The sequence below is a fragment of the Rosa chinensis genome, chromosome 4 (genome assembly GCF_002994745.2).
Source record: "Rosa chinensis cultivar Old Blush chromosome 4, RchiOBHm-V2, whole genome shotgun sequence".
Taxonomy (NCBI): domain Eukaryota; kingdom Viridiplantae; phylum Streptophyta; class Magnoliopsida; order Rosales; family Rosaceae; genus Rosa; species Rosa chinensis.
Window position 1 is genome coordinate 11,319,864 of NC_037091.1, and position 144,179 is coordinate 11,464,042.

General features: G+C 41.4%; 6 protein-coding genes and 1 non-coding gene across 9 annotated transcripts; 6 read left to right on the forward strand and 1 right to left on the reverse strand.

Annotated features, from left to right (window-relative positions):
- Positions 1-11,116: 11,116 nt before the first annotated feature.
- LOC112199748 lies at positions 11,117-14,215 on the forward strand. Its single transcript, XM_024340720.2, has 4 exons — positions 11,117-13,147; positions 13,249-13,335; positions 13,659-13,742; positions 13,905-14,215. Exons 1-4 carry the CDS (start codon positions 12,659-12,661, stop codon positions 13,995-13,997), a joined length of 753 nt encoding a protein of 250 aa, XP_024196488.1. The 5' UTR covers positions 11,117-12,658; the 3' UTR covers positions 13,998-14,215.
- An 11,243-nt stretch (positions 14,216-25,458) lies between these two features.
- On the reverse strand, positions 25,459-26,478 carry LOC112198800. Its single transcript, XM_024339905.1, has one exon. It carries the CDS (start codon positions 26,476-26,478, stop codon positions 25,459-25,461), a length of 1,020 nt encoding a protein of 339 aa, XP_024195673.1.
- A 916-nt stretch (positions 26,479-27,394) lies between these two features.
- On the forward strand, positions 27,395-28,847 carry LOC112199956 (peptide methionine sulfoxide reductase B3, chloroplastic). The gene is made up of 3 exons (XM_024340951.2): positions 27,395-27,626; positions 28,265-28,421; positions 28,518-28,847. The coding sequence occupies exons 1-3, from the start codon at positions 27,532-27,534 to the stop codon at positions 28,674-28,676; spliced, it is 411 nt and encodes a 136-aa protein (XP_024196719.1). The 5' UTR covers positions 27,395-27,531; the 3' UTR covers positions 28,677-28,847.
- A 20,299-nt stretch (positions 28,848-49,146) lies between these two features.
- LOC112198801 lies at positions 49,147-51,555 on the forward strand. The gene is made up of 3 exons (XM_040518645.1): positions 49,147-49,660; positions 49,829-50,889; positions 50,995-51,555. The coding sequence occupies exons 1-3, from the start codon at positions 49,147-49,149 to the stop codon at positions 51,553-51,555; spliced, it is 2,136 nt and encodes a 711-aa protein (XP_040374579.1).
- An 8,860-nt stretch (positions 51,556-60,415) lies between these two features.
- On the forward strand, positions 60,416-62,506 carry LOC112198802 (UPF0496 protein At4g34320). Of its 2 annotated transcripts, none has more exons than XM_040519048.1 (2): positions 60,416-60,491; positions 61,058-62,506. In XM_040519048.1, the coding sequence occupies exon 2, from the start codon at positions 61,075-61,077 to the stop codon at positions 62,212-62,214; it is 1,140 nt and encodes a 379-aa protein (XP_040374982.1). In that variant the 5' UTR covers positions 60,416-60,491; positions 61,058-61,074; the 3' UTR covers positions 62,215-62,506. The 2 variants fall into 2 exon arrangements, with proteins under 2 accessions (XP_040374982.1, XP_024195675.2); XM_024339907.2 differs by having other exon boundaries at positions 60,461-60,528.
- Positions 62,507-71,532: 9,026 nt separating this feature from the next.
- Positions 71,533-78,275, forward strand: LOC112198803. Of its 2 annotated transcripts, XR_005809276.1 has the most exons (5): positions 71,533-72,919; positions 73,617-73,782; positions 73,910-75,720; positions 77,107-77,907; positions 78,030-78,275. It is a non-coding gene; the product is annotated as an uncharacterized LOC112198803 (transcript). The 2 variants fall into 2 exon arrangements; XR_005809275.1 differs by having other exon boundaries at positions 73,617-75,720.
- Positions 78,276-83,126: 4,851 nt separating this feature from the next.
- Positions 83,127-99,368, forward strand: LOC112198804 (F-box protein At3g07870). The gene is made up of 3 exons (XM_024339909.1): positions 83,127-84,211; positions 99,023-99,188; positions 99,300-99,368. The coding sequence occupies exons 1-3, from the start codon at positions 83,127-83,129 to the stop codon at positions 99,366-99,368; spliced, it is 1,320 nt and encodes a 439-aa protein (XP_024195677.1).
- The last annotated feature ends 44,811 nt before the right edge of the window (positions 99,369-144,179 follow it).

Consider the following 144,179-nt stretch of genomic DNA (forward strand, 5'->3'; position numbering starts at 1 on the left):
ACGGCACATAGGGTTGTAAATAGACTTGATCCAGCTCTAGTTTGATTCGTATTTAGCTTGTTCGGCTCGTGTTGGTAAGATAAATGAGCCGAGTTTGAACTCACTATTGAGCTTGATAGAAAAACGAGCTGAGCTTGAACTATGATATATTTGGCTCGTCAAGTTTGTGAGTAGCTCGTATTTTTCATGAGTAACTCGAACTTGTTAAGCTCGGGTCATGAGAATTTATAGTATTAAAATATTATTTTTCTAATAAAATAAATTTTTTTTGTTGTCTTCCTTTTCAATTGGAAAAGAATTTAAATATAGCATATATCAAAAAGGGACAATACTTGTGCATCAATTAAATTAGACGTGTGCAACAATTAAATCAAACTCTAAACTATCAATTTAGATTATTATTGTATTTAAAAATTTATTGTTCTTGTTTAATTGTATTACCATAGAGCCAACTGAGCCTAATTAAAGCTCGAACTCTTCCACTATTCAAGCCGAGTAGAGCTTGAGTTAAAAAAAATAAAATAATAATAATAATATTCAAGTCGAGCTGAGCTTGAGCTTGAAAAAAAAAAATTCAAACTTAAGTCCCGCTCAAGTTCGATAAAAACAATTGAGCTGAGTTTAATCACCTTAATATTCACTTCAACTCGGCTCATTTACACCCCTAACAACACATACATTAGATTTTCAGGTTCAATCCATAGACTTGAGGACCAAGAAATCAATTGAACCTGACAAATACTGATCACTGAAATCACTTAAGCTCACTCTTATTCAAGAAAGCTTTCTAACATTAAAACAAATCCGACACCCTAATTCGTTACTAGATGTTTACCAAAAGCCTAGGCATGCAATTGTGGTGCAATTGGAAAACATAGAATCAAAAAATCAATTAGTCTTCCTCAATATGCCAGAAAGTTGAAATAAATAAACTAATTAAATGAAATTTTGCTTTTGCCCTCATAATTAGGTTAGATAGAACCATCACCAACAGTCGGGTAAGTTAGTCCTAGCGGTGCAGCCATCTTCTTTCTTGAGGCATGAGGGGTCTTGTTCTTGCTCCCTAAAGGGCGACTGTAGTCCTCGAAACAAAAGGCATTTTCGAAGGAGATGAGACATAGATCACCTGGCTTCTTTCGGTTATGAAATGTTTGTCAATCACCCAAATTCATTGAAAGCGAAGATCAACCGCTACAAACTTCGTGTAGGTTAGAAGCTTGCCCAACAAATAGAATAGAAATTTTTGAGCTGAGCCGCCTCCAAACCTAGTAATCAGCGCCACCACCCTTGGCAAAAAGCCAAGGAAGCAACGAAACTAGAAGTGATGAAATTGATGGTTTTCACAGAAATGAACTCAAAAAGATGAAATTAAAGTTAGGGTTTTAGTTTAGTTTTTTTTTTTTTTTTGATGACAGGGGTTTTAGTTTAGCTTGGAGACTGTAGATGATGAGAGAGTTTTTTGATCTCCTACTTATATATGTTTTTGTTATCGTGTACGTACGGGATACATGAATTAATTAAAAGCTTTATGTTCAAGTAAATCCTAATTTGTGTTTGGCCCAAACTCTAGGTTACTTGACCTAGTGGTAATAGGGTTAAATTAGAAGGATCTAGATTCCTATGCAATGTACGATTACTTACCTTGTATGATTGAGATTCTATGCATTGTAATCCTCTATATAAAGAGGCCCCTATTATCAATAAGAATACACAGTGAATTTCTCTCAATTTTTGATTCTCTAAAATACGTTATCAGCACGAAGCCCTAACCCTGAATCCCTAAATTCATAGCCTTCAAATTCCAGATACCACCGCCGCCTACCTTGAAGATCCAAGTTCCAAAAATCCAGAACCGGCGGCGCCTCATCCAGAACAGACCGGAAAATACCCGAACCGGCCCCCAGAAATACCTAAAACCTCTTTGCCCGGTTCGAAGCCTTCCTCCCTGCCTACTGCTGCCATACTCCACCAAAAGCTGCAGCCTGATCCCAGATCACCGAAGCCGAAAAATCATCACCGGAACCGACCTCGAGATACCCGAACCGGTCACTTGAAGATCAATTGCTTTGAACCACCGCCTGACCACCACCCTAGAAGAAAAGTCAACCCAGCAGCCCTAGGCCCAGAAATTGAGGTGCAGCCCACAGCCCAGAATCAATCCTCGGCCCAGAAGCACTGAAGGCCTGAAGCCCAACCTCTTAGCCCATTGACACGCAAGCGCCCAGTCAGCCTGCCACGTTAGTAACAGGTCGCCACGTTAGCACCTCGGTCACCATCAGTCAACCCTCCGGTCAACGACCGGTCAATCACTTTCCGGTGAATTTTCCCTTCAAGATTTCCTGCAATTTTTCAAGGTACACTTTTCTAAAAGTTCATGTTTTTATTACTTTCTTCTTCTTTTTCTCGAGGACTTCCAACATCCCTTCTTCTACCCCCCTTTCTTCTTTATAGGGGAGGCCAAAAAGCTGAACTGTGGGGGTTCGTGCTCACTCCAAGCTTGGAGCTTGTAGAGTCCTCCAAACTTAGAGTTTGTTGAGAAGAAAAACGATCGACCACATACATCATTGTTTCGAGCTAAATCCAAAACCCCTCTTGGAATCGGATTTTCTTGGAAGTGACTACGCTAAGAAAATCCTTAATTTCTTGGAAGCGACTACGCTCAGAAATTTTATAGTTTTTCTTGGTAGCCATTTTCGCTCCGAAACTAACCCTATTTTCTTGTTGTTTTTCAGGATGAGTAACCTGAACAAGTTGAGCTTCGCTCCACTAAAGACAACAGGTGCATGATACCACAAGTGGGTCTGTGACGTGCGCTAGCATCTTAAGGTTGATGGGATCCTGAGTACTATCTAAGAGCCAAGTCAGGACGTGCTTACTCCTCAACAAGCTGCTACTTTTGAAGCAAATAGAGCCAAGAGAGAGGCGAATGAAGCTAAAGCCATCATTCTCATGACAAGCCACATGAATGACGCGCTCCAAAATGAGTACGTCAATGAGGAAGACCCAAGAAAACTATGGGTAGAACTCGAGCAACGTTTTGACAACGTCCGTGATTCCCTGCTTCCAGACTTAGAAGTGAGATGGCATAGCCTTTGCTTCTGTGATTTCAAGTCTGTACTTGACTACAATTCAGAAGCACTTCGTATCAAGTCTATGATGGAATTCTGTGGAAAGAAAATCACTGATACGATGTTGATCGAGAAGACTCTCTCTACCTTCCCCGTCTCTGCATTGATGATAGCCAAAAACTATCGGATTGATGTCAATGCTAGACGCATCACAAGATTTCATGAGCTAATTGGTGCCATGAACGTAGCTGAAAAGCACGACAACATATTTGTGAAGAAATATAACTCTAGACCCGTGGGAACCAAGTCAAATCCGGAGTCTAATTATAGTCGCGCCTCCAAGGGAGGACGCAAGGAGCGAAACCCTAAGAATAGGGATAATTCTGGACGTTCTGGTCCATATTCTCACCCAAAAGAGGAAGGAAACCGCCAAGATAGGCATGCACGGAACCGTGAAGGTAAACGTGTGAAGAGAGAGAGAGAGGCCAAGCCTCCGGTTATGGTGGTGACGCCACCAAAGGCAATAACCGTCCTCATAGCGCTCCCAAAGCGCCTCGATCAAGGGAACCTGACCATAATGATGCTTGTCTCAGATGTGGACTACCTGGACATTGGGTAAGGGCGTGTAAAGCATCCTAGAACGTTGCAAACACATACAAGATGTATCATGAAGCAAGGGTGGCAAATTACATGGAACAAGAAGATCAAGATGGTGATCTCGATCTAAGGGTGGAAGACTACAAGGATCAAGACCCAAAAACTGGCGAATTTGATTAAGTCTTTTTATTTTCCAAGAGATGTAGGCAATTGCCATATTATTATAGTAGATGCCAATGGTATTAGTCTTTATTCAAAGAGGCGTACTCAATGTAAATGTGATGTCTAGGAAGGTTTTGAGATAAGTGGTACTTAAGTGAGCTTTGCTCCACCGACATCTCTCTACTCACCTGATCACATTTGCATTGAAATTACCTAAAGGAGTTAGACGACTACCATTGTTTTGCATTAGCTAGTTTATTGGATTAGATTCTTTTTGGTTAAAGAAACGATGATGTAATTCCGTTTGGCTTATTAATAAAAGTTGAGTGCTTTTCTTTATGACTCCTTTTTAATTATGAACTTTTCTTTTAGGAATGGATGAACTACAATGTCTTGCGGATAGTACGACTACGCACACCATTCTACGACATAGGCAATTATTCTTAGAGATGTTGCCTACATATTCCTCTGTGACTACAATGGCTGGGCCATCAGGTTTAGTTCAAGGAAATGGAATGGTCCAATTCCTATTGCCAAATGGCACCTTGATTAAAGTCACTGAAGCTCTCTACGCTCCTAAGGAAAATCGAACCTTATTGAGCTTTAAAGATATAAGAGCCAACGGATTCCATGCGGAAACGCATAATGAGAACGGAAAAGAGTTCCTTTGCATTACCTCTAATGATTGCGGACGAAAGCGCATCTTAGAGAAGCTTATGTGTCAATCTAGTGGACTTTATGTCACTACAATTCGACCAATTGAATCCAATAATGTCATAAGAGAAGATCTCTTGGATTCAGACACATATTGGCTTTGGCATGACCGACTAGGGCATCTTGGTCGTGATATAATGCTCTGTATATTAAAGAATTCACAAGGACATCCATTCTCTAGAGTGAGAAGAAGCAAGAATCGAAAATTGATTCCTGGACTTAGCAAGACCGCAACAATTGAAGCATCTGGCGCTGCAGCCGTCTTGGGGCTGCCCAAGTCCCATGTGAGGACGCCATCAATGGCACCAACCATGAGCATGACGCCATGGTTGCCTCTCCTAGTGGCCATGACGCCACACAAACCAATTTCCATGGCTCTAATACCATGATGGGAGATGTAGTCACACATTTTTCTTCTAATAGCGCTACAGACGCTCAGGCCCAACCAAAATCCTCATTGATTGCTTCTAGGGCCCCTCGCTCATTTTGCAAATCCTGTTCATTCGGGAAATTAGGACCGAGACTGTCCTACGCAAAGGATCCTAAAATACTCATTCCATTCTTACAGAGAATCCAAGGGGATATCTGTGGACCAATTCAACCATCATGCGGACCTTTTAAATACTTTATGGTATTGGTTGATGCGTCGACACGCTGGTCATATGTCGCGCTGTTGTCCACTCGAAATGCTGCTTATGCTAAACTCCTCACCCAGATTATCCATCTACGGGCTCACTACCCTGATCATCTTATTGAATCGATTCGACTTGATAATGCTGGGGAGTTTACATTGAAAACGTTCGATGACTATTGCATGTCACTGGGGATTGATGTAGAGCATCCAGTTCCCCATGTTCATACCCAAAATGGTCTTGCATAAGATGCTATCAAACGACTACAGATGATAGCGCGGACATTGGTTATGCGCACCAATCTCCCTATTTCTGCTTGGGGATATGCAATATTTCATGCAGCGACCCTAATTCATCTACGACCCACTGCAACCCAATCTTACTCTGCGTTACAGCCAGTAACTGGGTACGAGCCTGATATCTCGCACTTACGCATTTTTGGGTGTGCCATTTATGTGCCTATTACACCGCCACAACGTACTAACATGGGTCCACAACGACGCATGGGCATTTACGTTGGATATGAATCTCCAACTATCGTCCGCTATCTTGAACCCTTGACAGGCGATCTCTTTACCGCTAGATTTGCAGATTGTCACTTTGATGAGACAGTCTTCCCATCGTTAGGGGGAGATAAGAACACATATGTTCAACAGGAATGACAGGAATTGTCGTGATCTGTCCCCACTATGTATCATCTCGATCCCCGTACCGCACAGTTCGAACTTGAAGTGCGAAGAATAATCAAGTTCTAGAACATAGCAGACACTTTGCCTGATGAGTTTTCTGATGTGGCCAAAATGACAGATCACACATACCTGCTACAAAAGTACCTGTCAGGATTGATGTCACAAATAATGGACATAACGCCACTCCTGTGACACCAGGAGATGGCGCCATTGCCCAAAATAGCAATGATGTGGCGTCTATGGCCTCAGTTCCCACAAGGAAGCGCGGTAGACCGATTGGTTCGAAGGATACTCGCCCTAGAAAGAAAGTGAATGAGGCACAAACAAATCCTTTGATCATCGATACTCAAAATCTATCCCATGAGAATGTTCCAGATTATGGTTATGTCCAAGAGACATCATTGGGGGATGCCTCAATGTCAGAACCTATCCCTGAGAACGTAGAGATCTCTATTAATTACACTAGTGTACATGGGAAGTGGGAAAGAAACTCCATCATCATTGATGATGTATTCACGTATTCAGTGGCGCATGAGATTATTGAGACCGATGACATCGAACCACGCTCTGTTGATAAATGCCAACGTAGAGCTGACTGGCCAAATTGGAAAGATACGATCCAGTCAGAACTTGATTCTATAGCGAAAAGAAAGGTATTTGGCAATGTTGTACCAATACCACTTAACACCAAACCAGTTGGTCACAAATGGGTATTCGTTAGAAAGCGTAATGAGAGAAACGAGATTGTAAGATACAAATTGACTACGGGGAGGCTTCTCACAATGCCCTGTAATCGACTACGAGGAGACCTATTCTCCCGTAATAGATGTCATTATGTTCCGCTACCTTGTCAGTTTGGTAGTTTCTGAAAAACTGAACATGAAACTTATGGATGTGGTTACAACGTATCTATATGGGGATCTAGATACATAAATATACATGAAGGTCCCAGATGGACTTCAGTTACCCAAACCAAGTGGCTCCAAACCACGGAGCGTGTTTGCGATTAGATTGAAACGCTAACTATATGGATTGAAACAATCCGGACGGATGTGGTATAACCGTCTAAGTGACTACTTGATTGGTAAGGGATATGTCAACCATGAACTATGCCCATGTGTGTTCATAAAAAGGACAAGTTCCAGATTTGCAATAGTAGCGGTTTATGTCGATGACATGAACATAATTGGCACCCTTAAAGAGTTAAGGGAAACCGCTGAACACTTGAAATCCAAGTTTGAGATGAAAGATCTTGGGAAAACACGGTTTTGCCTCGGTTTAGAACTTGAGCACCGTAGAGATGGTATCCTGATTCATCAATCAGCTTATACCCAAAAGATGCTTAGGCGTTTCAACACTGATAAGATTAAGCCTTCAAGCACCCCAATGGTCGTCCATAGTCTTGATCCAAAGAAGGATCCATTCCGTCCAAAAGATGACGACGAAGAAGTGCTAGAGACAGAAGTGCCCTACCTAAGTGCAATAGGCGCATTATTGTACTTAGCACAATGCACATGACCGGATATCTCATTCGCTGTGAACTTGCTAGCTAGATATAGCTCTGCGCCAACACGACACCATTGGCCTGGTGTTAAAGATGTCTTTCGATACCTAAGTGGTACGATTGATATGGGGTTGTTCTATCCCTACAGAGAAAAGATGGATTCAGACCCATCTAGTGTTAGGGATGCCACATATGGTGGACTGCGTTCCCTCTCCCCATCCCAAAACAATATAAATGTTTTGGAAGGTTTTGCTGATGCTGGGTACCTCTCTGACCCACACAAAGGTCGCTCTCAAACTGGTTATGTTTTCACCATGGGAAAGACCGTGATATCTTGGAGGTTTACAAAGCAGGCCTTAGTCGCTACCTCTTCGAATCATGCAGAGATTATTGCTTTTCACGAAGCAGTTCGTGAATGTATATGGCTTAGGTCCATAGTTACGCATGTTCGAAGCAATTATGGTCTGAAGTCTACCACAGATGAGCCAACAAGCATTTATGAGGATAATGTTGCTTGCATTGAACAAATGAAGCAAGGCTACATCAAAAGCGACAACACCAAGCACATATTGCCTAAATTCTTCTATAATCAGCAACAACAGAAGCTCCTCAAGATCAAAGTGAACCAGGTTCGATCTGAGGACAATGTGGCAGACTTGTTCACTAAGTCATTGCCCAAATCCACATTCGAGAAACATGTGACAAGAATTGGCTTGAGGAAATTATCTGAACTCCCATGATCGTAGTCATCAGGGGAAGGCGCAAATATCAAGGGGAGATGTCTACATGTTCGTCTTGAATCATGAAGAGTGTGTTGTGCCCTTTTTCCCCTTCGACCAAGGTTATTTTTGTCCCACTGTGTTTTTATTACTCGGCAAGGTTTTTAACCAGGCAACGAGAGAAGCACCGCGTTTGAGTAACACAAGGGGGAGTGTTCAAGTAAACTCTAATTTGTGTTTGGCCCAAACTCTAGGTTACTTGACCTAGTGGTAATAGGGTTAAATTAAAAGGATCTAGATTCCTATTCAATGTACGATTACTTATCTTGTATGATTGAGATTCTATGCATTGTAATCCTCTATATAAAGAGGCCCTTATTATCAATAAGAATACACAATTTCTGATTCCCTAAAACACTTTAAGCTTTTTCAGACAAAAAAAAAAAGCTTTTCGCTTTAGGCAGGACTAATAATTGAGCTTTTTCAGACAAAAAAAAAAAAAAAAAACCCTTTTTAGCTTTAGGCAAGACTAATAATTGAGCCTTTTCAGACAAAAAAAGAAAAAGAAAAAAGAAGCTTTTAGCTTTAGGTAGAACCGTAGGACTAATAACCAATCGTGTCATTGTGGTGACGCACATTAGGTTACGTAATGCCTAATATACCTTATATTCAAATGGTGCGTGTTGGCATGCATGGGAGAAAGTTTGTTAAAACCATGTAGTCATGAACCCTATACCAGCTTGCAATTATTTACGAAGACTTATAATTAAGAAAACAACTTCCAAATCTTAAATAAAGTCGATCAAAGTTTAAGCTAACACTGCTGACGAACAGCATTTTAGTAAATTTATAAAGACTTACAATATAGAAAATAAAAAAGTCGACCATCCAGATAACGACTTGTTTGGGTCAATGGAGGCTACTTGTCTGTGTTTGGTGATGTTGAAAAAGATTATTACTTTGTTAGGCTGCTCTTGTTGAGCTGTCTGCTTTCATTCTTTTCAATGGCACTATCCATTATTAAGTCCTGAAACGTGGAAATGGAATCAACCTGCTGGATCGGAATAGTCACACGCATACTTAATGATTTAATTATTTATTTTTTATTAGAATAAGTTTGAAAGTAAAAACTTTTTTGGACCTAAAAACCCACATCTTTTTAAAAATAAAATGATATTTAGTTTGATTAGCTTTTAGTATTCCTGCATCTTATGCCTTATGTTGGTCATTCTGTGTAATTTTGCTTATTAATACACTGTCAATTTCCCCTTAAAAAGATAAGATTCATCTTGCTTTTTTTTTTTTTTTTTTTTTTTTGTGGTTACAAGCAGGGCTAAAAGACCCAAACAAAAGAAACTAAGAACTGGAACAAATTAAAGATAAGATTCATCTTGCTTTAACGTATCAATTCTTTTATATGTATCTTGTTTGAATCATTCAAGACTTTTTTTCTTGAATATTTTAAATTCATCAAGGTGATGGTATCCAATTAGTAACTTATTTGATTAATTTTAGACTGAATTACATTGATAGAGAAAATCTAACAATGAACATGTTAGCTAGATTGTAAATATATGGGAGGTTCACCAAGTGATCAATTTCTATCGAAGACAAACTTTTAGATGGAAAGCCTACATTATTTTAATGTATCGTAAATGTACTCTCTGATAATTTATAAAAGCAGTTGTAGGCTAGCTTTCCACAAACAGATTGTCTACTATACATGTGTGCATGCCATGCATGCATTGATCTGTCGGTGTGTGAGTATTGTAGGGATTTTCTACTATTCATTACAGGGGCTGAGACACCGTTGGATCAATACGTGGACGGCATACACGCATCTATAGTAAAAGTTTCGTTCCACAAATGCATAGAATGCCAAACTTACTGATGGACATGGAGTTGTATTAGTCTAGAAGCTAATACATAATGAAAAAGTTAGTCTACGACATCGAAGATAATACCTTGATATATTAATATATAATCAAGACCTATATCATGTTGCTCTAGAATTTGGGGAGAGAGAGAGAGAGAGAGAGAGAATATTTTTGGCAGACAAACGTGTTTTTTGCTTTAGTCAACAATACATGTTTTTGTTAGTGGCTAATATTATTAGTCTTGGTCTTTGGACAAAACTAGGATTAGTGGTTTTTAATCTCAAATTTTAGCCTTTTATTTATCTTTCTTTTTTAAAGGGTGCTGTGATCTCTCTCTCTCTCAGTGGATCTCAAGACTCTGAGTATGAAGTCTTTTATTAATTAGTCTTTACATCCGTCTCTTTCCAGTAAGAGTATAATATCAGAGCTAGAGCTTTTACTCAGTCAGTTCAAATCGATTATAAGTATCAGTTCGAATCGATTATAAGTACTATTACTAACTTCAAAACCAAAGTTTTCGGTTTTAAAATTGAGTTATCAATTACCAACCAAAATTTTCAGCCTTTATTCATATCTACCAAATTCGGTATTTCGCTTTTCGGTATTACAAATTTTAGACCAACTAATTCTTTGTAATATAAATTAGAAGGAACAATACTAGGCTTTCTGCTTTTATAGTCGTAAACTTTGTATTCATCTACTAATTATAGCTTTCTTTTGTACATATGACATCAAGTTTTAGCCATTTTCAATAAAACTAAGTTATTTAACTATCTTTGACCAAGTTACTTAAATATATGTACTATTAATGTAGTATATGTAGTAATGTTTCATGAAAATTTTTATATTTATTTCTTAATATACATATATGTGTATTGAAAACTATAACATATAAAGCTAATATTTAGATAATCAGTAGATTCGGTATTTATCAAAATCAAACCAACTTTTTCAGTAATTTCTTATTTCTATTTTATCAGTCTCGGTTACCAAAAAAGGGATTGTCAGCCATTTTTATACACTACGGTGTGCGTTTGATAGTTAGAAAGTCTTTAGACCGCATTTGATAGTTAACATCATTGTAATTAGACCGCATTTATACTCGTCCTTTCACTGTTCATTTTCTCCAAACCTCTCTCCTATCTCTCTACAATTCCAAATTTTTCATCTTCTTCTTCATACCTCAGTGAAAATGAGCATAAATTTGTTTGCTTTAATAGGTTTTGTTCCAAAATTCATTTAGATTCTTGGGTATGTTTCTATTTCATTATTTGTATTAGTTCTTCCCCAATTTTCAAACTATTTGCAACACCAAAAACTCATAGCAGAAGAAAAATCCAACACCTCAATGTACTCACAGTTTGCATCAGACACTTATGCAATATCCTCATGGGCATCAAAAAACCCAAATTCCTCTTGGCTAAAGCGCCCCATTATCCTTTCGACTTTTCAAGCAACTCAACCCATGAAACCTATACATCAACACAGCAACAGTATAAACCCCCAGACAGCCTCCCCAAAATCAATAGCCTCCTCTAGACAAGCAACCCCAATTCATTTTTGTAATTTTTTCTTTCTGGGATAGAAGAATTTCCTCCCCTCTAGCTCATCGGCGATCGAGTGCCTTCCTTTCCTTCAAGCTCTGAGATTCATCCTAAAATGGATCAAACACATATGCAATCATAGAATCCCAATCATGAATTTGCATAATTAACAAAACTCAATCATGAAATCAGAGAGGATCGACTAGCTCCTCCAAGCGAAGATGCCCCAGCTCCCAAAGTCTGCAGGTCGGATAAGATGCCGAAGATTGAGGTCTTCATGCAAATTGGAGTCGATCAAGCTCGAGATCAAGTTCGCATTGCCGGAAGCTATGGCGGGTTTGAGCAATGCCATCAACTCCAATCCAGAGAACCCGGAAACTGCTTTGTTGAAGAAGAAATCGAACCCAGAGATCCGAGTCCGTTGAGAAATGAGAAACTCCACCACGTGTGGGCCCACAAATGAGATGGGTATGGTGGCGTCCCGAAAAATGCGCAGCCCTGGTCTCGCGAACAGACAACGGAGATCCTCTAGACCGGCCTTCCCTGTCGGCAGCATCGATGTCTTGATGCTGATGACGTCATTAGGGATGGTGGTGGGGAAAGGGGGATGATCGAAGGGCTGAGAGAGGAGAGATTATAGAGAAGGATTGTGTGAAGGAGAAAAGAGATGGTTTTGTGGTGGTTAGACATGAAAGGACGACTATACTTTGAAAAGTTAACCTCGTTAACGGTTTACTGTTCCTAAGTATGAATCTTGGGTCGGGGTGAAAAGTTTAAGTACCAAAATGATATTTTTTGAAGTTGAGGTACGAAAGTTATTAGTGGCCCGTAGTTCAGGTACTGTTTGTGAGTTTTCTCTAAAAACTAACATCAAAACTCACTTCTGTCTCAATTCTATCATTACCACGCTATTCTAGCGGAATAGATAGACAAGAGTTTAAAAGGACATCATTCACAGAATTCTTAATCACATTCCCACTCCCACTCCCACTCCCACCCCCAATCTCATTTCCACTACCTAGCCTAGGGTTGAACACTAACCCTACAGGTTACAGAAACCGAAACTCTAAGAGAAGCCTTCTACAGTAGGCAAAAGTTTCTAGTGTTGTACTTTAGAGCGCGAAAGGAGCAGAGAGAAATAAGGAGTGAGAAATGGACATGCAAGAAATACACAACGCTGCTTTAGCTTATTACCATAACTTATCAGATGAGCTAAAGCAGAAGGCATCTGAAAAATTCAAAGAAATGGATTCGAATGATAATGGCACAATAAGCATCAAGGAGTTCCGGCGGAGTTTGGGCAGCTCCGAGATCAAGCGCTGCTTCAAGTTGCTGGACAAAACCGGAGACGGCAAGTTGGATTTCAACGAATTCATCACTCTTTACTACCTCGTGGAGAGTGGGAGAGGGGTTTTCTGTGACGGCCATGGATGTAAGGCCTCCCCTTTTCTCAACGGACTGTATTTTACTTGCGTTGAGTGCTTCCATAACAACGAAGCTGCAACGTTCGATCTCTGCACCTCCTGCTACCGCGATGGAAAGTATGTTCACAACCATGCCAGCTTTTTGGATAATTACGTCTTTTTGCGTTCCAAGGCTGCTTGTGAATCCACAACACCAACGGAAGATGATCATCATGAGGTAACATATGATCAGTTTATATTAGAAACAGAAAATGATATTTAATTTATTAGTAATGTTAATAATCAATCGTCACGGTGAATCAATTAACTTTTTTACAGGTAAGCGCTGCTGAATCTGCTCAACCAATTAGTCGTGGACTTCAAACTGTTTCCGATCTATTTGGTCGATCTGGGCCGTCTGAAATGGTAAGTTTGCTTTTTCTTATTACTCGAGCAATTTATACTTCTAATTATTCGTAAGTCATATACTATCACCCAAGGTGTCACAACTTTAGCTTTAGCTCTGGACATGTGACAACCGCGAAGAAATTTGAAATTGATCAACAAGCAATGTTTAGTATTGGATAAAAGTTAATATTTTGGTGTGATATATATCCTATATATTGTTGTTGATCGAATGCATCAATGTTCTGTACTTGTTAGTATAAAATAGCAAGTCTTCCCTTTCATTTGTAATACAACAATTTTGCTTTCAGTAATCATAACAGCGAATCTATTTGTTTATGTAGCCAAGCTCTCCTAAGAGCGATTCTGAGTCTGATTCTGAGTTCAATGCTGAGTCCAATCAAGTTAGCCAATCTGGGTCTAAAAGAGTAAGTTTTCTAACCTTAATTTGCAGCCTGTTTTGTTCAATTGTTTTTCTATGGTCTTGTTACTGTAACAGAGTAACAAGTCCGCACTTGCGTTATTGATTAGTTGTGAGATAGAGAAATGGTTATTTTACTAATTCGGTATGGTGATAATTATTCTGTCAGAGGGCAGTATTTGAAGCAATAAAATCACTCAATTCCCAAGTGAGCATTGGAGATGCTGCTGCTGATGAGTCCGGTTCCTGCAGCATTATGTGATTGATCGCTAGCAAATGCATCTATAATTTGTATTAATATATGCTTCAGGCGTGGAGGGAAGAATAAAGACCAATCTTCATGGTAGTGGTTATGGTAGAGAAATATTGTGAAGGAAAAATTTCACAAATGATCACTCAACTATGACTCATTCGACACTTTAGTCACTGAAGTTCCAAATATATCACTTTGGTCACTCAACTATTACACTGTCAATCACTTAAGTCACCCAAAGAATATTTTTTTATAATTTTTTTAATGAAAAAAATTAACAAAGTAACTTAAGTGATTGACAGTGTAATAGTTGAGTGACTAAAGTGATATATTTGAAACTTCAGTGACCAAAGTGTCGAATGAGTTATAGTTGAGTTACCATTTGTGAAATTCTCCCTATTGTGAATGACTACTTAAATTACTTGGTGGTGTATGTTGTGCTTTGCTATTCTTGTGTAACTTAATATAAACATATAAACGAAAGAAAATTAGATTTTGAATAAAAAAATGTGAGCGAGAGCAAGTGCTCTCTCTTTTCTTCCCTTCTGGCAACGGCAAACTCGTAGAGGGTGGTCTTGGATACTTTCTGAATATGTTAGGACAAGTTTTTTCTATACCCCTAACATTGTCATGGTTAGTTTGGTTACTAGCACTTATTCCTAAGGTAATTGCATTTAGGTTGTTGTATAGTAGCCTAATATGGCTTAATATTGACGTGGCCTTTGCTGGCAAGTCATGAACTGTAATTACCTAGTTTCAGTTATTAATGACTTGAAAAAAAAAATAGATTTTGAATGCAGCACATAGGTCAGAAAATGATGATAGTCCTTGAAATAATATTTAATTAATAGTAAAAACATACATATTTACCACTATGACAACAAATTACCGCTTTTACGTACATCAATCTTTGTCATATCTGTAAATTGGTTCAAAAGCTTGTAAATGTGGTCGTACATGGAGTAATTACGATAAATAGAACATTAATTACAACTTCTTACACCATTTGTCATCATTTGTATATAGTAACATGTATGGTCATAGATGTAATTCTCTTATTAATGAATACATTACACGAGAAACTTTCTCAATTACACCATCGAGAACCATATTACATCAATGAGGACACATGCTTTACTTGCTCTACAAATGAATTACTACCACTATAACAACATATTTATTGTAACATTTGTAAATTAGTTTATAAACTTTTTTTTTTTTTGATAGGAGGACGATAGACTTTTATTATTCAATGAGAAGAAGTATTACAATAGGAAGCAAAAAGACTTCTAATGGTGGAATGTATAGAACCCTTCCAATTAGTAGACACATTAGAATACAATGCAAGCTTTGCAAGCTTGTGTGCTTCCAAATTGGATTCTCTGTAAACATGTTGAAAGAAAGAACTAGGAATAGAAGCTAAGTGGACCAAAATGTCATCAACCACCCTCGCAATCATAGAATGATCTTCCTCCTCAGACTTCAAAGAATTGACCAACTGAAGACAATCACTTTCAAAGATAATAGGTGCCTGGTTGAACTCCACATCCCAAGCACATGCAGCCCTCCCAGCAAGAGCCTCAATTACAAGAGGAGCACTAACTGATGACACTCTGCAACAAGAGCCACCAACAATCAGCCCTTCAGAATCACTTACTACAACACCGATCCCTCCCATGTTAGTACTGCTATCAAATGCTCCATCCAGATTTGCCTTAAGCCACCCTGTAGGAGGAGGCACCCAAGGAGCTAAAGCACGTTTTGTTTTGGGACTCCTACTCGAACGAAGGGAGGTAAACAATGAGAAACTAGAGGCGGCCTGGAAGAAAAGTTGTTCCAAATCAAGGTTCCATTCCACACTCTTTGATTCCTCTCTTTCCATACCGCCCATAACAGATACAGAAGAAAGTCAAAAAGCTCAGAAGAAATAGTCTGCATACAGTGAGATAACCAATCCAACATCGAAGCTTGAAAGTCACTGCTGGATGAGATCACTCAACTTAAGCCTGGAACCTTTCTTAACATAGCATTCACAAAGGAACAATCTCTACTAACATGATGAATAGATTCATCTCCATCATTGCAGAAAACACAACCATCAGCAATTCAAATCCTCTTGGTTCGAAGTTGAGCTAGCCACTGTAGGAAGAATACAAGCACATACCTTCCACATGTGAACCTTCACCGTACCAGAGATTCCAGCATGCCAAATCTGTTTCCATATCTTCACAAAAGGTGAAGGTTTGGAGGCAGAAGGGATATCTGCATGAACTAAATTAATAGCAAGCTTGTAGGCACTTTTAGTTGAGAATAGACCTTTTGTGTCAAAATGCCAAATCAATCTATCAGAGACACTTCGTTGGCTAAGAGGAATAGACAAAATTAACGCTACATCTTCTGGCTCAAACCATTGAGCTATATCCCTTAACCAAAGTCAGAGCACCATCCCTCCTAATAAAAGGTCGGAACGAGTTAGGTCTAGGCAACCAAGGATCATCCCAAATATGAATGGATTGGCCATCTCCTACCTACCATCTCACCCCACTTCTAAGCACTGATCTAGCATAAAAAATTCCACGCCAACAAAAGGATGGTGATGACATTGAAGAGGCACTCCAAAAATCACCATCAGGATAATACATAGCCTTATAAAGTTAGCTAAGTAAAGAATGCGGATAGCGTATTAAACGCCGCCCCTGCTTAGCCAAGAGAGCAAGATTGTGAGCATATAAATCACGAAAACCCATACCTCCCTCCTCTTTAGGTTTGCACAAACCTTCATAGGATAGCCAATGAATTTTCTTATTCTCCGTTTTGCTTCCCCACCAAAACCTAGCACACATCTAATGAAGAGAATGACAAAAAACTTTGGGAAGAAGAAAGCAACTCATAGCATAAGAAGGAAAAGCTTGAGCTACAACACGAATAAGTAAGTCTTTACCTTTACCACTTAGCAGTTTCCCCTGCCAACCTTCAAGTTTTTTGCTCAACCGTTCTTTGATATACGAAAAGATTCCAGACTTCTTCCTACCAACATATGTGGGAAGACCAAGGTACTTCTCATGTTTAGGGACAATGACAACCCCTAATGAATCCACAAGCTGCTGCTGCAATTGTAAATTCACTTTTTTACTGAATACAATGCTACTCTTAGAGAAATTAATTATCTGGCCAGATGCCATCTCATAGTCCTTCAAAACAGATAGAATGTGACCACACTCTTCCTGTGTTGCCTTCCCAAAAATAAGACTATCATCAGCAAACAAAAAATGATGAATAGTAGGAGCATTTGCACAAACTTGGATGCCTTGAAGCAGGCCTGCAGAGGCTTTGCGCTCAGGTAAAGATGAAAAGTCTTTAGTGCACAACAGAAATATATATGGTGAAAGGGGATCCCCTTGCCTCAAATCGCGAGTAGGACTCAAATACCCTTCAGGTTGACCGTTAACTAAGCTACTAACTCTAAGAAGCCAGCTGATGTCTCTTCCTATTACTTGTTGTTGGTTTGTGCACTGGTTGTTTGGCCTTCCAGAATTCATCCAATCATGAAAGTGAACTGCAAAAAATGGCAATGGGAGTAACCATTCCAATAACTTATTGTTTTCATTCTTCCAAATTGCCCATGGTATCATTAATAGCTTTTCAAAGACATCTTGCTAGCTTGAGGTTAACAACATGATAAGCATCCATTCTTTAAAATTGTTGTTTGGCAGTAAGCTGTTATGCAACTCAAAAGAAGGTGATGAAAGTATAGTATGAGCAGTGTGACACTTACAGAAGATGTTAGCACCATTTTAGTATTGTTGGGGCAAATCAAGCAATTGGTGTCCCCTATGTAACCTTTTTTGAGCAGTTTAGCTGTTTTGGTTGTAAATCATTGTATCGTATGTTTTAACAATTTGTTAGGAGCCTAAAGCTCAAATATTCATTCTCATAAAATCAAATCAACTACGACATAAAAAAAAAGCAACTACTACTTAAAAAAAAAAATCATTGTAATTAGGGGGATTTAAATTCCTCCAAAATCAAAGTGGTAATAAGAATGCGCTACTATGGAAATCCAACAAGAGGGAGCAATAACAAAAGAAAAATAAAGAGAAAAAAAAGTAAAAATGGGTCGGGCCTGACAAGTATAAAAAACGATTGTTTTAGGAAACTTTAGCCCACCCTTTGTTTGCATTCGTCTTCTTCCTCTGTCTCTAACAATTTTCCTTCCATTTCTCTCTTTGCAACTTACAAACCGAAAATGGCAACTCTCCCAGAATTCACCAATTCTAAAAAAATTGATGATCTTTCCTATAAGCTAAGCCAAATTCTTGCAAAAGCTGACTCCAAAGTCAGTGACCTCCTTCAAGAAAATGGTGAGGCTTCCCCTGAAGTTCTCCAAAAGCTTCGTCAAGCCTAGAGATCGATCAAAGAACTCATCTTGGAGTGCAAAAACCCCATTCCCAATGCTGAGAGCGTTCTACAAACCCTTTTGCATTTCTGGAAACTTTATCAGTCAGTTTCTGGAATCTTGAAGGTGACAACAATAATGATGACTCTTCTGGTGACCCTTCCCTGCGGTGGCATCGTCGGCACCAACGTCATCAGCTTCTAACCAGCCCAACTCGCTAAGGAAGCCAAGGAGCTTCTTGGTGATCTCACCCAGATTCTGACAGCTATGGCCACAAAGAGAAAACAACAGGTTCAAGCTTGCACAGTGACTGATCATATCATCTCAACAGTGACTATGGAACTCGGTTAATATTGCCTAATTGATCGAGCATCGTCCACCTCTTTAATGGGAAGGAGCTCTACTTGTTTGGCTGTAGCTACATGTTGAATAGGCAGAGCAAATGTTGCCTAAATAGTCCATTGCCGTCACGGAGTACCCCGCCTAGGTCGCCATAAGTCTTGTTTGGCAAAAAGCTGTCATCTACTTCTATCTCCACTGATTCTCAGAAGCCAGTTGCCATCTCTTCCTCTTGCTATCATTTTGTGCACTAACTGTTTGGCCTTCTGGAATTCATCCAGTCATGAAAAGTGAACTAAAAACAATGGCGATGGGAGTTTGGAATGTACCATTCCATAACTTATTGTTTTCGTTCTTCCAAATTGCCCATAGTATCATTAATAGCTTTTCAAAGACATCTTGCTGGAGGTTAACAACATGATCAAGCATCCATTCTTTGAAATTGATGTTTGGCAGTAAGCTGTTATGCATATCAAAAGGAGGTGATGAAAGTATAGTATGAGCAATGGGACACTTAGAAAAGGTGTCAACACCATTTTCAATAATGTCAGGGCAAATCAAGCAATTAGTGTTTCCTATGTAATCTTTTTTTTTATCAATTTGGCTTTTTAGACAGTAAATCATTGTATCGTATGTTCTAACAATCCGTTAGGAGCCTAAAGCTCAAATATTCATTCTTATAAAATCAAATCAACTACGACATAGAAAAATAAAATCAATTCAACTATACATAAAAAAAATTCATTGTAATTGGGGGAATTCGAGTTTCTCTAAAATCAAAGTGGTAATGGGAATGCGCTACTGCAGAAATCTAACGAGAGAGACCAATAACAAAAGAAAAATAAAGAGAAAAAGAAGTAAAAATGGGCTGGTGCTTTTTCGGCCTGACAAGTATAAAAAATGATTGTTTTAGGAAACTTTAGCCCAACCTTTGTTTTTCTTCGTCTTCTTCCTCCGTCTCTATCAATTTTTCCTCCATTTCTCTACCATTCAAAAACCAAAAATGGCAACTCGCCCAGAATTCACCAATTCTAAAAAAATTGATGATATTTCCTATAGGCGAAGCCACATTGTTGTAGAAGCTGATTCCAAAGTCAGTGACCTCCTTCAAAGAAAATGGTGCCACCTCTTCAACTTTCATCACACTCACGCCTGGAGGTGACAGCATGCCTGCAAGGCTAAGATAATTTTCATGTTCAAACTCCTTATTCCTTCGTAGATACTTGAGTAGTGATTGCCCATCTTCTAAAATGTCACCTCGTTCAAGTTCTCAGCTTCCAGTAAACCTAATTTTTTTGAATTGTAGGCTTTAATCTTCTCAAGTTGTGTGCTTGCCAAGTCCACCAGCACAGAAATATCAATATCCTCCTCCTCAAATAATTCAACTATAGGCTGGATTAAAGATGTTAAGAACTGTTGACACTTTTTTTCTGCTACCTCCCAGTTTTATCTCCTCCTTGTTGTCAGCCACCCTTTTTGTATAATCATCATTGTTAGGAATTACAGCCACACAATAAAAAAAAAAGAATGAAACGTCTTTAGGGATGAACGCATTAAGAAGATTGAATAGTCAAGCCTTTAGGGTCTCCACGACCTTCAATATCTCTTGATCAAGTTCATCATTGAACATGTGTAGATTGTTTCATGGAACTGGTCGGTAGGGTAGAAAATAAACTGTTGGATCATAAGTGGAGTCTAAATTTCAGACCATAGAAAAGAAAGAACGAAAAAGTGGAGTCTAGGGATGGGCGTCTCATTACTCATTACTTTATATCTGGGAGTTTGATTGTATCAGTGTTTGCTTTATTGCCATGATTGTTCTACGGGATTGTAGAGTTTTGAATGTTCTACCATTTTGTAGAGTAGACTACGATCAACTTCTTAAACTAGCTAATACAGTGATTTTAGAAATAACGAAATAGATTATGGAATTGGAACTGGTGGAACTTGCGGGTACCGCAAGCGAGATGGCAGAGGCATGTTGCGCATCTCTGTAAGAAACTGTAAGGTGCTACATCCAACATAAACAGGATCTTGATGAGTCCCCGATCGTCGAACGAAACCAGGAGCAACAAACTGGTCTTCTAAAGTATTATGAGGACCACGATCTGCTACCTGGTTGACGTGGGTGTAGGCTTCGTTGGCTCTTTGTTCATCCTTGAAGAGGACGAGGTGAATGTGGATATCCAACCTCACTACAACAAACTGATGCGCTTGAAGATCGTCTCGTGTCGCCTCACCATTAGGCCTGACAGAAAAAAATAAAAATTAGTTTTTTAGCAAATGACACGGCCCTTTTTATATAAAGGCCTACATGATTATATAAAGGTTTAGGAAACACGAAAGTTTTCCATCAACTTCACAAATTTGATTTCTTCTAATTCAACTTGACCTTCCATTCAACTGCTTTCAAATACTCGACTGGCACTTCCAAAGGCTCAGAATATTAGTCATGATAACTCCCATGATTTTCATGATGACAACATCACCAAAACGAGTTGTATTCTTGTCTTTCTTCTCCATTATTGATTGATGCTACGTGAATACAATCAACTGTCTATGAAGACCATCACAAAATAAAAATCATTGTCTATGTAAACCTAGGAGTTTTAGTTCAATCACAACTAGGAGTACTTTTATCACCTTTTTTTTTTCTTTTTTCTTTTTCTTTAAAGGACATAAAACTAGGAGTTCAATCCATAAGAATTTGTAAACGAGACTATTAGATTACATTGGTGTTAACTTTTTTTTTTTTTGAGAAATTTTATATTTCAAAACGCTCTGTGATAAGAACTGTCGTGGCTCTTTGCAACTTTTCTGAGTGGAAATATTGCTTGTTTCGCCATGATGGGCTTCCAATACTCAGATTATTGAGAATGCTTATGGTTGAGCTGACCCGTTCTCTCAAAACTTTGAAGTGACAGAGACAAGAAAATCTTCAAGGACCTACATAGGTCAATTTCCTCATCTCTAAAATCACCTTGAAACTGGGTCGTGAGTATTGCCTCATTGAATGAGCACCATTCACCTCCACATCTGACGGCAGAGGAGGCGCATCAAATTCTGAACAGACAAACTTTTAGTTTCCTCTAATATTTCAACTGAACAAATAAGAATTCACAATTCAAAACGGAATTGTTTGTATGGTAAGAAAAGTATAACACACGATCATGGTTTTAAGAGAGTGAGAGATTGATGTAGGGATTTGATATTGAGAATAGCCATGAAAATGTGTTTAGAACGATGAGTATTGTGAGCCTTTAAACTGATGAAACTATTAATATCTAGCAAACTAAATTGTCACAACACAATTGAGCAAACTAAATTGATCAAATCATTAAATTGTTTATTTAATCAAGAAAAAAAAAACAGAACAAGGAATTCCAAATATAGAATATGGTTAAGATGTTTATTTTGGCGGGACGAGTACAAGGAGAACCAAAGTAACTTCACTTTATCTTGTCCCATGAAAACTAGGAATCTTATATATACAATCTAGTTAGGATGAAGATGTAATATTTAAGGGGGGGAGGGCGAAATTTTTTTTTTGATCAAAGGGAACTTCATTAATAATGAAAAGATTACAACGGGTTGTGGAGCAATAATCTGTAACAGTACACCGACATGGCAACCATGACAGGATAATTGACCAAACTAGACTTCGCACTCGAAATCCATCCTGACAGACTGATGAAGCCAATAAGGCCCAGGCTCCAAACAAAGCAAAGGCTGACTAATGTTTAACGCCTCTTTTGCTAACTGGTGGGCAACTTTATTGCCTTCCCGTTTCACAAAATGACAACTACAAAAAGGAAAAGACTTGACTAAAGACTTAACTTCATCGATGATGTGACCTTCCAAACTTAAATCATCCGAATTATCATGCAAAGTATTGATGACAGAGAGAGCATCACCTTCAACCTGAAGGTTGGAGAAGCCCACATGCGCTGCAAACCGGAGTCCATGTAAAAGAGCGAAAGCTTCTACTGACCTGGGAGGAAGATTACCCAGTTGTAGAACTGCAAGAGCACCCTTCAACCTCCCAAGGTGGTCCCCGAACACCACTCCCAGCCCACACACTCCTTTCTTCACATCACAAGCCCCATCAAAATTCATTTTCAGATTTCCCAATCTTGGCACGGCCCACGCAACATGATCTGGACACCCATTTGTTTTGACATTGTTAATTGATCTTCCAACACTCACAAATTGAGTCTGCCACTCACCAGCCAGTCTAGTGATGTCAATAGGCTCTAGCGTGTTTTCTCCATGTCTAGACAAATTTCGATTTTTCCACAGCCACCATGCAACATAGCAGAAATATGCAAATTCGTTTTCGGCTGTAGTGGCTGCAACATGGTGTACAAGGTCAGTAAAAGAAGGTTCCTGCCAGACTTTGTACACTCCACATAGGAATGTCTTCTTCCAAACCTTTTTTGCTCTCGGACACTCCCATAGTACGTGCAACACTGACTCCACCGGATCCCCACATTGCCAACAACAAGAATCTTCTAGAATCTTCCTACACTTCAAATTGGCCGCACATGGTAAGAAATCATGCATTGCTCTCCACATAAACACCCTAATTTTATGCTGTGTATTAAGGCTCCATAGTCTCCCCCAAACATTCTTGCTTCCATTTGAACTAGAGCATGCATCCCGGCCATCTTTATCAGCTTCCATATTCTTTGCTACCCAGTATCCTGTCTTCACACTATATACCCCATTTTTGGTGTAATGCCAAACCAATTTGTCTGGGGTGCTTCTGAGACCCAGTGGCATGCTAAGAATCATCTCGGCTTCATGCTGTAGGAACCTATTACTGATCAAAGGGACATTCCAAGCGCCTGTATCTGTAAACAACGATTCGACCTTTTGCTCCCCAAAGAAACGCACAGGACTCACCACCTTGAAATGGATTGGCGAAGGCAGCCATCTATCCGAGACAATACTCACCCATTTCGCATCACCAATTCTCCACCTTGTTCCCCTGTCAAGCACATGTCTTCCCCAAAGGAGACCCCGCCAAATAGCTGAAGGAGTGCATCCTAAACTGGCATTTAAAAAACATGTATTCGGAAAATACTTAGCTTGGAGATGTGAACTAACCAAAGAGTGCTTTCCCCAGAAAAGCCGCCAAACCGTTTTTGCCAACATAGCTTGATTGAAAGCTTTTAGATCCCGAAAATCAAGTCCACCCTCTTCCTTCCTCCTACACAATTTATCCCAACTACACCAATGGATTCCTCTTGTGTCACTGCCTTTCCCCTACCAGAACCTACTTACTTTAGATTGGAATTTTTTGCAAACCCCCACAGGCAATTGGAAAACACTCATAGAATAAGTGGGAATAGCTTGAGCCACTGCTTTGATTAGCACAAGTTTACCTGCTTTTGAGAGGAACTTCCCTTGCCAACCCTGTAAATGAACATCCAATCTCTCATTCAGTTTCTTAAAAACATCTGTTTTATTTCTCCCAATTGTAGTCGGTAACCCCAAATACTTCTCATGAAAATCAACAACCGGGACATCAAGGATAGCTATTACAACATTCTTCACATCTTCAGCAACGTTGGGTCCAAAAGAGAGAGCGGACTTTTGAAAATTAATACGTTAACCTGCAGCACTTTCGTAAAGTAGAAGGCATTGTTTTAGTGCAACACATTCTTGTACTGATGCATTGACGAATAGAAGACTATCGTCTGCAAATAGTAGGTGAGAAATCAACGGTGCTGTAGGCGCCACTCCAACTCCATTAATAAAAGCCATATCATCAGCATGTTGAAGTAGGCCAGACAAACCTTCTGATACAAAGAGGAAAAGATAAGGAGATAATGGGTCTCCTTGCCGTATTCATCTAGATGGTCTGAAGAAACCAACAGGTTGTCCTTTCCAAAGTATCGAGAAGGAGACAGAAACAACACACCTCATGATTAGATTTACCCACTCTTTCCTGAACCCTAGCTTCAGCATGACAGCTCTAAAAAAATTCCACTCTACTCGGTCATAAGCTTTACTTATGTCCAATTTGAGAACCATCTTGGGTGACCTCATAATCTGCTGTGTTCGGATGGTATGAACTGTTTCAAAAGCTGCAATCACATTATCTTGAATATTTCGACCCGGAACAAAAGCACTCTGAGTGCAGGAAATAATATCCTGTAGATGCTTCTTGAGCCTGTTAGCAATGGTCTTCGATATAAGCTTGTATACAATGGAGCACAAGCTAATAGGTCTAAACTCGGTCACCAGCTTGGGATTGGAGCATTTCGGAATAAGAGAAATTAAAGTGTGGTTAAACTCGCCAAAATCGTTACCATCATTCAACACCCCTAGACAAAAATCACACACCGAATCGCCCACAACATGCCAAGAAGTTTTAAAAAATAAGGCCGACATCCCATCGAAACCCTGTGATTTTTGAGCTGCCATATGCTTCAGAGAAAGTTCAACTTCCCATCTTTCAAATTTCCTCATCAAACTAGCATTGACCTCCGCAGAAACGCGCTGAGGGATTTTGTCAAGCACCAAATCCATATTGTTACAGCCCTCCGTGGTATATAACTTCGTGAAGAAAGAGAGAAAAGCATTTTGTACTTCATGCAACTCCTCACACCACACACCATTCTCATCAGTTACGCCTACCACCTTGTTTTGCCTACCACGTCCTTTTGCGTAAGCATGGAAGAATTTGGTGTTTTTGTCACCCTCCTACAGCCAATCAATTCTGGACTTTTACTTCCACATACTTTCCTCCTCGGCATACTTTTCCAATTCTGTTTTAATCACAGCACGTTGTTTTCTATCATGGTCACTTTGCACATCAATTGGAAACTGCTGTAGAGAGGCTTTAAGTTCGGCAATTTTTCTAGGGACATGCCCGATGACTGTTTTATTCCAAAAAGATAACTCCTTGGCACATTTAGTGATTTTACCCAAGAGGTTGTTGTCCACCATAGATTGATTCTCCCACACCTCCTTCACAATATCCCCACACCTCTGCTCCTTAACCCAAAAATTCTCAAACATAAAACGTCTCTTTCCCCCAACTTTCCTCTGTAGACCAGTCCCTTCCAAATCAAAAACTAAAGGCAAGTGATCACTCGCTCCCACCTCCACATGGAACTCATGAGCTCGAGGGAATTCATCAGCGGCCATAGTATCCATAAATCCCCGATCTAGTCTTTCATGTACTCTTCCGTTACTCCACGTGAACATCGTACCGGAGAATTCCATCTCCTGCAAGGAACAATCGTTGATCACCCGAATGAAGTTATCCATTTGAACAGCTGGTCGCAATCTGCCTCCACATTTCTCCTCACATTTAAGGATCTCATTGAAATCTCCAAACACGAACCATGCAACATGAGGATATAAATGTGAGAGACGTCGGAGCGCTTCCCATGAATGACGCCTCTCTCCAGTTTCCGGACTACCATAAAACCCAGTCAATCTCACCTGCTTGCCTTCAATCAGAGCTAACACATCAATGAAGCCTGTTGTAGCATCAATTACAGAAACATTCATATTATCCTTCCAAAAGAAAACCAGACCACCACCCTGCTTCCCAGTTCGTTCCACAGCTCTACAGTTAGCATAACCCAGTTTACTACATACCCTTTCCATCACCTGCTTCTTCTTCTTTGTCTCCATAAGGAATACAAAGTCGGGATCTTGGACCCTTAATAATTTCTTAAGGGCATTGAATGTGGACGGGTTCCCAAGCCCGCCCACATTCCAGCTGATCAGACTCATTGGTCGTGGTGGGTCCGAACCTCGGTCCCACCACTGTAGTCCCCAACGCAGGACTCGAAGCAGCAAATCTGTAAAGCAGAAAATGCAGAAATGCAGAAAATCTGTAATGTAAAGCAGAGAATGCAGAAATGCAGAAAAACTGTAATGCAGAAACGCAGAAATGCAGAACTGCAGCAAAACTGTAACATAAATGCAGTAATGCATTAATGCAGTAAAACAGAAATGCAGTAATGCAGTAAAACTGTAACAGAAATGTAGTAATGCAGTAAAGCAGAGAATGCAGAATGTAGGAACTTGTTAAAGTCCCACATAGAAGAAAGTTTTAAGGTTTATAGCGATGACAAGTTAAGATGTGAGCTTTGGGGGCTTTGATGGGCTTTTCCTATTGGATTTCCCATAAAAATATACATATATATAAAAGTCAAAGATGGCCTTAGGCCTTAGGGCTCGGTTTGATTAAATTTATTTTTATTTTTTAATCTAACACAGAAATGCAGCAAAAACTCAGTGCAAACTACAAATGCAGAAAATCATATACATGTACAATTATCGGTCCGGATCGGTTCTAATCGGTTCTGCAAATACTGAAACCGAGACCGAACCAAAAGACATTTTAATCGGTTCGGTTTAGCCTGAACTGAGGATTTCTGTTTTCAAAACCGACCCGAATGATCGGTTTCGGTCCAAATCGACCCGGTTTCTCGGTCTCTCGGGTCAAACCGCCCATCCCTAATTTAACCTGTGACTGCTGAGCTTTAAGAAATTCACTATGCCATCCATCATGGAATGAATGTGGTGAAAAGTACAATTTTTAATTTTACGAATAAAAGATTTTTACTTTTTAGATACCTGATTTCGATGACGCTGCCCATCATCACTCGCTTAATGTACAGTAATCAATGCGAAAAGCCCATCTAGTCGATTTCGCGTCCCTGTTCATTTCCCCGGTATCTATCTAAATCTTTCCCAATTGAGGAAACACCCATCTCCGTCTCCATCGGTGATCCTTTGTGTGTTGAGTGTGAAGGACTTACTGTAGCTAGGACAGTTGTGATGGCTGCACCGGGTTCAGTTCAGAAGGCCGAGGAAGAGTGGCAGGCTATTCTCTCCCCTGAACAGTTCAGGATTCTACGCCAGAAAGGGACAGAGTAATTCGTATTTCCTTCCCTTTCTTCACTACAACATACTATATCATGGTTGATTTAGTCCATATCTTTAATGGGTTCTCTCCCTTTTGGTGTTTCATGATCACTCTGAATCATTGCAGTGAAGTTGTAAATTTTTTCTCTTTAATTTTGTGGTCTGTGTATTTGTGCCTTTAGACTTTGCTTTTCTTCTTTTTGTCTGAAAAGGGTAAAACCTTCAATTCAATGCATAGAATTTGTAACTGAATATTGCTTCTTAGTATTTGTCACCCATAAAACTATACCATAAGGGATCAATTGGCAGAAGCCTATGATGGGTTTGTTATGTTTGGCGTTTAACTGGATAATTAACAGGTTTAGTTAACAACGTTATTAAGTTGTAGAAGTTAAAGTTTTGGCTTTTACATCTTTTAGAAGAAATTATAGAGTCCAATCTGTTGTTACCTTCAAAGCCTAGCATTCTAATGATCAATTGGGTCAACCCTGTGATGGGTTTTCTCACTATTATCTGTAATTAGATCTTAGATTAAAGAGCTAATAATGCAATTAGCATATTAAAATGTCATCTAATTCTTTGATCATAATGTGAGGATTTTTAGTTTTGGGATATATGCATGAAAGGTGTTTGATAAAATGCACAGGCCAAAATTCACTGGGGAATATGACAAGGTTTTCGAAGAAGGGGTTTATACTTGTGCTGGTTGTGGAACACCACTTTACAAGTCTTCAACCAAGTTTAACTCTGGATGTGGTTGGCCTGCATTCTATGAGGGTTTGCCTGGAGCCATTAATCGTTCTGTAAGTTTCTGATGCTGCTAAAGATGGTGCTGTTTCTGTGATTGCATTTAATGCATTTTATTGAGGTTTAATTGAAACAAAACTACTGTGTTTCAGCCGGATCCGGATGGCAGGAGAACTGAGATTACCTGTGCAGCTTGTGGTGGTCACTTGGGACATGTTTTCAAATGGGAGGGGACTAAGGTGCCAACAGATGAACGCCACTGTGTCAACAGCGTTTCGATTAAGCTCGTTCCAGAAAATTCTGCGTCATGAATTGAAGTCTTCTGGGCTATCATCATTTCAGCTGCATTTGTACTCTTGAATCTTAGTGTAGTGTTTTGTGTTCTATGATGACCAAGGTTGGCAGCGATTGTTAGAGTGACGAATGATGTATGGTTATAAGTTTCGAGTACGTGCCAATAAAAGCGCGTAGTTTTAGTTTCCTGTTTCATGGCTTGGTTTGATTCATGGCCGGCCATTCCTACCATGCAAGGTGTGTTTGTTTATCCATCAGAGTACCTCTCTATTAAGTAAAGAAACAAAAGTAGGCCGCTTGCTCGATCATCCAACTGCAAGACCAAACAACTTAAGAAGTGTACCAACAATAGTAGTACGAGTTCCCATCCCTTGTTTCACCTTCAACTCACGGTTGATCCATGTTGTACTTTTGAAAGACAAGGCCAATATTTGGTTATTATTCATCGGCGGTATTGATGGCTTGCTTGATTACCACTCCTCTTGTCAGTATTGCTGAGGAGAAGCACATTTAATCTGCAGAGTGTGCCATTTACGTTATCTTCCCCATCTTTCCGAGCACACAAGAAGAAGATATTTTCTTTTGGCTTCCATCAAAAAGCTTCATTTTTATTCAGGACTTCACAACCTTAGCATTTAATCTCCACTACTGCAAAAACACTAGAAATCAGTGCAAGGATAAGCATACTTTTGATAGGTCAACTTTTTCATTTGACAATGTGTCAAAAACTCTAGCAGTAGCAGATGAGATCAATCACATAGATATGTTGCTTTCACAAAAGAAGAACCAATAATCACATCCAAAAGTGGTATAATGAAACATTTAGCTGCAGATAGAAGAAACTAATTATTTTCTTGTTAGAGCAGTAAAAGACTGGCTGTATTTTAATGCTAAGAATTTACTAATCACCCAAACAAGACAACTATAAGCAGATTATGAAGGCGTTTGATCGGGCTATCATTACATCTTAATATTGTTCAGATGTAAATGCTTGAACAAAAAAACAAATGATTGCCAAAATCAAATGCAAGCAATTATTCACTCAGCTATGAATGTAAATTCAAATGCAAATTAGATAACAGGAAATTAATAAATCTATCAAGGGATTCAACAACACTTACACAGATTTAGAGCGCAGTAGCACCAACTAGTTTTCCGAGTGTGGTACTGGTACAAGTAGAAAATTTCCTCTTATGATCCCGCTTGCCAGTGTATTCAAGGTGGCGAATAGTGAGCACACAGTACTCTTATGTCCAAAGATTCGAAGTTAATTTCATATTCAAATGTTATGAGAATAACATTCCCCTTGTTTCTGCCATGAAATGCAATCTCCTCAAACTGAGGCAGAGACATATGTTGAGAGCCAGGAGTAGTTTCCGTTGTCAATAGGTAGAAGAATTTATGCAAAACAAGGCCAATTTTTTGACCCCCTAGATGGACAAATTGATAATAAAGTGGAGTGGAAGTGTTGGGATCATCACTCAAAAAGCTACAAAGCAAATCTGGGACCTGTGGCAATTGCAGAGGTTGGTTCAGGGCTTGCAACGAGAAATGAGGAAGACCTTTATGGGGTGATTATGTGCTACGGGATTAAAGGTGAACATTAGACAATTGTTATTATTACCATGCCTATGCTCGAGAGCGAAAGGGTAACATCACTAACATGCAAGTAAGAAAGGGAATACGCAGCTTCCCAAAGATGGTGGGGTTGATGACCGTGCTTTCTCCAGTTGGGTGACATCAATGGTTGAGATTACTTAGTAAGTGATGAGTCACTTGTACCGCCGGTGTATAAAAGAATTTTCGCAATACAAGTGATGTTTTCTCCCAGTGAGTCGGCTCCAACAATAGTCAATACTGGTGAGGTTCCCGAACTGGCTATTCCTAACGACACTGTTATTACTCTAGGTACACAGAAGCACCAGCCTGTTTTGCTATCCAAAAAACGGGAGCGTGGTGGTCCTTGCCATCCTAGTCCCAAGAAGTTTAAAACAATCTTGGGTGGCAAGATTCCAACACTGCACGCTGAGGCTCTTGGTCTCATTGAGGAGGATGGCGACCTCACTTTGGTCTCGTTGAAAAAGAAATCTGGTAGGCCTCTTGGAAGCAAGAATAAGGCTCATCGTGCAAACAAGAAGCTGGATGGTATTCCCCTGAAGATTACCTATCCTACTAGTACTGAAACTGGTCCTAGCCCTAGGGACAAGGGCAAAGGAAAGAGTTAATCTTTCCAGCTTCCTTTGCCTTTCACTAGAAGTTGAATTTCTACTACTTGCATCTTAGTATCTCTAGTTGTACACCAATTGCGGTCTCTAGGCGACTAGGCTACTACTTCACGGGAGGTTAGTAGGGTGGTTTTATTTCTTGTGTTTAGGCTCAATAATTGAGCGAATGTGTTAACAGTGAAGGTAGCCTGTCCTTTATCTGGTAGCTTATACCATTTATGAGTTTGGTGTAAGACAGTCTTGGATGTATGAGCCTTCTGGCCCTTGATATCTGAATGAAGTTATCTCTTTTTCTCAAAAAAAATTGGCTTAAAAACATCTTCAAAAGGTGATTCGTAGAATGACCCGTTTGGATTGTGGATCTATAAGAGTTAACTATTAATGTTGATTAATCACAAATAATCTAAACGAACAAGTCAAGGAGATGGTGCAGTGGACATTGATTAGTGGTCGATTACTTAATTGAACTATAGACTTTTCTTGTGTTGAAATTATCAAAGAAAAGACTTATTGTGGAGCGTAGAAGAGAAAAAGAAAGAATCATGACCTGGTCATTGAAAAGTTGTATGACATTTTAATCAATTATATCAGAAATGTATTTTTTTATACTAATTAATTTGGGTCTTTTCCCGTATATCCGAAAAGCGCCTGTATTTTTCCCAACTGCCCAAAACTTTTGTATTACACTATTGCTGATAGACAAAGACTAAAAAGGGATAGTGTTTCTGAAAAATGTCTTTTGTATCCTATATTGGTCCTTGGTTTTAACAATATTGTTCGACCAAAAAAACTTTGTCCTAGACGACAAAAATTTCAAACAAGACTAGCCTTCAACATGCCCAAGTTTTTCACCTAACGGCCTCCTGCCTAACGGTTACTTTAACAGGCGAAATCACTGCTGCTTGGTTTAATTTTTGGTTCTAAGACTGATTTTTCCAGAAAAAAAAAAGTACTATTAGGACTTTTGGATTTCTATAGGATGCATGCACTTAGAAACATGAATGCCAACGATGATGATAATAACAACTATAATTATGAAAATGTAATGCCAACTATATTAGTTAAAGAAGTGGGTGAGCAACCATCTGAATTTATTTATTCAAATATGTATACATGCTTAAACATTCAGAGCCTCATTCTCAGGTAAACAGCAAAAGGCTGTTTAGCTATCCATAAGAATGAGATTAGGTACTTACTTGATAAGAACACACTACTTCACACTCTAGAAGGGAAGCACACTGCTATACTAGTTGAGAGAAGACTCTTCTACTCAAATCTGTTTTTCGATTCTAGAACTGATATAGAAATTTTCGAATGCCTTCTAAGAGAAGCTAAAGCTCCTTATATAGGGAGCGGAATTCAAATTACAATTGAAAACATCTAAATGTACAAGACAACTCCGTGACCTTTCAGCTTTTCTGAGTGCTCCTGATGATGGAGGTCGGTTGGGAAAAGCAGAAAAGTAGTTGGTGAAACATCTCTTTCTTGAAATTTTGCAAAAGCAAAAGTAGCTTTTAGAAAAGTCTAGAGGTCTACAGTTGCAAGTTTGGTGCTGATTCTTCACCTGTAGCTTCACATGTTCTCGTCTGTTTCAGAATTGTGGCCAAAGACAAAGGAGTTGTTGTCTGCCTGGGCTATGCGAGTTGTTATTGCATTGTCCTCGACGTCTGTATCAACATACATTTTGTGGTGGTTGTCATTTTCAAGCTTTTCTACCCAACGCATGCATGCCATTGTCGAGTCTATCTCTTTTCTGGTTAGAGATAAGAATAGGTCACTGCTGACTACGTCAGGATGATCGTAAGCAGTGATAATTATTTTTTCTCCTGCTGCCAGGAAAGTATTGTTGATATCTTCAGAGATTATCTTCTTCATGTATTCCAGGGCCATGGCCTTCATCCAGGGAATGCTTGAATTTGGTTTACCATTGTACCCAACACAGGCTGGTTGAAGATATTTCCTTGGGATGATTCTCACATAATGATATGGAGGAATATATTCAACTTCACCGTTTGCCTTCTGGATCCATTCTGGAGGAGTGGACCTGAACTTCAGACGAAGCATACAGTCATTCTTTCTGATGTTTTTGACTGTGTTGACAATAATTGGTGGCAAACCTTTCAGATCATCATTAGTTTTGGTCCACAAATTATGGACAAAACCATTTTCAACAAGCCAAAGCTTGTGTTCCTGAGGATGTTCACTCTGAACATTAACTAAGTATCTTCCAACGTAAGGTCTTGACACGATAAAGAGAGTTAGAGGAACTAGTTCTTCTGGATTATGCCTTCCTATCAGGCTATGGAATTCATGCCAGTCTGATTCATTGAGTGCTATGATCGGGATCCTAGCACTTTCTGGACTTTCAAGGAAGTGAATTTTCTCTTTTCTTACAGCACTCTGCTGCATATGGACTTCTTCAGTTTGCGGTCTGGCATTCTCATAAAGTTCTTCAGCTAAAGCAAAGAGTGCCGGGAACATTAGACCACTGTTTCTTTCCTGGAAGGCAAACAAGAGGTTATCTAGGATTGCTTTCTGGTGATAAGCCAGTCTCCTGCCAGTTCTGAACACAGGAGTATCAAAAGTTCTTAATTCATAATTAAAAACATTTATAACTCCTCTTGGAGTTGGTCTGCTTTTTGGCAAAGCAGCAGCCATCAACGGTCTTGAGGTGCCTTTACCGTCTACCGTTTGAGACGGGCTAGCCAATCCTTTACCCTGGGATTGATCAGTTGAGGCTAAGCCTTTTGAGCTTAGCAGAAACCTTTTAAGGGTTTTTTCTTTGGTTTCTCTTGGATCCTCTTCAGGTTCCTGTTCTTTCCCAGTTCTTCTGCTTCTGGGATTACGACCTTCGTCGTCTTCTCTTTGGCTGAACATTGCCATTTCTCTGGTCAATGCGTCTGGAAGATGGTTCTTGTTTCCACTACAAAATTTGCAAATTTTTTCAATGTTAGTTCCAGGCGCTCTCGCTAGGACCACACCGGACCAGTAATTATCACTCGCATCTGTCTGGAGGATAATCTCATCATTCTCTTCTGGTTGTTGAAGAGGAGGGAGGTTTTTGCAGAGATTTTTTATCTACTTCACGATCTTTTCATCATCTTTAGTGAAGTTCCATTTTCTTTTGGAACTTGTCTTAGGAGATAACATTGCTGTTAACCCTGAGATTTTGGGGATGAAATCTCTCCCATAATTTATGACACCAAGGAATCTCTCTAGACTCTTAGCATCAGGAATTCTGTCTGGAAACTTCCAGATTTTTTCAAGAATATTGGGTTGGAGTTTTATGACTCCATTCTTGATGTTTATCCCTAGGAAATCAACTTCATCGAGGATAAAGAAGATTTTCTTCTCGCCTAGGATAATTTCGTGCTGAACTATCAACTTTATTACCTCGTGGAGGTGTTTCATGTGTTCTTCTCTGTTTTTGGAGAAGACCAGGATGTCATCTATGTAGACGACGCAGAACTCTGCAACGTGCTTGAAGATGTTGTCCATCTTTCTTTGGAAGATTGAGGGAGCTTGCTTCAGACCAAAAGGCATTACCAGCCATTCGTAATGACCTTGAGGTGTTCCGAATGCAGTGAGAGGAATGCTCTCAGGATGCATTTTGACCTGCCAGAAACCCGACTTTGCATCGAATTTCGAAAAGACTTTGGCTCCTCTGAGCTGGTTAATCAATACTCTTACTTGAGCAATTTGATAACCGTCTTTGACAGTCTTTTTGTTGACATCTCTGTAGTCAATCACCATTCTAGCTTTTCCTCGTAGATTCTCTGCCTGATTTCTCTCGTAGAATGCTGGAGCATGATGAGGGCTAGTGGAAGGTTGAATTAATCTCTTCTTCAGGAGATCTTCAATATCATTTCTGAATTCTTTTTGATCTTCCTCTTTATACTGAAGAATGGCTTTGACATGACAGATGACATTCATGTCATGTAATCTCAATTCACAAACAACTGGGTCTTTTTCCCAAAACTTCTGAGGATTTGTATCAACATTCTGCTCGAGTAGTTTCTTGATTTTTTCAAGAGTGGGAATTTGCTGAGACTCAAGCTTGTTCTCAAAATGCTTGAGGTTGTGCTCATGGATGAAACTAGCTTCTTCATCTTCACTAGTTTCCTCTGCTTCTTCTTCAGAAGATTCTTCAACAAGTAATTCTTCTTGTTGCTTGATTTGGAGTATAGGCTCAAATTTGGGTTTGTAGGGGGTAAGATCACCACTATTCTGTTGCAATCTCTGATATTGAATAGTAAAACCGGGACCTAACACACTTTTTGCTTGTGTGAGTTGGTCTACCCAGAACACCCGTTCGCCTTTTCTGAAGCCTATCGCTTCTTCATCCTGAATGAATCTTTGTTGGAGAATAAAGTCATTTCCCAACAAGAAATCGGATCCTTGGCTTTCAGATTGCCAAACATTCTGGATGATAAATGTTCCTCCACCAATGGTGATATGAACATTTTTTGCTACTTTTTTCATGGTGAGATGGCTTCCATCAAATGTAACACCAGTAGCTGATTTTTTCTTATCTTCTTTCCAGAGTTCGTCTGGAATTGCAAATCTCTTTGCAACAGTAAATCCCGATCCATTATCTACAAAGGCATGTAGATGATATTTCCTGTGATCTGGGAATTTTAGTCCAATCTCTATGTAGTTGCTGTATCTACTAGTAGAGACGAATTTCGATTGTTGAAGCTCATTTTTTTGAGCTTGTTCCTGTGGAATGAATGGTTTGCATTCTTCTGGAACATTTTCTGGTGTTTCAACCAGTTCAACGTCTGCATCGATTTTTTCTTCCTTTATTTCTGAGGAAGATGGTTCCATGATTTCTTGGAACAGAGTTTCAACTTCTTTCGCTTTTTGCTCAGCGAGATACTCTTCATATTCTTGTTCAACCAATTGACTGACTTTGCCATTCTTGGTTTTTCTTCTTGCTTCAGCTATGAAGCATTCTTTGTGGTAAGTCTTCTTAGACTCTTCACAAAACATTGGGAGACCATTCTTTTCGTGACATAAGCAGTAGTCACAAACGAACGTACCAGGGTTTACCTGATAAGAAGACATCAAAGATTCTGTCTTGCTTTCTTCCCAGTTTTTGATTCTCAAAACATTTATTTGTCTGGATTCGAAGTACTCTACTTCAGAATCTATCTCAGACTCAGATGATGAATCTTCTTCTTCAGACCAGGCAGAATAGACTGACCTGTCGTCTTCTTCATCATCAAAATAGGCTATTTCGTAGCCTTTCATATTTGCTATTTCTACTATCTGCTCATATTGTTCGAAGAGAGCTTTAGTAGATCTTTTACCCTTTTCCGGGCATTCATTGGCATAATGCCCTTCAGCTTTACATAACCAACATCTGCATGCTTTCTTGCTAGGTTGTTTATGCTGATGAGTATTCTTCTTTTTCTTGAAGAATTTTTTTTTAGGATCTTCATCCTGCTGTTTCTTGTAATTGGAACTTCTCTTGAATTTCCAATCTTTCTTCTGATTACTCTTTTTGAATCTTTTAGAGTAATATTTTTCTTTCTTCTTTTTTCTGTGGAATTTGGATTCATGACATCCCCAATTTGTGGGCATATCCAGTATTCCATAACATAAATTTTCAACTCTTTTGAGTTGCTTCTTGGCCATCTTAGCTCTAAGATTGGCTTTGCATTGCTCCTTCAGTAATTGCCGGATTCTGTCGGCAATCCCTCCAACTGAAAATCTTTCAATTGGTTTCTCAGCTATGCTTTCTCTCACAGCTGTTCTCCATGGTTCAGGGAGCTTTCTGTGCAACAGATTAACTAGATCAGTATTCTCTAGTTCACCAATTGTACAGTAATATTCCTGAAACTCATTCAGGTACTCTTCGAAATATCTCATGTCACAAATTTTGAGAGCATAGATATTCGACTTTGCCGTTTCCTTGGCTTTCTCGCTCAGATTTGAGAGATCTCCACAGAACTGATCATACAGAGGTACAGCAAAATCATACGGAGATTTTGAATTCTTGATCTCTTCAAGCCAGTCTCTTCCTTTGGCGGTTTCTTTGAAGGATAGGTAGTACTTTTTGCCACTCCAGTAAGAGTAGTTTCATAGTACACCTGCAAATCTGGTGCTTCGAATTTGCCAAGGGTAAGTGCAGAAGCCATCATCAGGCTATCTACCCATTGGTCAATGGTTTTTCTTTTGTCTAGACTCTTGTCTAGATTTAACCAGATGCCATAGTTCGTTATAGGAACTCTAGGCAGATTGTCTTCTGGGACAAATCTTTGGGAATTTCTTTCCCCTTTTTTACCGGTGGAGGCTTTCTGAAATGGGAGTTTTGTTTCCCTTTTTTCTCTGTTTATGAAAGTTCTGGAGCTTTCTCCATCTTCCATTTCAATATCTTGATAAGGAAAGACTTTTCTTGTCTTTCTGATTTTGAATTCTTTCATTTCTTCGATTAGTTTTTCTAATTGCTCAGGACTTTCACAATTCTTAGCTTCTTCATAAAGATCATAGAGCCTCTTAGCTCTAAGCATGTGAATTGGTCTGTTCAGATCAGCTTCTAGATCTTCTTCTGATATAGGCTCTTCAAAAGTGGGTTTTGTACCACTGACACTTGCTTCTCTAGTGTTGTAGCTTCTTCTCAGAAGGTTGTTGTTTATCCTGAAATTTTCAGGACGGACATCACTTTTTCCGTGATTGTCGAAGTTGAGGCTGATTTCTCTAGTTCTTCTACTCTCGTAGATTTTTGCTTTTGCACTTTCTGCTGGTAGCTTCGGACCTGATAATTTCAATTCAGTAGGAAAAGTTACTTCATTCCAAGCAACTTTGTGAATCTGCTGTGAATGGTTCTTCTAGCTGGTGAGAAATCCAGTAGTGAGACCAGGGATATTGGAGATTCGTGTCTTCGGCTCTACTGTGGTGCTCATCAGTTTATAGTATATTCTGTATACTATCGCCAATTCTTGCATATCATTTTTCATTGATATGCCATCTGTCTTGACTCTTAGTCGAAGACAGTGGGCTGCATCCTTCAAGCTGGTTGAGAAGTTGGGGAAGCAGTTGAAATACGCCACTTGATTACACAGTGATGCTTCTAAAGTTCCCAGTAAGCTCGCTTGAAAGTCTGTCAGTCTGTTATCTTGCAGGACACATAAGACTGAGCAGTTGATGCCTTCTCTTGCCAAAAGCTTTATGCCGACTTGGACTGCTCCAATATGCATAAATTGATACTTCTTTGCTTCTGCTCTGGCAACTTCAGCTGGAGTGATCATCAAGAGATCTGTCTCTCCAGATGTTGAGGGGGTTGTGAATTCAAGTAATTTGAAATAATTGCTGTCCATCAGGTCAAATGTTCCCCTTTTGTAGATCTGTTTGAAATCTAGCTTTGGAATTGAGGCGTTTTTTACCTCATGTTCGATTTCATTGTATTCAAATTCTTCAGAATTCAGGAGTTGCACTCCCTTCTTTTTCCCGAAGATGCTCATCATTTTGATATCTCGAGTATCGTTTGGCTTTTCATACCGAATACTAGTCTGACTAGTAGATGGTTCCAGAAAAATCATGTTTGGAACAAGATTTGAATCTGGTTTCTCTAATGGTTTGAACTCATTAGCTTTCTTTTTTACTGTAGGCACTTTCTTGTCCTTCAGTATAGAATCCAGCGTTTTTTGCTGTTCTTTGATTTTTCTACTAACACTCGTTAGTTTTTCTTCTTCCGTTTTTGGAAGTTCCTTGATATAATCCAGTTTGTTTTCCAATCTTTCCAATTGGTGGATTATAGCAGGTAATTTTTCTAGATGAGTTTGACATCTAGATAATTCTAGTAACAGCTTCTGATATTTCTCATCAGAAGATTTTAGTAGAGAATTTATTTTCTCTAATAACAATTCTGACATTGTCCCCATTAAGGAGGGGTTCTCCTTGAGCTATTTTACAAGCTCTGATACCAGTGATGTGCGGATCTAACCAATGCTCAAATAATCAAGAGGTTTTGTTCCTCTTCCAGAATATATAAGAGATTATCAATCTCTTCTTCTATTTTATAGATTCTAGTTTGAAGTCTATAAATGATATCCCAATAGTTGAGAGATTCTCTGTTAAGACTATCTCTATAGGCTTTCAATTTTCTCAATTTTTCTTTTTCTTTTTGCAATTCTTTGCTTGTATTTTTGCAGATAACAATCAACTCAAGTCTGTCAACGATCGAAATTATGAATAGTAATGCGTACTGTTTACCTTTGAGTCTGAGGATGACTGTTTAACTCTACATATATATTCAAACAAAACTTCTGATGGGCCCACCACGTTTCTAAAACTTTTATAAAAATGGAATAGACAGCAACTTTAAATGAAAGAGACAACAATATTATTCATAGGTAAACTCTGACTCTGACATACAACGACTTCAAAGAAAAATGGATGGAAAATGCAAGGAGGGGTACTAATGGTAGTGTTTTTGACAAGACGGGTGGATAGGAAGAAAAGAGAGAAAAGGTTGTGTGGAGAGGAAGAAAATAAATACACTGGGGTGTATGAGAAGTATTCTTCTGGATTTGGGGTGTATGAGCATTAACCCTTCCATTTAATCTCCCTAACCTTTATACAATTATACCTTAGGGTTTTTGATCCAAAACACTAAAATTAGTCAAAATTATCCCACTTTGCCCCAACAATAGATTTTTATTCCCATATTTAAACTAAAATGACTATTCTGCCCTCAGCCTGATTAAACAACTACTATCATGCCACTGAACATCGATCTCTCTCTCCTCCCTCTCTCTCTTTCTGCAAAATCACGACTTCTTCTTCTCTCTCTCTCGTCGTCCCTGTTAGCTCATGCGACACTCATGGACTGCAGTTTCCGAGCTCGAACTGTCTTCTTCTCAAACTTGGGTCTCAAACCTGAACGAAATCATATTCGGACCATCATAGACTCCTCACTATACTTGTCCAGTTTCCGCTTCGAAGACAAACGCGCGCCACCATGGTCACCGGAGGCTTATCTTCAATTTCGTTTCTCCATTTGATTCCGCTATCGACACCGAGAGAGGCTTCTCCTCACTCGATTCAATGTTGCAGTGAGCGTTGGGTCACTCTGATCTCGATCAATTGAGATGATTCTGCTATCGACATCGACGGAGGCTTCTCCTTGCTCGTTTCGATGTTGCATTGAGCTTTGGGTCACTCCGATCCAGATCAATTGGAAAAAGCGGCGAAAGAGGTGCAGGGATTGAACCCTTCCGACATGAACAAGCAACGACTCGAGATAAAGCAGCTCATGGAGGAGCTCAAAACATCGTCCGCCGAAGATGAGGAGATTGCTGCACATTTACAGGTGGACCCGACCAACTAAATCGGTTCCAGCTCTCTCTCTCTCTATATATCTATATATATGTATATGTATTTTTTCTATATATATTTGTTATAAATTTGATTGAAGTAACAAAACTCTAGTAGCTATTTCAATTTAAGCTGCATTGCTTTCTATTTTTTTGGTTTTACTGCCCCTACCTTTATTGCCTCCCAATAAACTTTTATGCTACGTTTACTTACTTGGAATAGAGACTAATCAGTAATCGGAGACAACTGGAATAGGAGAAGAAAGCAATCAGTATTGATCCCGGAGGAGTTGATTCATAAACCCATCTCTCCCCTTCGTAATCAAATTCCTGAGTATTCAGGAATCGATTCCTTATAAAGAGGTGGGACCTACATCCATTCCGATTCATTCATGTGTTAGTAAACGCATGAATATTTTTATCTGGAATCATTCCGATTCCTTTATGTGTTAGTAAACGCAGGAATACTTTTACCCCGTAATCATTCCCTCCCATTCCAAGTAAGTAAACATGCCCTTATTGTCCTCTAATAAAACAATTTGAATTGATGCAATCTCCTCATTTTCGACTTAATCAAATTTTTATTTGTCCAATTTTAGAGAAATTAGTCTCCAATCTCCCTTATAAATCTTTATTGTCCCCCAATAAAATAAACTTTTATTGAGGGGCAATATAAGTTTATTGGGGGTAATAAATATTTATAGAGGGGCAATAACAATCTCCGATGACTTATAAGATCTTCATCGACCTCTTTGGGACCTCCGGTAAGGTTTTCAGAAAAATTTGGCAGCCTATGACTGGACTCTGGCGAAGTCTCCTATGGGTTCTCTCTCTTCCACACACACACACACTCTCTCTCTCTCTCTCTCTCTCTCTCTCTCTATAACAAAGGAGTGAGAGCATAATAGTCTAAAAACAAAAATAAAAAACATAATTGGGTATTAGGGAAGGCCTTATTAGAGTTTTTATGGGTAAGTGGGAAAAAAGAAAGTGAGTGGTGTAAAAGAGAAAAAAGTCCCAAAAAATAAAAAAATAATAATAATTCAACCCCTCCAGAAAACAGCAAATAAACCAATAAACAAATATTCTAGGTACTGTTGGAAGAGTTATAGAATAAACCAATGAGTGTTTCTATTAAGACCTCCAAATCTGCTCACTTGACCTCACTCTATTATCAATTATTAAATGACATATATAACTTAATATAAAATGACTATTAATGACAATAATTATAACAAAAAAATATTATATTTATTTTATGTAGACTTTCCAATTCAATAATATTATATTGTATTCTTTATTATTTTCCTTATTTTCATTTTTCAATTTCACTACATACTCATTAAAGTTTTCATATATATTTAATAAGAAATAAAAATATGAGTAAGCTCATGTGATAGAAAAATCTATGTTATATATGTTAAACGCATATTGGTGAGGGAAAACAAAATAAATCCTATTATGATTTTTGACCTAAATCTAAGTTTATCCATTATATTTGCTATAAATAAAAAAAGAAGAAAAAAAAGAGCTAGCAATTAAAAAAAAACTAAAAAATATTTAAATAATTAATCATGAGGTACAAAAAAAAGAGAAAAAAAATAAACATAAAAAAAATGATTTCTTCAATTTTTTTTTGCACTGCTAAAATAGAAAAAAAAAAAAAAAAAAAACACAGAATAGTTCATGTTATTTTCTTATGAATTAGAAATTAATTCTTGAAACTCAATACCTTTCTGTTTGATTTTTGTTTTTTATTGGAAAAGAGATTTATGCATGTTGTTTGATTAAGAAATGTATATGCAGTCATGAGTTCGAGTCACCATGAGGGCAGGAGTGAAACTCTTTGATCCTCTTTTTAAAAAAGAAAAGAAAAAAAATAAATGTATATGCAGTTAAGATTTATAGAGTAATTAAATCATTGAAATGACTAAGTTTTTTTGTTTTAAAGATAATAATTTGTTTGCAAATTATATGAGTGAAGTTATTTGAGGAACTTTAGTGGGGTGAGTAAATTTAGTATTTGGAAATGTGTAAAAAACATAGAGGTCAATTGAGTAAATTTGAAGGTTCCAATAGCAAAACTCTAAACCAATTGTTTGGACCCAAAATGAGCATTTTGGCCTGACAAGGCACGTCTTGGAGAAATTGAGCCAATGTCAGTGGCTCAAGCTATATATTGTCGACAAGTTCGAAATATATATTTAGAGGCTAAATAAAGCCTACTGTGGAAGCATGGAAATGGAAAGTCAACTTTAGCACATTTTCCTACTTTGGCTCGGAGAAACCGAGCTAAACAGAAGGAGCGGCCGCCTGACCAAATGAACTCGAAATGGGCTGAAACTCTGCAGAACCATTCTAGACATCCTAAGAAACATTTCTTATAAAGAGTGAAAGATCCAGATAGAAGTGTAAGGCCTTCAAAAGATCAGTCCATTGTTCTGCAGAAGCAAAATTAGAAAACTGGACCTGTAAGGGGTCCAACAGAATTTCCGGCCCAACCACTATACTAAAAGCTCTGAAATTTTACCAGCATGATCTACACTCATAGTGGAACATTTGTTATGAAGACGTCACGAGAAAAATATGAATTCCTGATGGAGATATACATGAAGGAATAAAGGAGCCGAAAGTGCTTCCTTATCTCCAAAATTCATCATTTCTATCTCCATTAATGCTCCATCTCCACCTCCCTTATCTCCAATTAGTGCTCCACTTTCATTTGTTTAATGCCAAAGTAGTTGGCATGGTAGCCTATAAATAGAGGTTACAAATTCATCACAAAACACACATTCACAACAACAACATCTCTAAGATGATATAAGTTCTCTCTAAAGCAACCTCTCTAAGAGCAACTCCTCTCCTTCTCTTTCTCTTACCGGTGATCACACTCCTAGTCCTAGTCTTCCCAGAAGCCGACTTTCAGTGCCACCAAATCCTCTGTCAACGTACTTCGGTCCTAGTCTCCTCGGGAGCCGACGGTAGTGCCGCGACCACAATGGTTACAGAACCAGCCAAGCAAGGGTAACGCCCTAGCAACCCAGCCAAGCTAAACTCACGCTTTAGCAAGTTCTCCTCACTTCCCAGTGGTTCTCGCTCTGCTCGATCTACAACATCGAGTATCGATTGTGATTTTCAAGAAGCTTAGCAAAAGTCCTCGCCATGAGGCACAAAGAATCCCACGACGAGGTTGGTGCTCTCCTCATCCACAATTGCTTGAAAGAAGTCAGGTCAAGGGACACCCCCGACGACCGCACCCGAACAGTGCTGGCACGCCCGCGCAGAAAAGAGACTATTGACCAGCTGCAACAAAACTGGAGCCAAACATTTTGGCACGCCCAGTGGGACATACTGTGAGCTGTAAATCACACCACTATTAAGAAATTGAGGTTAGTAAGGGGTTGTGAATCATAACGGAATAGGTGAAGTCTCTTTTGTTAATATTGACCTAAACTCCTTATTGGTGCCTAGTTCAGGTCCCTTAAGGTTAAGGGCGGTTTTTATTAACACTTGTTGAACTGTCTTCACACTTATGATCTTTCTCATCTTAGTAATTATAGCCTATGTGAAATGGTGTCTAGAAACGGGACAACGTTCATAACAGGTTATTGAATCCAGAAGTGCGTGCAAATGGGCCTAAACCACTATGTGGGAGTAGTTCATGCCAAAATGGATTCTACCTCTTTTGTTCGCCCGCCCCCATCTGGCCATTTCAGTAAGGTTGCCCAAAGGATTTGAAAGAAAGTTTGTGTCTAGGCGACTATACTTGGACCGCAAGTCTAAACCTTGATTCACAAAGTCTTATTGAATTTAGCTACTTATACAATACAGCATACTGCCGGATATTCACCATTGGGAAGTCAGACGATAACCCTTACCAAAAGGTTTACGTCAACTGCCTGAAACATAAGACCCCCAGTTACAGATCGCACACGCGTGCAGACTGTCGTGGTCTTTCAGAAGAATTAGTAATTCAAAGATTTTCTCTCCACACGCCATCAACAGAGATGACGACCGAACGAGGAGAAGATCAACATCCTGCTACTGAGGGCGAGGCAGTTCTCACCGTCCAGCCTAATGAGGCCGGAAAAGCGTTTGATACCACCAGGGTGGCTGAGGACGAGGTGAGAGCGGATATTTTTGTACCCATCCCTATCCCAGAAAACGCCATCCTGGAAGCGCAACTTAACATCATGCGAAAAAAACAATAGTACATTCTGGGCAAAGACGGCTAAAAGATTCGAGGAGCAGCGACGGATGTCCAACAATCTGATAACGAAAGTCAGGCTGGAGATGGAGTGCAATACGGAGCTATTGCAAGGGCATATAGACCACACGTCACGACAATCCCAGGAGCAACATGAACAGCTCGTGACCTTGATAAATGCCCAAGCTGCGCAGACTAAGGTCGTTCTCACAGAAGTCGCGGCTATTCGCAGTGAGGGATCCAATACCACGATCCAAGTTGCCATGCAAAAAATTGAGCTAGATCAGGCAAGAGATGTCCTGAATAAGGTGTTAGGGGACCCCAATGCTATTCTAGGGTCCCTCGGCCAGCCTATAGGGTCAGGTAAGTACATACCACCAAATGCTCGAGAAAAAGCAAGCGGCGGCAGTACAGCCACATCCGCTACTGCTATATCAGTCAGAGGTAAAGAGACTACTCTGGCAACGGGTGGGAAGAACAACGCAGCGTCATCAGTGACGCAAGGGACCAGGACTTTGAAAATCAATGAAGGGGCCTCTGTTGGTCATAGCCTGTTTCCCCAATATGACAGCGACGGAGTTGAATACGTGCACCACGATCCACCTCCAGCAAATCATTATGGTATCGACCGGGTTGAAAGTCCAGCGAAGGTCACCGCAGCCACAAAGGGTCAGCCAGCAGTGGGTTTTACGTCGCAGACGTCAACCCGACACAAAACGACCCATGGAGGAGACATATCTTTGGTTAATCAGGCTTCACAGGCGCCACCGCCGATCTTTCCAGTTGATGATACAGTGGTTCACCCACCTCCTCCTGATCCAAGATATATAAGGAGAGAGGAGGTAAAAGCAATGATCAGGGCCGCGAACCAGAGGCCTAACCTGGAGGAGGCTTACCAAGGTCCCTTCCCACCGCATATTACACAGACACCTTATCCTAGGGGATATAAGAACATTACGTTCTCTACTTTCTCAGGAGAGGAAGTCCAAAATGCCGCGGCCCATTTGGTTAGGTTTCGAGTACAGTGTGGCCAGTACCAGAACGACGACAATCTGAAGTGTAACATCTTTGCTACTTCTTTATTGGGGTCTGCCTTCACCTGGTTCACGAAGCTGCAACCGGGATCAGTTGCGAGTTGGCCCGCGATGGAGAAGCTGTTCAAGGAAACCTTCAGGACTATCGAGCCGGAAGTAGATTTGGCTTCACTCACCCAGATGGCTCAGCAGCCAACTGAATCCGCTGTCATGTACCTTCAGCGCTTTCAGATCTAGAAAGGAAAGTTGAACGTAATTCTGCCAGAGAAAGAACTGGTGAAATTGGCAATCAAAGGCTTAGAGCCACGCCAACGCAAAAAACAGCATGGAAGCATGTTCAATTCCATGGGGGAACTGATCACAGAAGTAGGAAGTTTCGAGCACTTGCTCAGGGAGATGGACGCTATGAAAAACGCCTCGAAGGGGACATACATCCCAGGGAAATGCCGAATAGTGGTTGCACTCAGCCATCAATCCAGTTCCTTTGATCCTTACTACAAGAGTGAGGAATCTAGTACAGCAGAGGCTGATGAGTCTGAAGAAGATGAGATAGCTGCCCTGGAACTCACCGGGAAAAAGGCTGTAACGCTAAAGCAACTGAAACTGTGCAAAGAGCCGGTGAAGCTCAAGTCGGTGGTTTTCACCAAACCAGAGTTCACAAGTTATACTTACGACGCGAACAAAGCGCATGAAATCTTGGATGAAATGATCGCCGCGAAGATGGTGAAAACTGACTTCGGCCCATTTCCCAAACCAGAGCAGCTAAGGGGGAAGAAATACTGCAAACTCCATAATATGTGGAATCATAATACAGCCGATTGTGTTAAGCTGAAGGATCAGATCCAAATCTGGTTAAATAACAGTAGTTTGCAAGTAGAGGCACCAAAAACAGCAGCAGCGTTGGTGGACCTAGATCCCTTCCCAGACACCGGCATCAATATGGTGGACGTGGCATGGGGTGAAAAAGATCAGCAGAATCAAATTCCAGACCACGCGGCTAAGGATTTGAAAAGGGTTGGAGACAAAGTCATGAAGCGGGAATCCAAGACTCGTTTACCCATCGTCCTATGTTCGCGGTGCAAGGAAGAATGTGACACTCAAGCCCTAGATGAGGAAACATACCAAACTGTCCGCTTTGGATCTCTACCGCCAATACGGTTAGTATCATCCTCTAGAAACTTCCAACCATGCAGCCTAAGAGTATACAGTGGTTCAGAAACTCTTTCTCCAAGGGACTCAAACTTATTCAAAAAGTTGAAAACCGCGAGGGAAGAAGAGCAAGTAGATAAGCGGCAAGGGGTTTTAACTAGACCTTACATTCCGCCAGTGTCAACGTCCTCCATCAAAGAAGGGAGATGGTATACATAGAAGAAGGGCAAGGCGGTGGAGATGATCTCTTCAAGGAAGAGAAAACTCCAACGGAGGTTTGGAGAAGCAAAGCGAACCTTGGAAGCACTAGATCAAGGATTGATCAAACCATCGCAATTACTGAAACCTCCAGAAGAGTATCAGAGACAATTGGAGGCACTGGCCTCCAAGAGATTTGTTTCCCCACAACTTCAGAAATAGCAGCCCAAAGTATGGCACAAAGAGCAAAAGCCACGTGCCCCCAAGAGCAGCGCTCAGGAGAAGTCCTTAGTTCCCGCGAGGCAAGAACCGCCACCAACTCGTAAAGTCAATGTTTGGCGGAGAGTAACTCGCGAAGGAAGAAATAGCAAGCCTTCCATCTTTGACAGGCTGGGGGGCAAAGACAATCGGTCCGCAATTGTGCAGAAAGTTCAAAGCTTGGTGGTCGCTCTCCCAGAGGAAGTGCCAGCGGCAAAACAAATTTTTGAATCACTGAACCAGGTTTCCATGGTACAGGAGCATGAACAAGCCAAGGTGGTGATCCCCACAGAGGAATCATTGGTTGCTTTCATGGTTAAACGGCTCAACGCCGATATCCCAGCAGACGAACCCAAGCTCAATCTTGATGATGACATGGACGAAACAGAAATGGTGGATACCTTTTGCAATATGGTTTATGTGCTCCCTGCTAAGTATGCCTTACCAGTCACTGCGTAGGAATGTGTAGAAACTGACGCGATTGGAGAACAGCAGTTGCAGATCACTTCAGCCGCAACAACGCAGGTGAAAGAAGCAGTGTTCCTTGAGACTAAAGATGCTAACAATAAGGGTTTCTTCATGAGCTTTACAAGACCCACACCCGCCATGGTGCAACACATGCGACCTTTGTATATCACAGCAGAAATGAATGGGACTAAGGTCAGCAAGATAATGGTTGATACCGGCGCGGCTGTGAATGTCATTACTACCAGAACCATGCATCTACTAGGGATCAAGAAAGAGAAGATCCAATCCACTTCCCTTACGCTAAAGAACTTCGCGGGGACTGTGACCAAAACATTGGGTTTGATTTTCCTACGAGTCAAGGTGGGTCCAGCAGAAGGGGTTTACGCTTTCTTTGTTATAGATTGCTATGCGGCATATAGCGCAATTATGGGCCGCGACTGGATCCACAGGAGTTATTGTGTCCCATCCACCCTTCATCAGGAGCTGATCATATGGGACAGAGTCGCGGACAAGGCTGAAATTGTTAAAGCAGACCCGCGACCTTTTTCAGTGTCCGCCAACTACTTGGACGCAAGGTATTACCTAGAACCAATCTCTCCTTTACAAGTAGTTGGTATTGATGATAAGGGCCGCCCCATAGGGGTAACGACCTCTGAATTGGCATAATGGGGGCTCGCGGTTGCAAAAAACGACCTCGAAAGGCCCGAATATGCGGTGCCATCTCCAAGTGCTAATTAATGGATCACGAACTCATGGAGGAAGAGGTAGAGGCCTTCCATTCTTTGTATGAGAGGCTATCCTCATACTTGGTGGAAACAGAGGCCTATGATCGAGTCGCGACCTTAGAAATTGTTAATGAAGAGTTCACGGATCAAGAAGAGGAGGAAGAAGAGATTCAGCTTGCTCCAGCGGCATTGGATGACACACCTCCGAAGGTTAGGGACCCTACTGAAAAGGTCAATCTGGGAACAACTGATGAGCCTATAGAAGTGGCTATCAGCACTTACTTAGAGCCTAGCGAGAAACAGAGGCTCGTTGAATTATTGCTCGAATTCAAGGATTGCTTTGCGGAAAAATACGAGGACATGCCAGGCCTATCACCAGACTTGGTATGCCACCAACTACCAACGCTGCCTGATAAGAGGCCTGTGAAGCAAGAGCCGCGAAGAATGAACTCGGAGACCCAAGTTTTGGTCAAAGAGGAAGTCGAAAAGATGTACAAGTCGGGCATTATCAGGGTAGCCAAGTACAATAAGTGGCTGTCCAATATAGTGCCTGTTCGCAAGAAGAATGGCAAGATGAGGATCTGCGTAGATTACAGAGACCTTAATTTGGCTACACCTAAAGACGTCTACCCCATGCCTGGTGCGGACATGTTGGTAGACGCAGTTGCAGGGCACGAACTGTTGTCTTTCATGGATGGTACAGCGGGATATCACTAGATTCCAGTCACGAAAGAAGATAGACACAAGACTGCATTCCGCTGCCCTGGGTTTGCAGGAGTTTTTGAATATGTGGTCAGGCCTTTTGGACTGAAGAATGCAGGAGCAACATATCAGAGAGCCATGAACCTGATCTTCCACGACATACTTGGGAAGATCTTAGAGGTTTACATTGATGACGTCGTCATGAAGTCTAAGAAGAGTGGAGATCACTTCACGGATCTCAGAAAAGTTTTCGAGCGCATGCAGCTACACAAGCTCAAGATGAATCCCGCCAAGTGCCTTTTTGGAGTTCAGGCAGGAGATTTCCTGGGATTCATTGTCCATCAAAGAGGCATTGAGGTCCCTGAGGATAAAGCAAACGCGGTCATCAATGCATCTCCCCCGCGAACGAAGAAAGAGTTACAGCAACTACTAGGTAGGATCAACTTTTTGCGACGATTCATTTCTAACTCTTCAGGCAAAATCCATTCGTTTTCCCCACTGTTGAAGTTGCAAGGACAGAATGAGTTTGTGTGGGAACCTAAACATCAAGAGGCTTTCGACAAAATCAAGGCCTATCTGGCTAGCCCGCCAGTGCTTGTTCCTCCTAGAGCGGGGTTTCCATTAAAGTTGTATGTTTCAGCAGCTGAAGCTTCCATTGGCAGCCTCCTCGCTCAGGATGATGCGAATGGTGTTGAACATGCCATCTTTTACCTCAGTAGGACACTCACAGATTTCGAAACAAGGTACACTCCAATGGAAAAGCTGTGTCTTACATTATACTTCTCAGCATGCAAGTTGCAGCATTACATGTTGTCCTTTACTACTTGCATCATTGCTCAAACCGATCTAGTCAAATATATGTTGTCGCGACCTATCTTGAGAGGCCGTATTGGCAAGTGGGTGCTCGCCTTATCAGAATTCTCGCTACAGTATGTGCCACAGAAAGCAGTAAAGGGGCAAGCTATAGCAGACTTTCTAGCACATCACCCTATGCTAGATGTCCCTGCGGTTAGAGATTTAGAGGTTGCTGCCACAACTTTAGATCTCCCGGATTTAGCGTGCTTGCCAGAGTACGCCGCGCTTTATCAAGCCACAGTCTCACTCCAGCCTTGGGTGTTATATTTTGACGGATCAAGAATAGATACGCTAGCAGGAGCAGGGGTTGTCTTAGAAAACCCAACCGGCGATCGATTTTCCTACTCTTTCCAGTTGGAGTTCCAGTGTACCAATAACCAAGCAGAGTATGAGGCCCTCATTATAGGCCTAGAAGTACTACTGGAAATGGGAATCGGAGATGTACAAATACTTGGCGATTCTCTCTTGGTTATCAATCAGTTGTGCAACGAGTTCAGATGCAATGGCTTAACGCTAGTTCCTTATTGGAACAGGGCATTAGACCTGTTGGACCAGTTTGATAACATACATCTTGAGCACATTCCTCGCGAGCGAAATTTTGCAGCGAACGAGTTGGCCCAGCTGGCAACAGGGGTAACATTGAGATATGGCGTGCGGGAGAGAATCCTTAAAGTCGAGCGTCGCACGCTTCCTTCATGGATGGCGAGAAGAGATCCTCCAGATGATACCTCAGTCACGACCCTGGAACCCATTGACGTAGATTGGCGCATCCCTTTGATCGCTTATCTCAAGCAGCCAGATCCCACTGCCGACAGGAAGATTCGTTTTCTTGCACTAAATTACTTTCTTAGAGGTGACGAGCTGCGACGACGTGGCGAAGATGGCATAGACTTCAGATGTATTTATGGCTGCGAAGCAAAACAACTCATGCGCGAAGTTCATTCCGGCATTTGCGGTGCTCACCAAGCAGGTCCAAAGATGCGATGGTTGCTCAGACGACATAGATATTTTTGGCCCAGTATCTTGAAGGATTGCATAGCATTCGCTAAAGGTTGTTTGGACTGCCAAGCTCATGGGGCGGTCCAGCATGTCCCTAATGTTCCAATGCAACCCATTATTAAGCCTTGGCCCGCAAGAGGATGGGCGCTAGATTTAATTGGGATGATTCACCCATATTCATCACTTCATTAAAAGTTCATAATTGTCGCGACCGATTTCTTTACAAAATGGGTCGAAGCAGAACCTTTGAAAGAAGCATCTGGTGGTACGTTGCGACAATTCCTATTTAGGAACATCATATGCAGATTTGGTATCCCAGAAGTTTTTGTTTCGGACCGGGGGGCAGCTTTCATGGGTGGTGAAGTTGATAAACTGGCAAAGGAATGGGGAATACAGTTCGTCCATTCCAGTCCTTATTATGCTCAGTCTAACGGTCAAGCGGAGGCCAGCAACAAAATCATCATCACTTTGCTGAAGAAAATGTTGGAAGCTAATCTGCGACAATGGCATGAGACCCTTTATGAGACTCTTTGGGCCTACCGCACATCGAAGCGAAATCCCACCGCGACTACACCTTATGCTTTGATGTTTGGCCATGACGCAGTCCTGCCTTTGGAAGTCAACGTCCAATCATTAGGAGTCCAAGAGCAACATCATCTCATTGGAGAAGACTACGTTCAGGCTATGTGGCAGGAACATGAAGACCTTAGCGAAAAGCGCTTGGAGGCTTTAGATAGTTTGGTCATGGAAAAGTAACGAGTCGCTCAAGCCTATGACAAGCGAATAAGGGGAAGGAATTACAGCGAAGGAGAGTTGGTTTGGAAAGCAGTTCTCTCGCTTGGTGAAAAATTAGATGGTCGCGGCAAATGGACTCCAAGATGGGAAGGCCCATACATCATTTATAAAATCTTAGGGAAAGGAGCTTTTCATCTCAAGGACCTGGATGGAGATGTCCATCATAACCCTATCAATGGGAGATACTTGAAGAAATACTTTCTCAATGTCTGGGACTCGGAGGAGTCGTAGACAGTTTATTCGCATAAGACATGGGAGACAATTCTAGTGTTCCTACACTTGCAATGCCCATTCATGAAGGCCTGTTTTTGAGGCCCATAATCATTTCTTTGCTATGCCTAGCAACACTAGGGGGGCAACACTATACAATACTAAGCCCATTTAGCCTACCAAAAAAAAAAAAAGTAGGAACACTTTTATATTCATATTTCTGTTTTTGGTTTATCTTTGTTCTTTATTTCGTTGGTTGTTTGTTTATTATTAGAATGCAAATTTCTTCATGTCAAAAAAAAAAAAAAAAAAAAGAAGTCATAAATACAACTCTTCGGGGGCAATTCTAAGTGTCCCTACACTTGCGAAGCTACTAAGCCGAGTCAGCGGCTCCGGAAACTTTTTCCAGCTTTGCCCTCACAGGAAAGGCTGAGCTCAAGGGAAATGTGAGAGCCACGACCGTGACCACCACCTCCATCGGAAGTAGTCTTAATGTTGCCAAAGATGTCCTCACCGTGCATGGGAAACAGTGGAAGGGTTTTAATCTCCTGGTGATCTTCTCCTCGTTGTTCCATGATGGATCCACCAACACCAGCAGAACTAGTTGACCCAAAATTGAGATTAATGGATCCACCAACAAGCCCTGATCTTTGCTCGGGCACTTGAACATCTGAAGTGAGCTTCTTCTTCTTCAGCTTCTCCCGAGCCCTTTGGTTTTGGAACCAATAAAAGACGTTCCTGTTCTCGATCTGTCCATACCATTTTAGCTGGAGAGTGATCCTCTGAACCTGCTCTACAGTGGGGGACTTAACTCCCTTGTCATCATAAAGCTCCTTGAGGATTCTTATCTGATCTATAGTAGGAAGCCACCTGGTATTACTCTGCTTGCAATGCATGTTAGGACTACTCTCGGCTGCTTTGTTGCTTCCTCCATCCTCGGTTGGATGCTGGTTTTGTGGTTCCATTGATGATGGATTGAGAGAATGTGAGAGTGGAAGAATGATGATGATAAGTAATTAAGAAAGATTGCTGTTGATGAAACGATTTTGGGATTGGAAATTTGGGTTTATAATGTGGAGGAAGATATAGGCATGCAAATGTCCACCCGTGGATAGACGGTCAAAGAGAAGAGTCAAGTGTCAGTAAAGCGTGATTAAAGTTGCCCTAAATTTCGGAAAAGAAGGAATTATTGGCGTGTGAGGGAACCGAACGGTTTTCGAGGAGGTAACTGTTCCATTTTCAATATTATCTTCTCACGGTGGAGTTTTCCAAGAATTTTGAGTTGGGGCCTATATTTGGGGCCTTGCGAGACACAATTATTGGCTCCTCACGGATATTTGAATATCAGGATAAGAAAACAGCATTATATTCATAAAGTGGCTTTGCGGCCAAAAGCAGTACATTCATTACAAAGCCAAAAGTGGCTAGAATACAAAACAGGAATCTGTGGATATCTTTTGAATCTTTGCTCTAGTGGAAGCAGCTATGGAATCCAACGTCGGGTTGAGCAGCGCCATTATCCCAAGGAAAGGCAGACTTCAGGAAGAAAAAGAGGAGTAACGAAGCCCCCGCGCCCCCTTTCCATGGAAGCGGCAGAGGAATACAACATAGGCTTGGCCAACGCCAGTATCCATGAGAAGGGTAGACTCCAGTAAAAGAAAATGGAGCCTCCAAGCCCCCTCAATTGGAAGCATCTATGGAATCCAACGCTGGGTTGAGCTGCGCCATTATCTCGAGGAGGGGCAGAGAGTGAAGGAACCGAATATCAGCTTGAGTCTCTGCACTCCCTCTAGCCTTGGTAACCACCATTAGCTGGACGTGAAGTACAGGAACAACCATTCTGTAGCTTGAACCCATTCCTTCAAAGAGTCCATCCCTTCTCATCCCTCCAAGATTCTATCAAGAAGAGAAAGGGGGAGAAGGAGGTGAGAACCAAAGCCCCTTCCATCTGGAGGGCACAACACGGGCCGGGTCCAGAAGGAAGAAAACAGAGGAGGGAAGATGAACCTCAATTTGGCTTCCCTCCCTTCCCCGATTTTCTCCAAGTGGGGGATCCTAATAAAGATGATCTCGCATGATCATGGATCTCACACTCGGAGCCCCCTCGTGTTTCTAAACCAATCTGAAGCCTGGCATTGTTGTTGCAAGATTCCAGAAAGGCGAAACAAGGGGTTGCCTAAGATTACGCCATAAGGCCTAACCCAGGCTTAAGATTACGCCATAAAGCCTAAAATTTAGAGGCTAAAGGTCATTTCATTAGGGGAAGATTTGTGAAGAAGGAGAAAGAGAAGCAAGGACTGAAAGGCCATTTCTTGAATGTTTCAGAAAATTTGTTGTGAGTATTCCTTGCCCAAAATACAACTATTTAAAGGGACTTCAGGAAAATCCCCACCCTTGGATGGATGGTTAAAAAGTCAAACCGATGTCAGTAAATCGAGATTAGTGATTCCAAATCTCGAGAAAAAAGGGACTAATAGCATGTGAGGAGACCGAACTGTTCTTTTCACAAGATTATTTTTCACGACCGTTGTTTTTCAACGAGTGATTAATGCCTTAAATCTCGGAAAAGAAGGGGTTAACAGCATGTGAGGAGACTGAACGGTTTTCGAGGGGGCCTACAGAGATTGGCCCGCAAAGCTCAATTTCAAACAAAGTTCCTCCACGTGGCGTTTCGCCGCAATGGCACCAGCTTCGGCCTGAGTGGCCCAATCTCTGATACGGGCCAGGTTGCGGCCCATTTCTTCAGAAGCAGCCAAAGGTTCATCGAGTTGAGCTTCTTCTGCAACAATCGCCTTCTCAACAAAGGCTAAACAGGCTTAGAGATCCTGGATCCGAAGTTTGAAGTCGGACCTTTGGATTTGTAGTTCCCGCAGACGGATGGCTCGCTCATTTAAAATACCGCGGGGGATGTCCATTTCTCGGGAAAGGTTATTGAAAGCCTCTTGAGCGTCGTGAGCCTGGGTGTTCGCGGCTGATTGATGGCGGCGAGCCCTATCAAGTTCATTTAGCAGATCGTCAATAGCACTAAATTGTTGCAGGGTCAATACCTTCTCCTGGCGAAGATACCTTAGAGCTTCCAAGACTCGCGGGAGGATGTCAGTCTCCAATACCGGAGGACTCAGATGTTCGTGAAGCACCATCTTAGCCTCATCCACAGCACAAGGAGGAGTTACCTCCAACACCCTCATCAATCTCTCGAATCTGGTAGGAGGAGGAGGCGGCAGAGGCGCCACAGGATCATGAACCACCAATGCAAAAGGGTGGATAGCTTCCTCAGTTTCTTCATCTTCAACAGGTTGGTCTGTCCCTTCAGCCTCAGGGGAATCTGGAAACTCAACTCGCGGCTCACCATGGGCAAGGGGAGCAGATTCAAGCACAGAGCCCTCAGCTTCGACGGTTGTCTCATTTGTTCTCGAGACTTGGGGGGCACCACCACCATTAGTATCATTTTCCATCTCTGGGGCGACTGTCCCGCCGATAAGACCAGCAGCGTTTGCAGCCACCTCCTCGGTACAAACAGAATCCTGGTCAAGTTCAGAAATGTCAGAGAGCAGGGTTAGATCTAAAGGGAAATGGAAAGTATTGGCCAAACAGTGGCTTACCTCTCGAGCTGTCGGGTCAATATCTGGTACGTGGTCAAGAGGAAGAGGCCCCGCCTCATTCACCTCTTGAACCTCTAGTGCCGCGAGAATCTCTGTCGTCATCAGTTCCTCATAAGTGGCAGAAGTCTCAGAGTGGCTTTCCACACTTTCATCCTCCGAGGAGTCGTCATCAGAGATCGTTATTAGAATGGTAGGACCTTGCAGATGCTCTGTAGTGGGAGATGGGAGAGTTGCCACAGGTTTAGTTGATGCTTGAACTAGCGAGAGAATTGGCTTTTCTGCAGTGGCTAAGGGTCCAGCCTCATTCAGGCGAGAGGGATCAGTGGTCCTTTGACGGACCTGTCAAAAGATACATAGTGAAAATCCTGCCCAGATTTTAAAATTTAAATAGGATAAGACGGGGTCGGAGTTTACCAGTCGCATTCTCAGAGGTTCATCATCTTCAAAACTCTCTTCAACGAATTGAGCTCGATTGCGTTTGCAAGCAAAGACAGCAGTGGCCTGTACGAGAAAAGAATCATAACTCAAAAAGGGGGGAAGCACCAAATATACAAGTTTGGGATCGTTCTTAACCAAATTACCTCAGCAGGATCTTTATCATGCCAAGACTTTCCCTCAGAAGTCTCCTTTGCTATTGCCTTTTGTTTCCCTGCCTGAACAGAGGCTGTCCTGCTCCGGGTAGTTTGCTGCAAAACACACTTAGGAATAAGAGCGGGAAAATCAACACAAGGAAATGGAATGGTGAAGAAAGACAAAAACTTACTATTGCCCTAAGCTCATGGATTTGTATCCCTGGACGCAATGAGCGAGAAGGTAGAATAGGCCGCGGGGGTTGTTCCGCAGGTTTGGATAAGCATTCAAGAATCTCGCGGGCTACTCATGCCACGAAAGATCAGGACGAAGAGTTCGTCATGTGGCAGGTCCCAACAGTTCACTTACACTTCTTTCCACCAATCAACATAGTCATCATCGACATCGTTGAGGGGGTATAGCGCTCTAACCCAAGGGGGAATCACTATCAAAGTAAACTGAGTTTGAAAGGGGGCAGACCCAGGCGGGGCTAATCTCCGCCAAGAGGTGTAGTAATTGGCAGAATCAACCAGAGGCCAGGGTACCAACTGGGCCAACCCAAATTGGCGGGCAAAGTGGTTAGGGGCGTAGAGCTCGTAACTTACGCAATCAGTGGCAAGACGAATATCCAAGCAGGAGATGGCGCGACGAAAGGCCAGGAGGGCTCTTTCACTATGATCCCGTCCACTGGGTAGAAATCCATCATCAAGGGGAGGAGGGAATCGCCTAGAAAGGACTATTTTTGGGTCCGGCATCTCTCCCAGCAAGTACAAGTAAATAAAACACTTGGAGTAGGGTGGAGCTCGATACCTTACGTTGCGGCAAAGCCAGTTCCCCAAAAGGGAATCAACTGGAGGTTCCTTTGGAATATCGCCGCGACGAAAGAGAGGGAAATAAATCTGCAGCCAAAAGGCAAGGATCCAGAAGGGGCCACTAATGTCGGTATCAAATGGGAGCATTACGGCTCTATAAAGGGAGCGATATAACGCACCCAATACAGGTTGCCCAAGGCCAACGCAAATACCATTGTAGAGAGCAGTGGCCAGAGAATTCCAGGGCCCAGTAGGTTTGTTGGAAGAAGTGCAAAAGATAAATTTGCAAAGCCAGAATTCCAGGAATGCGATACCTCCTATATGGTCTCGCTGGGTGCAGTAATAGTCGCGCCAGAATGGGTAGGATTTGCTGTGATGCCCTCGACCAGCCATAGCCATTCTCAAAGAAAATTGAATGCCATCAAATTGACAATGCACATAGGGGTCAAATTCAATGGGCAACCCCGTGATGGTAAGAACATCCAGCAGAGTTATGCTCATCTGCCCAAACCAGAAATCGAATGTATTGCTGGAGGTGTTCCAGAAGCAAAGAGCGGCGGCTAGCGGTGCAGGGCTAGTATTATGGGGAAGACAGAAGCATAGATCGATGGTTTGGGTGATACCCACCGCGTCCCATCGGGCCAAATCTCTCGCTCGGACCTCTTGATACCAAACCTTTTCCTCGGGAGTGACAGTAGGCCAGAAGCCCACTTTCCTTCTTGGTCCCCAACTGCTAAAATCACCAGGCACCTGCCGAAGAGCCGCTATGGGACGGCGGATGGGAAACCCATAATAGGCCATAACATCATCTGGAAAATGATCGCGAGGTGTGGGACCCAGACTCGCTTGACTATCACCGCCACCAAAGCCCATCAGTCGGCTTCTCTCCTCTCCGGTCTGACGTCTACATCGAATACTCATGTTAGTCCGCCAGTTGAATGCAGCTTTCTCAGTGATTTCATCTGCCTGATCGATAACGAATGGTTTCTTGGATGCCATTTCTAGGTCGCAAGGATTACTTCTCCATTACACCTCGATTTATAGCTCAGATATTTTGGAGATTAATTATTAGTTGGGCCAGTGAGTGGCCCTAGTTGATAATTAATGAATCATTATTCCATCTTTAGAATCGCATCTAAGGCGACAGTGAAGATACTTCTCCATTACACCTTGATTTATAACTCAGATATTTTGGAGATTAATTTATTAGTTGGGCCAGTGAGTGGCCCTAGTTGATAATTAATAAATCATTATTCCATCTTGAGGATCGCATCTAAGGCGACAGTGAAGATATTCCACCTTTTCTTACCACCGCAGGGCCAGCATAGTGGCTTGATGTTTTTTAATTAAAACATGATTAAAACCGATGCGGTTTTAGATGCTAAAGTTGCAGCAAGTATGGTGATTTCGCTTGGTCATATGTCATGATGTCGATAGCCATGATCCAATCATCCTCTTCAGCATAAGACTCGCGAAGGATTAAATGATAGCAAACAGTTTGCTATTCTGCATCTTATTTCGCCAAGTACTATAGGCCTTGATCAAGCCAGGAAAGCGGCTCCAACCCCTACATTGAGAAAATCAACAGAGAGCTAGCGAACAAGGCAGATACTTGTTGCTATACACATGGCGAAGCAACCACCAAGGAAGAGAAGGATCCTCATTCGCGATCAAAAGCAGTCTCCTTCGCATAGGGGGGCAAGCTAAAGTTCTGATCTCCTACAACCTGTCCAAGTTTCATCAATTTACTGCATACCAGACATCAGATCCATGGGGGGGGCAATAAAGTTGGCAAAGAAAGCGTCAGTTCATAACAAAGGCAATTCAGATTACGGCATTCAAGCTTTATGGCCTATTTAGAGGCCTACATGAAAACAGTCAAGCCAATACAAGTGGCTTTGGAGCAACAACATTATAAGAGTAGTGCTGATTCAAGACCTCTTCAGTCAAGACGAAGACCTTTGACTTCGAGGTCTGGGGCCTGGGGGGCAATGTTTGGACCCAAAATGAGCATTTTGGCCTGACAAGGCACGTCTTGGAGAAATTGAGCCAATGTCAGTGGCTCAAGCTATATATTGTCGACAAGTTCGAAATATATATTTAGAGGCTAAATAAAGCCTACTGTGGAAGCATGGAAATGGAAAGTCAACTTTAGCACATTTTCCTACTTCGGCTAGGAGAAACCGAGCTAAACAGAAGGAGCGGCCGCCTGACCAAATGAACTCGAAATGGGCTGAAACTCTGCAGAACCATTCTAGACATCCTAAGAAACATTTCTTATAAAGAGTGCAAGATCCAGATAGAAGTGTAAGGCCTTCAAAAGATCAGTCCATTGTTCTGCAGAAGCAAAATTAGAAAACTGGACCTGTAAGGGGTCCAACAGCATTTCCGGCCCAACCACTATACTAAAAGCTCTGAAATTTTACCAGCATGATCTACACTCATAGTGGAACATTTGTTATGAAGACGTCACGGGAAAAATATGAATTGCTGATGGAGATATACATGAAGGAATAAAGGAGCCGAAAGTGCTTCCTTATCTCCAAAATTCATCATTTCTATCTCCATTAATGCTCCATCTCCACCTCCCTTATCTCCAATTAGTGCTCCACTTTCATTTGTTTAATGCCAAAGTAGTTGGCATGGTAGCCTATAAATAGAGGTTACAAATTCATCACAAAACACACATTCACAACAACAACATCTCTAAGATGATCTAAGTTCTCTCTAGAGCAACCTCTCTAAGAGAAACTCCTCTCCTTCTCTTTCTCTTACCGGTGATCACACTCCTAGTCCTAGTCTTCCCAGAAGCCGACTTTCAGTGCCACCAAATCCTCTGTCAACGTACTTCGGTCCTAGTCTCCTCGGGAGCCGACGGTAGTGCCCCGACCACAACGGTTACAGAACCAGCCAAGCAAGGGTAATGCCCTAGCAACCCAGCCAAGCTAAAGTCACGCTTTAGCAAGTTCTCCTCACTTCCCAGTGGTTCTCGCTCTGCTCGATCTACAATATCGAGTATCGATTGTGATTTTCAAGAAGCTTAGCAAAAGTCCTCGCCACGAGGCACAAAGAATCCCACGACGAGGTTGGTGCTCTCCTCATCCACAATTGCTTGAAAGAAGTCAGGTCAAGGGACACCCCCGACGACCGCACCCGAACGGTGCTGGCACGCCGGCGCAGAAAAGAGACTGTTGACCAGCTGCAACAAAACTGGAGCCAAACACCAATAAAGCAGATTACCTTAGGACGCGGTTGGATTGGGTGATTTCAATATGGAGATTTGGATTTCAGCCTTCCAGATCCAATAGTCCCCACCATCTTAATTTGGACGTAAACAACTGGGCAATTGTAGGACGAATCTTCACAAGATATTGATGAATTCTTGGTCAGAAAAAGCCTTCTAGATCCAATAGTCCCCACCATCTTAATTTGGATGTAAACAACTGGGCAATTGTAGGACAAATCTTCCACAAGATATTGATTAATTCTTGGTCAAAAAAAGCTGACCGAGACACTTGGCAATAATACAATTTTTATTTTTACAATTAAGCTTCTTAACACACTCTCGTTCCACCATTTTTTCTGTGTACCTTCCTCGATCAGCAAGTGGGGGACCGTTTTGGCTCTTATAAATACAGCCGAGAGACTTTATAGTCTTCACAAGCATTTCAAGTTCTTTCATTATTCTCAACTGTGCTGAAAGGTGAGCACTCCAAGTTTCTCTAAATTTTAATTTTCAGGTACTGGCTTTCTTGTTCCCTTTCTCCTTTTTTTGTTTATTTAGTTTCTCCTACTTTTTATGCGTCTATGCAGGGAAATTCTAGTGTAGTGGTGGGTATCTCATACCTACATTTACAAAAGTGAGAACAAATTTTGTTGTCAAAGTTGTAATTTGAGTCATACTTTGTGTAATCTTAGTTCTAATAATGGTAATTATATCTCTTACGACATTTTACAAGTTTTTGAACAAATTCGTTGTCAATGTTGTAATCTTAGTTCTAATAATGGTAATTACACCTCTTACGACATTTTTACAAGCTTTTGAACAAATTCGTTGTCAATATTGTAATTTTTGTTTAACTATATGTAAATTGTGTAAATGAATATGGTAATTTTGGTTCTCAATGTTGTAATTTTGGTTCAAATACTTGTAAATTTTTGTTCAAATAGTTGTAAATGAGGGTATTTCATACCCACCAGTACACTAGCTTGTCTCGTCTATGCATATGGTTTTTATATTTTCTCAACTTATTGCTTTTGGGATTTCAGTGACAGTTTGACAGATAATGGGTGGAAAGAGAGAGTTAATCCGCAGGTTGTGGATGTCACTTAAGGACCTTTGCAGGCGTGAAGCAGACTGGAACTTATATAAGGTCGCTTGCGAGGAAGATGCATATTTGAAATCCTTTGACACCGACGTCCAAAGCCGAACCACAAAGATCATCAGCACCCTTCAGAATGGAGGTGTTTCAACTGATTATGTGAGTGATGCCATAGCATATGTGACAGAATTTAACAAGCAGACTGTGGACGCAATCAGGGTGTGCAGAGAAGATATAACGAGTGGTGCGTGGAAGAATAAGAAGAAGAAGATGAAGAGTGAAGAAAGCTTTAAGGTGGTGGTGGAGGAGTACGTCGACAACAGCCAGGAGATGCTGGATTTCTGCTCTGTATTGGACAAGTTCCTGAAATCGGCTCGCAACAACCATTTTGAGATTGAACAAGTAATTCAACAGTGCGAGATGGAGACTGATCCCGAGGGAGGAAATAAGTACGTGAGGATTTCGAGGAAATTGAAGAGTCTCAAGGCTAGTGCACACCATTACGATTCTGCAAACAGATTACTAGAAAAGATTCAAAGCTTGCAGGCCAAGAATCAAGGGCTGATCGATAAACTGAAAATTGAATATGAGAAGCTGGCAAACAAGCGGAAGAGCGTTCGCGCTTGGAAGAAGGCGGTGAATATGATATTCATCACCACAGTGGCTGCCCAAGTTATTTCTGCAGTCGCGGTGCTAGCTATGGCTAATCCAGCTGCTTCTGCAGCTATTGCTGTTACCATTGCCCCAGTAATTGCTGGACATCATTGGGCTCTTGGTTTGCTGGCAGAATACGAAAAAAGTTTGAATGATGACAAAGTGATACTGCAAAAAATGCATGATGCAAGTGTGTTTTGCATCAAGGAGTTGGGCGACGTAAAGTTTCTCATCGATAAGGTTGTAAATGAGATAGATGCTGTCTTGTTTCACGATTGTCATGCTGATTCTGCCATGGAGGAGGGACAAGTGGAAAACGCTATCAAGAATATTAAGAGTACGCTGGACATGTTTCTCAAGAAAATTGAGATATTGGAGGAAAAAGGAGAGACTTGCAGCTCTGAGGTATTGAAATCAAGGGATAAGGTTGTGAGGAGCATGAAAGCATAGATAGCAGGCAGCTCTGGCTGGTATGTAAAAATGCTTTTGATATTTTGGTAATAAAACTGGAGAATCTTTTCCATGATGCATGGTCAAACTTTTAAGATTGTATGATCGATAATACGGACTGGTGAAATGAATTCATATATATTTTATTCTATGTTTTTATATATGTATATTGGCCAAGTAGTGAAGTGCGGTATGCCTGTATCTAGACTGCGAGAGTTCTGTCTTTTTTGGTTTTTAAAGCTTTAAACAGTGAATAAGTCATCGACAAAATGTGGATCTCTTTCTAAATTAGTAAATTTCAATATGTTCTTTATTTATGGGTGTTCATCGGCCATGATTGACTTTGCCATTTTTATTTTATTTCTAGAAGTTTTTTTTTTTTGGAAAATCATCCAAAAAGTACATGATTTTTGGCTCATTCTAAACTTTGATACCTCAAGTTTCAAATAGATCAGAATGGTAAATTCGTCGATTTAAGTATTCTATAATAGAAACAAGGAATATCCAACAGTCGGATTCCCGTAAATCGACAACCGAAACTCCACATTTCGGAAAATCACAATCAATACCAAACTTCCTCCGATTTCCACTAAAGTCATCTCTACAAGTACTACACGCTACAATCAACCAAACTAACCAAATTAGGAGGCCAGAATCAGCCCCCATGCGCCATCAACATTGCCAATTTCTTCCTCTCATCAAGCCCAGCAAATTCCATAACTACAACAAAGTGACCCCGACCCAACAATAGTACTCAGAGCTGTTAGCCCAGTTACGAAGGCTGTCAGTTGCCATATTTTGAAGGGTAGTTTCATCCTTTCACCATTCTTGTTCTCCACAGTTTCTAAGTAGATCCAGAAACCATATTTGCAGCAAAGCCCAATGTGATTTCAGAAAACCCAAAAAGCAACTTTGTATGTATTTGTGGCAATCGTAATTTATAGACTCAAATCGGAGAAGAAGACTAAAGGCTCAAAAAGATTGGATTTTGATTCTAATATCTGAAACCCAATACGTCACTGCCACCACCCACTTTGATTCTTTTCAAAGCCAAATCATTCATCATAACCAAACCCAAATTCAAAATTAAAATCCAGTTCCATGAGGAACCCATTTCCAAGAGTCCCTTTAAATCAAGGGGGACCATGTTCTCAACTCACAATTAGAGTTGAAATTTAATTAACCAGTGAAGGCTGGAGAAAAGGGTGTATAGTTTTACACTAGCAATGGTACCCGCGCTTTGCTGCGGGATTTGTTGTTGCTAACAATTTACAATAATGTATGATAAAACTGAATAAGACTTGTTTTTTTAATCAAAGTGATAAAACACCATATATCACACATTTAATAGGAATAGTGCAGCAAACAGTAATGCTAAATGTAAGAGACAGTTTCCTGCCTCCAAAATTGTTTTGAGTTTACAAAGCCTTTAGCCTGATTCTTCTTTAGAGGAGTTGCTAACATTACCAATATCTTCCACTTCAGCAACCCTGGACTCCTTCACCTCAAGCCTTCCCTAATCTCATCCAGCTTTCCTGCCATAAGTCTCACATGCTGTTTCAAACTCAATATCTGTGCTTCCAAGGAATTCGAAAAAGTTTGTCCAATGTTTTCAAAACTCAACACCCTTAACTGAATTATCACCTCGTAATATAGGTTTTTTCCCACTCCCCAAATTTTTGAACCTCTGCATGAGTACACATGATTCAGTTAACAATAGCCATAGAGCAAACTTCCCCAAAAATTGAACGAAATTTTGAACCAAAGAATTTGACCCCTCCAGGAGTTATATAAGAAGTCATAAATAGCTTTTGCATGAAACCAACATTTCTACAAATAGATGAGCATATAGATACACTAAGAATCACAAAATAGCAAGAACAACAATCAAGCTCTATGCTCCGGAGAATTCAAGACACCCAATAACAAAGAACAAAACTTCATGCAGACAAACAGATCAAACAGTGTACATAATTACATAGCCATATTAATAAGAAATGACCAACAATTAGATCAAGAACTGATCTTTCAATGCAAACATTGACACCCACATTGAAACAGATCGATCAAATGGCACAAACAAATCAAACAAAATACTATGTTCACACTAACAATACTTCAATTCACAACACATAACCAAATTGAGAGTGGAATACCTTCAATGGCATCCCTGAGGGGTCTTGAAATGGAGCCCAATATCCTTCCAGAATCGGTTGCCTCTCTTTCCAAGTATATATGCTTAAATTTCTTCCTTTACGTCTTCTGTAGGTGCTCACAATCTGAAGATCCCCCATAAGATGGACCTCTGGAAAGCCAGATTAAGAAAACATGAAAATTAAATAAAGAAGATGGAAGCAGAGTTTTTTTTTTTTTTTTTGTATTGTTTTTCATCTTAAATGCATTAGAGATGTTATATTATTGACCAAAGTTGCCATCCATGTGACACATTTCTTTGTTTGGATAGAAATAGAACCGGTCAAGTAATGCAATTCTGAATAGTTGATTGTAAAAGCCTCAAATCCCTTCTTATCTGATTTACATGCATACACATATACAAAATCAAAAAAAAAAAAAAATTAAAAAACTTAAGCTTAGCAACCTAAAATTATCCAATTGCTGCTATTTGGATTACTTAATGTATATTGAAATCTTTTCCTTCTTTGTGTTCCATCAAATTTCTCAGCTACCAAACAACAGAGTAATAACCTTAGAAGTTAGAATTAATAGGCAAGGTGTGAAAAAAAAAATCAAAATTAAAATTCTCCTCATCTTATATCTGAAAATGGTTATGCGAACTACAAAGATAGCTAAGTTTGAAATCTAACTCATTCTTATACAGTTTGGCAAATCATGGCCATTCGCTCGGAGATGCTCAATTTCGCAAAAGGCCTTCCCTTAACTGCTCTCTCACCTTTTAATTTCGACTTGTTTGGCACTGGATGCCTTTAACTCTTTAGTCTTTCACTGTTTTCTTAAATTTTGTTAGTCTTTTTGAAGAGATTGTATCTAGTTGTTTCAGACTTGTTTGTCCTCTTCACTTCTTAATTTTCCATGCAAAATTCTACTAAATAATTCACAATCATAAACAGGGTGGCAACTATCTGTAACATTCCATTGCCTACTACTCCTTGTTCAGATAAACTGATTTGGCACTATACAAAAGAGGGAGTTTATACGGTGAAGAGTGGTTACCAGCTTGCTCAGAATTTGAGGGTTAGAGGTGATGGTCAGGAGGGAAGCTCTTCTAATCATGTAGATTTGGTTTGGCAAGTTGTGTGGAAATTAAAAATCCCCGAAGGAGTAAGAGTATTTATTTGGAGAGTGCTTCATGAAATCTTGCCAACAACATTTTCACTCCATCATCGACATCTTCTTGCTTCTTCAGTTTGTTCTAGGTGCCAGGGAGAGGAGGAGACTATTCTACATGCCCTTTGGTCTTGTCCAAAGGCTAAGGAGGTTTGGAAGACTACTCCTTTCAAGAGTGCAGTGGGTAGTGAACAGTTTGGGACCTTCATAGACCTGTTTCAATATGCAGCATGCATCAGTTCTTACTTTACATGAATTGGGTTTAGTGGTGCTAATATGTAGAAGGATTTGGCAGGCTCGAAATGATGTGATTTTCAACTACAAGCTGGTCAATCCTCACTTTTTGTATGCTCAAGCTCTACAATTGCAACAACAATTTTTGGAGCAACGTCTCCAAGCTTGCTACCCTGCTAATAGAACTACTGCTCAGGTTAGATGGACTTGACCTTCTTTTCCTTTTCTAAAACTGAATGTGGATGGTGCTGTGGATGGTGCTGTGGACGATGTACTTGGCTTAAGAGGATTAGGTGCAGTCCTCCGTAATGAAATAGTGATTTAATGATTGCGGTTTCAAAAGGGATAAGGGGTGGTTTTTCTGTCAAAGCTACAGAACTATATGCAGCAGTCTTGGGCATTCAGACTATTATCCAAGCAGGTTTTCAATCGACACAATTAATTCTGAAAATGAATGCTTTGGGAGTGATTAATGATTTGAACACAATAGATTCTGTTTGGTTGGTTGAAGGTTATTTGGTTGATGAAGTGCGAAATCTCTTCCACTTATTCTCTTCAGTTATATGTACATATATCTCTAAGAGATGTAATCAGACAACGCATACTTTAGCTAAAAATGCGTTTTTATTTCCTGCATTTCAAGTTTGGGTTGAGGAGGAGCCACAATGGCTCTCCCGTGTACTTATTTCTGATGTAACTATCTAAATTGCTTAGTCCCTTGGCGTCTAACTGTTGATTGGGTTAGTTGTTGTACCATTCTCTCCTCTATGCAGATTCGATTTTCACATATTTATCGAGAAGGGAATCAAGTGGCTGACTGCTTAGCTAACTATGGGGTGGATAATGAGAGGCATTATTGGTGGGACTCTTGCCCCTCCTTGTGCTTCGGTAGCCTTTGTTCATAATCTGCAAGGTTTACCGAATTTCCGTATTAGCTAATTATGTGGTGCTTGATAGACTTCATGAAAAGGTGTACTTGGGTTATGGTGGTTTCTGCTGCATGATTGCTGATGACCTATAGGTGTGTTCCATATATGTGGTTGCCGCGTGGTCACATATTTATATTATGCATGGTTACTGCATGTCCTTCTTCTATCCTTCAGTTTGTAACTACTGCTTAGTGCTCACTTTGAGTACTTTACTTCATTTTGCTCTCAGAGAGGTTTTGATTCATGTCCCCCCCTCTCTTCTTGTGTTTTATTTTCTTTTATTAATATCATAAAATACAAGGATGGGCGGTGGGTTCCCGGCCGGTTGTGATGACTCCCTTTCTTTTGAGATTGTGGGTGGGTGCCAGTCACCCCAAATCGGCTATCGCAGAGAAACTAATATCGCATAATCCTCTATTTAATTTAAAAAAAAAAAATTTCTTATTTCTAAAAAAAAAAAAAAATTATATATATATATATATAATAAAAAAAAACTAAAAATCTGTATGCAATTCTTATTTCTCACGCGGCAAAGTTTCCCTCCAAAAAAAAAAAAAGAAAAAAAAAAGAAAACAAAAAGAAAGAACACACACACAAAATTCCAATAAAGCAATGAATCAATTCCAGCCCTCTATTTATCACAAATCCAAAACCCAGTGAAAAGAGGATATTTTGCTAGATAATCATCATTCATTCACGTATCAAGGTTATAAACAGATTACAAGAAAGAGAGTACCTATTCTACAAGGAAGCAAATCTCTATAATTAAGGAGAAAATAAGGCAGCAAATAACTATGCAAAACTAAGCTAAACTACTTTCCTCTTATACATGATACACAATATTTACTTTCCTAACACTCCCCCTCAAGTTGGAGAGTGGATGTCGCGAACTCCCAACTTGCGAATCATAGGAATGAAGACTTCTTTTCCCAATGCTTTAGTAAGAACATCAGCTAACTGATGTGAAGAACTCACAAAATTTGTAACAACGGAGCCATCTTGAATTTTATCTCTGATGTAATGACAATCCATTTCAATGTGTCTCGTTCTTTCATGAAAAACAGGATTGGCAGCAATATGCAGCGCTGCCTTATTATCACAGTATAGTAGAGCAGGTTTTGATTGCAATACACCCAAATCTTGGAGAAGAAATCCCAACCAAGTCAGTTCACAGCAAGCCCCCGTCATTGCTCTATACTCTGCCTCTACTGAAGAGAGAGAGACGGTCTTCTGCCGCTTCGATCTCCATGAAACCAAAGAGGGTCCAAGAAAGACACAATAGCCCGTAGTAGACCTTCTAGTAATCGGGCAACCTGCCCAATCGGAATCACAATAAGCTCGCAACCTGAGATCACTTTCTGAAGGAAAAAATAAACCCTGACCAGGTGCATTCTTAAGATATCGCACAACACGGAGTGCACTTTCCATATGACATTTTCTAGGTTCATGCATGAACCTGCTCAAAATATGAACTGGATAGGTAATATCAGGTCGTGAAACTGTAAGATAGATCAACCTCCCAACTAGCCTCCTATATCTAGATGGATCCTTGACCAACTCACTTTTATCAGACAATTTCAATCCACGCTCCATGGGAGTATCAATTGGAGCTGCACCTAACAATCCAGCATCTTTAATGATCTCTAGAGCGTATTTCTGCTGGGAAATAAAGATCCCATGGGCAGAAGGTGATACTTCAATGCCAAGAAAATATTTCAAGTTCCCAAGGTCTTTAATACGAAATTGACTATGCAGAAAGGTTTTAAGTGCAGAAATACTAGCAGAGTCATTCCCAGTAATTAGAATATCATCAACATATATAAGAAGAACAGTAAAAGACTTGCCTTGTTTCCTTGTGAATAAAGAATAGTCTGCTTTTGATTGAACATAGCCAGCTGATTGCATAGCAACCGAAAACTTGGCGAACCACTGACGAGATGCTTGCTTCAGTCCGTACAAAGACTTGTGAAGGCGACAAACCAAGTGTTCCTCCCCCTGTCGCCGAAGACCCGGAGGAGGTATCATGTAAATTTCTTCGTGAAGATCTCCATGTAAGAAGGCATTGTTGACGTCTAATTGAGAAAGTGGCCATCGCCGGGCAGCAGCCAAAGCAATTAAGCAGCGAACGGTGATGATCTTTGCAGTGGGAGAAAAAGTGTCCTGAAAATCAACACCTTCCATCTGAGTAAAACCTTTGGCTACCAAACGAGCCTTATAACGCTCGACGGAACCATCTGAACGGTGTTTGATCTTGTAGACCCAGCGACAACCAATGGGCTTCTTACCGGCGGGAAGATGTGTGAGAGTCCATGTGCCATTAGCATGGAGAGCCTCTAACTCTGAGCGCATAGCCTCTTGGCGCTCAGGATGGGGAGCGGCGTCAGCATAGGAACTGGGCTCAGAAGCTTGACTAATCTGAGTAATAAACGATCGATGCCCAGGTGTATACCGATCATATGTGACATAATTGGACAAGGGATAGCGGGTACCTGTGTTTGGACCAGGAAACAAAGAGGACGATTGATCGGAAGGAGGCAGCGTGACCTGAGAGCAAACATAATCCCGAAGTTTTGGGGGCGGAGCAGTGGTGCGAGTGGAGCGACGGAGAGGAGCCTCGGGTGGTGGTGGAACGATGGGTACTGGTGGAGCGATGGGAATCGGCGGTGGTGGCACAATCGGAGTGGATGAGGCGGAGGGCGAGCCGGTGTTGGATGGGGAGGGGATTGGGTCAGGACGCAGATCGAGCGAGGCGGAGCTGGGATTCAGAGATGTTGGGCTAAGGCTGGGATCGAGTTAGGTGGCCGGAGGCGAAGTAACTGGAGAGGGAGAAGGAGGATCGAAATCGATTGGAGAGGAAGAAGGAAGATCAGCGTCAATGGGAGACGACGCGATGGGGTTAACGCGGCTGTGAGTGGGAAGGATAAGTCGGGTCAACGTCTAAGGCTGGAGAAGGAATTGGGCCAGTAGGCTGAGTCGGGTTTGATGAGGGAGCTGTGATTTGGGCCAAAGGACGAATTGGAAGGGAATGGGGCTCGGGATCAGACCTATAAGGAAAAATATGTTCATGAAAAACTACATCACGACTGGTAAAAATTTTGTGAGTAGAGAGATCGTAGAGTTTATAGGCCTTCTGACCAATGGGATAACCGATGAAGATGCACTTGACGGCTCTAGGAGCAAATTTATGTGGGATATGGACATTAGTAGCATAAGCTAGACAACCAAAAACACGAAGGTGATGAAAAGAAGGAGGTTTGGAATAAAGATGCTCAAAAGGTGTTTGAAAAGAGAGCAGTGGAGTGGGTAAACGATTAATGACATGCACAGCAGTAAGTACACATTCTCCCCAAAATTTTGGAGGAAGGTTAGCCTGAAATTTAAAAGCGCGGGCAACCTGGAGGATATGGCGATGTTTGCGTTCCACTACCCCATTTTGTTGGGGCGTATAAACACAAGAATGCTGGAAAAGGACTCCATTATCTTGGAAAAATTTTTGAAGAGAAAGGAACTCAGCCTCATTATCACTGCGAAAACTTTTAATCTGAGATGAGAATTGAGTAGATGCAAGAGCAAAAAAATGTTTTACTAAAGATTGAGTTTCATGTTTATGTTGCATTAAAAAAACCCAGGTAAAACGAGAATAATCATCCACAATAGTAAGAAAATAATGGGCACCAGAAAGAGAAGGATGTTTATAAGGACCCCAAATATCACAATGAATAAGATCAAAAGGTTTAACAGATGAGATAGAACTAGTACCAAAAGAAAGACGACTCTGCTTGGCTAATGGACAAACATCGCAAGCATGATTCGAGTTAAGAGAAATATTTAAGAAATATTTAGCAATATAATCTAGAGGACGAGACGAAACATGGCCCAAACGACGATGCCAAAGGTTGGTAGAGGACATGGTGAGGTGACAGGCAGGTTGAATGGGTGATGAATGATGTGGTTTGGTCGTGGTTTTCTCCGTCGCTAATGCCACCAAATGATAGAGACCGTCACGTTGCTTACCCAAACCAATCGTTCTATTCGAAACCAGATCCTGCAAAATACACCAATATGGAAAAAAAGTCACGGAACAATTCAAGTCCCTTGTCAGACGACTGACCGATAACAGATCAACTTTGAATGTAGGCACACACAATACATCACGCAGGTAATACACAGAATTCAGAGGCAATGATCCTTTTGCAAAAATATTAGCCTTCTCTCCGCTCGGTAATAACACAAGAGGCAATGAATAATTTTTACTCTTATGCGAAAATAATTTAGGAGATGAAGAGATGTGATCTGTCGCCCTGCTGTCAATGATCCAGCTACGGGAAGCGATTTTAGATAAACCTGAAGAATAGGACTGATTGGGCTTGTTGCTCCTAATAGCCATGGCAGCTGAATGTGATTGAGGACTAGAAGAATCATCAGATCCTTTATGATTCAAAATAGCCAAAACTTGCTGAAGTTGTTGTTTGGAGAGAGGATTGCAACCAGAGGAACCGTCTTGCCGATTAGATTGATTTGGTCGATTATGTTGATTGAACACTATCACCAAAACCGGATGATCGGAATGATCAATGAAAAATGATTTGAAATTTTGATTTCCCATGGAGACGAGATCGAGGATTGTTGTATGAGATATAGGGTACAACGGAATGAGAATAAAATTTGTTGCACTAGAGACAAGGTGCAGCGGCTATGGAGTCAGGATTCTAGTCCTGCTCTGATACCATGAAAAGAGGATATTTTGCTAGATAATCATCATTCATTCACGTATCAAGGTTATAAACAGATTACAAGAAAGAGAGTACCTATTCTACAAGGAAGCAAATCTCTATAATTAAGGAGAAAATAAGGCAGCAAATAACTATGCAAAACTAAGCTAAACTACTTTCCTCTTATACATGATACACAATATTTACTTTCCTAACACCCAGTACCTCTGCTCTCTGCTCTTTGCGCCTTCGCCAAATCCCCTTCCAGACTTGGCAGTTCTGGTATTCCTCTAAAAACCCCATTTCTTTCTCCCCAAACAAAGAAAACACTATGAATCATTCAAAGAAAAGACTAGCCTCAATCAGAAGCAGCAAAGGGAAAAGAGACCAATGGCAGCCCACAGGTCCTTGCAGATTCCGGCAACTTCCACCTACTTTAGTCATGAACATTCTCTCCAGGCTCTCCCCAAACACCCTCTTCAGCTGCAGGTGCGTTTGCAAATCATGGCTTTTTATGATTTCCGACCCTCATTTCAATCGTCTCCACCATTCAAGATCACCCATGGGAATCTTGATCCAGACCTATCCTCATCGCCATAATTGGAAATCAAGGAAATTAGATTTCACCCAGATACTAGAATGTGCTGGTCCTGATTTGCAGCTAGAGAAAATGAGTTTTCGTCCCAAAATTAGCATACCCCTCATTGGTGACAGAACTGATCCGACTGTGGAATATGGTCTGATAAACTCGTGCAACGGATTACTCTGTTTGTGTGGACCTCAAAATAATAAACTTTTGTATGTGTGCAATCCCATTTTGGGTGAGTTCATCGCCACTCCACCTCTTGATACCGGTGTTAAGCTCAGCTCTTTCGTTGGACTTGGTTTTAGTGCTGCTACCAATGAGTACAAGGTACTTAACACTAGCTGTTCGCGTCGGGCGCAGATGTACACCATTGGAACAGGAGTGTGGAGAGACATTGGAAAGCCTCCTTATGGCGCTGTGTGATCGCCATTCAATGCTTTTCTACATGGAGCTCTTCATTGGGCTACGCAGTATTGGACTGGTGATGAATTTATGCATTCATTCAACTTCGAAACAGAAAAGTTTGAAACAATACCCCCACCTAGCCACTTTGCCCCAAAAGATAAACTTAAAGAGTGGTTGACCTTGGGGGTGTTGGAAGGTTGTCTCCTGTTATGTGTGTTTGATGATGATTTTAGCAAATTTGAAATGTGGATTATGAGAGATTATGGTGTCCAAGACTCTTGGACGAAGATTTTTGTTATTGAAAACTTGTACCCAAGAAGATATCAACCTGAAGAGTATGGACCAATTATGTTTTTGAGTAATGGTGAAATTCTAATGTCCTATGGTGTTGGTGCTGTGGTTTGTTATAACCCAGAAACAAAGAGTTTCAGGAAAACTAGTATTTCTCCGACTGAGTCAGAATTTGTTGCAGTTGCCTACAGTCCATCATTTGTTTCACTTTACGATATTGCAAAAGGAGAGGAGGTGGAAAGGTACAAAAGCATACATTACAAACATGCATAAGTTTTACTACAATTCTCTGTTATACATAATAATTGTGTTGATTCCTAAGTTTTCTACATTATAAACCAAGTAGTAGTAGTCAACTTATTGGTGCGTTTCTTCCAACATATTATAGGAATACTGATAACAGTTCTTGCAGAACTTTGTGGGACTCAACAAAACATAAATACTCTGTCAATGATTAATAAGTTATCAACAAGGTTTTCAGGCTCCTTCACACGGGCTTACAAAAGACTGGACAAGATAAATAAGTATGATTTATTAGTACAAATATCTAGATATTTCTTAAAAGTTGCTTGTCACTTGTTGGTGTAGATGATTAGCCAAACCTAAAACTTCTGTCAAGTATTGGGTTTTATTCAGTTTTCATTTTTTACATTAAAGATGAGTTCTTCCCATGAAGATAAGATAGTAACAGATTTTCTTTGGTTAAATATGAGAACAGCTTACTCTTTATTAGTACAGTATCTTCCTGTGTAAGTGAGTTTTGCTGAACTACAGGACATTACATAAATAACCTGATTTGGTAATACTATGGTAATACTCGAACACTTCTTGAAGAATTTTGACTCAGTGACACCTCAGGCTGCAATTGTGATAGATTTTGAGTTTGTACAACTCATTTTACCATACTTACTAGTTACTACTATATCATATGATATGCAGGATAAGAAACAATGAGAATTTCAACAAGCTGTTTAATGAAGGGAGACGTAGTGCTGCTGGTTCTGGAATGTCAGCCCACCAGTGCACAAATCTAAACCCAGGCTCTTGCCCACCTGGTGTTGAAGAGGCTCTCCCTAAACCTATTATTACAACTTCCTCTGCAACTGTAAGCTGTCCAATTTATTTTCTTGTGCCAGTGTTTGGTTGGGAGTGTTTTCCTGAAAGTATCTGATTAATTATTGTTGTTACCATCTCCTTTTGCTGAATGATATTTTTTCGCATCATTTCCCTAGAGCAATGAGCAAGTGGATTTTGCTCTGAGGATTGGGAGTAAGTGCGCTATATGTAGTGGGCAATTGGGTTATGTTTTCAGAGGTAAAGGGTTCGCAATGTGTCAAAAATGTTTTGATGCTAGTTCCTCTTGAGAAATCTTCAATTCCTTTTCGTAAGGCAGCAAAAGGCTTCTTTTTGGTACTTACATCCCTCACTGTAACTCTATCTCTACAGAGCTGGTGATGATGAACTTTTGTTATGTTTAGATTTATTATTTTGCAAGTACTTGTTGACTATGCAATTATGCATTTCCCTATTTTGCAAGTCCTTTAGCTAAAATATTCCAATGGCTTCATTTACATGAACATTAAGTGTACTATAAAGTTTAAGATCCTGAACTGTACTATAAAGTATTATGCAAAAGTTTACAAGTCTTTGCGACCTTTTTGTTGTGCTTCTTGGATTATTTCCTTAATACTAAATGTGGCTAATTTTTATTTCGGCCTACTATAATTTCAATATGGCATTGTTTTGAAGGTCTTATAGTAATGTTATTGGGTTTACTGTTTGAATCAATGTTATTGCTCTGAAATTCATCCTTCTAATAGGAAATTGTCATTATTGGTAATGGATCTTATGGCCTGCTCGGGGTTTGATTGGAATTGTAGTTAAAAGTGGTGATGCCATGAATCCCCTGCTGGTTAAAACTTATAAGCCGTCATTGCTGATATGTGCTGCCTCTACTCTGTTCTGGTTTGCATCATTTGCTGATAAGTGTCTAGTTGTTTCCTCCACAGACATGGATCATCTATTGGCTACAACTGCTTGGTTTTAGTTGTTTTTAAAGTTCTTAGTTCTAACTAAAGTTGGCACTTGTTTATTCAATAAATTTAGTTCACTGCTGAAAAATAAACTTTGTGTGTGTGTGTGTCTAGAATGGGTAATATTGAATTTTTGTTGAATTAGCAATGTGTTTTCTGGTTTAAACTTTGGAAATCTTGGCCAAATATTGTAAATGTCAGCCTATACTGACAACAATTTTGCTTGGTAACCATTTCGGTTCTTTGTTAGGTAACCATTCCATTGTTTTTGGTTTTCAACTTTTCATTATCTGCTTGACGGATATTGGGAAATACATGAAAGAAATGAGGGGTAAAAATAAAAAACAGAAGTGAGGAAGAAATGGGAAGTACTTGCAAAATCGTGAAATTGGTACCATCCACGGGACAACGTTGTATTGCGTTTGAAATTGTTCTCAGCCTTTGATACCAATTACAATCTTCAACTATGTTACGCATGGATCTGGATTTGTTGCAAGAACAGCATTCGATTAGATTATGCTTTTTACTATGATTGGTTGCTGATAATGAAGATCTATAGATGATCTTATTATCAAGATAAAACAAAATAGCATGTACGTTGTATGTAAGAACTAAATGGACCTATCATCATCTATTATGCAGAATGCAAATTGGATTATAACTTGATTCATTAATAGGAGTTGTAAGCTAAGTACAATACCTAGAAACCTATTGAGATAATTATATCAACTCATTGGTTAGGAATCCATTAGTTGGTTTACATAGTAATCCGATTTAGTGTTGCATTAGGTTTTCTAATTGTTGGTGACTTGGTTTCTAAGAAACATCTTTATGGGAGGATTCTTAGGAATATAGCCGATATATATAGAAGTGTTGGTCCCTGCTCTCTCTGTCACAAAGCATTAAGTCCTGCCCCATATAAAGGAGCTTGAATCCAGAGCTGAGGAGAAGATCAATCTGCGTTCGTTGTCAAGTTCATTAGTGCTACAGCAATGGCTCCTAATAAGAAGGTCAGTATATAAACTTTGTATTTTGGTTCATGTGGTCTTGATTAATATACAGTGTGTTTATGTATTTGTGAATTGATCATGGATTTGGATTTGCTCATACAGTCTAACAAATGGTATCAGAGCATCAGGTTTTCACAAACATAAATCAATTTTTGGAAGAACCAAAGTTTTATTTTCAGCAAAAATCTATAGAAACTTGTTCTAAACCTTGCTAAAGAAAAAAGGCCACGAGTGGGCCAGTTTTAGAAAAAAATCCTTTCGGCCCAAAAACCCTCAGGCGCTGACTCGGACCCAATCCTATTTAAATCCCTGCTGCAGATGACCGTTATACTCTAACGGTCATATACGTTTGGGGATTAGGGTTCTTCGTCTGGGATTGAAAGCGCAGAGGATGTTTATATCCTCTATGGAATTCAAGACTCCAATCACTGCGGATTAAGGGGCCGAACTGATTGACTGCTGTTTTGGATAAAAAATTCATGCTTCCGCGATAAAGTTTTGCAGCAAATTAAGAAGAACAAGGTTAGAGTTTTCTGAAAATTTTGGGTTTTTAAAATTAGAATATTTTGATCATCGTAATGTGCAAGAACAATAGAGGCATTCCCGGCGTGCACCTAGGCTAGAGTAGATGGTGACCGGATGAAACTTAATTTTCAGAATTTGTTTTTGTGATGTGAGGGTTTCTGGGATGAGCATGAAATTGAATATCCTGATGTTTGTGATATGATTGCTTATATGTTGTGAAATTTCTATAATTGATGATCTGCAATGGTATAATGTGACGTGTGATTAAGTCGATCTCCCTGTACATGCTTGTTATGCTAAAAGTTGCAGATTGAAAGGAAATTTTTCATGGTCTGCGAATTTAAATGGTTAAGTGGATATGTTGCACAAAGTGATTATCTGCTTGTTATTCAAAAATTCATTAAGATGAAGAAAAGATCAGAAACTTGTGTTTTACTTTTAAACTATGTATGTATATTGTCTTCCAAAGAAGTTTGAGCTATATGATTTAAAAGTGGAACAGCATTATGCATAATTTTGAGTTCAATTTTGGATTCTAGGGACTTTTCTTCTGTCATAAAGATGTTGATTTTCTTTAGAATAATATGAATTCACTGCTTGTGGCATAATGATTGAGGAACCTCCAGAATATCATGTTTTCTGCTATAAAAGTGATGCTTGATATTGACTTCAGAATTGGGGCTAATAATTGCATTATTTGCTTTTGGTATTGTTTTGTTTTGTTAAATGTTTTGTTTTCTGCTTGTGTGTTTGCTTGAACTGCTTTAGAATCAACACATGAATGCAGAACTTTTTTGACAAAACTTGTTTTGAGAACTGATAAAACTAAAAACTTACACTTTTCTTTGTTTTGCTCTCTAGGAATCACCTACATGAATTTGAACAATATCCAGATGCTTACTGGATCAAACTTTAAGGCCTGGAAGAGTGGTGTAGAGTTCTACCTAATGATGCATGACAACATGGATTTGTGTTTTACTGATATAGAGCCTTATGGAGTAGATGCAACTAGCTCATCCGATGACATGAAATATTATCGAGACTGGCATAGATCCAATTATAGGGCTAAGAATGTAATGAGAACTACCATGTCTGATACTGTGAGGGGTAGTATTGAAGAGCCTGTTTTGGCAGTTGACTATATGGAAGCAATAGCTGAAAAATTCAAGGAAAGCAATAAGGCTGAGGCAGCTAGACTTTCCAAGGAGATGAATGAGTTGAAGTATACTGGTAGTGGGGGTGTTAGGCAGCATATCTTGAAGCTCACTGAGCTTAACACTAGGCTCAGGGATTTAGATCTGGGAGTCAAGGATGACCAACTTGTCCACAATGCCTTAGATTCTCTACCATCTAGCTTCAATACCTTAAGAACTAGCTACAATGCACAGAAGGAGAGCTGGACCTTGAATGAGCTGATAGCTATTTGCGTGGATGAGGAGAGTAGAATGAAGAAAGAGAAGCAGCCCTCTACCTCTGTCAATTTAGTTGAAAAGCCAAAGAAACAGAACAAATTCAAGCCTAAGAAAGCTATAGCCAAGCCATCAGGAAATACTGCAGCAGCTAAAGTCAACAGGCCATTTAAGTTCAAGTGCTATTTTTGTAAGAAAGTAGGACACATGAAGAAGGACTGTACATGATTTAAGGCATGGCTTGTGAAAAAGGGTAAGATTGATTTATTTGATCATTTAGAAACTTTTTCATTAGAAGTTAATTTTGTTAACATTGAACCTCATTCTTATTGGTTAGATAGTGGCAGTCCCTTACACATTACGAACTCTTTGCAGGGATTCATAGGGATGAGGAAGCCAAGAAGTGATGAAGCTAACATCTGCGTTGGAAATGGAATGAGGGTTGCAGTCAAGGCCGTAGGATCTTTAAGACTAGATTTGGGATTAGGAAAATTTCTGGTTTTAGATAGTGTTTATTACATTCCCTCAATTAAGAGGAATTTGCTTTCAGTTAGACTTTTGGTTAAAAGTGGATGTAATTTTTACATTGGTTCTAATGGAATAAAAATTTTCAAGGATTCTCTTGATTTCTTGCCTAAAGATTTTTCTATTTTTGGTTCTGGTGATATTGTGAATGATTATTTAAGATTGAATTGTTCATTAGGTCAACAAGAAACTTTACTTGTTGAAAACAACAATAACACATCAAGTATAAATACCATTACTGGTGCAAAAAGAATTTTGCATAATGAAAAATCTGCATACTTGTGGCACAGGAGACTTGGCCATATATCCAAAGATAGATTGAAAGTACTCGTGAAAAATAAAACACTTCCAGAATTGAACTTTGATGATCTTGAAAATTGTATTGAATGCTATAAAGGAAAAATGACAAACTTAAGAAAGAAACATGCCAACAGAAGCAAGAAACTGTTGGAATTAATCCATACAGATATATGTGGACCATTTAGACATAAGACAATATGTGGAAATATCTATTTCATTACCTTTATAGACGATTTTTCCAGGTATAGCTACATCTACTTACTGTCAGAAAAATCACAATCACTTGAAGCTTTTAAAATTTTCAAAACTGAGGTTGAACATCAACTGGATTTGAAAATTAAGGTTGTGAGGTCTGATAGAGGGGGAGAGTTTTATGGAAAATATACTGAGCAAGGACAACAAAAGGGTCCTTTTGCATTATATCTGCAAAGTGTAGGCATTAAGGCTCAGTATACAACACCATATAATCCCCAACAAAATGGGGTAGCTGAGAGGAAAAATAGAACTCTATTAAACATGGTAAGAAGTATGATGTGTACTTCAGGTTTGCCAAAGATGTTTTGGGGAGAAGCCTTAAGAACTGCAAATTACCTTTGCAACAGATCCCCAAGCAAAGCTGTAGATAAAACACCATTTGAATTATGGTGTGGTAGGCAACCAAGTTTACACCATTGTCATGTCTGGGGATGTAAAGCTGAAGCAAGGATTTATAATTCAAATTTAGGAAAGCTTGATCCAAAGTCTGTAACTTGTCACTTTATTGGTTACTGTGAAAAGTCTAAAGGCTATAAGCTTTATTCACCTCATCATTCACCCAGAGTTTTTGAAACTCATCAAGTTAAATTTTTAGGTGAAAGTGTCTGCAATACAAACTTTGAAGACTTGTCCTCAGATTTTGAAGAAATTGTAGAAAATGTGGACAATATAGCAGTAATGCCAAGCATTCAAAATAATTTGTTTAACTCAGGATTGGCTCAAAGTCAAAATCTAGTCGAAGGTCCAAATACTGTAGATGAAAATTTAGAGGCAAATGATCTTAATTCTGAAATGTCTGATTTTGACTTAGGACAGGAGCAAGAACAAGTGACTCAAACTGAACCTCAAAATGAACCACAACCTGAACCTCAACCTCAAACTGAGCCACAGCAAAACCAAGTTGTGGTACCAAGAAGGTCACAGAGAGTAAGGAAACCAAGGTTTGGAGGGGAGGATGATATTTATGAAGTTTATTTAAGTGAAGTAGAATCTGCATTATCTGATGACAATGATCCCACTAGTTTTAAACAAGCAACTGGAAGTAATGATTCTGATGCTTGGACTCAAGCTATGATTGCAGAGCTTGATTCAATGTATAAAAATGGAGTATGGGAGCTTGTGAAGCCAAAAGAAAATCACAAGCCTATTGGCTGCAAGTGGGTTTTTAAAACCAAGAGAGATGTCAGTGGAAACATAGAGAGACATAAAGCTAGACTAGTTGCTAAAGGTTTCACACAGAAGGAAGGAATAGATTTTACAGAAACCTTCTCACCTGTTTCAACTAAAGATTCATTTAGAATCATAATGGCTCTAGTAGCTCATTATGACATGGAATTACATCAAATGGATGTAAAAACAGCCTTCCTGAATGGGGAGCTGGAGGAAGAAATCTTCATGGTACAACCTGAAGGTTTTATTGAGGCAGGGAAAGAGAATATGGTCTGTAGGCTTAAGAAATCCATTTATGGACTCAAACAAGCTAGTAGGCAGTGGTATAAGAAATTTGACTCAGTGGTTTCATCTTTTGGATTTTCTGAAAATCTTGTCGATGAGTGTGTTTATCTTAAAGTTGTTGGAAACAATTTTATCTTTCTTATCCTGTATGTAGATGACATTCTCCTTGCTAGCAGTAATGTAAAATTGCTTAAAGATACTAAAGCCTTCTTGTCAAGTAATTTTGACATGAAGGACCTGGGAGAAGCATTATATGTGATAGGAATTGAGATTAAGAGAGACAGGAAGCAGGGACTGTTGGGATTGTCTCAACAAAATTATATTTCAAAAATTCTGAAAAGATTTGGAATGGAAACCTGTGCTAATGGTGAAGTTCCAATGTCTAAGGGAGATAAACTAACTAAAAATCAGTGTCCTAAAACTGAAAATGAGAAAACTGAGATGGAGTCGATACCATATGCTAGGCTAGTAGGGAGTTTAATGTATGCACAAGTCTGCACAAGACCAGACTTGTCTTTTGCAGTAGGTATGCTATCCAGATTTCAGTCAAATCCTGGACATGAGCATTGGACAGCTGGTAAGAAGGTTCTAAGGTACCTGCAAAGGACCAAAGACCATATGCTTGTGTATAAACATGTGAAAAAGCTTGAATTAGTTGGCTTTACTGATTCTGACTTTGCTGGAAACTATCCTGCATCTATGAAGTCGACCTGTGGTTATGTTTATATGCTAGCAGGTGGTGCAGTAGCTTGGAAAACAATGAAGCAGTCATTGATAGCTACTTCCACCATGCAGGCAGAGTTGATAGCTATATATGAAGGAGTGTGTGAGGGATTATGGATCAGAAATTTTATTTTGGAGACTAAAGTGTTGAGTGATCTTGTTACTGGAAGTTTGAAGGTGTTTTGTGATAATGAGGTTGCAGTGTTCTTCAGTAAGAATAGTAAGAGATCAAATAACTCTAAGCACATAGATTTAAAATTCTATAGTATTAGAAAGAGAGTTAAAGATGGTGAAGTTGAGATTTCTGGAGTTAAGACTAGTGATCAACTGGCAGATCCATTTACTAAAGCATTTTCAGTAGCAGCTTTTAAGGAGCATTCCAGGAACATGGGAATTCTGTCGAGTTTTGAAGATGCTTAAGTTCAGTGGGAGCAAAATGTTTTGAGAAAATTGTTTCTTCAGTTTAGTTTTGTTTTGGTTTAGTTCTTGATTTTCTGTTTTGAACTATGTAACAGAAACCTTGTACTTCATGGTTGATTTAATGAAATGAGGTATTTTTCAGTTAATGTTTTGACAGCTTTATTTATTTATTTTGATAATTTTATGGTAGCTGTACAGTTTATCAGTTCAGTTCAGTTCAAGTGGATTGTTTTATATATGCATATATACAGTTAGAAGCAAACATTGATCCACTGTGTGTAAAGAAATTGTGTTTGCGTTGTGATTTTGATATTCAAAATACTTAGGTTGGACTGTTATCAAATAACAACTGCAATTTGATATATGATGTTATTTGATTGCATCACGTTAAGTTTGAATTCATGTGAAGTGCAGAAACTGTTGTTTTGTGGTCTGGAACGAGTATGCTCATTTGAACATGCCTATTTCTTGATTCTGCAATGGTTATGCATTTTGACAGAGTTGAATGGATTTACAGTACACTTACATCTCAGTGCACACTTAAGCTATTTCTGGAAATTGTTTTAGTTCAGTTTGTGAATAGACAATGATGGTCCAAGTGGGAGAATGTAAGAACTAAATGGACCTATCATCATCTATTATGCAGAATGCAAATTGGATTATAACTTGATTCATTAATAGGAGTTGTAATTAAGCTAAGTACAATACCTAGAAACCTATTGAGATAATTATATCAACTCATTGGTTAGGAATCCATTAGTCGGTTTACATAGTAATCCGATTTAGTGTTGCATTAGGTTTTCTAATTGTTGGTGACTTGGTTTCTAAGAAACATCTTTATGGGAGGATTCTTAGGAATATAGCCGATATATATAGAAGTGTTGGTCCCTGCTCTCTCTGTCACAAAGCATTAAGTCCTGCCCCATAGAAAGGAGCTTGAATCCAGAGCTGAGGAGAAGATCAATCTGCGTTTGTTGTCAAGTTCATTAGTGCTACAGCAATGGCTCCTAATACTGAAGAAGGTCAGTATATAAACTTTGTATTTTGGTTCATGTGGTCTTGATTAATATACAGTGTGTTTATGTATTTGTGAATTGATCATGGATTTGGATTTGCTCATACAGTCTAACATTGTAAACCAATAAAGCAAAGCAAATAGGTTTTCCCGTAGCTAAAACATAATACACCACTAGTTTTTAGTAAGAATCAAATTTAAAATTAAAACCGAACAAAAATTTGTATGAAAAAGACTGAATATTCTATTTTTTTTTTTTTTAAAACTAAATAGAATTGAAAAAAGTAATGCTAGGTGAAGTTCAGTTTACCAGCAAAGAAAAGCTGGCAGGAAATTTTGTTTGATCTATACAAACCATTTTCCCAATCGACATAAAAAATAAAAAGAGAAAAAAAAGAAACCCAAAAAATAAGTCATTTATCACACTCAAACGAGATTTTGGCGCCAAGGTTTCCCTCCAAAACACCATTTCAAAAGAAGAAAAGAAAAGAAGAGAGAATTGGAATAAGCAACAAATCATGACAGTTTCTTACTATACATTCTTCAAAGATCTAAAACCCACTAAACCCAAATCGATGCTCTCTGCTCTAGCCAGAGTTCCACTTCTTGTATTCCACTAAATCACTAGCTACCTACTTTCCCGAAAGAAGGTTTCTTTCTCCGGAAACACCATGAATCCAAGGAAAAGACAAACAGTGATCAGAAGCATCAGAGCAAAAGGAGAACAATGGCAGCCCACAGGTCCTTGCCGAATCCGGCAACTTCCAACGGCTTTAGTCATGGAAATTCTCTCCAGGCTCACTCCCAACACTCTCATCAACTGCAGGTGCGTTTGCAAATCATGGCTTTTTGTGATTTCCCACCCTCATTTTAATCGTCTCCTCCATTCAAGATCCCCAATTGGCATCTTCATCCAGACATTTCCTCATCCCATCAGATGGAAAGGGAGGATACTAGAGTTCACCCAGATAGTAGAATGTGCTGCTCCTGATTTGCAGCTAGAGAAGATGAGTTTTCGTCCCAAAGTTAGCATACCGCTTATTGGTGACAAAGAGGGTTTCATAACGAAAAATGGTTTGTTAAACTCCTGCAATGGTTTACTTTGCTTGTCTGGACCGAAAAGAAATGATATCTTGTATGTGTGTAATCCAATTTTGGGTGAGTTCATCACCACACCACCTCTTAAAAATGGTATAGACTACCTCGCTTTTAATGGACTTGGTTTTAGTGCTGCTACCATTGAGTACAAAGTGTTAAAGACTTGCCAGGCGAATCAGGCTCAGATATACACCATTGGTACTGGAGTTTGGAGAGACATTGGACAGGCTCCTTTTGGCATTGTGTGGTTTCCGTTTAATGCTTTTCTACATGGAGCTCTTCATTGGGCTACCCAGTATTGGTCGGGTTATGAGTTTATGCATTCCTTCAACTTTGAAACAGAAAAGTTTCAAACAATACCCCCACCTAGCCACTTTGCACTGAAAAGGAAACTTAAAGAGCGGGTAACCTTGGGAGTGCTGGGACGTTGTCTCCTCTTATGTGCCTTTGAAGATGACAGTAGCAAATTTGATATGTGGGTTATGAAGGATTATGGTGTCCAAGAGTCTTGGACAAAGTTTCTTGTTATTGAAAACTTGAGCCCCACAAGAAGTTTGACACGTGCAGACTATGAACCAATTATGTTCTTGAGTAACGGTGAAATCTTAATGTCGTATGATGCTTCTGCTGTGGTTTGTTATAATCCAGAAACAAAGAGTTTCAAGGAAACTAGTATTGGTCCGATTGGGTTAGGATTTGTCGCTACGTCTTATAGTCCATCCTTTGTTTCACTCTACTATATTTCAAAAGGAGAGGAGGTGGAAAGGTACTCTATCATAGATTACAAATATACATGAATAAGTTTAGCAACAGTTTTTTTTGGAACTTATACACTGTTGAATAAGTAGCTTGCTTTTTTTGGTGAATAAGTAGCTTGCTAAATTGTCTATGTTTACATTAGAAAGTAAGAGGTAGCAGTTATCTTGTTAGTATAGTATATCTGTTTCTGCTCCTTGCTGGACTTTAAAGGATTACAGAGCCTTTATGTTTTATTTATTGTTGAATTAATTAACAAATTGGTGCTGTTGAAAACAATCCTTGAACAAAAAATAAAATACACTGTCAATTGTTAACACTTTTTCAACAAAACAAGTGTTAGCAGGCTCCTTCACATGATCTTAGAAAAGGACTGAACAAGTATGATCCTTATGGTTTGCTAGTACAAATAAAATATTTAGTTATTCAGAAAAGTTGCCTGTCACTTGCTAATGCAATGATCAAGGGTGGGGATGTAAGGGATTAGCCTACGCTTAAACCAGAACTTTTGTTAATGTTGGGTTTGTTCAGTTTTCATTGTTTACATTATAGATGAGTTTTCTTTTTGCCATGAAGATTAAGTAGTAACATATTTTCTTTGGTTATATATGATATCAGCTTACTTTTTACCAGCTAACAAATGAACCTGAGTTTTGTACTTTAAATTTTGTTTTTATCAGCTTGCTTACTACTGATAGGAGCATAAAATGCTACAAATATAATATGCAATCCTTTACATTTTTCTTGGCTATTTTCTTTAAAAAGTCAGTTTTAACTTTGTTTTCTTTTTAGGTTATTCGTGAAGTGATTCAAGAGAAATAGGTGCTTAAAGGGAGAAACTAAGCCATGGATCGTGAAGTAATGATGCAGAGGACCAAGTTTGATCAACCATTTGGCCAGAAATTACAAGAGAAGTACACGGAAAAAGTTGTGCAAAACAGTTGCTGCAAAGCAGAAAACTGCAGTTTCAGAATCAGCTTTCTGGGAACGGTCTTGAGGAGAAATTCTTGCACCCTTCCAGATGCACCTTTGCTGAAAGGGTCAGCGATCCTTGAAGACATGATGTTATACTTCAACTAAAGCTAAAGAACTGCTCAGAAGCATCAACGAGGCAGTAGGAAACCAAGCGCAAAGTAGGCTTCCCGATAAGGCAGAAACTGTCAGCTTTTCACGAAGATTTTTGGGAGATCTTTTCCGGCGATTTTCTTGGAGTTATTCCAGAAGGTTGTTGATCAATCTAGAAGATAAGATGTCATAGAGCACGTGGGAGTCAAGAACCATCCAGAAACTTGTCAAGACAGAGTCGTCCCTTGTCCAAGAAGGAAGCTTCAGAGACAGAAATTGAATCCTAGTCAAAACAGGGCATTTTGGCCGAGATTCTTCTTTGGACGGATTTCCAGGGAATTTTTGGAAGGTTATTGCTGCTGTAAATATGAAGGAGAGTCCTAGAATAATTCTACAAGATTACAACAAGATTACCAAGGCTTGAAAATCATTTAATTGTGCACCAATTGAAGGAATCCTCAAGCAACAAGGGAAGGTTTTAAAAGCATTGTTGAAGAAGGAAACTAGGGCTGAACTTCTCCTATATATATTGAGCTTTTGCACACGTTGAAGAGGACCACGCCTTTCACCTTCTCTTCTATCTCTCTTTCTCATTCATCCGCCATCATCTTTTTCTTCTTTTTCTCTATTTGTTGTATTTTGGTTTTTAAAACGATGTGTGGCTAGTTACCTTTTGTTAGGGGCGAGGTTTGAAGCCCCAATTATGTAGAACATATGTTTGTTAAATTTAGTTTCATGATCTTTGGTGTTGATTGGTTGTTTATCTCTGATTGATTGAAAACTTTTACATGTGTTTGCTTTATGGTGGCCAACATAGGATTTATGCATGTAATTGGAGCTAGGTTTAGAAAATAATTCAACTAATCGTCTTGTTTTCTAATCCACAAGTATGCAAGGCTTTGAACAAAAGTTGATGTTTTAAACAACTAGAAGAGCATGCTAGGTAGGCGTTCCACACTAGACTGCAACTCTATAATCAATCGTTTCCATGAGATCTTAATGCTTCAAATGTGTTGACACTATATGTGTTGTTGATAGGATAGCGTTCTATACCTTGATTGCATGTTTGATAGGCTTAGCTATTGTGCGTTCACGTAGACTAACTAATTAGGGAAACATTAATAAGGGACATGATCTGCTCCGACTTGTTTCTTGGTTGGTTTCTATTCACACCTCAGTAATTGAATCTAAGTTAACTTAACATTGTTCGAAAGTAATTGGTGGTGGATTTCCGAGTCTCTAACATGTTCTCCATCTTATTTTCTCAAAACCTAAAATCAAATTTGTTTTCCTTTTGTTTTCTCTTTTATTTTCGTTAAAAAAACCAAAAACCCCAAATCTGTTTCAACTTAGAATTGCAACGCACCCTTCTATCCCCATCTTGTCCTGCCATCTTTTTCCCTCTTTGACGTTTTTCTTTTTCTTAGTTTTGTTATTTGTTTTGTGCTTTAGTTAGTTTAGTTTAGTTTTATTTTGTGTGAATTATAAAGTTACCCTCAATCCCCGGCTTGAACGATCCCTACTTACTCTATATTGCTACGACTACATCTTGCAGGGTTAAGTTGAGCGTCTATTTTGGGCGTATCAATTTTTGGCGCCGTTGCCGGGGATTGAAAAATACTTATTTTTCACATTGTTTGGTTTTATTTTAATTTTTTTTTTTGTATATATTACTAACTTCAATTTTTGTTTTGTTTTTCAATGTGGCATCAATCTTACGAGGTGTGTTCCATATGGTCCATGGTTGGTCATTCAATGGAGACATGTCCAAGATTCCAATATCAAGGATACTATGATCAAAATACCATGCTTGGAGGATTTCATGACAACCAAGGGCATTGGAATAATTATTATTCACCTCGATACAATTCAGCATGGGATAATCCTCCTTACTCTTCGTGGAATAACGATCCAAACGTGCAACAAGGATCTTTCAATGAGTTCGAAGATTCTCCATATTCATACCATGACTATTGGCCACAAGCCCCACCTCCTCAAAACTCAGGTATGTCTAATAATGATGATGAGATTATTAAGGAACTAAATGCTGCTACTGAAGCTTTGATTCAGGGACAACAAGCTTCAGATGCTTCTTTTCAAGCTTGGATTCAGGAAAAGCAAGCTCTTGATGATGATTTGGCAGAAAAACTAAAGCGTTTGGAGAACTTAATATCTCAGGAACACCCTTCTAAACCGATGGCAACTTTAGGGGAGCTCCCAACAACTACGGCTTTGTGTCAACCTCATGATGCAGTCCATGATTCAACATTTGATGAGGATGAAGTAATGGATTTGGAGGAGTCATATAAAGAGCAACTCAATGTTGAGACTTGTGAGGACTATGAACTACGCTACATAACCAAGATTGAAAAGTGGGAAATGGAAGATCCGTTTGATGATGATGAATCCTATCATGAAGGAAGTAAGGATGAGCTTCATGCAAATGTGTCCCAAGTGCCTAAACCAATCATGCTACCTCATCAAGATCCAAGATGTTACACAATGGAGGATTGCTTAAAAGAGGAGTCCATCAAAGCTCCTACATTTGGGCCTTTATTGTTAGCACATGGAAGACCATCTGATCCTACAACGCCTCATTCAACTTCTACATAGGTTCTCCCCATCCAAGAAACGGTTGAGTTTGTTGATCATGTGGAGATGGTCATAAGTGAATATCTCAAATCAGATAAGGAGATAATTCTTGCCGTGATTGTTAAAGTTAAGAAAAGAAGGAGACAATGGAAGAAGAGAAAGAAAAAGAGAAGCATCAAATCCTATCTTTCCGTTGCTCCCAAGTTACCCAAGTTGCTATCAAGGGATCATGAAACATCTTTGAAGAGGCTTAAGCATTTGATCGAACCGTGGCCTAAACCTCCTGATTACTCTAGATGAAGAGCTGCTATGTCAGGCTGAAAGACTTTAAACCAAGCGCTTCTTGGGAGGCAACCCAAAGGATGTCTTCTTTCTTTCTTAATTTTCTATTTAGTTTCTTTTTATGTTTTTAGTTTGTGTGCAGGTCATAAGGTTGTAGAGAAGTGTGAAAAGTGTCCCTCTTGTAAAAACAGAGTGCTGACCATACAGTCAGTCTACTTTAGACGACTGCCTTTTTTCGCTCAGATGGAACCAGAAGATGTACCATACATCCATGGAAAGATATTTGAGTCTAGTTTCTGTAGGTTTTTACAGAACTGGATTCGGAGTTCATATGCATTCCCAGTTTCAGTTTGAATGCAGCAAGGTCAGTTCAGGAAAACAGAAAACTGTGCAGTTGTGTCACAGAAAAGGAAAAACTGGGCATATTTCCGTGGTTCAAATGAGGAGTTCTTTACATGTAATCAAATATCTATATGTGTACTACGATCAGGCCCAAAAATCGCTTCCATTGGACCAGGGATGCTCCCTGTATACAGGTTTGAATGGGTAAAGGTCACTCTGTCAGATTTTCTGTTCGTTTTCCTGCTCTTTCTCTTATTTCACAGGGCTATAACTTTCAACCCACTTGGAGTTAGGAGGTGTTCCAATATGCACAGAAAGCTAGAAACGTCAACTTTCACGTTCAAGTGGTCTCTCAATCATCTGACGCTTCATCGAAAAGTTATGGGATTTGGAACATGGGCTGCCGAGACAAAACTTGTGGTTTCCAAAGACACACCAAGATGATTTCTTTCTTCTCGCCCTCACTTACTTCTTCCTTGAAGTCAATTTAGCCTGGAGCTTACGTTAGGAAGTCAAGGCCTTAGGGTCTTGAGGTTGGGGTCTTTGTTGTCATCTCCAAAGGTCGTGAGCATGGGAGGTCTACAAGGGGGAGATTTTCTATACACTTTTTCACTTTTCTTCCTTTTAATCTTTTGATTTCCTCTCTTTACGCTTCTATTGTGCATTGTTTGATTTAATTTTCCATACATTGAGGGCAATGTATGATTCAAGTGTGGGGGAAGGGAATTTGTGTTTCTTAAAAAAAAAATAAAAAAAAATTCGATTTTTGTTTTGTTTTTCGAGTCTTAGGTTGCTTTCAACTGTTTAGGATGAACTTAATCTCTGAAATTATGGATAAAAGAGGATCACAATATTGAGATGAGGTTAAAAGAATTCTTTAGTTAATTACGATATATATAAAACATATGAATGTGTAGTAGATGTGGTTTTTGTTGACCTTCGTACAGAATTATGAGCATGTTGATGATGAGTTTTGATTCATAATAACCCTTGTGAGAATTTGAGCCTATTTGCTATTCTTTGTGAGTGTTTATTGAAAAATATATTCTTACTTTCTTGGCAATGCTTAGTGATCTCTTCATCTTTCTCTTTGATTGACTGCTTGCCACAGATTAAGTTTGACGGACTTTAGAGATTACTAGAACTTGCTCTTGTACTGGTTGAAACTTTTATCAATATATGTCCCTGATTCTGGAAAGGATAAAGGCACCTAGGAACTTCCACCAAAACCAAAAATAGCCTGTGTCCATATTTGTGCCTGTCGTGGGACTCCCCTAGTTTAACCCCTTTGAGCCTACATTTAAACCTTTTTCTTTCATCACCCTCAATATTCTTATCCCTTAAACCTTAGTATAGTTATATCCCTACCCTTGTTCTAAGGATTTAGTGGAGCTAATTCATGAGATAGATAAGATTTTGAAGGCACTACAAAGGAGATGATGAGAAAGAATAAGTGTGGGGAAAAGACTTGTCCATGAGAAAGAAGAAAAATAGTATGCCGAAAAAGAAAAAAAAAAGTATATACGGCAATGAAAAAAAAAAGTGCAAGTATATGGATTTTAGTCCCCCCATTGTGGATAAGGAGTTTGTTTTGAAGTGAAGGCCTAAGTACGATGAATTTGGTCTTTGTCCTATTTCAAAAGTGTTCGAAGGAATGTTAGAATGAAGTAAGGGTCCAACACAATAACATCCGGCCCTTAATAAAGACACACAAGAAGTTCAACGTTGCAAGATGCCTTGGTGACTAAAAGAAGATGTCTCACTGCTTCAATGAAAGCTCCACTAGGTTTTTAGAATACTTTGTGATTTTTCCTTACCCTTTCGTTTCTTTAAACTCCTAAACCTTGGCCCCATTACAACCTTGAAGTAAGACCTCTTTGATCCTTAAGATGGGCAGCCTTTGATCTGTGGAGATTGGTTACAAGAGTTGAGTATATGGTTCGGTCCGTCCGGCAAGTAGTTGGTATCCTTCATGAGATCGAAAAAGAAAAAAATTATTACATATATTTCGACATAGCCTTTCTTTCTTTATATATGTGAGATTTTTGTTTGTCGAAAATATTATCATCTATCACATATATTTGAGTGAAAAAGCTTTTAAGCATTAGCCTTGATCTGAGAGAAGAAAGAGTGGTGAATCCTGTGAGGTTTGAATCATACTTGTTGGATACATGCTAAGCTCCACCCATCACCATTGTCACATCCATGTCTTACATGTTTATTTGTGGAATATATGTTTTAATTAACTCTCGAATTACTCATGATTGATTCTTGGTTGCGTGCTAATCTTGATGCTATAAAAGTAAGAGATTTCTGAGACAACAATATTGAATGCATAGTTTGTTTTGAGTCTTTTGAGTCTTTGTTTTATTTTCTTTGTTTTGATTTTGCTAAGGGACTAGCAAAAGCTAAGTGTGGGGGAATTTGATAGGAGCATAAAATGCTACAAATATAATATGCAATCCTTTACATTTTTCTTGGCTATTTTCTTTAAAAAGTCAGTTTTAACTTTATTTTCTTTTTAGGTTATTCGTGAAGTGATTCAAGAGAAATAGGAGCTTAAAGGGAGAAACTAAGCCATGGATCGTGAAGTAATGATGCAGAGGACCAAGTTTGATCAACCATTTGGCCAGAAATTACAAGGGAAGTACACGGAAAAAGTTGTGCAAAGCAGAAAACTGCAGTTTCAGAATAAGCTTTCTGGGAACGGTTTTGAGGAGAAATTCTTGCACCCTTCCAGATGCACCTTTGCTGAAAGGGTCAGCGATCCTTGAATACATGATGTTATATTTCAACTAAAGCTAAAGTGTTGTAGGAGAATAGAATTGTGTGTTATCATTGATAATAGGAACCCTTTAAATAGGGAGTTACAAGGTACCCAAAAAAGTAATAGAATCTGATTACAATTGAATACCTAGAACACATTCCTATTCCAACTCTAAACCCTAGTTTGTAGAGGCACACATTATGTCGATATCCTTCAACACTCCCCCTTGTGCCGCTCAAACTTGGTGATGACGCTTTGATTGTTGCCTCGTTAAAAACCTTGCCAGGTAACAAAAACCCTGTGGGACAAAAATAACCCTGGTCGAAGGACAAAAAGAGCACAACACGTCCTTCACTCTTCGAGATCGAACATGTAGACATCATGCCTCCCCCTGATGTCAATATCTCCCCCTGATTGCTACAATCATAGGAGTTCGGATAATTTTCTCAATCCGATGCTCTTCACATGTTTCTCAAAGGTGGATTTTGGTAATGACTTAGTAAATAAGTCCGCTACATTTTCCTCTGATCGGATTTGGTTCACTTCAGTATTTAGAAGTGCATGTTGTCATTTTAATAGAGGAGAGGAGGAGCACGGAAGGTGGCATTTTGCCTTGTGGGGTCCGATCCCACACTTCCGTCATCTCTTTTCTCTGTAGGGATAGAACAAGCCCATATCAATCATACCTCTCAAATATCGAAAGATTGTCTTTATACCAATCTAACGGAGTTGTGTTGGCGCGGGGCTATATCTAGCCAACAAGTTCATAATAATTGAGGTGTCCGGTCTTGTATTGTGCTAAGTACAATAATGCGCCTATTGTACATAAGTAAGCACTTCTGCTATTAACACGTCTTCGTCATCATCCCTGGGACGAAACGGATCCCTTTTAGGGCCAAGACTACGAACGACCATGGTGCATCTTTGACTTTATCAAAAATGTCTCTTGACACGGTATACAAGTTCTGAATTTAGACAAAACCGTGTTCTCCCAAGGTCATTCCTCTCAAACTGGGATTTAAGGTGTTCAGCGGTTTCCCTTAACTCTCAAGGGTTCCAATTATGTTTATCAACATAAACCGTGACAATTGCAAATCCGGAACTTGTCATGGAAACGCGTGGGCATAGTTCATCATATCCCTTCCCAATCAAGTAGTCATTTTAGTGAGCATTTCAACCTCGTTGCAAATACGCTCCGTGGTCTAGAGCCACTTGACTTGGGTAAATAAAGTCCACAAGAAACTTCATTATATTCCGTATCTAGATCCCCATAGAGGTACGTAGTGACCACATTAGTAAGCTGCATGTTCAGTTATTTGGAAACTACCAAACTGACAACGTAGTGGAGTGCAATGACATCCATTACGAGAGAATATGTCTTCTCGAAGTCGATTCCAGGGCGTTGTGAGAAACCTTGCGCCATAAGGCGAGATTACCATCTCTTTTTCTCATCACGCTATCTAACGAAGACCTATTAATGTCAATAGGTTTTATGTTAGGAGGTGTTGGCATCTCAGGCCCGAAATCATTCCTCTTCGTTAGTAAATCCAATTCAACCTGGATCGCATCTTTCCATTTAGGCCAATTTTCTCTACGTTGGCATTCTTCAACGGAGTAAGGTTCGATGTCATTGGTCTCAATAATTCCACGTTCTCATGTACACTAGTGTAGTTCGTAGAGATCTCTATATTCTCAGGAATTGGTTCTAACATTGAGGCATCCCCCAACGATGTCTCTTGGACATAACCACAATCCAAAATATTCTCATGAGACGGATTTTGAGTATCAATGATCAATGGATCAAGTTGTGCCAAACTCGCTCTCTTCTTAGGGCGAGAATCCATCGAACCTATGGGTCTCCTACTCTCTCTAGTGGAACCCATGGCCTATGACGCCATTATGCCACCTTTGTGGCGTCACCATACCACCATCCATGGTAGTGGTGCAGTACCCATCTTCTCTGGGTGGCACCATGTCCTCTTGTGTAGACATCAATCCATGCAGGCATGTTTGCAGCAGGTATATGTGATCTCGTCACTTTTAGGGGATCAAGATGAGACATAGTGGGAACAGACCACGACAATTCCTGTCGTTCCTGTTGAACATTGACGTTCTAATCTCCCTCTAACGACGGGAAGACTGTCTCATCAAAGCGACAATTTGCAAATCTAGCGAAATAGAGATCGCCTGGAAAGGGTTCTACATAGCGGACTTATAGTTGGAGACTCATGTCCAACAAATATATATATGCTTTCGTTGCAATGACTCATGTTGATGCGCTGTGGCGGCGCAATTGGCACATGAACCGCACACTCAAATATGCATAAATACGAGATATTAGACTCGAACCCAGTCACTAGCTGTAACGCAAATAAAAGTTGAGTGGCTGCTATGAGTCGTAGACGAATTAGCATAGCTGCATGTGATATTGCATAACCCAAGCGGAAATATTGGTGCGTATTACCAATGTCCGGGCTACCATCGTAGTCGTTTAATGGTGGCTTTTCCGCGAGACCAATTGGGTGTGTACATGGGAATATGATACTTGATATCAATACCCAATGATATGCAATAGTCATCGAAAATTGTTGATGTAAACTCTCTAGCATTATCAAGTCAAATTGACTGAATGGGATGATATGGGTAGTGAGCCCGTAGCCATATGTTATGTGCTAGGAGTGTAGTATAAGCAGCATTATGAGTGGATAATGGCACAACACGTGACCAGCGTGTTTGTGTATCAACCAACACCATAAAACATCTATATGGTCCGCAAGTTGGTTGATCAAATCCATAGAATTCCCTTAGATTCTTTGTAAGAATGGAATTATTTCCTCAATCTCCTTTGCATAGGATGGTCTCAATCCTAAATAACAGGCTTTACAGAACGAAACATGGGCTTTATAATCAACCAATGAAGGTTTTGGTTAAGCCACAATGTCACAATAGACTTGAGAAGTAGAGAGAGGAGTTTATGGCGTCAATGCCATGTATTGGCCGCAGGGGGTAGATGGCGCTGGCCATGTATGGCCTGTCTTTGCACAATCATGGCGCCATGAGGCTCATGTGCAGCTCCTCGAACCAATTCTTGGTTCTTACTTTTCTTCGTTCTGAAAATGGATGTCCGTGTAAAGTCTTTAATACACGGATCATCATGTCAAAGCCTATATGTGCCAAAATCCCATAAGTCGTCTCTCATGACATAGTTGGATTCAATAACTCAAATAGTGGTTGCATACAACCCACTAGAGCGACACATAAGTTTCTCTAATACTCGTTTATGTCCGTAGTCATTAGAGGTGATGCAAAGGAACTCTGTCCATTCTCATAATGTGTTTCCACATGAAAACCATTGGCTCTTATGTAATAAAGTTTGAATTAAGGTATTTCCAAGACATTAAGTGAAAGAATTGACACTTTATTAATAGCCAACGATTACATCAAAGTTTCCAAAATCTAATCCAAAATAAAATCAAAGTAAGACACATTGTAGTCACTCTATCCGTTTGGTAACTCCAATCAAATATAACTAGGAAAGTAGAGAGAGATGTTGGTGGAGCAAGGCTCTCTTAAGTACCAATAATCTCAATGACTTTCCTAGACATCACATTTTATTGGGTCCGCCACATAAGAAAGAGTTAATACAATTGTCATTTATTGACTAAGGCAAATTGCCATTACAAAAGTTCTTGGAAAAATAAAAAGGACTAATCTAATCAAAGTCTATTGCATCCATGTGCACTTCATCTTCAGCTTTGAAGTCCTCTATGGTGAGATTGACATCTCCACCATCTTCTTTTTCTTCTGCATGGTACACTTCTTGCTCTCTCAGGTCCCTATATGCCCTGTATCTTGCAGCTAGTTCCTCGCTTGCCTTGCATTGCTTGAACCAATGCTCAATTGATCCACATCGTGACACTCATTATTGTGGTTGCCTCCCTTTAATTGAGGTGCACGTTGTGCACGTTGCGGGCGTTCCCTAGTAGGGTTGGTGCCACCACCACGACCCATTGAGCCACCATTACGGCTAGGGATACCACAACCCCCTCTCCCACGTGTGGCATTACCACCACGTGTATCCGCACCAAACTTGCGGTTTCCTTCCTGGTTAGGGCGGTTATATGGGCCCATACGTCCCTCATGTCCCCTATTCTTAGGGTACCGCTCCTTGCGCCCTCCTTTGGGTGCATTATAATTCGCCTCATGAACACTCTTAGTTCCAATGGGCCTTGAATTATAATTCCTCACGAGGATGTTATCATGTTTCTCAGCTACAGATATAACATTGATAAGCTGATGAAACCTCGTGATCCGTCCAGCATTGACTTCAGTACGGTATTGCTTTGATACCACAATGGCTGAAACAGGGAATGTGGAGAGAGTTTTCTCAATTAGCTCTTGCTCTGTGACAGGTTGTCCACAAAACCTCAACATGGACTGTATGCGAAGAGCTTCTGAATTATATTCAGCAACAGACTTGAAATCAGCAAAGCGCAAGTTGTTCCGTTGAACCTTCAAGTCAGGGAGGAGGGAATCTTGGACATTGCCAAAGCGCTCTTCTAGCGCTACCCATAGCTCTCTTGCATTCTTGATCGACATATACTCCAATCTGAGTTCCTTGTCCATATGGCGTCGCATCAAGATAACTGCTTGAGCATGCTTTGTAGGTGTTTGCACGAACACAAGATCCGGGTTAGGTGCCTGGATTATGGGTAATATTCCCTTTGAAGTGAGATGGTTCTCAACATCGGTTACGCAACTGTGGTAATCCGAGCCTGTTGAGTCAAGCATGGGAAAGTCGAGTCTAGGTTCATTCAACATCCTGAAAATAAGAAGAGAAGATATATTAGTTTCGGAGTTAAACTTCCACGAAAACTAAAACAATAAGATTTCCTAGCTATGCTACCAAGAAATCAGTTTCCAAGAATCTCTTTTGGATTAGACCAAACAATGATGTTTTAATATGGTCACAATTTGATGCTTACGGACGCTCTTAGTCCAAGCATTGTGAACGCTCTTAGTTCACACGAACACTCTTAGTTCGTTTAATTACGAACACTCTTAGTTCATACGAACACTCTTAGTTCGTTAAGCGTGAATCCCCACAATTCCGCTTTGTTAAATATCAAACTCATTTGGCAACATATATTCCAATATTTGCAGAAAATAAAAGGAATTTAAATACAAGAAAGCAGGAACTTTAATCGTAAAAACTTACTTGATAATTTAAAGCTTTGCTTCACGATTCTTTATACACGCGCGTGTTGATGCAGGCGTATAGCTAAAATAGGATTGCTGGAATCTGGTCGGAAATTGGCAGTTGGTTGGCTGCCCTTCTCCCTTCCTTTTTTTTTCTTCCTCCTTTTTCTTCTTCTTCTTTTTTTACTTTTTTTTTTTTCGGGCCCAGCCCTTCTCCTTTTTTTTTTTTTTTTTTTTTTTTCCTGGCCCAGCCGGGTCCCCTTTTCCTTTTTTCTTTTTTTTTTTCTTCGGTCTTCTTCTTCTTTCTTTCTTTCGTTCGTTCTTCTTCTGCGTCGTCTTCTTTTGGTCTGCAGCGATGGATGGCAGCGTGGGCTGCAGTGGGTTGCAGGGCACAGGCAGGCAGGCAGGGCGCGGGCGGGCTTGCAGCAGCTTCGGCAAGCAGCAGGGCAGTAGCGCAGGTGTGCGGGCTGGTGCGGAGTTTGCAGGGGGCAGCAGGTTCGGTTGCAGCTAGTTCGGCAGGAGGCTGTAGCTGGTTCGGCAGGAGGCTGCAGGGACAAGGCTACGGTGCTGGGCAGCAGGTAGGTTGGAGGGCTGCTGCGGCAGTGGACTGCAGGCTTGCGGCAGGAGGCTGGAGCTGGTGCGGGGACTTGTGCGGGATGGTGCGCAGGTTGCAGCTGTGTGGCAGGAGGCTGGGCTGCAGCTAGGGTTTTGTGGGCAAGGAGAGTTTACGGCAGATCTTTGGGAGAGAGTGTTTTTAGGTTTTTTTTTTCTCTTTTGGGCTAGGGTTAGAACTCTTGCTGATAACGTGTTGTAGGAGAATAGAATTGTGTGTTATCATTGATAATAGGAGCCCTTTAAATAGGGAGTTACAAGGTACCCAAAAAAGTAATAGAATCTGATTACAATTGAATACCTAGAACACATTCCTATTCCAACTCTAAACCCTAGTTTGTAGAGGCACACATTATGTCGATATCCTTCAACATAAAGAACTGGTCAGAAGCATCAACGAGGCAGTAGGAAACCAAGCGCAAAGTAGGCTTCCCGATAAGGCAGAAACTGTCAGCTTTTCACGAAGCTTTTTGGGAGATCTTTTCCGGCGATTTTCTTGGAGTTATTCCAGAAGGTTGTTGATCAATCTAGAAGATAAGATGTCATAGAGCACGTGGGAGTCAAGAACCATCCAGAAACTTGTCAAGACAGAGTCGTTCCTTGTCCAAGAAGGAAGCTTCAGAGACAGAAATTGAATCCTAGTCAAAACAGGGCATTTTGGCCGAGATTCTTCTTTGGACGGATTTCCAGGGAATTTTTGGAAGGTTATTGCTGCTGCAAATATGAAGGAGAGTCCTAGAATAATTCTACAAGATTACAACAAGATTACCAAGGCTTGAAAATCATTTAATTGTGCACCAATTGAAGGAATCCTCAAGCAACAATGGAAGGTTTTAAAAGCATTGTTGAATAAGGAAACTAGGGCTGAACTTCTCCTATATATATTGAGCTTCTGCACACGTTGAAGAGGACCACGCCTTTCACCTTCTCTTCTATCTCTCTTTCTCATTCATCCGCCATCATCTTTTTCTTCTTTTTCTCTATTTGTTGTATTTTGGTTTTTAAAACGATGTGTGGCTAGTTACCTTTTGTTAGGGGCGAGGTTTGAAGCACCAATTATGTAGAACATATGTTTGTTTAAATTTAGTTTCATGATCTTTAGTGTTGATTGGTTGTTTATCTCTGATTGATTGAAAACTTTTACATGTGTTTGTTTTATGGTGGCCAACATAGGATTTATGCATGTAATTGGAGCTAGGTTTAGAAAATAATTCACCTAATCGTCTTGTTTTCTAATCCACAAGTATGCAAGGCTTTGAACAAAAGTTGATGTTTTAAACAACTAGAAGAGCATGCTAGGTAGGCGTTCCACACTAGACTGCAACTCTATAATCAATCGTTTCCATGAGATCTTAATGCTTCAAATGTGTTGACACTATATGTGTTGTTGATAGGATAGCGTTCTATACCTTGATTGCATGTTTGATAGGCTTAGCTATTGTGCGTTCACGTAGACTAAGTAATTAGGGAAACATTAATAAGGGACATGATCTGCTCCGACTTGTTTCTTGGTTGGTTTCTATTCGCACCTCAGTAATTGAATCTAAGTTAACTTAACATTGTTCGAAAGTAATTGGTGGTGGATTTCCGAGTCTCTAACATGTTCTCCATCTTATTTTCTCAAAACCTAAAATCAAATTCGTTTTCCTTTTGTTTTATCTTTTATTTTCGTTAAAAAAACCAAAAACCCCAAATCTGTTTCAACTTAGGATTGCAATGCACCCTTCCATCCCCATCTTGTCTTGCCATCTTTTTCCCTCTTTGACGTTTTTCATTTTCTTAGTTTTGTTATTTGTTTTGTGCTTTAGTTAGTTTAGTTTAGTTTTATTTTGTGTGAATTATAAAGTTACCCTCAATCCCGGTCTTGAACGATCCCTACTTACTCTATATTGCTACGACTACATCTTGCAGGGTTAAGTTGAGCGTCTATTTTGGGCGTATCAACTACTACATGATATGCAGTGTAAGAGACAATGAGAACTTCAATAAGCTGTTTCATAAAGGAAGTAGTAGTTCTGCTTGTTCTGTGAGGCCACCCCATAAGTCCACAAAACTCAACCCAGGGAATTGCCAGCCTGTTGTTCAAGAGGGTCTCCCTAGGCCTAGAATCATAACTTCCTCTGTTGCTGTAAGTTGTGTTGGTTCCTTTATCTACCTATTTTCTTGCGCTCATGTTTGTTTGAGAGTGTATTCTTGAATCTATCTGATTATTGTTGTTTCTGGGATGCCACCCCATAAGTCCTCAAAACTCAACCCAGGCTATTGTTCCCCTGCTGTTCAAGAGGGCCTCCCTAGCTCTAAAGCCTAAACTTGCTCTGTAAGTGTAAGTTCTCTAAGTTTATTTGTCTGTGTAGTTTCTTGAGCCCATGTTTGGTTGTTTGTGTTTCTTAATCTTTTGGATATTGTTTTACCTTCTCCAGTTGCTGAACAATACTATACTGTTTTGTTTTCTTGATTGTCCATGAACAGCTGGGTTTCACTTTGAGGATTGGGAGTGAATGTGCTATATGTGGTGGGCAATTGGGCTATGTATTCAGAGGTAAAGGATTCGCAATGTGTCAAAAATGTTTTGACTCAAGTTCCTCCTAAGAACTTTTCATTTCCTTGTTGTAAGGCCGTAGCCACTCTCTGCTTGTTTCTCAACTCTCTTTCTATAGAGCAAAAAGGCAGGGGTGATGACCTTTTGTTATTCCTAGTTACTTGAATTCGCAAGTACTGAATATGAAACTTTCCATTTAAAAGTCTGTATTAGATATAGTATTCCAAAATGGCTTTATTTACATGAACACGAGTGTACCTAAAGTCCATGTAAAAGTATATTTGAGCAGGTGCCTTTGGGGTTATTTTGTGAATCTAAATGCTGTTAATCTTACTGATGTGTGTACATTTTTCCACTGATAGACCTCAATTATAATTGGTTACGGAAAATATTAATGATGTAGTTGATTAATAATAAAAGATTCCTTAATTACTTTTTTAGAGAAAAAGATTTCATAATTAATTATTAATGATTTGGATCATTTGACATGCATATTAGTAGTCCAAAATATTCACCAAAATGAGAGTATGTCAAACACCCAGATATCTAAGAATTTTTCCTAAAGATGATGATAACTAATGAGAATGCTGTAAGTAAAGGAAACATAACCACTCAACCAGGAGCTTGCTCAATGTTACTAACCTCGCGTGGATAGAATTTGTTATTTGTATTGAATTTAATTGTGAAGTTTGCTTTATTTATGCTTGGAACTTGAGAGTTAAAGATATTTAAATATGTAGACAGTAGACTTAGAGAACTTGGAATATCCTGCTGTTGTACGTACTTTTTATGCTTTATTTGAGACATTTAATATCTTGACACAACACATAAATAATCCGCCACTGATAGGGCTCCTACATCATGTGAATAAGAGCTATAGGAAACGAAATAGAGAGAGAAGTAAAAATGGAGATTATGATAAATAACGTACTTTTTACTGGTTTAGCAAACTTCCAACAGGTCTAGCTTCTGAAATTTTCTCCGTTATGTGAGAGAGAGGAGGGGGGTGGCGGAGCCTAACAATGTTCTCACAACGAAGGAAGGTGACCAAAGGACCATGATCAAAACATAAAGTCATAAACACCGTTTTCAATGGAAGCTGGTAGGATATGCATGTCATGACTAGTATACACTGTATACGAACTGAAATCAAACCCAACAGACGATAAATTTTGAAATTGAACCAGACCGGTAATAACACTACTCTCACAAGAAGATAATCACCACAGTAGCATAGTAATCAGGATCGATGCACCTAGCCAATTCTTACTCAAAGGAACTATCTAGAATTCTTCCCCTCAAGAGGAGACAACTCGTGCCTGAATCCATGGTACCAGAAACCAGTTTTTTGTTGTTATATCTCAGCTCCAGACTTCACCCAAACCACACATTTTAATTGAACATTAGACAACTCCTTCAGATAGCCCATGTGATCTATTGTCTAGTAGTAGCTAGGTCTTCGTCAATTGTTGTATATATAGCTTCTGACCGTACATGAACTCATCAAGCAAATATACAAGAGTCATTACCTTTATCAGTTCTTCTTTTTCAAAGTCTTTCTGTTGTCAAATTTTCTATCGGCACTTGTGGTACTGATAGCGGTTAGTTCTTCATATAAACGTTTAAAAACAAAAACGAACCTCTAGAATATAATTAGGTAGCTAATTCTTGTTAAGGAAAATGATTGTTGGCCTCAATGAGGCCTAAGATTTGTGGCTTCAATCTTAAGTGTCATGCCATCTCACCTACACACATCACATATATGTCAAATCATGTCATGTAATTCTTGAGAAAAAGATTATCTTGTCCTTTCAAAATGTAATCGCCATAAATTAAGTAAAAATAATAATTTCTATACATGGCCCATCATTTAATATAAAAATAAAATTCAAAACAATCTGATTTGGAATTTCCTTAAACTAAATTCATTGAATATTATGATATAGTTATTACTCGATCTTCCAACCCAAAACCCTTGAAATCCTTCTTTTAGCAAATTCAAAGGGATTCCAGCAACATATCAAGATCGAGAACCAACCCTTTGATTAATTTTGGTGGAGGAGAGACGTACTCATAAGAGTAATATCATGTGATTTTGATTCATTCTTCTTCTCGTGGTTGAAGATAGAGATAAAAAGTAGAGTAACTGATTGTTGTAAAAATAAGGAGGTCTACTTAGCTTTTCAAGTATTCTAAAAAGTAAATTAGAGGTGTACTAAGTATGGGAGGTCCAAATAGCAAATTTGGAGGTCCAACTAGAACCGCCCTAGATTTGAACAACAATTTTTTTTTTCTTCAATCAAAAATAGAAAAAAATTCATGTAATTCAATCAATAGATTTCCAAATACATTCGACTAATAGATTTGCATAACACATGTATATGAGTTCGAAATTTGTTGTGTTCCTGCAAATTTTGAAAATTACATATTCATATGATTATATATATTCTTTTGTTCATTTTTTTTCTTCTCTTTTTGTATCTAGGTTTTAAACGTTAGATTTGAGTTATTTTTGTTTGTTTGTCTTTTTCCCTTATATTTAGATTGTAGATGATAATTAATGGCTGCTACTAACATGGAATATTTTCTTATCTCTTAATTTGGACATACGTATTTTTTAAATTCAATTTATTAATTCAATTTTTTAGGTGAAATTAATCAATATTTGGGAAGAAATTTTAATGCCTATTTCTTGACACCTAATTCAATATATTAAGGGTCCTTGACTTAAAGCACAAAATTGAGTAGAAGAAAGCCCGTGTTCATCAGTTTTGGAAAGCACCAAGGGAAGGTGTTCTCAAGTTTTTTTTTTTTGAGAAATAGATAACTTCATTACTTATCCCTGGCCAGAAGGCACGTACATCACATGTTGTCTCATACCAACAGTTCTAGATGGCATAAGCCGCCAAACAAATGACAGGTGACCCTCATTGTAAACAAATGTGCACAATTAGACAAGCGACAAACAAGAGAAAACCGCAACCTAGTGAAAAATACATGACTCAAAGAAACTGAACAACAAGTAAGTTCGCCTAGAGACCTCAATTGGTGTACGAAAATACTAGTAGATTGCAAAAAGCCTCCCACAAATGTAAGATCCAGCAGGTCACAAGATATGGTTTGATGACACCACATTCGAACCAAGTCCCAAATTTACCCAAGCTCGATCCCCTCCTCCTTGCCCTTGAATATGGTCGGAGACTAATCTCCCGATGGCAGAACACCACCAAAATCCAGCAAAACCAGCAGGCAGATCGTTAATTCCTGGACCCAGATCTTCCATAGATCTCGTGAGTACCCCATCCCACTGATCTGGACCGCCAAGAACACGGCATCCAGACTCAGTGCTTAACCAATCTCGTCGCCGCCGTCGATCAGCACCCACAACAACCACAACATCATAATCTTCCACCAAAGCAGGGCTCCGACTCCCTTCTGCCAAAACTCTGCTGCCATTCCTGTACCTCCATCAAAAACCTTCCAATCCCTATAAGAAGGAAGGCGCCGCTCGAATCGGATCTTGGGTCTCCTTGTCCAACCAAGAAACCATCCCTGCAGGAAGCTGAGCCAATCCAAACAGCATGCAATCCACCTTTCCCTGAAACAAGGAAAGGGTCGATTAACAGCCTGGAGCAAAAGAGGATGTTAAGGCGGCAAAGGCCTCCATGGAAGCTGGACCATAGGACGGCGCTAGGGTTTGTCAATGAGGAAGAGGAAAGTACTAGCCGTCATGGGCCTGAGGTTTGCTAGAGTGAGAGAGAGATCTCTCCTAGGGTTTTTAATTTCCACAAGAGAAAGATACATGAAAGTAGTAAAAAAAATGGAAGGCGTTCTCAAGTTGAATACTGATAGTGCTTTTTTACCATCAGTAGGGTATGTTGCAGTCGGTGGTGTTATCCGGAATGATCAAGGTGACTTTATTGCTGCTATAGTGCATAAGGTTAGTTATGTTACAACAACTTTACAAGTTGAGTTGTTAGCTGTACGAGCTGGTATGGATATGTGTCAAGTTATGATGATTGAGGAAGTGATTATTGAAAGTGATTGGTTAGTTGCCATTCAAGCTATAACATCATAGGTGCCTGATATGTCTGCTTATAGTGCTATTATTGAGGATATCAAGGCTGGTACAAGAGGTTTTCGGTCCATCTCCTTTGTTCATGCTTCTCGTTCTGCAAATTGTGTTGTTCATAGGCTAGCTAGTCATGCCTTTGAAAATGAAGGTAATTTTGAGTGGTTAGTTCATGCTCCAGATTTAATCTTGGATGCCATCATGTATGATTGTAATCATCATAATTAAGAATGAGCAAACGGGGGATTCCCCCGCCCCCGCGCCCCCGCGCCCCCGTTCCCCATCTGGGGATATTTTCAAATGGGGGATTCCTTGCCCCGCCCCCACAGGGAACAGGTTCCCTACCCCCGCCCCCGCCCCCGCATTTGCCATTTTCTCTATATGAACTTTTTTTATTTTCTATCTTTTAAAAAAAATTTCCTTTCTTTTTTTGACAAAAAATAATTCACAAATCACAATTATACGACAATCCAACGGTAGGATCCTCACAGATCACCTTGAGGATCATCTTTACCGATTTATACGATGATCCAACGGTAGATCCTCACGGATCGCCCTAAGGTTCATCCTCTCAAAATTATACGAAGATCCAACGGTCAGATCCTCCCGGATCACCTAGAGGATAATCTTTAGCGATTTATACGATGATCCAACAGTCAAATCCTCACGAATCGCCCTTAGGTTCATCCTTTCAAAATTATATGAAGATCCAACGGTTGAATCGTCCCAGATCGCCCTTAGAATTATCCTCACAAAATTATATGACGATCCAACTGTCGGATCACCTTATGAATCATCTTTTCACAATTATACGAAGATCCAACGGTCGGATCCTCACGGATCGCCCTTAAGGTCATCCTTTCAAAATTATGTGAAGATCCAATAGTTGGATCGTCCCAGATCGCCTTAAGAATCATCCTCACAAAATTATACGACGATCCAACGGTCGAATCCTCACGGATCTTCTTTTGAATCGTCTTTTCACAATTATACGAAGATCCAACTGTCGGATCCTCATGAGGAATAAGAAAAATTATAAAAATTCCCAGGTTGAAAAAAAAAAAAACAAAAAAACAAAATGGGGAACCCGCATGGGTAATCGGAAACCCCACCCCCGTTTGCTCACTCCTAATCATAATTGATCAATAAAATTTTGGAAGTTTATTTCAAAAGAAGAAAAAAGGTTCCCACTTACCCCATTAAGAGATTAATGTTCTTATTCACCCCATTATGTGTAAAATACTAAAATTACACTTTTAGGTTCAGTTTAATTATCATTTTACATTGATGTCACTGTTAGCCAAATAGCCACCCTCAAGTATAAGGAGGTACAAGTAATAGTATAGGGATTTAAGAAAGGTTGTCGAACCCATGAGGATTGGATTTCTTTCACTAGCTAGGGTGTTAACCTAAGGAGAGCTAGAATATGCAAATGTACAATCACAAACCTAAATTCATAAGAAAATCTAGGCTCATGGTGAGTATGTGCATTGATGGTAGTGAGATTGTGTGTTGGATAGAGTGGTGAATCAAATGAAAATAAACCTTTAAATGTAAACTAAACTACTCTAAGCTAAACTAGTAATATAATCGATGAAGTTAGGGAGTTGATTTTCTACCACTAACCTCCCTTGCAAGTATTGAAGTTCAAATACAAGTGATGCTATTCTAATTTTGCAATTACCCTCTTTGCATCCGGATAAGACTACAAAGGCTTAAACTCCTTTAATGGTATCAATTCCAACCGGATAAGTCTACAATTAACTACCTAAGAACAAATTCTATTACCGGTTAAGTCTCAATTCATTGTTCCTAGATGCATAAAGCTTTGAGTTTAGATAATTATGCAAGCAAATCAATCCTAGATCTAGGTGATTTTAACTCACAAACTTCACATGCACATAGAGGATGTTATCATGCTATCAATGCTCAAGGGTAACTACTCCCTAAATATTTTTTCATGAGATGACAAACACAACACATTCAAAATAGTTAAGTTTGAATGAATGCATTCACTTCTTGAATTAGCATATGAAGATGAAAATCACAAATAACATCAAATGTAAATTAAAACATCAATTCATACAAGTTTGGCAAGGGCTTTCAACCCTACCCCCAACAAAGTAACTACTCACTTATAGTCATACAAATTGGCATCAAATCTATAAAGTACATCAAGGTAAATTAAAGAGTTAAGGAAAGAATGAACTAGTTGAAGCTTGACAAATCAATGGGTAGCTCCTCCTTTGTTTTCCTCCTTCAATGCTTCTTGAATCCTCCTTGATGATGGAATGGATGGATGATGAATGGAATAGTGATGAAGATATGATACTCATTTGACTAACTTTGAGAGGTAGTGATGGAGTAGTGGTAGTGGTGATGGAGTTTATGGTGGTGAAAGATAGTTGTTGTGGTGGTGATGATGGAGGAGATTGAGTATTGTGAGTTTGGATTTTGGGAGGTGGATATGGAGGTTTTATGAAGGAGATGAAGAGAGAAAGAATATGTAATGGGGTGGAATGGGTGATCCTTAAGAGTGTGATGAAAGGATGCTTATATAGAGAAAAGAGAGAGGAGTAAAATGATGAATGGAAGCAAAAGAGAGCAGTTCAAGCATTGTAAGAAGCATGGAGGTGGAGTATGAGAGTGATAATAGATCCTAAAAATAAGGGAAAAGAGTATGGAAGAGATGCAGTAAAAAGAGGGAAGTAATGATGAGCTATTAGAGTGTAGAGTAGAAAAAAATGACTTAGGAAAAGAGAGGAGCAACTGCTCTCTTTGTTGTCCATGAGAAACATGAAAATGAAGAGTGTTGGAGTGGTTTTGGCTCACCAAAGTCAAGGTGACAAGCATGGAAGAGAAAGTGTGCAAGGGATGCCTATTATCCAAAAGATAATATAATGGATTCATCTTGCTATAATCTTGTAGAATTCTTCTAGGGCTCTCCTTGATAATTTCAGCATCATAGACCTTCTAAAAATGTACAAGAAATTCGTCCAAAGAAGGTTCTAGGCTAAATTGCCATGTTTTGACTTTGTTTTCTGCCTCTGAATCTTCCTTCAATTGAATCTCCACAGAGACTTCGGAATTGGCCTTCGACTTCTTCATACCAAATGTTCCTTGATAAGTGTAAATCATCCTGATAAAATTTTAGAGTTTAGTTCACCTTGGTTTGGCCGGAAATGCTGCCAGAATCTGTACAGGTCCGGTTTTGCCATTTTTTTGTCTTTTAGTTAGAAAATTGGACCGATCTTTTGAAGACTTACACTCCGAACGAGCTCTTGAACTCTTCATAAGAAATTATCCTTAGGATGTCTAGAATCAATCTGGAAAGTTTCAACTCATTTGGAGTTTTTTGATCAGGCTGCCGCCCCTCCTTTCTTGTCTAGCTCACTTTCTCCTAGCCGGAGTATGAAAATGTGGTGAGGTTGACTTTTTGGTGCATTTCCATGCTTCTCCATCATTTCTTGGCATGATAAGGAACACATAATAAATATATATAAATAAACATAAAGGTTAAGCAAAAGTACAAGATTAGGGGAATAATAGAATTGGATTAGTCAACATTAAAACAAGTAATTTCCATGTTTTAGGGCACAAATATGTATCTGAATTATGATCCAACATCTACTAACAATCTCTCTCAAGCTCTCTCTCCTTTCTGTCTGACAGAATATATATATATATATATATATCTCTCACTCTCTCTCTCTCTACATACACCGTTGCTGGACTTAGGTCGGAAATCAAACTCTAGACCAGAACTCGATGCCTCCAGATCACCGGACTACGACCCAGACTGTCGAAAAACCTGTTTTTGCTCCACTCCGGCATGATCCGACAGACGCTCAACGCATACCTCGATCAGCCGTGCTATCAATCTCCACCTTCAGCCCCTACGCGTGGATCCCCGAAAGCAGCCTCACAACCATACGTATCTCCAGCGCCGATGATTCCTCACCATTGCCTTTGGAGGGAACGACAACAGGGTCTCTGCTTCTGGGAAGGAGGCTCTCCCCAACAGTCTGGTCCTTCAACCTTATCTAATTGCGAATGGTGAAGCGGATGTAGGACTGCATTAGCAGCTTCTTCTTCAAATCCTCCTTGTCAATCTGAATCCCCAATAGGCTACAGCGTTTGAGATTGAGCACGCCTTTTTTTTTTTTTTTTTTAATCTGAGATCGACCACGTCGGAGCTACCTCACCTGAATCGAACCCTTGGTAGGCGATCTCGGAGTCGGAGCTCCAAAGCACCGCGAGAAATGAGTCCAGCTCTTGACATGGGTACCCAAATCATTTTTTTTTTGTAAAATGGGGGTAGAAGGAAAAAACTGAAGAAAAAAAAATTGTTCTATTGGGGGGCAATAAATGTTTTGAATTGGTGTAAACTCCTCATTCTTTTCTTTAATTGAAGTTTTATTTGTCTAATTTTAGGGAAATTAGGTCTCATTCCGGCAATCAAAATGTCTATTGGGGGGAGGCAATAAACCTCTCCGGCCCTAGATGAGATCTCTGACAACCTATTTGGAGACTTCCGGCGAGGTTTCATAAATTTTTATTGCCCCCCAATAAAGGTCTATTGGGGCAATATTAGTTTATTATGGGGCAATAAATGTCTATTTGGGGGCAATAAACCTTTTCGGCGACCTATGAGATCTCCGACAACCATTTTGGGGACCTCAGGCGAGGTTTTTAGAGAAGTCCGATGACGGGAATCTGGTGATCGTTGGTCGGAATCCGGTTGCAGGTGACCGAAATCTGGCGGCCGGTGACAAGACTCTGACGAAGTCCTATGACTTCTCTCTCTCCCACACACTCTCTCTCTCTCTTTCTCTCTCTCTCTCTCTCTCTCTCTATATATATATATATATATATATATGTAACAAAGAGGTGAGGGAAAAAAAAAGCTTAATTTGTTATTTGGGAAGACCTTATTAGAGTCTTTATGGCTAAGGGCGAATTTAAAAAAATTAATGGGGTAAGTGGGATAAATGACCCTAGAATTAGGGTAAATTGACAAAAACCCTGCTATTTGGAAAGAAAAATTATAGAAAATAATTTAATTAAATGAAGAACAATATTGGTCAAAGAATATCTCTTAAATTAATACATAATTAATAGCTGATATTTTTTCGTATTCTAATTAAATTCATTAATGTCATTGATTCACCTCCTAATATCTAAAAGGAAGTATAAAATGATAGAGTTGGTATTACAATAATATGATGTGGCAAAATATGTTATGTGGAATTGGAAAGAAGATTTGTATTTACTTACGTAGCATGACAGCTAGGATTTAAGGCCACAAATCTTAAACCTCATTGAGACCACCTATTATTAATGTTAGAGTCCACGGGGGTCTCTAGTTAGCTTTGGAGAAAGAGAGAGAGAGACATACACGAGAAGTATAGTGGTTCGTCTCCGCCTTAGCGGGAGACTACGTCCACTTGAATATTGTACTATGTGTGTTTGGGTCTTGCGACCCAAGGGGATTACAAAGTGTGTAATGGAGTGGTTTTAGTTGTGGGAGAAGGCATTCCTTTTATATGTGACGGAAGTCATCTCCTTTACATTTTCTTAGATGTGGGATGTAGAAATCACTATTCTAGTGTAGAAAGCCTAATTGTGAGGGCATGTTAGTAAGGCCGGGAAGGTGGCTTCTTGGCGACGTATTTGCCTCTACCTGATACCGTGGCGTAGCTTGAACATAGGGCTACAATATGCATGTCTCGGTTGGGCCTCATCATGGCTTGTGGGTGTCCCAAAGAGGGTGTTACTTATGCTTGGTGATGTAGCAAATAGCCTTACTAGTAGAGGTATCTACAATTCCCCGAAGTCCCCATGTAAGAGGAGCTTCTTGGTTGGGGAGTTATAATCATGAAGTCATCAAGCATAAGTAACCAGGCGGCACGGAGCCCCTACAAGTCCCCGAACTCCATAAGCAAGAAGAGACTCGTTAACCTGCATAACAAAGACAAAAACACGCATATGTAGAATGCTCGTTGCATTGGGCAACAAAATGTGAGTTGCATTGATATGCGTTGGCATATACGAATGTATGAGGTGCATGATACATGTATACATGTGAATGGCGCTGAGTATGATTGGTTATGACGTATAAACTCGAGAACGCGTATGATTGTTTGAGCATACCAAGAATGATTATATGGATTGCAGATGATGCGCATGGTGCTCGCAAGAGAACGAATGTGGTCGAGTTGACGAGGTTACGCTCGATGTAAGTTGCATGAGTGCCATGAAGGCAAGCGATTGTAATTCTTGAATGATGAATACGCGAACGCTTGTGTTTGTTTGGTTGTTGCTCGTATTAATGGAATGCGAAAAGAATTCAATTTGTCCCAATCGGTAAACGACAAATGGTAGAAAAATTCAATGTTCCATTAACGTGTAGTGTGTTGAGGAGATATGAGTGTAAATCTTGGGAATGCCGGAAGGCAAGGGCGTGAAAGCTCGGGGGATGCCGGGAAGGCATGAGCGGAAAACTCAGGGTTGCCGGGAAGGCGTGAGCGGGAAGCTAGTGGGTTGCCGGGAAGGCGTGAGCGGGAAGCTAGTGGGTTGCCGGGAAGGCGTGAGCGGGAAGCTCAAGGGTTGCAGGGAAGGCGTGAGCGGGAAGCTCAAGGGTTGCCTAGAAGGCATGAGTAGAAGCTCAGGGGGTGCCGCGAAGGCGTGAGCGGTAAGCTCGAGGTTGTCGCTGAGGCAAGAGCGGAAAGCTCAATGGTTGCCTGGAAGGCATGAGCGTAAGAGCTCGGGGATACCGCTGAGGCAAGAGCGTAAAAGCTCGGTGGTGCCGCTGAGGTGTGAGCGGAAGAGCTCAGGGATGCCGCTGAGGCAAGAGCGTAAAAGCTTGGTGGTGCCGCTGAGGCGTGAGAGGAAAACTCGTGAGAGGGAAGCTCGAGGGTACTGCGAAGGCGTGAGAGGTAAGCTCAAGGTTGCCGCTAAGGCAAGAGCGGAAAGCTCGATGGTTGTCGGGAAGGCATGAGCGTAAGAGCTCGGGGATGCCGCTGAGGCAAGAGCATAAAAGCTCGATGGTGCCGTTGCGGCCTGAGCGGAAGAGCTCGGGGATGCTTCTGAGGCAAGATCGTAAAAGCTTGGTGGTGCCGCTGAGGCATGAGCGGAAAACTCTTGAGCGGAAGCTCGAGGTTGCCGCGAAGGCATGAGCGGAAGCTAGTGAGAGGAAGCTCGGGGATGCCGCTCTCGCAAGCTCGAGGATGCCGCTGAGGCGAGAGCTTGAAAGCTTGGCTGTGTCGCTGAGGCATGAGTGTAATCGTCGCTAATTATGTTGGGCTGTATGTACAAGTCCCAGAAGTCCCCAGTCAAGAAGGGTTTTCTTGCGGGGTTGATACCAAAGCGTAGCTTTATGCCGTATTGCGAGCATAATTAGTGCAAGTGCGTCGTCCATCTCGAATTTGTCGGAGCGAATGCTTATGCCCTTTCGGGTGGGCCCCTGCTAGGCCCTCCGAGGAGTCCTCGACTCCTAGATATAGACCTCCGTATGGTCGGTAAATTGTTTGATGAGGGGAGCTGCGTATAAGCAGTGGGTGTTAGGTAGCGAATCTAATCTTTGATACCCAAGCGTCGGGGATTAACTGTTAGATCAATGGCTACCATAGGCTACGTTAACTGGTCCCTTTACTCTTTCCCGGAAGAGAAAATCCTGACTGCAATGTCGCGTAGCGGTCATTGTCATTATGAGGCGTTGCCTTACCGCTTGGTTATTGGTCATAGACCATAGACTCGTGGAGTCTAGAGCCATTTAGGGCCTTTTTTCAGTGGGGAAAGTTTGACAAAGTATGGTGCCCGGAGGCTAGATCATATGTTTACATATAGAGTATATGTAAAGTGTGCTTCTTGTATGAACAACAAATAAGCATGGCATAGCTTGTTTAAGTAAGCGTCACATGTTTGTTTAATTGCGTTGCAATTAAATAGAAGCATGGCATGTATGGCAAAGACTTGTAGTAAAGTTGCTAATAACATTTTGTATTTTATGAACATGCTTAGGGATCATTGATATCGAAATGTGAAGCATGGCATATCTAGCATGTGAGGCCTAGAAAGTGTTGCCAACTCTACGAATTGTTATAGGCATGCTTTGAAAGTAGTAAAAGCATGGCAATGGCTCTAATTGCAAGAGCGTAAAAGATGAGAATAGTTACTTATCTTATGCCGATTTGGAGCGAGTTGGAGTTGGAATTGATGTAAGTACCTGAATCATGTTGGAGTTGTCCAAGCATGACGCTCCATGTGATCGGCGAATGACTGCAAATAGCTTGAATGCTATGGGCAAGGCATAATACTAAGGTCTTTGGTTAGTAGAAGCATCTGACACATATGCTTTGTCTCCTACCAAAAAGAGTAGAGAGTTAACACTTGTCCATATAAATGCATTTAATAAGAATATAGCATTTAGTAAGAGTATGACAATTGTGCTTGAATTTGATTCAGAGAACATGCAGCTTCATAATAATTATGAAAAGAATGATGCTAATTTAATAATGCTTATCACCTAAACAGGTACTGGCTTTGGTGGAGATAAACTTACAGTTGTACACAAACCAATTTTGAATTTCAAATTGGCAAGACGCATACAATGGTCATTATATATGATGATAAATTAGACATGGCAGCTAGCAAATTATGCATGTATAAAGCATAGATATATGTGGCACTTGCATAGGTGGACCAGGCGTTAAGGGGTATTGTGCTATTGCTAGGTGGCATTGAATCAAGGCATATCAAATCATGTATTCAAGGAAAAGGCCAAGTATGTTTAGCAGCGATGCCATTTGTAGGTATGCTTTAGTGTTTGTGAGCAAGTGATAGCTTGCACTCTACTACAATACAAATTGAAGACATGTGTGCATAGCTCAGATGTGTAATGATAATTGAAGCATAGCAACCATGCACAACTCATGAACGTGTTAGTTGCATATGATATATTTTACGTGATATAGTCGCTTGATATGTATATGTAATAGCCGAAGGAACTTCTCCTTTAAAGAAGACACTAGCAGCATTAATAATAGGCATGTGTAAGGCATTGCATGTGCTAGAAAACGTGTGTATCATATATTTGATACGTGGCGGAATAAACATCACACAAGATTGCTATATAACAAGTAAAGATGTCCTCACATCATGCTTCACAGTTCATAAAGTGTAGGAGGCATATAAAGCATGCTTCTGTTTTATACGAGTAAGGTTGAAAAACTTATCTCTGTTTGAGCCCAAAAGTAATTTTGACAAGATCGTTTAGTGGAATTAGCACAACGGGCCGATACCTACCGCCCAAAAATAAGCCTACTTGGGTTTGGGTTACAGCTTCGCCCATTCCATAATCTATAAGGAAAACGAAACCTTATTGGAGTCAAGTAGCAGAGATTGAATAGGAAACTTCAATCAATAATCCTTCTATAGCAAGAAACAGTCGAAACCCTAGTTATAAATACTAAGTTTCAAGGACGAAAGGAGGACGTCTCTCAAATCAATCAATCCTAGCGATTACAAAGCCTCCCCGGAGCAAACCTTCAACCTCGTTGAAACCCGGTGACCGCACACCAGTCCTAGTCTCCTCGCGAGCCGACTGTTAGCATCACCAGATCAACCCGGTGACCGTACTTCCAGTCCTAGTCTCCCCGCGAGCCGACTGCCAGTACCACTGCCACCGACACTACCAACGAAGCAAGGGTAACGCCCTCGCAACCCAACGAAGCTAAAGTCACGCTTTAGCAAAATCCGTGCTTTCTCCAAACTTCCCAGTGATTGCTGTGCTCAGCCTACAACGTTGAGTATCGATTCGGTGATGCGAAGAGATCACATCCAAAGTCCTTATCCGTAAGGCAAGAAGTCCTTTCTCGGAAGGCTAGAGAAGAACCTTGTGGCGAGGTTGCTGCTCTCCTCGTCCACAAACGCGAATGCACCCCACGGTGCTGGCACGCCTACACACACGCTCAAAAGAGACAGTTTGCACTCCAACTGGTTTTGGAGCCAAACATTTTGGCACGCCCAGTGGGACGGCAATAGTGTCTCTTCGTGAACGTAGCCATTGGGAAGTTGAGCGAAAACCTTTACCAAAAGGTTTACGCTAACTGCTCAAGACACAAGACCTCCAGTTACAGACCGCACTCTCGCGCGGACTGTCGTGGTCTTTCCGAAGAACAAGTGACTCAACTATTTTCTCATCCTGCCCACTCATCCGACATGTCAACCGAATGGAGAGAAAATCACCCGACTGCTACTGAGGGTTAGAATGTCACTACCAATCAGGCCAGCGAGCCTGTTATCACTACCGCTGTCTCCAATACAGCGGAAAGTGGAGGAAGAGAGGCTTTCGTCGCGAAGCCTATTCCAGAAGGAGCGACCTCAGAGGTGAGGTTCGCGATCATCATGGAGAACATTGAAAATCATCGCAAGAAGATAGCCGCTGATTTCGAAAGGGAAACCACGAAGACAGACCAACTCATACGCGAATTAAACCAGCGCATTACCCGACATGGAGAAGATACTAAGCAACAAATCGCACAATCAGAAAGTGCAGTAAGGGCTCATGCCACGGGTATCGCTGGTGAGCAGAATAAGTGCCAAAAAGAGATCATGGAGGCCATCACGAACCAAACCAAGCAGACCGCGTCGGATATGGCAGGTCTTCGCAAGGATGGAGCTAACCTCGCAACTGAGGTGGCCATGCAAAGAGCAGAACTAAACCAGGCACGAGAAGTATTGAACAAAGCTTTAGGGGATCTTAATGCTATCCTCGGCTCTCTTGGCCAGCCGTCTGGTTCAAGCAAGTACGTGCCGCCGAACCAGCGAGAAAAGGTTAGCAGCAACGCCGCTACACCTTCCCCAACTGTCACTGCTACACAACTGAAGAGTAAAGAGCAAGCTTTGGTTATCGGCGGCAGCAAAGAAAATGCCACCCCGTCAGGCGGACAGACCACCAGGCAGAAGCAACAGGCATCGAGGGTTGGTGGAACCGCGTCTGGTTCTACCACCTTTGTTCAATATGACAGCGACGTGGTAGAAAACATATATCAGGAACTGCCAGGAAGCTATTATGGTATTGACCAGGCGGGTAACCCGATTAAGATAACAGCCTTGACAAAAGAGATGCCCATACCAGCAGTAACTCTTCAGCAACCAGCTACAACCCACGTTGTACATGTAGGATAAGGGGCAGGGGCTCTGAACCAAGCAATACCCTTACAGGCTGCTCGCCATACTGTGGCAACACCCCCTCCTCCACCTCCGGGTCCGGAGTATGTAAGACGTAAAGAGGTCGAGGAGATGATCAGGCTGGCTAATCCTAGGACCCAAGTGGATGGGGTCTATGAGGGACCTTTCTCGCCGCATGTAATGCTCGCGCCCTTTTCCTGGCACTGGGGTCAATATTGACAAGGCCCACCCCGAATTCCACCCTGGAATCCGAAGTGGCCCTGCGGGATCCACCTTTAAAGGAGATTTACCGAAAATTTCGGCATAACCTCCCTTAAAAATGGATAACCCAAAATCCTGCGGAAAACAAAATTCACTTCTAATAATCCAACCACAACTCCTGGAGCCATCCTGCTCCCAAATTCCACCAATCCCATTTCAAAGCTAACAACATCAAACATAATCTCCAAAGGGTACAAGTTACTACAATTACCAAAGTTAGGTCATAGACCTCAAATATAATTCATACAAGTTTGGGTCACATATCCCTTAGTAATCAGAGCATTCTAGGAATAAAGTTTAACATAGAGTACAGTAGGCTAAATAAATAACCTACAAAATATGATGACGGAAGCGGATGCGGTCACTATGGCTCACTTCAGAACGCCGAGCAGCAACACTGAAAACTGGGCATTTGAAACCAAAGGGCCCAGGGGAAAGTACATAAAAACGTTAGCGTGAGTGGACAAAAATAAACAAATGAAACCAAATGGATTTTATACTTTCCCACATTTATTTCTTTAAAAATTCCCGATGCATGCAATGATTTATAAAAATAAAACAAGAGGAGTTCCACTCATGAAAACCGACTAGCCCCGCTAGTCACAAACGGTTAAAAAGGAAAAGTTGGAACTCCGATACTCACGGAAAATAAGACCAGCCCCGCTGGTTAAATGAAAATCGAGCTAGCCCCGCTAGCTTAAGTAGTAAAGTGAGTAGGGGAAGGCGATAGCCATACGAGTGAGCCTCCCAGGCTTGGGTGATAGCCTCCCAGGCTAAAAATACTCCCATGACTCCCGTAATATACCCTTACGCCACTAAGTGTAGCGATAGGATACCGGGCTACAGAATTACTGTCACAAAGACAGTAACCTGCGCCACAAAGGCGGAGGGCTACGGTGATCCCATCACCGCGCCACAAAGGCGGAAAATCAATGCTAGCAATGATAAGTCACCCAAAGTATGGCAAAAGAAAATCCGAAAACCATATAAATCCATAAAACTTCCCCAATTCTCGTAATTGAATTTCCAACGACGTGTCCCACACGCCAAAATAATATCATCAACAAAATAAATAGGATATAAATAAGTATAAAGATTAACTCCATCGAATCTCATAGAAATCTCAAATTGCCGAATATAAGTATATTATAAATAGTATAAATCCGGAAATCACATCGGAAATAAATAAATAAAAGAAGATAAGCGTAATCCAATGACGTGACCCCGCACACCATAAAATCTCCAAGTAAATCAATTAACCAAAACCGTTTCCGAAAATAACCGTATGCTCAAGAAGGTAAATGGATAAATAAAATAATCAACTCGGAAGCAAATAAATATATATGCATGCATCATCTTTAAAAATAAAAGTCCACTCACGATATATGCTCAATCCTGACGTCGCTCGGTATTTTCCTCGTATGGAGACTCCTCTCGTCCTGTACGAATAACAATCATAATTATATAATTCACATGACGCAATTTTAACTTTACGATATTTATAATTGGAAATTGAAAACATCCCCCTTCCTAAAAATCCAACTCATCAACTCTCTACAACATCCAACCTTAATACTCCAACATTAATCTTTCATCGATGTAATATCTAAAGTGAATCCGAAGGAATTCGGCGATCGAATTCACGAAAATCGTTAATTATTCAATTTAATCTCAATTCGTAATTCCTCCGATTTCAACCAAACTTCACACATTACATTCTACAATCATTATAGGGTATATGGGATTAAAACGACAATTAAAACACTGCTTTACGCGCCTCCACGCGCAACCTACAGTGGCCCCACGCGCTGGCGGCGACTTCCTCCGATGACCACCCAACTCCGGCACTAGCATCTACACGACAAGCCCAACCAACTTCTCAACTATAACATCATCCAATTTTACCTCGAAGTGGTCGAATCAAGCCGGTGAAAATTTTCCAGAAAAGCTCAAGAACCCTAGAATCGGGTTCGATCGATCCGACCTCTACACTGCAAAATGAGAAGCAAGACCTTAGGCAAAATAATCTCCTGCAAAAACAGAACCTTCGATGTGAATATGGTGGCCGGAATGGCCGGAAATCGGCAAAATCCCAAAACTGCAACCGTTACCTTCCCAGCGTGAAATCGAGCTTTTCCGGCCAAGTCGTCGAAAACTAAAGGCACCAGCGTGACCAGGGGGAGGAGGCGACCCTGTGGTGGCCGGCTTTCTGCCGGGTGATGGCCGGACGGCGGCCAATCGAAGGGAAGAAGGATTTCCCGAAGAAGAAAGAGGGGAAAATCGGGGGAGAGGAGAGAGAAAGGTGGGTTTCCGGTTTTGGAAACCTACCACAGTAATTTTCCTTATATATATAATTTTCTTACCATGAACAGTAACTTTCTTAAATCACTCATAACTTTCGCACACGAACTCCGATTTTTACGTACCACATATGCACGCGCTCGGTTTAACGCCCTCTACAACTTTCATGAAGGAAATTTTCTCAAATTATTAACTCATAAAAAGTCAATTTTAACCACCCCCCCCCAAAACGTTAAAATTAACCGCGAACTGTAACCATAAAGAATTTCATGTAACTCAGTAAAAAGGGTATAACAGATGTGGGGTGTAACAAATATGGTCGATGTGAACTGGGCCAAGCAGAACCGAAGGAAACCAACCTTGAATTTGAGTACAACAGGGCGAGAGGGAAAGTCTACCGAGGATGAGATCCCTGCACAGCAGAAAACTAAACCAGTTGGGAAAGCCTCACCCGTGGTCTTATGCTCGCGATGCAAGGAAGAGTGTGGCATCCAAGTGTCGCATGAAGAGGTCGAGCAGACGTTTCGTTTTGGCTCTCTCCCGCCTATTAAGTGGGCCTCGCCATCGCGGAACTATGAGCCTTCTAGCCCGAGAGGAAAAGAGAAAATGGAGTCGCCACCATCCCCAAAGGACTCCAATCTATTCAAGAAACTAAAAGCGGCCGCGGTCGATCACAAACAAGAGGAGAAGGCCACGAACAAGTGCAAGAATATTTTGACCAAGCCCTACATCCCACCTGCTCCAGCTGCCACCATCAAGGAAGGAAAATGGTACACCAGGGAAAAGGGGAAGGCAGTGGAAATAAGCTCTTCCAGGAAGAGGAAACTGCAACGCAGGTTCAGGGAAGCCAAGCACGCTCTAGAGGCTCTGGATCAGGGTCTGATCAAGCCTTCACAATTGGTCAAATCACCTTAGCAGTATTAGAAGGAGATGGAGGCACTAGCTGCTAAGCCATTAGTGGCTCCCCGCAGCCTTCAGAACCAAGCACCAGGGGCGGATATGCCCAATGTTTTTTGCAGGATCACTGAAGAGAGAATACCTCCGCCAGCTCGAAAGGAGGGTTCACCGACGCGTCGACCACATGTCAGGCGCAAGTTATTTCACGAAGAACCAAAAGCTAAACCTTCGGTTTTTGAGAGACTGGGGGGCAAGGACAAGATTACCGATACTTTACAATGGAGACCAAAAAGAGTCCAGAGTGTAGTGGCCGCTCCCCTCGAGGTAAGCGCAGAAGGAGAAGGAAGTCAAACTCGCCCAAACAGGCACCTGTGGTACAAGAACGCAAGTAGTGTGAGGTCAAAGGCCTTACAGAGGAGTCGTTAGTAGATCGTTTGGCTAAGTAGTTCAACACTGACGCCCCTGTCAAAGAGCCCAAGCTTAATCTGGAGGACGACATGGAGGAGACAGATATGGCTGACACGTCTTGCAACATGGTTTACGTACTTCCCGCGCAGTATGCGCTACCGGTCGCAGCTCAGGAATGCATTGAAACTGAGCAAAACAGTGTGCAGCCCTTGCCGATCACATTGGCGGTCACGACACCTGTGGAAGAAGCGGTCTTGCTTGAGGCGGGGGATGCTCATAGCAAAGAATTCTTCATGAGCTTCACCAAGCCAGCACCTGCTATGGTCCAACACATGAGACCTCTATATATAACAGTAGAAGTTGGTAGCATCAAAGTTAGCAAGATCATGGTCGACACTGGAGCTGCCGTTAATGTCGTCACTACCAGGACCATGCACTTGCTCGGAATCAAGAAGGAGAAGATCCAGTCTACGTCCCTCATGCTAAAAAACTTCGCGGGGACTGTAAAAAAACCCTGGGACTACTTTTCTTGCTCATCAAGGTTGGCCCGGCTGAGGGAGTTTATGCTTTCTTTATGACAGATTGCTATGCGGCCTACAGTGCTATTCTGGGCCGAGACTGGATCCATCAGAGTTATTGTGTTCCGTCGACTCTTCATCAGGAGCTCGTTATGTGGAACAGGAAGACAGATAAAGCGGATCCTCGTCCATTCCCCGTTTCTGCAAATTATGTAGATGCCAGATACTATTTGGAGCCTATCACTCTATTGCAGGTCAATGGAATCGATGACAAAAGCCACCCCACAGGGGTGACGGCCTCTGAATTGGCACAGTGGGGGCTCACGCTCGCAAAAGAAGGCTTGGAAAGGCCTGGCCAAGCTGTGCCCAAACCCTTAAATAATTAATGGATTACGACCTTCCAGAGGAAGGGATAGATGCCTTCCACTCGCTATACGAAAGATTATCGTCATACTTAGTGGAAAAAGAGGCCTATGATCGGATCGTGACCTCTCTGACCAGGAACAAGATGATGAGGTCGATATTCAGCTCGCTCCAGCAGCGCTGGACGATACACCTCCTAAGGTCAGAGATCCTATCGAGAAGGTCAATCTCGGAACAGCAGATGAGCCTATGGAAGTGGTCATCAGCGCTTACTTAGAGCCTAGCGAGAAACAGCGGCTCATTGATTTAGTACATGAATTCAAAGACTGCTTCGCGGAGAAGTATGAAGACATGCCGGGCCTGTCACCGGACTTGGTTTGCCATCAACTACCAACACTCCCTGACAAGAGGCCTGTGAAACAAGAGCCGCGAAGAATGAATTCAGAGACCCAAGTCCTCGTCAAGGAGGAAGTCGAAAAAATGCATAAATCAGGCATTATCAGGGTAGCCAGGTACAATCAGTGGCTATCTAATATAGTGCCAGTTTGCAAGAAGAATGGCAAGATGAGGGTCTGCGTTGACTACAGAGACCTTAATATTGCTACACCTAAAGATGTTTACCCCATGCCGGTCGCAGATATGTTAGTAGACGCCGTAGCAGGACATGAATTGTTGTCCTTCATGGACAGCACCGCAGGGTATCACCAGATTCCGGTCGCAGAAGAAGACAGGCATAAGACCGCATTCCGGTGTCCCGGGTTCGCGGGCGTTTTTGAATAAGTGGTCATGCCGTTCGGACTAAAGAATGCCGGCGCAACGTATCAGAGAGCCATGAACTTGATCTTCCACGACATCCTGGGGAAGATTTTAGAGGTCTACATCGATGACGTAGTTGTGAAATCTCAACAAAGAGCAGACCACATCACTGATCTCAGAAAGGTATTCGAGCGCATGAGGCAACACAAGCTCAGAATGAATCCCGCTAAATGCATTTTTGGAGTTCAAGCAGGAGATTTTCTGGGATTCATTGTCCATCAGAGGGGCATTAAGGTCCCTGAAGACAAAGTGAGCGCAATCATCAATGCCACCGCCCCACGAACAAAGAAGGAATTGCAGCGTTTGCTGGGTAAGATCAACTTTCTGAGATGTTTCATCTCTAATTCTGCGGGTAAAATCCAGCCCTTCTCTCCATTGCTGAGACCGCAGGGTCAGGCTGAGTTTGTGTGGGAGCCTAAACATCAAGAGGCTTTCGACAGAATCAAGGCCTACCTAGCAAGTCCGCCTGTGCTTGTTCTCCCGAGAGCTGGATTTCCATTGAAGTTATATATTTCAGCAGCTGAGGCGTCCATTGGCAGCCTGCTCTCCCAGGATGATGAAGAAGGCATCGAGCACGCCATTTTCTACCTTAGTAGGACACTAACAGATTACGAAACCAGATACACTCCAATGGAAAAGCTTTGTCTTACATTGTACTTCTCAGCATGCAAATTGCGGCACTACATGTTATCCTTTACTACTTGCATCATCGCTCAAACCGACCTGGTCAAGTACATGTTGTCGCGCCCAATTCTGCGAGGCCGTATTGGCAAGTGGGTATTGGCCCTATCCGAGTTCTCGCTACAATATGTTCCCCAGAAAGCAGTAAAAGGACAGGCCATCGTAGACTTTCTAGCACATCACCCTATCTTGGATATCCCGACGGTGAGAGAGTTAGAGATAGCGACCGTAACTACCACCCGACCAGATTTGGCGCGCATTCCAGAGTACGCCATATGGTATCAAGCCACAGTCTCCTTGCAGCCTTGGGTATTGTTTTTTGATGGTTCAAGAATTGAAACATTAACAGGGGCAGGAATTGTTCTGGAGAACCCAGCGGGCGATCGTTTCTCTTACTCTTTCCAACTGGAGTTTAAGTGTACAAACAACGAAGCTGAGTACAAGGACCGTATTATTAGCCTAGAAGTCTTACTAGAAATGCGGATAAGAGATGTTCAGGTCTGCGGCGACTCCTTACTTGTGATAAATCAGCTTCAAGAGAAATATAGATGTGCAAGCTGTTTGCTCGTCCCATATTTGAATCGCGCTATCGAGCTGCTGGATCAGTTTGACGACGTGGGTTTGGAGTACATCCCTCGCGAGCGCAACTTCGCAGCCAACGAACTCGCTCAACTGTCTATAGGCATTACATTGAAATACGGGGTTCGCGAGCACATTCTAAAAGTCAAGCACCGCACGTTGCCTTCATGGCTCGCGCGGCCTGACCAGCCTCATGATCCCGTCGTCGCAGTCCTAGAGCCTATTGACATCGATTGGCGCGTTCCGTTGATCGATTACCTCAAACAGCCAAACCAAACAGCAGACAGGAAGACTCATTTCCTTGCCTTAAACTACTTCCTTAGGGGTGACGAGCTGCGACGGCGTGGGGAAGATGGCATAGACTTCTGATGTGTTTTTGGCTGTGAAGCAAAACGATTGATTCGCGAAGCGCACACTGGAATATATGGAGCCCATCAAGTGGGACCTAAGATGCGTTGGCTCATCAGAAGACATGGATACTATTGGCCCAGTATTTTGAAGGATTGTATCGTTTTCGCCAAAGGATGCCAAGACTGTCAGGCACACGGACCAGTCCAGCACATTCCCAATATTCCCATGCAACCTATTATTAAACCTTGGCCTGCACGTGGCTGGGCACTGGACTTGATTGGGATGATTCATCCTCACTCTTCTCTCCAACACAAGTTCATCATCGTCGCTACCGATTTCTTCACCAAGTGGGTCGAAGCTGAGCCTTTGAAAGTGGCTTCAGGTCCCACCATTCATCAATTTATTTTTCTAAACATCATCTGCAGGTTCGGTATCCCGGAGGTGCTCGTTTCAAACAGGGGGGTAGCATTCATGGGAGGTGAGGTCGAGCGACTTATCAATGACTTGGGCATCCAGTTCGTCCACAGCACTCCATATTATGCTCAGTCCAACGGTCAAGCAGAGGCCAATAACAAGATTATTATTACCTTGCTAAAGAAGATGTTGGTTGAAAACCCTCAATAGTGGCACGATACGTTATATGAGACACTATGGGCTTATCGCACCTCCAAGCGGAATCCCACTGCTACGACTCCTTATGCACTCATGTTCGGCCATGATGCCGTTTTACCCTTAGAAATCAACATTCATTCCTTACGCGTGCAAGATCAGCATCACTTGATAGGTGAAGATTATGTCTAGGCGTTGTGGCAAGAACACGAAGACTTGAGCAAGCAGCACTTAGTGGCTTTGGATAATTTAGTAATGGAAAAACAGCGTATCGCTCGCGCCTATGATAAGCAGACGCGTGGTCGCAGTTACAAAGAGGGAGACCTTGTTTGGAAAACCGTTTTGCCCTTTGGCGAGAAATTGACCTGTCGCGATAAATGGAATCCACGATAGGAAGGACCGCATTTTGGAACGCGGTGCTTCTCACCTCAAGGATTTGGATGGAGAACTTCATCGCAACCCCATCAATGGGCGGTTCCTGAAGAAATATTACCCTAGTGTTTGGGAGTTCGAAGATCCACCGGCTCGCATCATCTCTATATTCAGGCCTTCTTTTGTGGCCTTAGTCTCATGTGTTTGCTTCACCTACGAACACTAGGGGGGCAACACTCTATACATTCAGGCCTCAGTTGTGGCCTTATTTTGATTAATTTCCAACTTTTGTTGTAATTCTTTTCTTGACAATGCGTGTTAAGATTATACATGATGGCCTGTTCATGAAGCCTTATTTAATAAACAATATTTTTATTTGTACTAAAAAACATTCATTCATAGAGTGGCTTAGCGGCCAAAAGCAGTACAAATTGAAACAGTTACATTTACAATTATAAGGCCAAAGGTGGCTTGAAAAATCATAAGGGTTGCAGATCTGCTATGAGTTTCTGGATCTTGCGGCGACAAGGGGAGGTGATGTGATTGCTTATGCTCTTTCTCTCTTCACCCGCATCCCTCCTCCGATCTGAGTCGCAACTGCTCTCATTTGTACTGGAGGAAGAGGGAAGGAAATAATCCATCGCAACCCTTCCAGTTGATTATCCTCCGGCATGGAGATGGTCTTCAGAGAGAGCGCAGCTCACAACCACATCTACCTCCAGGGGAAAAATGAAAGCGTGACACTCAGACCCCGGAGGTAGGCCGCGGAAGAAGAACAGTCAGACTCAAAGTGGCCTTCCGCCCTTCTCCCTCCTGCTTCACGCGAGCAGACTGAGGAGAGGAATCCCTCAGAATCTGGTTCTGCCGTGTTAGGAGCGCGACATGTTCTTTAGTCTAACTGAAACCGGTGAATCCCATCCAGATTTCCAGAGACCAAAGCCATGCCACTGGACCTGAGATTAGGCCATAAGACCTACTCAGGTCTTGAGATTAAGCCATAAGGCCTAGAGATTTTGAGGCTAAGGGTGAGATCGTGAGGAGAAGATTTCGAAAACTGAAGAAAGAGAAGTAAGGATCGCGAAACTATCTCTGGGAAAGCCATATTTTCTTGTGTTTATCACTTATCCAAAGTACAGGTATTTATAGGGCCAGCCACAGTGGCCTCAACCGTACGATGGGCAGTTGGAATTTTTTCGACGCCATAAATAAGAGTATCAATAGAATTGAATGCTAGGATCTCGGAAATGAAGGAGCTTGAAACGCGTGGAAAGCAGGGCAGTCTTCAAGGAGGTAACGGCCCCATTTCGAGATTATCTTTTCAAACAGTTGTAATAGTAATGAAGGCAAATTAAACGCTGAACTGTTCGAAAATTGGAACATGGATTTGGGCCAAGCAATGAGGCCTAGAGTTTTCGACCCGCATGGGTCAAGAGAAGTAAATGTTCGTCCAAGCGGAAACTGGCATCTGCAGCCACCTCCCGAGCTTGAGCCAGGTTTTGAGATAGGATTTCAGAGGCCACCAGGGGTTGCTCCAGCAAGGGTTCCTCATGCTCGAGACGGGCTGTCACAACGGTCAATTGGGCTTGAAGATCTTGAATTTGGGACAGGAGGTGATTTTACGTGATCTGTAAGTCTCTAACAAGGGTAGCCTTGTCTCCTAAGAAATCACGAGAAGAATCCATTTGTTGAGCAAGGCCCTGATAATGGACCTGGGCCTGTCTGGCTTGTGCGGTCGCGGCCGCTCTTTCATTAAGCCTCTGGGGGAGATTCTGTAACAGCTCGTCTATCTCAATGAACTCGCCCTCAGTGATAGCGTTCTCGCGACAAAGAACCCTTAAATACTCCAGAGCCCGTACGGATGCACCAGGCAGCAGGATTTCGGGACTCAAAAGACGATGAAGTCCGTCCCTGGCTTCATCTATAACTCCGGGATGAGTCACCTCAAGTACGCGAGCCAGTCTGTCGAATCTGGAGGGAGGCACAGGCATTGGATGGGGGGCAGCAGCAGCTAGAGCCTCAAGAGGCTCCATAACAGGGACCGCTTCCAGCACCGACTCGACGTTCACTTCTTCTTCTTCAGGAGCAGCAGGGACAGGCTCTTGGTTAACCACGTCTTCAGCAACTGGGTCAGCGGGAATAGCACCAGGTTCTTCTACAGCGATAGCTACTTCCTCGACAAGACCAGGAGCCTGGGTTTAAGAAGGAATCATGAGAATGCCCAAAGGATCAGTAAAGAATCAGGACATCATGCTGTTTAAAGAGAAACGTACCTCTATGGCCGGAGGCTCGCGGAGAATGGATATTGGCAAGGGTTCTTGGGCCACCTCATCATGGATTGGATCAGGCGCTATCTCTGCCAGGACAGGTGTGATGTTTGGCTCTTCACGGGTTGCGTCTGAAAGAGGCGGCCTTTCTTCCGCTTCAGGTGAATTGTCATCTATAACTTGTACCGGGATCAGGGCCAGTTGTGCATTGCTCGCTGTGCTGACAGGAGGTGGAAGATTATTGGAACCAGTGGGCACTCGGGCCAGTGAAGCAGATGTGCCTTCACCGACGGCTAAGGAGCCTTCCCCAGTTTGTCTTGAAGATCTACGACGAACCTACAAGCGAGGATTGTTACGTGATTGCACGGCATAAAAAGAAAAATTTCAATGTGCATTTTTAGTTTCTTACCAGTCAGTCAGCGATTAGTTCATCTTCCACCCAAGGATCAGTTCGAGGGTCAGAGCGACTGTGCTTGCGGGCCAAGATAACAGCGATCTGCCGGATTCAAAGGAAGAGGTTAGACTCGGCTTGATAAGAAAACACTGGTTGTTTAATTAACAAAGTTCTTACCGTTTGCCGGTCATCCTCTTCGGAAGAGGAACCTTCTACTTCAGGTTCCGTTATCACTGTCTTTTGCTTCCCAGACTATCCAGTGGCTGGGGAAGCACAACCGCGCGGCTGCCAGAAGGTGGCACATTTCCCTGGTGCAGTAAAGTTTGAGTTAAAAGGAAGAGTGAAAGAAGGAATAAGCTATGGACTAAGATACTTACATTTTGAGGGGGCTCGCGAATTATGATACCAGCCTCGCGCCAGTTGCGAAGCCGGTTCAGGAGGAGGCGGAGGTTGTGCAGCGTCTTCAGGGAAGCGATAAGTAGCTCAATATCAGCAGCATAGGGACATCTCAATTCCCCAAAAATGGTCGCGAAGAGTTCATCATCGCGCTGGCTCCAGCAATTGACGGAAACTTCTGCCCACCATTCCTCGTATCCTTCCTCAGTCCTATCAACAGCGTCAATGCTCTTATCCCCATCGGGAAAATCAACCAGTGTGAGCATGCTTTGTACCGGCACAGGCCCAGAAGGGGCCCAAATCTACGCCAGGAGGTGTTGTAGTTCCAAGCATCATACAGCGGGAATGGCACTAATTGGACAAGGCCGAATTGGTGAGCGAAATGGTTAGGAGCATAAAGCTCATAACTAAGTTCCTCAGCAGCAATTCTGATGTCTGAACAAGAGATCGCACAGCAAAAAGCCAGGCGAGCTCGATCGCTGTACCGAGGAGCGCCAGGGAGGAATCTGTTTACAAGCGGGGCCGGGAATCTCCTGCCCAGTACCAAGTCGCAATAGGGCATCTCATGCAAAAGGTACAGGTATGTAAAGCACTCGGAGTAAGGAGGAGATGAGTACTTTTCTTCGCGGATGAGCCATTGACCCAAAAGTTGGTCAGCCGGCGGAAGCAGCGAGATGTCATCACGACGAAAGTATGGGAAATAGGTTTGGATCCAGAAGTCAAGAATCCAAAAAGGGCCAGAAATGCTAGTCTCGAAAGGATGCATAGTGGCTTGGTAAAGAGTCCGATAGAGGGCGCCCAGCACGGGTTGCCCGAGCCCGACACTGCGGCCATTGTAGAGGGCCGTTGCCAAAAGAGTCCAAGCACCAGTGGGTTTACAGGAAGAAGTGCAGAAGATGAATTTACACAGCCAGTATTCTAAGAAAGCAATTCCACCGGTCACATTGTGCTCCCGACTGTAATAAGACAGCCACCGCGGATAGGAGCCGCTGTGGGCTCTGCGACCATGTTGGGCCACGGTCGAAGTGAAAGTAACGGAGTCGAATTGGCCATGCAGATAAGGCTCGCCATCAATGGGTAGACCAGTGACACTACTAGAATTTTTCTCATATACATCGGCCAGAAACCGATGTAAAAAAAAATTTGTACACATGTGTTAGTGGGTGATGTAAAAGATAGCAAAAAAATAGACATCGGTTAAAAACCGATGTCCCATATAATAATAAACATCGGATTATGTTCCAGAATCGATGTTAAACTGCTATTATGATCACAAATTGGTGTTGTTAGATATTGTTAAACCTTCATATTTATGCATTTAATGCTTAACGAAATATAGGTCCAATTGCACTAGTATTCATTTTAACATCGTTACTCATTCTAGAAACGATGTGTTATATTCTCTTACACATCGGTGTTTTTGAAGTTTGCCTGCTGTTTATAAGCTTTATGGGTACTTGCCATATATCACACTATTTAAGATTGAATCTACATTCTTTTATATTACGTGACCGATGTTCATTATTCTATTAAAAATCTTTTCCTTTTATGAAGTGATGTCCATTTTTCTATTAAACATCAGTTTTTGAGGTTGGCACCGATGTTCATACTTATACTAGACATCATTTTTAATTTAATAAATCGATGTCCATTGATTTGTTTTACATCGTTTCTTACACAATGTCGATATCCATTGCGTTGTTTTACATCGTTTCTTACTTAATAACTCAATGTCCATTGGGTTTTTTACATCGTTTCGTACTTAATAAGTCAATGTTCATTGGGTTGTGTTACATCATTTCTTACTTAATATTTTGTTATCCACTGGCTAATGGGACATCAATTTTTTCTTTCTGAACTGATGTATTAGTTCTTATATGACTTCATTTTTATAGTTATATATAAACTGATTTGTAACTATTGCTAATGAGAATATATATCGTAAGTAAATAAATTTTGATTAATGTTGATGCTCAAAGTACATAACAACATCCCAAGTATTTCTATGCATAACATGTCGAAATAAAACAAAAATTTAAGTCTAAATGGTACATAATACTAGAAACAGAAATGAAAGCAAGTCTCGCCGTACTTATATTCCATTTGTTCTTCTGTTTTCACCTGCAAATAAAATGAAATGAACAATTGGCTATAACAAGAAAAACAGAAGGAAAGAATGAAAGGAAAAGGGAAAGACAAAATGACATTGAGCTTACAAGACATTCCTATCCTAGCATCCATAACACAATCTGTTGGCAGGCCAATTATTACCTATCCTAGCATTGAGCTTACAAGACATTCATATCCTAGCATTGGCCTGCCATTGAGCTTACAAGACATTCCTATCCTAGCATCAAGACTTGCATTTGAAAAGAAGTAACATAGTGTGCTAGTGTGCTACTTAAAGGTTGTGCTAAAGAACTGGTACAAAAATTGTTCTAAATAACAGGAACTTAATGTACTACGATTGAACCCGAGACCTTGCATAGTGATATTGCTATTGCCAAAATATAACTCAAGTACATCTCCAGGAATTTAAATGATACAGGAACTCAATCTCGCAGCAAGAATGGTCCCTAAACTGGCCAATACACTAAGGTCATTGACAACAGGTATTAAGAATCCATGACCATAATAAAGGCTTCTACTTTATAGATAGAAACTACCGCAAAATAGAGTCACAGCTGCTATGAAGATACAATAGTACAAAATTAAAACTAAAACCCTGCACATATTCCTCGCTCCTTAACTCTTTCTCATTCCTTCCAAGTACCAAAAGAAATCCCAAGAAACGGAAACTCAAACAGCAAACCAGATATTCAACTCACAATCACATAATTCAAAACAAAAACTTTCATCCATCAGAACCCAATTTCTGCAACTCCTAAATATTGATTATAACAACCAGTCGAACATATTGACAAAACATTCACAATATAGCAACACAAATACACAAGTTCCATTCAATCACCATTCATAAACAAAATGCACAATGAAGTGAAATTGGGTCACTCGCAGCAAGTAGGTCATTTCGAGTATCCATCTTTCGAGCAGCAGAAGGAAAGCCATGAGGCCTACTCACTTTTTCGTTCACTTGATTGAATCCGTTTTAAAACTAGAAATGACTTGTATATCTTGCATTGTGGAAACTCAAATTGCAAGACCATAGGATTATCATCTTGGTTAAAAAAAGAAGAAGAAGAATTAGTAGAGCATAAGAATTACAATGCTTATGAAATGTTGATTCAAAAATTTTGATCAAAAAAGCTTAACTAGTACTAAGCCTATCATTATCTTATTATTGTTGCTATCTAGCTATTAAGGCACTACTCACTAGCAGTATATGAAAGGAACCTCTAATGCTTACCAAAATGTCTTCCAGACCATTGATAAAGTTGTCAACTCTCCGCTGCAAGTAGATTGGGTTGTACTCCGACGACTGAACTATGAAATAAAAGCCAAAAACACCAAATATCACCTCCCAGTCACACTGAACAACATATCCCAGCTACTCCTTCGTCCTATATCCAGAAATACATCAACAATTTTAAGAGTATAAATCTCAATATACATCATCCACCCCCTAAAAGACTACATTATCAAATTCAGGTTTCTACATCATCCACCCCCTAGAAGTAACATAGTGTGCTAGTGTGCTACTTAAAGGTTGTGCTAAAGAACTGGTAAAAAAATAGCAATATCACTATGCAAGACCAATCATGGAACACTAAGTTCCCAAGCAATACTTAATCTTGGCATCTCTGTCCTTCAAAGCAAATCTTTAGATGCTTATGCTTATGATAACACTATTTTAAAATATAAAGGTGATCAAGAACTTTAGATTAATTACTGGAAGTACCTGGTAAGAAATCATGATTACATTGATATGCACATGCCTAGTAAAGTGGTAAACTACAAGTAATCTATACAGGATGAGTCGGTAGGCTGCCTGGCTCTTCTTTCCCTAGTTTATCTTCCACTTACAACTTAGGCAGCTCTAGAGAAATCATTTTAAGAAATACAGTTTATAGACACTACAAACACAGAAAAAGTGGCCAAACTTTACGGACAGAAAATTAGTCTGTAAAGTATGAGAAATCAAAACAAGCAAACTAACATAACTGAAAGTCTGAAACTAATAGCCTAACCTGTAGAGTTCAAACATGTACACACAAATATCTAGTACTCCTCCAGGCCTGTAGAAATGGAATTTAAAAAAAAATGCTTATTCCATATTTGCAAATGGATTGAGTTCTACAGGTGAAGAGCTCGAGAAAATGAATGAAGAAAAACTGGTAAAAGATCAACCAACATATATCCAGCAGTCATTAGACATGTAACTACTATACTAATTTTCCCATTAGATCTGTTCTATCAACCTTCAATAGATCCAGAGCTGTAGGAACTTCAATGATTTGTCCTGGCCAAAATCAGAACCTAAACAAACAAGCCAATAAACAGAAATTTATATAATTGATACAATGTATCTGCACTAAAAAATAGAAGCACTACATACAGTTATTAAAGGATCGTGGTACAAAACTAATAGTGCTAATCTACTACATACAATAAGAAAATTCACAAGATAGTCATAGTTTAGAGGTTTACATTTTGCTGATATAAAATCATCAAGCAAATTGACACACAGGTCCGTAGCCCAGAAGCTCTTACCATTAGGATCAAGTTGAAAAGCTGCTTCAAACATAGGGTCTACTACCCGGTTAATCATTGAAGAATCATTCAGAAAGGTATCAAGTCTAGGTAATAGATAACACCATGTGTTCAAGCAAGACATGCGGACAGATACATCGCAGTTACTCAACATGATGCCTATCAGTGGTGTCATGATCAGCCTTACGCTTTTCAAAGATCTAGTGTTTTGGATTTCACCACTATTTCCTTTGTGTTCCCTTTTTATGCGTACCATCATCCTCTTCTGCAGCATTTGTCGCACACGGTAATAACATTGGAGGGTGAATAAGAGCATTAATAAGACCTTCACAGGCAACCTGTGAAATTAGATATCTATGTTAATCTACAATATGGCATCTGACAGTACTCTAAGACTAGTTAAACTATTAATGCTAGTAAACTGTGGTAAACTTTAACAACCCTGGCTTGTAAAATCACCAGGACTCGAAATGCATGGACCCTAGACATTCAAGAAACAGAGACAGAATGATAACTTGGGTTCCTAATCAACTCACATGTATACAAAACCCACTCAATACTCAATACTGGAGCAGTTTTACCATTTCCACTGCCATCTTTGTATTCAATAATTGATAATGGAGCAGTTTTACCATTTCCATTGCCATCTTTGTATTCAACTATTGATGTGGTTGTGGTGTTGTCAAAACCAATCGCTAGGTTACCTTGGTATGCCCTAGCAGCCATGTAATAACGACCAGGTTGTTGGTCTGTGAACGACAGGGCATCAATGGTTTGTCCAGGAGATATTGTGATGTAGGGTGTTGAGATTGGCGCGGTGTAGGCTGCGTCTGCTGCAACCACCGTCAGGTTATGGTTTGCGACTATGAAGTGAGTGCCCTCAACAAAACAATGATGAGCCAAACATCATCCAGATCCCATAACAAAGTTCTACTGCATGCTACATCTTGTTACTATTTAGTATTTACAAGCTTACCTAATTAATGAGCAGGACGGTTGCCAAGAGCCACATTCTTGGCAATCATGTTCTCCCTCTGCACAACTCCCACCACATAGCCGCATGACAAGATAAGTCCAACGGTAATACCAGTTCCAAAAGCCACAAGAACACCTGCATTCAAAGGAAAACTTTCAAAATCACCAATATCTAACTATACCAACACATATTAATAGGGTCAAACTTACCATAGATGATGTTAAACGCCAGGATAGGCATGTGAATAGCACCAGCAATGATCTCGAATACCAGCAGACAAAGCAATATGATCAAGTATGCCAAGCAAAAATGAGAAAGCATCGCGCTGCAACAAAGAACAGCTTAAGCAAACTCTGCTCACAAACATACTAATTAAAATCAAATAAATACTTGGAATTTCAAATCAACATGAACGTATAGGAGAAATGCAAGCAATCTTTTGAAACAGACCAGATTCAGGATAAGCTATCTTTCGAAACAAAATCAGGAATCTTGTCTTTCGAAACAGACAAGATTTAGGATAAGCAATCTTTCGAAACAGACAAGATTCAGGAATTTCAAATCAACATGAACGTATAGGAGAAATGCAAGCAATCTTTCGAAACAAAATCAAACCGATTCGATTCGAGAGACGAAATGCGATCAGTTGCCGGCTCGAGAGTTCGAAAATGCTAGACCGCTTGGCCTGAGAGTTGTCTCTCTTGAAAGGTTGAAAAAATGTGAATACCCAGTCTTTCCCAAGCTTCTGTTTGAGAGGATTTGACGGCGGCGGCTGTGGCGGCAACAGACTCTTCAACTTAGCTGCCGGCGAAGGCTTTGAATCCAAGGCCATATAGTTAGATCTGAAGGTGCAGGCGCTTTTCTCCTTCGAGGCTTGCAGGGGCTAGGTTTGGCGACTGGGGAGGCTCCATTGTGTCCATGAGAAATTGTTGTGTGGCATAGACTTCATCTTCGTCAATCCCAGAGAGAGACGGCGAGGGTTTTAGAGAGAGAGAGAGAGAGAGAGAGAGCGAGCTTGCCAGCTGAGGCGATGCCGCTGGAGAGATAGTAGCGGGAGTGAGTGGAGGAGAAGGAGGTGGTGGTGGCCGTGAAAAGAGAGCGGAAGAGGAAGGAGGAGTGGGCTAGGGTTTTGAGGAAAAGTCGGAGAGATGGGTCTCCAGTTTTGTTAGAGATAGTGAGTAAGGATGAAAATGGGCTGCCAGAGAGAGTGGGAAAACTGACCAAGTGTGTGGAAACGAAAATTTTGTTCCCCGCGTATTGAAATTTTTAACTTAGTCTTTTTCCGCGTTTTTGAAAATTTTTGATTCAATATATAGACATCAGTCAACAGTAAAAAGCGATGTTAGTTATATTCATAGAAATCGGTTTTTGATGAATCGATGTTAATGACATTGTTTTACATCACGTGTATTTCTCACCGATGTAATTGTCATGATGTCTATGAGCATAATTCTAGTAGTGTGATGGTAAGAATATCTAGTAAAGTGATACCTATTTGGCCAAATCGAAAATCAAAGGTGTTTGTGGCAGTGTTCCAAAAACACAAAAAGGCAGCAAGCGGTGAACGATTGCCACCACGTGGAAGACGAAAACAGAGATCGATAGTATGAGTGATACCTGCAGCGTTCCAGCGAGCTAGATCTCATGTTCGTGCTTCGCGGTACTAGGAAAGCTCCGCCGCGCTGATAGAGGATGGCCAGTGCCCTATCTTTGCTCGATGATTCTACGCACCCCAACTGGTGAAATCTCCAGGAGTCCTTCGGAGGACCGGGATGGGTTGACGAACGGGCAGGCCAAAGTGGGCGATTGCGTCGGCCGGAATAGAGTCTCGCGGCGCTGGGCCCAGTCTGACATGGTGATTTGAGAACTGGAGGAGTAGGGGTCTTTCAATACTGGTATGGAGGCGAATGCGGGCATCGATGCTGGTTCCCCAAGGGTGGGCTGCTTGTTCATTCAGTTCCTCTTCTTGGTCGATGAGTATCTTCTTTAGGGGAGCCATTTCTGGGTTTCTAAGAGGAAGATATTAGTAGTAAGAGGTTTCTGGATTTTAGGAGACTAAAAGAGTTTCTGATGTGACAGGTCTGAAGTGGCTGCGGGTTTAAATAAGAAATTTGTGAGGGAAACGATACGACAGAAAGGCATTTTCGCAAGCGAAAGGACGCAATCCTCATTAATGATATCGTTTCGAGCGATCGGTATGTCGTTTTAGCCCCCTTCAAGCAGTTACATCTTCGCGGGCCTGCTTTCGGGGCCAGGGGCCAATGTTTGAGCCCAAAAGTAATTTTGGCAAGATCCTTTAGTGGATTTAGCACTAAGGGTCGATACCTGCGATCCAAAAATAAGCCTACTTGGGTTTAGGTTACAGCTTCACCCATTCCAATCAATAATCCTTCTATAGCAAGGAACAGTCGAAACCCTAGTTATAAATACTAGGTTTCAAGGACGAAAGGAGGACGTCTCTCAAATCAATCAATCCTAGCGATTACAAAGCCTCCCCGGAGCAAACCTTCAACCTCGTTGAAACCCGGTGACCGCACGCCAGTCCTAGTCTCCACTCGAGCCGACTGTTAGCATCACCAGATCAACCCAGCAACCGTACTTCCAGTCCTAGTCTCCCCGCGAGCCGACTGCTAGTACCACTACCACCGACACTACCAGCGAAGCAAGGGTAACTCCCTCGCAACCCAGCGAAGCTAAAGTCACGCTTTAGCAAAACTCGTGCTTTCTCCAAACTTCCCAGTGATTGCTGTGCTCAGCCTACAACGTTGAGTATCGGTTCGGTGATGCGAAGAGATCACATCCAAAGTCCTTATCCGTAAGGCAAGAAGTCCTTTCTCGGAAGGATAGAGAAGAACCTTGTGGCGAGGTTGGTGCTCTCCTCGTCCACAAACACTTGAAGAAGAAGTCAGGTCAAGGGACTCCCCCAACGACTGCACCCCACGGTGCTGGCACGCTTGCGCACACACTCAAAAGAGACAGTTTGCACGCCAACTAGTTTTGGAGCCAAACAATCTCATTATTAGTTTAGCTAAAAAGCTTTGAAGAACACTCTGATATTTCAAGGACGAATGCTTGGATGGGTACCAAGGCTAGTTGCAGCTGGGTCAACATCCTTCTTCTGTTTTTGGTAAGTACCCGAGAGGAGCATGATTTATTTGCAGATAAGGAAGAACTACAGTGCTCAGAGATGAACACTTAGCTCAGTTCTCAAATAAGAAATTAAACACGGGTGTCCATAGTATTTTTCTGGGTGACCGGGAGACTGAACCTCCACCAAGAAAATTGAAACTCTGCCCAGAGGATTGAAATTCCGTCGAGATGGAGATCGATAGGCTTGTTGATGCTCCACTAGGGATTGCTGCCGGTAGTCTTGCTGGCGGGCTGCAAGCCTCTCTCCATATGGGTGTCCAGAGTAAATGGGCACCCAAAGGTTGTTTGCCTATGACGGTGATGTCTATCGCCGATTGAAGATGATTGGCGGTTTTGACGTAAGGATTGGAAACAGATATTGTCGCTGAACGACGAGATGATGATTGAAGCAAGACAGGCGAAGCTTTGCCTAGCGGTTGGCGAGGCTCTGCTCAGCGGTGGATGCTTGGCGGATGATAGCTAGCGGTACGGTCGCTGGTGGTAATGTGTCAATGGGGGCCCGCCTGCGAGCCGGCGTGTGTGAGTATAACACTAGAGCTGGCGATGATCTGTGGCTCTAGCGGTGGTAAAAAATCGTGCTAGTGAAGTTGGAATGACTAGCGACAGTGATATAGATTGAAGCGTCAAGAATGGAGGTTGGAGTTTGCTGCTGTTGCCACTGGTGGAGCTAGTGTTTGCCGTTGACGATTGCCACTGCCAGTTGCAGTTGAAACTTGCCGCGGAAGCCTGTCATTGGCGGTGGTGTGTAGTGGTTGGCGGAGCGTGGCTTCATGGTTGATGCTAGTGGTTAGCGGTGACCGAAGGTCAATCGTAGTTGCCTAAAGTAAGGCCTGGCATACTGGACTGTCGCTAGCGGATTGATCCGTGATGGACTATCACCCTATCAGACCAATTCAAGGCTTGATGGCCTTTGGCGGTACCCTGGTCGGCGGAGCTTCCCAGCGGAGGTTGCCTAGCGGAGTGGTGGCGCTGAGGTGATGAGTTGTGGCTTCTGATGATGACCAAAAGATGGGGAGGGTGACCAAATGATGATGATCAAAGGCCTTTGAAGCATGACGTTGACCAAGTAAGTTCGCGTCATGAGTGTTTGCTGCTGCTCCTGCCGTAGTGGCTGTTGGCGGAGTAATAGAGCCACAGAGAAGGTCGGGTGCCCAGAATAAGTTTTTGGGTGTCCACACTGTACCTTAAATTTTGTTGGAAGCCTTCTTTGACGCTGGTGTGTCTAGCGGTTCCCTGTTTGGCTGGAGATGGCCGCTAGCGGTCAGGCTATTTTTTTTTTTTTTTTTGAAGCCTTGAGTTGGTGTTGACCATCTCTGACCAGCATTAACCAACCACGTTCAGCGTTGACCAACCATGTCAATTGTTGGCCATCATTTTGACTTGAAACCTTGCAACTTTGCACGCATTAGGCACAAATTTATGTTTGAAAAAAAAAAATTTGCACACATTAGGCACAAATTTATGTTAGCTTTAGAGAAAGACAGAGAGAGAGACACACACACACACGAGAAGTATAGTGGTTCGTCTCCGTCTTAGCGGGAGACTACGTCCACTTGAATATTGTACTATGTGTGTTTGGGTCTTGCGACCCAAGGGGATTACAAAGTGTGTAATTGAGTGGTTTTAGTTGTGGGAGGAGGCATTCCTTTTATAGGTGAAGAAAGCCATCTCCTTTACATTTTCTTAGATGTGGGATGTAGAAATCACTATTCTAGTGTAGAAAGCCTAGTTGTGAGGACATGTTGGCAAAGCCGGGAAGGTGGCTTCCCGGCGACGTACTTGCTCTTCAGGATACCGTGTCGTACTTGAACATAGAGCTACAATATGCATGTCTCGGTTGGGCCTCATTATGGCTTGTAGGTGTCCCAAAGAGGGTGTTACTTACACTTGGTGATGTATTAGAAGTATCTACACCTATCATTACCATTGCTGTTAATTTTAATTTCTATCATAGGTTCTCAATTAAACTATAGTTTAATTATTACGGGTGCTCAATCTTTGGTTGCAATCATATCTATTTACCTCCCTCTACATAAATTATTGGGATGGAACTTAATTGTGAGAATTTTCTCTCTCCACTTTCGGCAACAAGTCATGATTGTCGGGATTTGCTTGTAACACCCAGCATGACAGCGACGTTCCCAACCACCTTGGCAAAGAAGGAACTCTTGAGGCATGTGGTGGAGTCGTCTTCAACGCCGCACTCCAGTTATTCAAGCTTTTCATGTTTGGCTCTTTCCCTTTACCCTATAATCCTATATTGATCATTTCGTATGTTTTAACTATGAATAGTAGTCCTTTGTATTATCATATACAGTGTTATGTTTTTAATCATTGCACTTGTGTTATATAGAAGTAGGCCTCATCAAAAAGCCCGCGGATCAAGTAGGCCTACAGGCCGGGCCGATGGAGGCCCCTCTGCCCTGAGGGCCAAAAGCCTGGCCTGGCCCATCAAAAAGCCCGCCTCGGTGGGTAGTGGGCTGGCCCGTCAAAAGCCTGCAAAAACCCAACCCGGCTCACCAAAAGCCTGCTAGGCATGGCCCGTAAAAGCCCACAAATTAATATATATATATATATATATATATTATATAAAATTATATATTCCTACTCCCAAGAATCCAATCCCACCGTTATTTAAAAAAAAAAGGGAATCCAATCCTAGAATGATAATATCCTACCGTTGTATTTGGAAAGTGGAGACCAGCTATCTCACACCAGCCCAACCCACTAGGTCACTCTGTTAGACACTCGAACTCCCAATTGCCCTAAAAATTAAAATCCTATTTCCTGAACTCTTCTCTCTCAGCCACTGCCTCCATTGAGTCCATCACTCCTTTGCCTCCAACTCCAAGCTCCATACTCCATCCCTCATCTGCTAACCAAACTAAGCAAACTACTCCAGTCTGCTCTATCCCTTTTCTGCTGCTTCTCACGGCAATCCCAACGACGCTCACAACGACGCCGTCAATCACCTCCTCAAGTCCCGCTGCTACCACGTCCTCTTCTCTCATATAGAGGTTCGAGCAGGGACTGAAACGACTTATGGTACTATTCTCTTCTCTCAGTGTGCTGGTAACATTGGCGCCGTCTGTGGGAATCCTTGAACAAAAGGCCATCCCACCACATCCACCATGACTAACGGTAGCGGGGGAAACGCTGAGGAATGAGCGGATCAATCCGTCAACCCCCACCCCACCAACCCAACGATCAACGTTAATCCAGCGGTTAACGTTAACCGCGCATTATTCAATACACCGGTCAACCCCAACTTGGAACCCCAGGTTACTCCCCAGGTCCCGCCAACCCAAACTACGATGAGGGCTCAGCCAAGCAGCAGCCGCCCACCGGTGCAGGACCTTGCCGCTATGTATGAGCTGCACTGGCGGACCTTCACAAAGCAAATAGAGAGCGCGAGCAGGAACACAGAGAAAATGAGGAGGCCCAAAAGCAGGTGGCTACGCTGATGTCAAGATTCGATGAGCTAAAGAAGGCATTGGAAGCAAACGCCAACCCTACGCAAAGCGAGCAATTGCGGAGCACCAGGCGTAGTCAGCCCAACACCGGCGGGTTGGTACCCGGACCAATCATACAGATGCAGGTACCGCTAAACCCACTAGAGCTATTGGGGATGGGCCCACCTCCTCCGCCCAGGATAATGTTGGAGCAGGAGTCGGAGTCACAACCACACACCTACCGCTCGGCAATCAGGGCTACAACTGAGGGAAATCCACCTACCCACAGGCGAGAGCTGGCCCAGAGGAACTTCCAGGCGGGGCCCAACGGTGACACAACCGCCCTAATACTGGAAAAGATGCAACAACTAGAGCAAAGGCTAATCCGGGGAGAGGCAGGCGTCCCGGCACCAATGGCAAATCCATTCTTTGCGTCTAGGCCAGGACCATTCACCACCAGGATCCTGCATGCCATCCGCACGGCGCACGCAAAGACGCCAATGATGTCACATTACAGCTACATGACTGACCCCTTTGTCTATATAGACACCTTCAAGAAGGTCACCAATAACAAGGGGTTCAACGACACCACCTTCTGCCACTTGTTCAGTGAAACGCTGGATAGTGAGGTGATGAGTTGGTTCTTAGAGTGCCCGCCGGGATCCATTGACTCATTCCATGCACTGTTAAATGCTTTCCTCTCTCGGTTCATTCTACTGGCTGCCGGACACCACAACACAACTCAGCTATTCAACCTCAGGCAAGGAGCGGAAGAAACATTGAAGGCATTCGTCACCAGGTGGCGAGCGGCAACGTCCCAGTGCCGCGACCTTGATAAGACAATGGCGCTGGCAACTTTCAAGCAAGGACTCCTCAGGGGGCCATTCCTCTATCATCTCAACTATAACCATCTAAATGCTGCGTATGATTATGTCATGAGCGAGGCTGTGATCCATGCACAGGCAGAGTTCATCACATACGGAGAAACCCCACCACCTCCGCTGACACTGGCAAAGTCCACTCAGCCTTCATCCAGTCATCAGGAAACCGCTAATAAGGCCCCTGCCACGCCGCAAACTGATATGAAAAGAGAATGGCAGCAAGGTAACTACCAGAGCAAGCGGCAGAAGGACCAACACTACAATGGGACAACCGCTCATCCCATGGGTATAACCACAATAAACAGACGGAGTCGTCCCAGGTGTACGCAGTGTTTACAGTCCTCACGGCCTCATATGAGGAAATATACGACCAGTGCAAAGACCAGATTCCGCCACCACCCCCAAGAAAGTACCCAAGGTTGGGTAAACCAAGAAACACCGGCAAGTGGTGTAAGTACCACGAGGACAACAGGCACAATACCAACAACTGCAATGCTCTCAAAATAGCTATCGAGACTTTGTACCGAGATGGTAAAATGGAACAATTCAAGGTGAGCCAACCACCACTTGTGATCGCCAACATTAAGCCCATGGGTCGTATCAACACCATTGATGGTGGTGCTCCAATCACCAACATGTCTCACAGAGCAAAAAAAACTCTATGCAAGTGCTAACCACCCCAGAGAGGTGTGCAACATCCGCTATGAAATATCCGCTAAGCTCCCAAAATTTGGTTGGGCACCCATTTCCTTCTCAGAGGAGGAGGAGCGCAGAGTACATCTACCCCACGACGATCCATTTTTGATCGACGTCATACTCTACAGATGGTCGGTGGGAAGGGTCCTTGTCGACAGTGGGTCCGCTGTAAATGTCATCTTCAATGGTTGCTACAACAAACTGCAGCGGAACAGAATGCTACTGCAGGATCATGAGCCATTGCTCAGCTTCTCCAGTGACATCACGCAGCCATTGGGTTCTGATTACATGCGACTAGTTATCGGCGCTAGTCTATGCACGGCGGAAATCCATACAGAGCTCATCATTGTGGACTGCTTCAGTTCATATAATGCCATCATTGGTCGACCAGCACTCAATAAGCTCAAATGCATCATCATCGGATACATGCTCCTCATGACGTTCCGTACCCCCAATGGGACAGGCTGTGTGAAGGGAGGTCAACGGCTTGCACGGGAGTGTTATTCAACGACTATGTCGCGGTCAACGCGCTGCCATGAGATCCTTAAGGTAGGAAACAATGCACGAGCACCAGACATCATTGAGGACCCTAGGGATGAAGAGAAGAAATATGTCAAAAAGGAGCATGTCAACCCAGAAACATCCTTGAGGGTTATCAGCATCTCCGACGAGCACCCTGAGCGGACAGTTCGCATCAGCGCTCAGCTAGACCCAGAGGTGGCAGCTGAACTCACCCAGTTTCTACGTGACAACGCCGCCGTCTTTGCATGGTCCTATGCCGACATGCCAAGCATCTCCCCCGAGATCATCACACACAAATTGAGTATCAAACCATCCGCCTACCCTGTCAAGAAGCGACGAAGGGCCTTTGATAAGGAGAGATACCTTGCAATAGGGGAAGAGGTTGCCAAGCTCCGAAACATCGGATTCATCCGCAAAGTCAATTACCCTCAGTGGATTTCCAACTTGGTCATGGTCAAAAAGCCCAGTAGAAAGTGGCCGATGTATGTTGATTTCAAGGGCCTCTACAAGGCATGCTCCAAGGACAGCTTCCCGCTACCTCGCATAGACCAACTGGTCGATGCAATTGCTAGGCATGAGCTACTCAACATGATGGACGCCTTCTCCGGCTACAATAAGATCAAGATGCACCCTGGAGACCAGGAGTGTACCTCCTTCATCACCGACAAGGACCTATACTGCTACAATGTCATGCCTTTCGGTTTGAAGAACGCCGGTGCAACATACTAGCGACTGATGAATGCTATGTTCGCTGAGCATCTGGGCAAAATCATCGAGGTCTACGTGGATGATATGTTGGTAAAAAGCATAAAGGCCAGCGGACACGTGGCAAACCTCAGAATCATATTCGCCATACTCTTGGCCTACGGTATGCGCCTTAACCCAGAAAAATGCTTCTTCGGTGTCACCGCCAGCAAATTCTAGGTTACATAGTCAGTGAACGGGGCATAGAGGCCAACCCTGACAAGGTACAGGTCATCCTCAACATGAAGGCTCCATAGTGGAAGAAGCACGTTCAGAGCCTCTAGGGCAAGCTAACCGCCCTTTCTCGGTTTATCTCCAGACTCACTGACAGATGTCTCCCATTTTTCAAGGTCTTGAAGACAACCCACAAGAAGGTCATCGACTGGAACACAGACTGTGAGGCAGTGTTCTAGGGCTTGAAAGAGTACTTGACAGCGGTTCTGCTCCTCTCTATTCCTGTGCAGGGGGAGACATTATATATATACCTAGCAGTATCACAGTCAGCGGTGAGCTGCGCCATTGTCTGGTGGAACGGCCAGGATGAGCTCCTCGTATTCTACACCTGCAGAGGCATGAACGGGGCTAAAACAAGATATCCCCCTTGGAGCAGCTCGCTCTAGCATTCATCGTCGCCGCTAGACGCCTCCGCCAGTACTTTCAGGCCCACACAATTCATGTCTTAACAAATTAACTTCTGAGGCAGGTGATGCAGAACCCTGAACACTCGGGGTGCCTCAACAAGTGGGCCATTGAGCTCAACGAGTTCGACATTGACTACAAACCAAGAACCTCCATGAAAGGCCAGGCGGTGGCAGACTTCATTGCTGAGCTCACCGAGCAACAGGTTGAACCCAACACTGAAATGGTAACCGCTGAGGAGCTAGCCCCCCAGCAATCAGACTGGAACCTACACGTGGACGGCTCCGCTTGCGCCAAGGCCAGCGGCGCCGGAGTCATCTTGACAGGACTAGGGGGACTAAACATGGAATACGTGTTGAAATTCAACTTCAAAGCCTCAAACAACATAGCGGAGTATGAAGCGCTCATTGCCGGCCTACTCCTCCCCATCGACTCGGGGGCTGACAGTGTTAACATATTTAGCAACTCCCAGGTAGTCGTCAACTAGGTCAACGATAGTTTCCAGGCCAAGGACCAACAGCTGGCGGCATACTTGGGTTACTTCAAGACGCTCCTCAAAAAATTCAAATTCCACACCATCATGCAGATCCCCAAGGAAAAGAACGCCAAGGCTGATTCACTACCGAGACAAGCAACCGCTCAGCCACACCAAAGTCCAGCGAACACAAGGGTGGAATGTCTTGACAAGCCAAGCATCACAAAAACCCTAGCGGAGATGTTCAACATTGAGGTCAATCCCAGTTGGATGGGCGAGATCATCGCATACAAGCGCAATGGGACATTGCCAGAGGACAAAGTCAAAGCACGACAGCTCAAGCGGAGAGCAACCCGCTACAACATCCAGAATGGCAGGCTTTACCGCCAGGGGTTCACCCATCCCAACCTCCAGTGTCTAACCCCAGAGGAGGGGAAGGTCGTTCTGGAATGATACACGGCGGGGAATGTAGAAACCACTCGGGCGCTAGATCCTTGGCCAATCGCACAATGCGACAAGGCTACTTTTGGTCTACGCTCGGCGATGACGCTAGGAGGATATCAAGATCTTGCCACAAATGTCAACAATATGCTGATCTCCCACATGCCCCGGCAGAACCACTGTCGATCATCATTGGTCCATGGATTCACTCCACGTGGGGCCTGGACTTGATGGGAAAATTCCAAACCGCAAAACGCCAGTTCAATTACATCATTGTCGCCATCGACTACAACAACAAGTGGATAGAGGCGGAGCCACTGACGGCAATAACTACCGCTAAGGTAACTCCCTCTGGAAGAACATTTATTGCCGCTATGGTGTCCCCCACACAATCATCACAGACAACGGCACACAGTTCAACAATAAAGAACTCATATCTTTCACCGCAAAACTGGGCACTAAGATGAGTTTTGTATCTGTCGCTCACCCCCAAACCAACAGCCAGGTCGAAGCAGCAAACATGATAATCAAGAAGCTGCTAAAAAAGAAGCTCAACGACGCCAAGGGTTTGTGGGTGGAGAAGCTTCCGGAAGTTTTGTGGGCCATCAGGACTACCCCCACTTCCGCCAATGGTGAAACGCCATTTTGTATGATGTTTGGAACTGAAGCCGTCCTACCTATTGAGATAACTCAACCTACCGCTAGGGTCGAAGGCTACTGCCCCAAGACCAACGGCGAAGGAGTCAATCTAGACAGGGACCTCCTAGAGGAGAAACGACACAACGGGTTTCGCGTTTCTACAACACCAGGGTCAAAGCCCGGAACCTCGAACTGGGGGACTGGGTAATGAAGGAAGTCATTCCACCGCCAACGGCACTCCGCCCAACTTGGGAAGGTCCATACAAAATTGTGGAAGTCGTTAGCCCCGGCACCGTCTACTTAATGGACAAGGATGGCGTCACAACGACCCACCCTTGGAATACCGAACACCTTCGGTATTACTACAAATAGTCATACCGTTACCCAAGAGCATCTTGACTTAGCTAAATTTTTGTTCAATATTTAGCTAAGGGAAGCTACCCAACGGGTACAACCCTGCTTTTGTAAAACTCTAATCTGACAGCTATCAATGAAACGAGGAATTATTCAAACCATTGTCGCCCAATCCAAGTACAAGAATTAACTGGCAACGCCAACAATATTCGGCGGACTACGTCCGCTACATCGTGCACTTGGGAACAATTTTAATTCCTTTAATATTTCATTAATTAATAGAAGCACAAGTCAACACTCTGGATATATTGAGGGTCGGGACTACCCGCCCAAAAATAGTCAATTACAAAAAAAAAGGAGAGAAAAAGTACATATGTAGGCCTCGGCGACATTACAATACAAAGGTATTAAAATTGTTCAGAAAACGCCAAAACAAGAACAAAACTCACCCATATACTCAAACTC

Bases quoted from the DNA above. Each gene is read 5' to 3' on its own strand.
- LOC112198801 (XM_040518645.1), top strand. From the start codon at position 49,147: ATGAAGTCTAAGAAGAGTGGAGATCACTTCACGGATCTCAGAAAAGTT. The intron at 49,661-49,828 runs GTAGGACACTCA...CTATCTTGAGAG, and splicing joins ACATGCCATCTTTTACCTCA to GCCGTATTGGCAAGTGGGTG. The intron at 50,890-50,994 runs GTCCCTAATGTT...CTTCATTAAAAG, and splicing joins CTCATGGGGCGGTCCAGCAT to TTCATAATTGTCGCGACCGA.
- LOC112198800 (XM_024339905.1), bottom strand. From the start codon at position 26,478: ATGAGTCTGATCAGCTGGAATGTGGGCGGGCTTGGGAACCCGTCCACA.
- LOC112198802 (XM_040519048.1), top strand. From the start codon at position 61,075: ATGGGTGGAAAGAGAGAGTTAATCCGCAGGTTGTGGATGTCACTTAAG.
- LOC112198804 (XM_024339909.1), top strand. From the start codon at position 83,127: ATGGAAATTCTCTCCAGGCTCACTCCCAACACTCTCATCAACTGCAGG. The intron at 84,212-99,022 runs GTACTCTATCAT...CATGATATGCAG, and splicing joins AAAGGAGAGGAGGTGGAAAG to TGTAAGAGACAATGAGAACT. The intron at 99,189-99,299 runs GTAAGTTGTGTT...CCACCCCATAAG, and splicing joins TCATAACTTCCTCTGTTGCT to TCCTCAAAACTCAACCCAGG.
- LOC112199748 (XM_024340720.2), top strand. From the start codon at position 12,659: ATGGACATGCAAGAAATACACAACGCTGCTTTAGCTTATTACCATAAC. The intron at 13,148-13,248 runs GTAACATATGAT...ACTTTTTTACAG, and splicing joins CGGAAGATGATCATCATGAG to GTAAGCGCTGCTGAATCTGC. The intron at 13,336-13,658 runs GTAAGTTTGCTT...TTGTTTATGTAG, and splicing joins GATCTGGGCCGTCTGAAATG to CCAAGCTCTCCTAAGAGCGA.
- LOC112199956 (XM_024340951.2), top strand. From the start codon at position 27,532: ATGGCTGCACCGGGTTCAGTTCAGAAGGCCGAGGAAGAGTGGCAGGCT. The intron at 27,627-28,264 runs GTAATTCGTATT...TAAAATGCACAG, and splicing joins CTACGCCAGAAAGGGACAGA to GCCAAAATTCACTGGGGAAT. The intron at 28,422-28,517 runs GTAAGTTTCTGA...ACTGTGTTTCAG, and splicing joins CTGGAGCCATTAATCGTTCT to CCGGATCCGGATGGCAGGAG.